General features: G+C 52.2%; 11 protein-coding genes across 27 annotated transcripts; 5 read left to right on the top strand and 6 right to left on the bottom strand.

Moving 5' to 3' along the window:
- Window positions 1–50308: 50308 nt before the first annotated feature.
- LOC105694864 (centrosomal protein of 104 kDa) lies at window positions 50309–55403 on the bottom strand. The gene is made up of 16 exons (XM_012415954.2): window positions 55236–55403; window positions 54702–54866; window positions 54408–54619; window positions 54158–54344; window positions 53662–53873; window positions 53358–53565; window positions 53132–53279; window positions 52933–53059; window positions 52511–52737; window positions 52175–52444; window positions 51730–51943; window positions 51456–51634; window positions 51222–51367; window positions 51023–51124; window positions 50823–50948; window positions 50309–50642 (listed from the first exon to the last, which is right to left on the bottom strand). Exons 1-16 carry the CDS (start codon window positions 55273–55275, stop codon window positions 50572–50574), a joined length of 2634 nt encoding a protein of 877 aa, XP_012271377.1. The 5' UTR covers window positions 55276–55403; the 3' UTR covers window positions 50309–50571.
- Window positions 55404–55658: 255 nt separating this feature from the next.
- On the bottom strand, window positions 55659–57469 carry LOC105694865 (probable dolichol-phosphate mannosyltransferase). Of its 4 annotated transcripts, none has more exons than XM_012415955.1 (5): window positions 57369–57469; window positions 56745–56914; window positions 56432–56642; window positions 56153–56343; window positions 55659–56003 (listed from the first exon to the last, which is right to left on the bottom strand). In XM_012415955.1, the coding sequence occupies exons 1-5, from the start codon at window positions 57375–57377 to the stop codon at window positions 55784–55786; spliced, it is 801 nt and encodes a 266-aa protein (XP_012271378.1). In that variant the 5' UTR covers window positions 57378–57469; the 3' UTR covers window positions 55659–55783. The 4 variants fall into 4 exon arrangements, with proteins under 4 accessions (XP_012271378.1, XP_012271381.1, XP_012271379.1 ...); XM_012415958.1 differs by lacking the exon at window positions 57369–57469 and adding an exon at window positions 57078–57247; XM_012415956.1 differs by lacking the exon at window positions 57369–57469 and adding an exon at window positions 57069–57246.
- Window positions 57370–62951, top strand: LOC105694862 (cytosolic carboxypeptidase-like protein 5). Of its 3 annotated transcripts, none has more exons than XM_012415953.2 (11): window positions 57370–57531; window positions 57969–58099; window positions 58168–58451; window positions 58528–58866; window positions 58944–59215; window positions 59276–59456; window positions 59561–59657; window positions 59782–60082; window positions 60181–60388; window positions 60583–60744; window positions 61761–62951. In XM_012415953.2, the coding sequence occupies exons 2-11, from the start codon at window positions 57991–57993 to the stop codon at window positions 62562–62564; spliced, it is 2757 nt and encodes a 918-aa protein (XP_012271376.1). In that variant the 5' UTR covers window positions 57370–57531; window positions 57969–57990; the 3' UTR covers window positions 62565–62951. The 3 variants fall into 3 exon arrangements, with proteins under 3 accessions (XP_012271376.1, XP_012271374.1, XP_012271372.1); XM_012415951.2 differs by having other exon boundaries at window positions 57422–57547; XM_012415949.2 differs by having other exon boundaries at window positions 57473–57594.
- Window positions 62952–63835: 884 nt separating this feature from the next.
- LOC105694826 lies at window positions 63836–66556 on the top strand. The gene is made up of 4 exons (XM_012415866.1): window positions 63836–64009; window positions 64563–64718; window positions 65224–65370; window positions 65588–66556. Exons 1-4 carry the CDS (start codon window positions 63955–63957, stop codon window positions 65797–65799), a joined length of 570 nt encoding a protein of 189 aa, XP_012271289.1. The 5' UTR covers window positions 63836–63954; the 3' UTR covers window positions 65800–66556.
- On the bottom strand, window positions 66110–73967 carry LOC105694824 (coronin-2B). 8 transcript variants are annotated; one of them, XM_012415855.1, is made up of 12 exons: window positions 73593–73967; window positions 72030–73534; window positions 71489–71690; window positions 71121–71318; window positions 70874–70990; window positions 70500–70814; window positions 70200–70424; window positions 69854–70063; window positions 69659–69776; window positions 69296–69522; window positions 69102–69170; window positions 66110–68814 (listed from the first exon to the last, which is right to left on the bottom strand). In XM_012415855.1, the coding sequence occupies exons 3-12, from the start codon at window positions 71504–71506 to the stop codon at window positions 68620–68622; spliced, it is 1692 nt and encodes a 563-aa protein (XP_012271278.1). In that variant the 5' UTR covers window positions 71507–71690; window positions 72030–73534; window positions 73593–73967; the 3' UTR covers window positions 66110–68619. The 8 variants fall into 8 exon arrangements, with proteins under 8 accessions (XP_012271278.1, XP_012271281.1, XP_012271280.1 ...); XM_012415858.1 differs by having other exon boundaries at window positions 72109–73534; XM_012415857.1 differs by having other exon boundaries at window positions 73385–73534.
- On the top strand, window positions 68841–77529 carry LOC105694825 (programmed cell death protein 2-like). 2 transcript variants are annotated; one of them, XM_012415865.2, is made up of 6 exons: window positions 68841–68879; window positions 74446–74562; window positions 74627–74778; window positions 75101–75540; window positions 75649–76107; window positions 76239–77529. In XM_012415865.2, the coding sequence occupies exons 3-6, from the start codon at window positions 74668–74670 to the stop codon at window positions 76501–76503; spliced, it is 1275 nt and encodes a 424-aa protein (XP_012271288.1). In that variant the 5' UTR covers window positions 68841–68879; window positions 74446–74562; window positions 74627–74667; the 3' UTR covers window positions 76504–77529. The 2 variants fall into 2 exon arrangements, with proteins under 2 accessions (XP_012271288.1, XP_012271287.1); XM_012415864.2 differs by lacking the exon at window positions 68841–68879 and having other exon boundaries at window positions 74157–74562.
- On the bottom strand, window positions 77361–79975 carry LOC105694823 (acyl-CoA dehydrogenase family member 9, mitochondrial). Of its 2 annotated transcripts, none has more exons than XM_012415853.2 (2): window positions 79882–79975; window positions 77361–79681 (listed from the first exon to the last, which is right to left on the bottom strand). In XM_012415853.2, exon 2 carries the CDS (start codon window positions 79667–79669, stop codon window positions 77768–77770), a length of 1902 nt encoding a protein of 633 aa, XP_012271276.1. In that variant the 5' UTR covers window positions 79670–79681; window positions 79882–79975; the 3' UTR covers window positions 77361–77767. The 2 variants fall into 2 exon arrangements, with proteins under 2 accessions (XP_012271276.1, XP_012271277.1); XM_012415854.2 differs by lacking the exon at window positions 79882–79975 and adding an exon at window positions 79758–79870.
- Window positions 79976–80164: 189 nt separating this feature from the next.
- Window positions 80165–83103, top strand: LOC105694896 (phosphatidylinositide phosphatase SAC1). The gene is made up of 8 exons (XM_012416032.2): window positions 80165–80377; window positions 80524–80615; window positions 80692–81032; window positions 81121–81232; window positions 81303–81646; window positions 81725–82102; window positions 82185–82352; window positions 82429–83103. Exons 1-8 carry the CDS (start codon window positions 80340–80342, stop codon window positions 82705–82707), a joined length of 1752 nt encoding a protein of 583 aa, XP_012271455.1. The 5' UTR covers window positions 80165–80339; the 3' UTR covers window positions 82708–83103.
- Window positions 83090–86444, bottom strand: LOC105694754 (organic cation transporter protein). The gene is made up of 7 exons (XM_012415701.1): window positions 86083–86444; window positions 85827–85998; window positions 85516–85774; window positions 84954–85199; window positions 84146–84447; window positions 83454–83813; window positions 83090–83388 (listed from the first exon to the last, which is right to left on the bottom strand). Exons 1-7 carry the CDS (start codon window positions 86442–86444, stop codon window positions 83116–83118), a joined length of 1974 nt encoding a protein of 657 aa, XP_012271124.1. The 3' UTR covers window positions 83090–83115.
- A 3826-nt stretch (window positions 86445–90270) lies between these two features.
- Window positions 90271–97786, top strand: LOC105694802 (UDP-glucuronosyltransferase 2B2). Of its 2 annotated transcripts, XR_001103551.2 has the most exons (6): window positions 90271–90629; window positions 90839–91430; window positions 93181–93821; window positions 93898–94117; window positions 96806–97189; window positions 97249–97786. XR_001103551.2 is itself a non-coding variant. In XM_012415813.2 (5 exons), the coding sequence occupies exons 2-5, from the start codon at window positions 90880–90882 to the stop codon at window positions 97125–97127; spliced, it is 1734 nt and encodes a 577-aa protein (XP_012271236.1). In that variant the 5' UTR covers window positions 90272–90629; window positions 90839–90879; the 3' UTR covers window positions 97128–97786. The 2 variants fall into 2 exon arrangements, 1 of the variants encoding a protein (XP_012271236.1); XM_012415813.2 differs by having other exon boundaries at window positions 90272–90629; window positions 96806–97786.
- A 7577-nt stretch (window positions 97787–105363) lies between these two features.
- Window positions 105364–131493, bottom strand: LOC105694801 (transmembrane and TPR repeat-containing protein CG4341). 2 transcript variants are annotated; one of them, XM_012415811.2, is made up of 11 exons: window positions 131322–131493; window positions 121005–121245; window positions 120638–120943; window positions 119916–120457; window positions 119423–119838; window positions 118253–118367; window positions 112842–112927; window positions 109127–109371; window positions 106325–106465; window positions 105951–106035; window positions 105364–105883 (listed from the first exon to the last, which is right to left on the bottom strand). In XM_012415811.2, exons 1-11 carry the CDS (start codon window positions 131405–131407, stop codon window positions 105552–105554), a joined length of 2595 nt encoding a protein of 864 aa, XP_012271234.1. In that variant the 5' UTR covers window positions 131408–131493; the 3' UTR covers window positions 105364–105551. The 2 variants fall into 2 exon arrangements, with proteins under 2 accessions (XP_012271234.1, XP_012271235.1); XM_012415812.2 differs by lacking the exon at window positions 106325–106465.
- Window positions 131494–137810: the final 6317 nt, after the last annotated feature.

Below are 137810 nucleotides of genomic sequence, written 5' to 3'. Positions count from 1 at the left end.
GTTACGTCACGCTGCGCCAGAAGAGCGGGATATATGCCGCAGGGGTGGAGTGGGTCGAGACGCTCGCTTCGGCTTGGAAAATCATAAAGCCGCTGTCGCGACTAGGCGGCCCTAATTCCGGACGCTTTTACTTTTACGGCGGAACGTTCCACCGAGGAAAGGGCTAAGCTTCGGTAGATCTTAGTCAGGATTTTTTGGACAGGACTTGTATAAACGATCTTCGATATTTGTAAGACATTTATGAGATTTACGAGGGAACGAGACGATTGGGGGGGAAGTTTTTCAGGGGGAGCCTTTCCGGGGAGCGGGATTCTGCGATCGTAGACGGGGGAGGTTGGAAGGGGGCAAAAGTGCGCACGAGCACGCGAGTGCACGGGAAATCGGGCCGAGCAAAAGTGTGTCTCTGTGGCAGGAGGGGAGGCGTCGTTAAACCCCTCGGGCCGACGCCAACCCCGACACCCTTACCCTACCTACGTCAGTCAGACGCGAGGTAGGTTAGGGACGTCTGGTAGGGCCGTCGAGCAGGGGTCGGAGCCGGGGAGGGTTTACGACCCTCCACTCTTTGCGAATGGTGTGGCCCCTGCCATTGGGGTAGGTCTCGCCCCGTTATTATATCGCTGAACCCTCCGAGGGCGGCGAGACCGGGTCAACGGGAAGACCCCTTTTCGTGGGGCAGGGGAAGCCGGTCTCTCTCCGGAGACGACCTGCCGCCACGATCTTGGAATCGACGCGACTCGCCGGCGATTTCGACCTCTCCGCGTCCAAACGAGTCCCGGTGCTCTCGCCACCCTCGACCGCCATCGCGCGCTCCACTTCCGGTAACGAGACTCGGAACAACGAATTCCGATGCGCCGTGATACACGGTCATGGCAGGGTGCCAGGCTCCGGCTGCAAAATTGCATCGCGTACGCGCTAATGCGACTGCACAGCCCGTGACTCGGTCATCCTCCGAGCCGGAGCCGGGATTCGATGGGGTCGCCGATGGCGTCCCCTCCGAAAGTCACGCCATTGTCCATAGACAGTTTATCCGGAAGCGTTCATCGCTCCTGCCGGGGCGACCCTCGCTTTGAAAAATCCTGGCCACTCCAGATCTCGATTCCTAGGTACCATCTCGCGCCCGAAACCCGGTATCTGCCTTCCAGAGCGCGCGTATATAAATGAGACATGTATATCGACGCCATTGTTCCGAAGTCGTGACAGCGTCGGGTCAGGAACGCGTGTTGCGAGGGGGCCGGGGCACGCGAGGAGGGTCCTGGCCGCATTAGCATAACCCCGTCGTACCCTCGGGTCCCTTCTCGCTCTATCGGCGTCTTAATCTCCGGCGATAACGTACGATGCTCGACAAAACGCGAACCTTCGAGGCCCCTTGTTTCGCGTAGGCCGATTCCCCGATTCCATCTCGATGGTTCCTGACCGGATTCTCTCGTCAGCCTCTTCCCGCAGTACCCCTCGCAACATCTCGCGGTAATTATCGCGGATTAATTCCTAGAAGGAGGTGGTTATCATTGACCACCCACCCCTGGGGGCCTGACGCTTCGGCGGCCTTCTCGGAGGGTGCAGAGGAGAGCGCGACTCGCAGCATCCGGACGTGGACCGAGTCGGGTGCCCCCGTGTTCCCGCACGCGTACACGGCCGGTATATGGAGAGAAGAAGGGTAATTTATTAGGGCCGGAGGTGCGCGGCGCGCTCATAGAAGCCCGGAGGGAAGACGAGGGGCGGTGGGTGGCGGAGGAGAGATAGCGCCGGGGAGAGGAGAGGTGCGCGGATCTCGTTACGTGCGAGAGTTCACGGGTCACGCGAGAATCGTGGTCCCTCCGCCGTGAGGTGGCAACGCACGCCTGGAGCCCTGCGGTCGCCGTAGAGGGAGGGGGGCGAAAAAGCGGGAAGAGGGCCGCAGAAGAGGGGACCCAGAGGGCGAAGGAGAGAGGGAGACCGACCGATACCAAAGCGGGGAAGAGAAAAAGAGAGGGAAACCCTGGGACAAGGAAGAGCCCGGTATCGCACGACCCGGCGAGATTCCCCGGAGACGCGATTTCGATCCTCCCTAACCTGCAAAAACGGTCCATATCCCCGAAAGTTCCTCAACCGTGGTCCAGCGACACGGAAAGTCGTCCGGGAGGCCGAACATCCGCGGAATTGCTCCCTTCGGGGTCGGCCATTAAATTCAATTAACCCTGTACCCGCGGACGGTAATTCAGTCGGTTCGACGTCGGGCTAAATCTTATTCCAGCCGATCGCGGGATCGTTAGCGCCGCGAGACCACTTTCGGACGCGGGGTCGATTGGAGGTACTCGGTACCTCGGTGCTCGCGTATGGGTGTATATTTCAATATCGTGGCGAGGTGCGCGCGGACAGTTATTTAAAGCGCCGTGAGCCGAGCCGTGAAAGGTATTTAAAATCAGGGATCGGAACCGGTAAGGGAAACACGTGAGAATCGTGATCTCCCGGCGCGAGGTGGGAACGCACACCTCGCAGCGACTCGGCGCGATGCGCAGGAGAGAGAGGCCGTGACGTGGCTCCCGTTGGAGCGACGGAGAGGACCGAGCGAGTCCGAGCGACCACTCGGCCGGGGAAGAGATATCGGGCCTTCTCTCGCCGAGTCGCAGCCCGGGCTACCTCGACGCACCGAAGTGTACGCATTTCTTGGCGGACACGCGTGGGAACCGCGCACCAATTACGGCCTTCCCTGTCTCCCCTGGGGAGGGAAAAATCGCCCGGTGCGCCGGTACTTTAGGTGCCGGCTCGCAGCCGCTAATTTCCCGCGGCCGGTAATGCGGGGTGTACCTAGACCCCGGGGTACCCTGCACGTCCCGGTGGGTACTCGCGTCTTGCCCGGACCTAGGGAGCGCCGCGACGACCCCGAGTATTCACTCAGGAAATCGCGAATTTTAACGCTCGAAATCGCAAGAGGAAAACACTGGAAATCGAAATGCTGTCATTTCAAGGCCCATCGTCCGTGGTTACCGAATCGCATCGTTTATCATTCGAAATTAAAGGCAATCGTCGCCATATCGCGCCGGGCAGTTATTTGAAAAAATCAGAGGGAAAAAGGGAGAATCGTTCCTTATTTTCCGTCGAGTCGGAATTCGGGGTCCATGCGTGTAACCCTGAGAAGGACTCGAGGGAACGACTCCGGAAAAGTTTGAAGATTCACCGCAGCAGTCGAGGAGTAGGAGTAGCTTCGCGGATCTCCCGGCGGACCCCTCCGGAGCCCCGATCGGCGGAGGTTCCGGGATGGCGCCGATTTCCCCAGCCTCCCAGGGCGGTCCAAACGAGGAGCGGTTCGGCGATCTAATCCGCGCCCCCAGCGCGGACCCCAGGGGGAAGCCGTGTTCGTTAGAAGTTAGCCGAGCCGGAGGATCCCTCACCACGGGCGGGGCGTCTCGTCTCCTTCGTTACGCCGGGAAATCAGGGATTACCCGTTGCAGCCGTCCGACGTGAACGTCGAACGCGGCCCCACTTTATTCCGCGCGGCTAACTAGACGGGAAGATGGCCCGGGCTGCGGGGGCGGGAGGGCTGGGGCACCCACGGACGGACGTATGGACCGGCGGCACCGAAGGTGGTTCGCTAATGTCACGCCGCGTTCCCGGAACCCTCCGCACGCTGAAATTAGATTACCGCGAGATTGCTCCCCCCTCCCGCCCCGCCACCCTCGACCCACCTCGGCGTTCGCGTCGCTAAACCGGAAAACCTACCCGGTGGCCCTTTAGCCGACTGCGCGTCTCTCTCCCTCTCTCTCGAACCTCCCGATCCGACAAAGGGCAGCGAGTCCGGTTAACGGGGAGGTGTCCCGTTTCCCCCTATTGCTGGTAATAACTTTATCTATCCTCGGAATACCGATATACGTGCGTCAACTATCTATACCGGACCCCGAGACTCGTTCTCCTGCCTCATTTTCGATATTAAATTAAAATACGCCCTTTAGCCATTAAACGTTAACGGATAAAATAATCGTGGAAGTAAATGTATTTCGAATGCTTTTAATCGTCCATCTTGGCACGTCACCACCCATCATCCGCCGTACGCAGGATGTGGTGGCACGATATCGAGTCTGGATTTTAAGAACTCATCTCTTGAGCCAGTATTCGCACGTGCGCTCACGCACCTGCACCCTGCTCACGCACTCAAAGGACCTGGACCAATACCCAGGCACCTCTCGGCTCCTCCGTGGACGCGCTCTCTCGATCCTTCGTAGCCGGATGTAGAGCAGGCTCCCCTTCTTCTTGTTGCTCCTGCGATCGTCCTCGGGTGCGTGTTCGAGGAGATCCTACACCTTGAGTCTACCGGAGGGTAGACTTAAGAGCCTGGCAATTTCGAGATCGGACGGCCTGCGAGACCACGGGTACTTTATATATTCTTGCACCGAGAAAAAAAATGCCATCGGACCAATGAAATATTTTTTTTAACCCCAGATTAATATTTTGTCGCTTCAAGGAATAATTAATTCACCAGAATAAACTCGATATAAATCGAATTGCAACGTTTCTTAGGAATTGGGACCAGATATTTCAGTTTATTTCGGTCAAATAATTATTATTGAAAAAAATTAAAAATTGACAAAATTTTTCTTTGATGATGTTTGGTTTGATAAATCTCTTTCCTTAGGGTAGAGAAGTTCTTTTTGGAGAGTAATGTGGGAGTTTGGAAGAAATAAGGGATTTAACTATTCTGGGGATTTTGGGCATTTTTACGGTCGTGGTTTAGACGTTTTAGACGGTTTGGACGGTTTATTCGGTTTAAGTGGAACCGACGTCCCCGATTAGGCCTCCCTCCCTTGCGAGCTGTATAGAGGCTCTGTGGCGCCGTGCACTTTTCGCTGACTTGGAAGTCCACCCTTTTTTCCCCGGAGAAGCTGCGACCTCGTTCTCACGTATTCTCAAAGGTTCCCCAAGACCTCGGCCAAGCACGAGCGACCTGGAGACGCTTCTCAAATTTACCACCGGCGTTTCGAAAAAGCCTCGACACTGGCTGCTCCGGCGAATGCTCGTAAATTGCACTTAACCGGGCTTACCCCGTGTAATATCGGAGGGTAAGTACTCCTTTCCAATACGTTTAACGTTTTCGAGTACTCGTATGTTTAACATCAAAGATCCAGTCGTCTCGACTGAATTTTATCTTTTTGTTTGAAATAACGAGACCACGCCTTTCGACATCGTTTTTTGCATCGAGTCTCTCGTCAAGACCTAACATTTTCCGCAGCAAGAGGGGGGCGCGATTTTCCGGACTTCCGGCATCTCGCGTCTCAGGTCGAGGGAGGATTTTTTACAGCGGGACGGCAACTCGACGGGAAAAAACGACGACGAAGTTGCGAGTCGAGGGCGAATCCTCCCCGGCGAGGAGCCGTGGAAAATCCGCCCTCGTGGAAAAACGCGACGCCGCGGCCGTCGCCGCGTCGCGATCGATGCGGAACGGGTCGCGGAAATTAGGACGCGTCAGCTCGGACCGAATTTCCGCCCCCGCGCGTTCCCGGCTTCTTCCGTTCGTCCGAAGCGCGTCTCGAACCTACCTCTCTTGGTCGTGCCGGCCGCCATCTTGATTCCTTGGCGGCGTCCCCGAGAAAGAAGCGCGAGGAAATTCGTAGCTTTCTCGACTTGGAGCCTTGATCCCGGGGATCTAAGTGCACGAAATAGTGCATTTACTAATAAAACACGAATCTATTAGGCGAAACTCGGCTAAATCGCAGATTGGCCGGTGAAAATTCGAACGGCTTCGAAGAAGCGAGGAGGCGTTCCGCGGCGGAATCGGCCGAGTCGATGCTCGACAAGAACGACGCTTCTCTCGAGACCTTCCTCGCTTAGGAGAGCCATCTCAGGAGAAGCCTCGGCCCCGGGTTTATTGAATCGCTCGAACGTTCGTAACGTAATTCGCGCGCGTAATTGGTCCGGCGAGCAGAGCGTCCGCTCGCACACGCGCAGGCGCGCGCGTCCACGTGGAGGCCGGGCGCCGTTAAAGAACCGTTCGAAATCCGCAAATGAAACGTGGAAACTACATAATAACGCCCATTATCCCGCGAACGCAATGACATAAACGCGCTCTCCTTCCGGCTGGTGTTCCCCGCAAAAACTTAAGAGCCGCGAGATGAGCGCGTTTCGCCCTCTCCTATCGGCGATGCCAGAAAAGAAAACCATTTTACGAGGCAAATTACTTTTTCCCCGAGGAATCACCGCCGTGAGAAGATCGAAGATTCCCTGACATAGATGACGACTTTATCGAATCGCGAGCGAAGTGCGTTCGCGCTCTGGTGCGGTTGCGGTACCTCGATTATTCGACGAAATTCCGGAGAAGATATTTTCCAAATAAATCGAGCATTCGTTCTTACGTCTAGTGATACATTTACGTATGTAAGGAAGGGCAAGAAATTATAATCCGGGTCCAACATTCCGGATTTTTCTTCCGGAGGAGTCTAATTACACCCGAAGTGGAGGATCCGCGATCGCGGGCGCCGATGGATCGGGCCGGTCGCCATAAATCTCGGGCTCTCGATCGCGATCGATCTATCGAGAGATATCTTCCAGGTGACCCCTTAGCCCGGCGAATCTCCGAGTCGCTTATCGGGCTGAACTTTCACGGTCTTCCTCCTCTTCTTCGGGCCTTAGACCGCCACCAATCGGCGAATCACCATAAATCAGCCGTGTAAGTCGATAGTTGGACTTACCGGGCCATTACGGTCGGCGGTAATAAAGCCGTATTGCTAACGTTATTGGTGTCGTCTTAATAACGACTTGATCTCGAGAGCCGAATAACAGAGGAAGCTTGAGTTATGAGAGTATAAAGCCTCCACCCCACCCTCGGCCCACCACTCCTGCTGCACTTATGCAAGTGTGCATCGTGTGCATCTAGACTTGACCTTCCAAGAGATTTGCACCTCACGTGGAGGAGAAATCCAACGAAACGAAGTCGAGGCTCTTCGGGGGGCAAACTTTTGACTTTAGCCTCGATATCGACATATCTATTGACAAAAAGGACCTCCGATCGCTCTTTTGAACTTCTCTGGGAATTTATTATCCACCGCAGGACGGGGATCAAGATATTTATTCGCGGAAAGTCGATCAATGACGCGATAAAATCGCGCGTCCCTTTGAAAACTGGCGCGTCCACGAAATCCCGGAATCGGGGGGAATTCACGTCCGCTTTAATTCGGTGCTCGCAAATTTGTCATACAATAAACGAATTGACGGCCCGGTAACAACCTGCAACTCGATTGGCATTCAATTGCGCGACTCGCCGAGCCGCTCATTAGCCTAAACGCATTACGCACATTTTTAATGCGACGAGTCGGCCGCGTGAAAATCAGAGACGAAATCTGGGATTACGAATTCAAAAAGGGATCGACGAAATATTCACCGGTGTATAGTAAATTGGTCTGAAAAAAAAATGGAACGCGTAAAAATCGAGTCTGGGAGACTTTATCTTCGTCGCGAGGAAATCATTTTCCAAAAAACTGCCCTTGTTAATCGCGAGCACTTCAGAGGGGGATTTTGAATTAAATGAAAATCGAAGACATTTCGGCTCCGAAATTTCGACGGTCTCCAAAGTCGATGCCGAGCGTTTTCGCAGAGCCGCAGGTATTTCGGGCCAGATCGGATATCTCGGATTTCGTCATTTAAATGTCGGCAACATTCTCGTCGCACTGCACCGAATCTATTCGCGTCAGAGGAGGAAAGGGGTAAAAGAGACGGAGGGTGAAATCCATTGCGGTTTGGGGTTTCGAGAGCAGTCCGTGTTTCCGCTGTGCGGGGAAGCCGTCGATTTTCGTCCTCGATTTTTGGCGATCGAATCGCTCGAATTCGCAGCACCGAGGATGAAAATTCTTGCGGACTCCGCGGAAGCCTGGCGGCCATTTTGGTCCCAAAACCAAACGGAGATGGGAACGTCGAAATCGGACCCAAATTTGAAGCAAAATTATTCTTAATTAACACAAAAGTCATAGAAATTGTCTTTTTTGCCCTGGGAATTCTTGCACCGCGCCTCGACCGAAGAATGCACCAGAGTGCAGCATCGCATCGCGGCGTGTGGAATCTCTCAGTGCGTGCAACGCGAAACGTGACAGAGCCGGCCCTCCTGCAACAATGCCGTAGCGAGTCTCCTCTCTTTCTCTTCCGCCTCCTCGGCCCCTCGAGCGGCGCCATCTTCGCTACCTTCGCCACCTCCGCCACCTCCGTCACCTTCGCTACCTTCGCCTCCTCCAACCTTCCCCTGATTTCCTCCGAGCACACCTTCGCCTACCGCTCGACCCGACGTTATTCTCTGCTCGTGTTCCCTGAATTTCCACGGGCACTTCCACGCCGATGCGAGTCGCCTTTGAACCTTTGAAAACGCCCCTGATAAAGAACTCGTGATAAAATGAAAAAAATTAGGGAAAATTCAAAATTCTAGACAGAATTTTACAATTTATTTACACGGTTCAAGATATAATTGGATCTGGATCGATTACGAGCGCAAAGGGGTGGAATAGGATCAAAGGATTTTAAGGAGTACTCGTCGACCTCTTCTGGAACATCCTGTAGACCTCGAAGAGGCGTACGATGGCGACCTCGCTATCTTCCCTCACGATCCTGATCACGATCACGCACGCACGCGGAACCGCCCACTGCGTCCTCGGTTTCGTGTTTTTTTTTCTTCTGCAGCTTCTCCCTGTTCCTCTTCTCCGCTTTCCGCGACTTTTTGGCCCTCCTTTGGTAACGAACGCACGTGCGTGAGCGCCCGGAAGAACGATGCACGGTCCAGCGATCTAAATCCTGAAGACGTTCGCGCGAAAAGTGAAAATTCAGGAAAAATTTAGAAACGATAATTATACGCACAGGAACATTTTTGGAGATTCTTTTTTGCTGACGAGAAGAGGGGAGCGAAAATCGAGGAAATACCGGAGACTTTGCAAATAACGGAGAAAAGGTGGACCGTGAAAAGAGGACCCGAGAAATCTTTCTCCCCAGCTTCCGTCTGCCCTAAAAGGACACCAAAGGGACGAAGGATGCGCAGCGAGGAGGGGAGGAGGGAAGGACCCTGGAAGAGGAAGAATGGTCCACACTTTGAAGCGTTTGAAAGCCAACGCGACTCGAAGGGACGCCATTGCGTACTAATTAAGCGAAAAGGGAGGTGAAGGAGGACGACGGGAGCTCCTGCAGGTCGGTTAATTCCCATTTTAACGAGAGCGTTCCTTGCTCCCCTCACCGGGGTGAAGAGGTCAGCCCTCGGCTTCGATTAACGCGCGATCGACGCAGCGCGATTCCTTGGCGAGGGAAGTGCGTGCGACACGCGGGTGTCCCGAGTCCCCTCGTCCACTGCAAACTAACGGTCCCCATTTTTCCTCAAGAGCTTATGCACGCGGAAGAAAGGGAAATTCCCCGACACACAGGTGGTGTCACCTTCCCGGGGCACCTGACCTGGCCCCTGATCTCCTCTTTTCCTGCCAGCAAAAAGAAAAAGCTAACCTTAACCTCGACCTAGTCGGCTCTCCGCATCCGATAGCAAATATCCGTCTAATTACCTTTTTTTTTCCAGCGTAGAATCCAATTCTCTTAAAAAGTGAGGTTAAAGTCGGTACCGTAGTACCGGTATGAGTCCGAATATCTAGGATTCTAAGATTTCTAGGATTTCCAGGACCTCTGAAACGTCTAAAACCTCATCCCCATGGATAACCTTATCTATCGAGCGGCGTTATCAGCTCGTCCTTTCCCTTCCCCCGGGAGTCCGTGATTTTCCGGTCCACCCGGTGCTCTCGCGGGATGGCTAGACCGGAGTAGAGGACCGATTAGACCAGTTTTAACGCGGGAACTTGGAAGAGGTCGCAGCTTCTCGCTGGCCGATCCGAAAGGACCAAGCATTAAGCCCGATCCCGAGGGGCGATAGGCGTCCCGATTACCGGCACCGGGATAGGATCTAGGAAGACCGTCGGTTATCGCAGCCTCCGGGCAGGTACGATAACTTCCATCTCGGTGTTATCCAATCCCGGGCCGCGCTTTCCGATCGCTCTCTCCCTGGACGATTTCAGTCCGCACGATCCGTTTCGATGGAACGATCCATTTCCCCTCCTCGCCCCGTCCTCGTCGTCCCTTCTCTCCTTCTCTCCCTTCGCTCGTCCCTCTTGCGGCCGTTCCGCGTTGCGTTACGCTCACGGCCTGACCTCGACTGACCCGCCGAGAGAAGGAGGGAGACGCTCGTTCGTGGAGCCGCTTTGCATCGCGTGCGCACGCGGATTGCACGCGCGGATCGCGCGTGCACGCACCGCCCGGAGGCTCCGCGCGGTTCCTGCCTCCTGTCACGGACCCGGGACTCTAGCTGTCCAGAAATTGCCCCGACGCCCCCACGATATTTCTGTCTTTTGTCCTTTTTTACGGTATTAGTCCTGATCTCGGAAGGACCGATATGAGGGAGAGATGATAAGGGTCCTGCGGCGGGAGGAGGTTGACCGGTCGCAGGGCCCTTCGACTTCCCTCCTCCGGAAGGCGGAATAAGGTATACCGCAAAGTACGGGCAGATCATTAGCCATGATTTGTTGTCGAGCAGCCTGCCCAATGACCCGTGGCCCGGAGCGTGAACTCCAGGGGAGTCGAGATCGGCGAGCGATCGGCCGCGCGCATACGCGAAGGCGTCCTTCCGAAGAGGTCCTCGAAACTGGAGTAGGAGAGTCTCTCCTCGGACGAGCCGCTTTCGATGCCCTCCGGAACCGACCAAGACAGCCGGAAAAACGAGGAACGAGCCGGTATCATTTTCCAACTCGCCGGCGAGTAATCGCGCGGAAATTTGCCGGTTTTACGAGCAGCCGAGATTTTTTCCAACTCGCGTTCTGGGCGCGAGGTGTAGCCTTGAACACGCGGAAAAAGGGACGGCTCACGAATATCCCGCGCCGGCCGTTAAGCGCGTAATGCCATTGTTTAGTACTCTCCACTGTACGGGCAATAATGAGACGGCGCATTGCAATACTGGCGGGGACGGATGGGCAGGGCGGAAACAACGACTGCTCGCGGGTGAAATACGACGACAAGAAATTTTCTCGCACCTGTAAGCGTCGATCCTTGCCATTGGAAAATCGCGCGATTAAAGGCGAAATTCCCACATTCGGGAGGAAACGCGGGGAGAACGACGCGGATTTTCGTCCGCAGGGGACTCGGAGATTTCCTCGATACCTTACCTTCCCTCCGCTCCGGTTTGACGGCTGCGTGATCGCGGTTTTCCCACGGCGCCACGCGGTCTCCTCCGCCAGGGAAAAGCTGGAAGAATTCCGCTCTCCGGAGGATGCCGGAACCGCTCGAAGAGAGCGATGCTTCCATTTAAATATTTATCCACGCGTCTTTGCGCCGCAACGGGACCCGCCCCCCCTCGGCCGCGTCGGAATTCGCCTTTACCCCTTCCGTTTATCGGCAATTATGGGCCGAGCGTGACCGATGCGGAGCGCCGCGCGGCCGATTATGCCCGCAGCTTCCGCGAACGGCGCGCGCGGGATCTCGTTTTCCGCGCGCGTTCTTACCGCGTCGCTCGTAAACCCCTTTCGCGAATTCGCCGATCCAGGAAACGTCCCCGGGGAACGTCTTAATCGGCGCCTCCACCTCGAGCATTCGCGGCTGGAGAGGAAAAGAGGATCGAGATCGCCATTTTCCCGGCTATCGATCCATTTTACTCCCGATCCGTCGATTCTCGAAAATGGAGGTGGAATCCTCTGGCGATGGGAACCGCGTCGAGGGGGCGGAACCGCCTCTGTACCTTGTATAGGTACGATCGCGTTGCATAACGCAATTACCCCATGAGGTGGCCAACGCCGTTCGGCGTAGGGTAAGGTCAAGGCTCCGCCACCGTGGGCGAGACCACTTTACAACCGTACACTACCATTGCATCGGTAGCGACCAATTACCGGCCGCGGTAAGTAAGCGCGTACACGCCGTACACTGCAAACGGCCGGACGACGCTCGGCGTCGTGGCGTCGGGGAGGAGACGCGAAACCTATATAACACGATAAGAAATTTGCACCGCTTGCAAAGAACCACCCTGCTGAGAAATTTTTATCCTCCCTGCAGGAATTGATTGGTACAAGTCAAAAAATATCCGAGCGGTCGAGGGATGGACATTTGTCGATTCTACAAAAAATTATTGTTACCACGAATAGGATTTCTGTCCTCTCGGTAAAGTAATCGTTTTTTTTTTTCGATAAAATGTTGCCAAATAAAAAAATTTTCAAGCGATCAAGTAAAATTTCTCGTTCCGAGGGCGAATTCTTTTTCTACTCGCATTCCGAGTAAAAGTGACGGTAACTACTTATTCATCGTACAGAGAGGAGGTATTCCTAAAGAACTATGGTCGGTGGCCGGTTTGCAATATCGTCGATTTTTGAATTTAAACATTTCCAAGCTCGCTGCCAAAAAAGTATCGGCCACGGGGCGAGTCGAGGTCTCGGTGGGACCGGAGAGAGAAGGAGAGAGAAGCAGAGGAAGAGGAGGTAAAAATCGAGCAAACGAGCTCGGTCTCCCTTATTTCGATCCGCTGGCGGATGCGGTCTCGCGGCAGTCTCCGAGGCCCCGGGTCAGGCCCGGCGATGCGGCGGCCCCAACCCGGATCGGGCTCGAGACCTTAACCTACGACACTCCGATGCCCGATCGGGCCGCGATTTCGCCTCCGCCCGTCCCGATCGCCTCGTCTCTCCGCTCGGCGGGCCTCGATCTCGCGAATAACTCGCCTAACGAGGCATGGCAGCGTGAGTAAGCGAGCGGTAAGCGAGCGGTGCTCGGCAGTGCCCGGCAGTGCCCGACAGTGCCGATACCCCCGCCGTTCGGTCTCCCATCGGCGGCCACGAACTCGGCCGATTCGCCGCCCGAGCTCGAGGGTGGCGCTCGTGAGTGCCGGGTACCTGTCCGGTCCCAATGGGTACCTATCCGAGCCCCGTCGATGCCGGATACGATCCTTCGAGTTCCCCAATCGTCAAATTTCCAACTACTCGTTCCATCGATTTCGACGTTTCAAATAATTCCGATAAACCTGCAGGGGCTCGAATGGATACTTGATCGACATTCCAAGAAATGGCCCTTCGCGACCTGGGAGAAGCGTCACGCATTCGCGGCCTCGCCGGGTTCTTTTATTCCGGCTTGGGTGAAAGCACGTCTCATTTATCCGCGACGCTTCTCCTTCCACTTCTTATTTGTTTACATAGCGCTAAGCCGTCCCTCGGTCGCGCACCGTTCGGGTTTTTCCCGAACGAAAACGAAGTTCGGCACGGCTCGGGTCCTTTGCGCGTTGGCCTTGAGTGGTCAGTCCTTCGTGAGAGTCCTTGGAAGCTGCGTCCAAGCCGGCGAACCGAGCTGGCCAACGTCCAGCGTGCAGGCGAGGAGATCCGAGCGGTCATCGAGAAAGGTTTGTGGTAATCTGGTAGATTTGAAATAATTTTGTCAAACCTGGAGGAACTCGAATTGACCGATCGACGCCAAGAGATGGCCCCTCGGGTCCTTTTATTTCGGCATGTGGACCCTTACCCGTTGGACGATTCCAGTCGGAAGGCGCTCGGTGCGCTAGGGGAGAGGGAGGGCTGCGCGGTCGCGCATCCTGCGTCGGAGCGCTGCCCGGTCTCGGCGCGCTCTGGCTCGCGCGGGACGCTGATCTGTGACCCGGATCCTCCCCTCCCCGGCGCCCCGACGTGCCCCTGGACACACGGCGCTCGTCCCGGTGGGAGCGTGCACGCATCCGCCGTAAAAAGGAGCGTCCCGGCGCAGTTTTACCGAATACGTAATTCTCCCGCGGTTCAGGGTTCAGCCAATAATCTGGTTCATTCCTGCCCGCCTATCCGCCTCGAGGATCTGCTCGAGCCGGCCCGAGCCGGCCCGAGCGGAGGCTGCGCTCTCTCTTTCTCTCTCTCGCTCCGTGCGAGATCTTGGATTTACCGGCCCGGACGGCGAGATCCCGCGATTCTCCCGGGTTCTTCCCTGCTCCTCGATTCCGGGACCTCTGTCGCTTTTGGAATCCCCTGGGGAACGACAGCTGTTAGTCGGAATCGATTATTTCGGCTGACCGGGAAATCATGCCAACGCGATGCCTGAAAATTGCCAAATTTTAGGGACTCTAGGGACGAGTCGCGCATGGTCAGGAATGATACTCGGGGCGAGTCGCTCGTTTTCGCTTCCAGGGCAATTACGGAATTTCTTTCAACGCGATCCCTTAATATTCCGAGCCAAATCCCCAGAGACTCGATACACTTTGTTTCGATTCCGCCGCTCGCGAGAAGGCTGCTTTCCAGCGCCGCGATTCCGGGTAACCGGAGGTTTGTTAACGGTAGAGTAAACCGCTCGAAAGGTTACTCCGGGATACGTTTAATATTCATGAATATTGCATCGGTCGCTCGGAACGCGTGAGCGATCTTCTCGGAACCTTCCCCAGGAGAGACGGTCCGCATTCCCGCGGGAGGAAAAATTGCCGACTGCGGGGGAGGGCGTGCTCGATCGGGACGAAGACTCTGCTCCTCTTGACGGATATTTTGGATTAAAAAATTGTAGCCTATGATCTACGATATCGGTCTGGTTTTAACCGATTAATTAGTAAAGCGATCGTTGGAAACGCCAAACGCATGCAGCTCGAATTACCCGGTCTAAAATAATTCTTTACCCAGGATGCGCGATAATTATTCGGTCTTTTTAACCGTGCGCATTAACGACGGAGGAATCGCTCCCTGGCGGAGACCTCGTTAGCCTAACGGCGGTGCGTCCGCGTCTCGATATCATCGGCACTTTCCCAATGTCCGGGATTTACCCGTTGGAGAATGCCTCGTGAGCAGGATGCGCCCTCGCGAAAAAAGGAAGGGAAAAAGTTGCGCGCATGATAAGGCAAGCGGGGAGAGGCGAAAGTGGAATAACACGCACCGAGGAGCGGCGGGGCAACGCGCGATAATAAGAGCTCGAGTTTCACCCGCGGCTTCTCCTGCCGAGGCACCTATCTTAATAGGCGGTGGAGTAATAATTGACGAAGAGGCCTATCGCCACGCGAGTGGCGGCCGATATTCCCCCGGTCGTTCCCTCTTCCGTTAGAGGGAGGCGTTCTCCTCGAGGGAGTCCAAGATGGCCGACCGAGGAGATCTCGCCGAGCAAATTCGTCCCGAAAATGGCGTTTCCGATATCGACGTCTCTTGGGTATCGGAACTGGGAAAGATTAGCCGGACGGAGTCGAAACTGTCGCGAGAATAATTATCGGCGGAGGTGAAAAGGAGGTTGGGGTTACTAGGGAGGATATTCATCGGAGTTCCCTCGAGGAGACCTTTATACATGCTCCTTTCTAGTCGACACCTTTACGCCGCGACTCGGCGGCAACCTTTCCCTGTGGCTCTGCGATCTCTCTCTCTCGTCTCCCGATCTTGTAAAGCGCGTCCTTAATTGCTGTCCGGTACGCCTGAAAGATTCCCAGAGCGCGGACGGCCAGGCCGCGCGGGAGCGCGGGAGTGCGAGCGAGACAGAGTCACGGGGCTCGCCGCGGGAGCGAGAGAGACACCGATAGCCGGCCCGGCGAACGGTCCCGGAGAGACATGGAGACGAGCTCGGGGTCCGGGGGAGGGCTCGAAAACGGGAGAGTCGTCGTTCCTCGAAAGTGCGCGCTCGTTTGTGCGGACCCCATTGAGCCGACGCGAAGTCATCCGTGCAATTTTCTTCCCATTCGCGCCGACATTCACGTTTCGTTACCGGTCATTAGTTGAGCGATGCCCGCTGAAATCCGGACTCTTTGCGCGGGGAAAAAGCTGCGAAAGAGGTGCACCGAGAAACGACCACCCACCCGAAAGCGACCTTTAAGGGCGAAGACCGGGGATGAGCGAGACCAAACTCGAATATACCCTCCCAAGACCGGGACTCAGATCACCATGGTCTTGCATCCGCTTATCGCTAAGAGGTAGGGACGAACGAAATTTGTCACGGCCTTGTAGTCTTAATTTTTGTCTCGCACTTTTTGTGAAACCCCGGTCCTGGAAAATTCGCGTTCGCCATTTTGGCAAAAAAAGTCGTCGGCGACGAGCGCGCGATCGGAGCGGCTACAAAGGCACCGACTCTCCGCGAAATGGCACACTCGGCATCCTCCGCGGTGTTAAATCGTCGGAAACACTCGAGATGCCCGGCGTCGAGTGTCTTTCGGGGGGAGGAAAGCATCGCCGGGCTCGTACCGAAAATTTCTACGGTGCGGAACAATGATGACGACCGGCCCTCGACGCGCCCTCGTGCTCGCGCGTGAGCACACACGTAGCCTGCGTGCTCGTTGCCGGAAGAAAAAGGAAAATGGGGCGCCAGGAAAAAGAGGACGAGAAAAGGAAGCCAGGGGGAGAACGGAGCGAGGGAAAGCGCCCTCGCTGGAATTTAAGAAGAGCGACCGCTCGCGTTTTCCACCACCGTAGTCCAAAGAATAAGCTGCGGAACGCGGTCCGGTTTACGACTAGGCCATGTTCCCTGCACGCAACGTTTAATTACAAGCCGGCTATGGTCGAGAGATCGTTCGTTTTTGGTGGATTCGGGTTGCAGGTTGAGCCGATCGTTACCTCTATGGTAAGTGGAAATTTCGCCGGTGGTCAGACGAATGAACGCGGTGTCACCGGTAAAACCGAAAGTAGAAATTTCGTTGTTGGTCAGACCCCGCTTAAGGTAACGTGGAAGTGGCGTCAAAGGTATCTCGTTTACGAGACTTTTCAAACATTTCAATGCATATTCACGTTGTAAAGTTTGAAATGATTCGGTAGACCCAGTTTTGAGAATAGTTTCATGAACGATTGATCCCTCAGCTCTGCCACTTTCGCATTGCCTTAACTAGGTGGGTTTAAATTTTTCCTAGGGATTGTAGGGGGATTTTGGGGGATACCTATTTTGAGGTCCCAGGGAGATTCCAAGAACACGGGATCGTCCGAGTGGCGGCCAGGACGCAACGTTATAAACGAGCCCAGCCATTTCCAAGTTGCTCGGGCTAAGGGCTGGAGTTCGGGCGTTCCGGGGGTACCGGGAGGTCCGGATGCCCGAGGTGTTCGGGATGTTCCCGAACTCCCCTTCGGACCCTCGCGGGGTGACCAAAATGGCGGCGATTAATGGCCTCGCTCGGAGGACCTCCTGGCAGGGACCTCGGGGACTCTCCCGGAGACGTGGAGGAACAACTTCCGGTTATTACGTTGCCCTTGGGACGTTCGACCACGTCCAGGTTATCGGTGAACGCCTGCTAGGGGAGTTCTTACGTTCGCATACTTTCCCATGGACGCTCGCGTTTTTGCCGGGCGCCGGGCCTTGTTTAATGAAGACTCGACTCTTAGCGTAGAAGTGGAAACAATTTTCTTCGGCGCTGACGGTGTAATTGGCCTCCTTGGATCTTGACCTACGCCAACCGGCCGCATCGACCGGTTAAACGCGCGGAACCTTACGGGCCTGCGGAAACCGCGATGGCCGATGCAAACCGCGCGTTTCGACGAGACGAACGCGACGCTCTCGACGGAAACGACGAAACTCGACGATCGCTTCCCTATCGCGAAAATTTCTTTCCTGACACGATATCGATCGATTCGATAACGTGGATCGAACCGTTCGATTCCCCTCGTCAAACGGAACTCGAACAAAAATGATCGTTTCTTTATTGTCGGTATAACAAAAGTGTTTCGAGAGAGAAATGACGCCGAGCCATTTTCAAGTGTTCGCGTTTGTTGCAAGTAAAATTTCTTCTCGTTACGACCGTGAATTCCTTTTCGTGTGCATCTTCAACCCTGACCCAGTGCCGTCCGATGTCTCGCGCGATTAATTTTTTCCCCGTGCACCCGATAACCGTCCCGACCCCTCGACTCCTGGGGGTCTCCTCACCTGGGGGTTGTGGCGTCCCGGGCTGACCCAGTGCCGTCCGACGGGCGACCCGGCGGGTCCGCTTGCTCATCCATCTACATCGCCGACAAAAAGGTGCGCCGTGCCTAATCAACCCTTTAACTCCCGCAAAATCGACGATAATGACCACGGGCAAAGCGCGCAGCGCGGCGTGTAACGCCGGCGCGAGGGGCGACGCCGACGCCGACGCCTAACCGGGAGCGCCGTTCTTGGACGGCCTCTCACGGCCTCGATCGTTACCGCCGACCATCATCAATCACCTGCCGGCCGATTTAACTCGAATTACCCGCGAAAAGGCGTACCGTGCCTCCCCAGGGCTCACCCTCCCGAGGAGGTGCGCCTCTTCCAGGGGGACTTCCTGCCGGTCGACCCTCTTAAAACGCCCCTGTTCGCATCCTTGCGAAATCAACCCTTCTCATCCCTCTTTGTCGACGATAAATATTTTTTCCCCCGACGCTCTCTCCCTAACGAGGATCCGCGTCCGGCACCGGACGCTCCGGCTCTTCGACGACCCATCAGGACTGATGGACTCTTCGCGTCGTATCGGGGGGGATAAAAATGAGAAAAAAATAGAAAAGAGCGGAAAACCCCACCCTAGACGTTCCTGGCCGCGGGTTTAGATTCGCGGAGGCACTTTGGGGGAGGGGGGCATTCGCGGTCTCCTCTAGAGGGGGAGTATTTTCCGGGATTATTCCCGTTTTCTCGGGGGGCTGGTTATCGGGCATGCTCCCGCGGACGTGGACGCGGGCCGCAGTCATTCCGCGGGATCATCGCCGCGGACACCGCCGGGTGCCTGTCGGTTTGGAGCTTTTGTTCGCTCGGGAAACTATGCTAAGATGAGCGCGGGAATAAAAGGGGGAGGGAACGAAGCGGGGGCGGAATAGGTGAGGCCTCGCGGCCGGCTGGAGTTCCGCCAAATAATATAGCGGCACCCACGCCCAACTAGGCCCGCGCCCGTTCGAGAGCAGACTTTTATATTTATTACGGAGGATGGCTAGGAGATTGCGGGACCGAACATCGGCCGCCGCGAGTGGAAACCAACCCATATTTCGGTATTCTCCTTTGTCGTCCGCGGCGCCAGCCGAGATGCACGCGCGAGGAAATCTGGAAGGGCTACATCCGTCATGGATCGGATCGATCCTCTCGTTGCCCTCCCTGTCTAGAGCGCCATTTTACGGCGATATGAAAAAATCGAGACGTCGAAATATTGATCAAACTTTTCTCCAAGCTGGGTGCGCCAAACAATTTCAAGCTTTAACACCTGATCGTAAAGAGTCCAACGAACGAAGATTCAATCGAAACTTACGAAATTTCAATTTTCGAACAATAATTCCATTTTCCGGGAAGGTTTTTATTTTCAACGTTTTATCCGTATATGTCACACTTTCATGACGCCTTAAGGGACTAAAGGCGACTAGAAAAATGATCGATTAAATTCGTCGGGTCGAAACGGCGAGTTCAGAACCGACCTCGACGACTGTAATTTAAAACGGAGACCAAGACCTGGCGAAACGTCAGTCGGGGATCCCCTTAACGCGGCGACCCGTACGCGCGTACCGCGTCCCACATAAATCCGCGAGACGAGAGCGAGAGGTTGCCCGTGAGGTTGCCCGAGAGGAGCAAAGGGGGAGGCAAACGTCGGGGAGAGCGTTGTACGCGCTGCGTGGGAACTGGAGCACTCTGCATACGGATGCTGGATGGCAGGGACCAGCGACCGGGTCTTGCTCTCCCGTAAATCATGGCATTCCCCGGTGAAAATCGGTCCTATCGCCTGACCTCTTCGACGATTCCGGAAGAAGTCTTTGCTAAACCCCTACCGCCTGTAAACATAAAATGACACAATGTAGAAACAGACATTTTCGTGGGTTTCGTCGGTTTTGCGTAGTTCTTAGAATTTCTGAAATATACGTTGCGCTCTTCCAAGTGCCTCCGGGTCTTGTTCCACTTCCTAACCTCTCTCCCTGCCGAGAAGATCGCGAGGCGATGCACTCGGGGATCCGCATTCGGAGCGTATCCCGGCTTTACATCTCGGCCGATCGTTAACGATCTCGCGAGGAGGAGGAAGGGTCGTCCCTCGCGCTGCGTAGACGCGCCTGTGCGTACGGCCAGGATTTACGAGGCACGAGATGCGCGCCTCCGCGAGCGATATATCGCCCGCGTCTCGCGCGAGACGGCAGCGCGAGACGAGCGAAGAAAGCGGAACGAGAGAGAAGAACGAAAAAAAGCGAAAAGAGCGAGAACAGCTGGGAAGATCAAGAAGAGCGAGACGGTCTAGACGAGCGAAAAGAGCGAGAAGAGCGAGAAGAGCTCATAGAGAGCCACGAGTCGCGCCCCCCCGCGTAAGGTAGCGGTGCATATAATGCATGCACGGGGCCAGCAACAGTTGTCCGGTCGCGAAAGAGGGAGAGAAATAAATATATCGAGTGGGAGAGAGGCGAGGGGGGGGGGGGGAGGAAACGAGAGCGAGAGTGGAGAGAAGTCCGAAATCTCGAGCGGTGGAGGCGCGCCGCGAGGGGGAGGAGGCCAGAGAATGGGAAAACGCCGGAGTGGGAGAGAGAGGGGTACTGTTTACACCCGGCATGGAATAAGCGCGAAACACGTGCGGATGAGTATCGCTCGTACGGGCTTCGCGATTCGGCCGAGGAAAACGGGAAAAGAGAACTCCACCATCGATGGGTCGATTTCCGATAGATCCATCGATACGGATCCGAAATTTCACTCTCTTCCCTTATCACGGAAGTCACCCAACTAACTATGACTGCGATTCGTGAAACTGGATTTTAACGCGATCGGAGGATCCTTGCGAGGTGTCCTTTGAAGATCTCGAGACTTCTCCGGGGAAAATGATTTCTAGCGGTGTTTAGTTTTGTTGCCGGATCTCGTTTGCGTTCCCGAAGGACCTTCTCGCGGAATCGAGGGAGGACGTGGACAAACACAGGGCGGAATCGCAGGGGCTCCACGGGTGGACGCGCGGTGGCCGAAGAGCGGATATCCAGGCCAAACCATCGTTCCCGGTTTCCCGTTGGTTTTATCCCGGTTTTCCAGCCGCGTCCCGGGTTTGCCCGGCGGTTCGCAAACAGCCAGGCGGACACGGGGGAAGAGTCGCGGAATCTCGTTTGTCAAACCGATCATCCGAAAACGGACGCACCGACCGAAGGGGCGGAAAGTCTTGGTCAAACATGACGGAATCTGGACGTCCTCTCTGGATTCCTTTCGACGTTTGTTCCCGCCATATCGGAACGATTTTTCCTTCCTCGAAGGAGCCGCGACTCGCGGATTTGCGGTGCGTAATCGACCGAGCTCGGGCTTGCGTGCCCTCGTTGCAATCCCGCAAGGTGCACTCGAGTTTCCCGTAATGCGTGGCCATCACGCGCACGAGCATATACGCACCTGGTAACGAGGGCGTTTACCGCGCGATGCGATCGGCTCACTCGAGGCCGAGGGGTTTCTTCCGCCTCATTTTTCCTTTCTGCATTTTTACCCCGCGGTTTCTCACGCTCGCGGAATTCTCGGGAGTCCACTCGTTACTCGAGCTCGAGTCCACGCTTTTCCATTTGCGAGATAGCCCGTTAAAGTACCCCTTGAACGCCTCGAATACGGGAAAAAATCAACACCGGGAATGAAGACGATTCGAACATTTTTTTTCTCGACTAAATACCATAACCTCCGACGCGATGGAGTCCCTTCCCCGTCCTCGCCTTGTCGGTGACATTTTTCCAGGAGACGAGGTAAAAACGGAGTTCCCCCGTCCCATGGGGGATGGTCCTCGAGAAGATGACGAGCCGTCCTTGAATTAGCATAGCCGAGGGGGAGGGCAGCGGGCTCGTAAGTTGCGCCTCTTTACGAGACGCTGCATCGGGGACAGGGAATTATCCCGAGGCGGTCGTTCGGCTGCGTCCCGGCCGCGTCCTGGTTGCGTTACGGGCGCCCTCTTTTGCCCGCATTATGATAGGCAGTAATTACAAGCAGCATTAATTAGTCGTTTGATGTATGGGTCTAGGGTGGGCCGGCACGGATCATTAGGTGTGTGGGCAGAGGGGAAGGCTCGGTGCGCATAAATACGTAGGTGCAACCCGGGGCATCCCGCTGCATCCCGATGCATCTCCTTCGGGTCCGAGGAGGCTCCTTCGGCGGTCGGTGCCTTTTCAGCTCTCTCGGAGGGCCGACTCGCGAGCTGTAAACAACTTGCTTGCCCTCGCAGAAATATCCCCCATAAAGTACGTTTTATCTATCGTAAATCGATGCCCGGCGTATTTCACCGCGAGGTTATACAATGCGGCTCAATTAATGCCAGACCGTTAGCCTGATTTATTTCTTAACTCGCCGGCTACGCAACGCGACCGAGTCCCGAGGGGATCCCCGAGATGATCTCAAGATGGGGACACTCCGAGATGCGAGCCCAATGGATCCCCCTGTCCAGGAATGATCGATTTACTGAACGGAATGGATTTACCCCTCGGTAAATCCGAGCTCCTACCGTGTCGTGGAAAGGTGTTGCCCAACTTCGCGCGTGCCGACGTCCGTCGCGTCCGTTTTCTTTTCACCTGAGATTACCCGGCCCGATTCGACGATTCGGTATTTTCACGAATTCCTTGAAATCACATCGATGCGAGCCCAGGTCCGATCTCGAAAGGAAAAGTGCCCCCCTGGCCGAAACTCGCGAGTAACCGAAGAAGGTGAGACTCGAGTCTGCGAAATTCGAAACTCCGTAAGGGACATTCGACGCCTTGCGAGTCCCTCCGCCTTTCGCGGATTCCCAGAACCCGCGCGGGAACGAGTCGCGGTTTAGGGAAGGGTGTCTTCGCTGTAAAATGGACTTCCGATGTCCAGTGAATTATTTAAACCGAGCTCGATCCGAGAACTAAATTTACTACCGACGGAACAACGCGTTGGAGGAGGACCTCGGGGCTTCGAGCACGGGTCGGACGATTTTCGGCGGTTTTTCGCAAAATTCCGGAGAAAAAGAATTCCATCCTTGGAAAGGATTTACCGCAGTCGGACGCGGAGATTCGACGCGGCGGCGAGTCAGAGGGCTGGAAGGCGAATGCTCCCAACGTTCTCCCGGGACTTTTTTCCGTGTACCGGCCGGATTGCGATGTTCCGCCCGGCCGGTAATAAATTCGATACCGACGCGATTCCGTGCTCCTCTCTCCGCGGCGGAATCGGCCGGCCGAGGGGGCCGGTTTTACGCGGCCCGTATTAGCGCGCGCGGTTTACCGGCGCGCTTTTTAAACCGCGCTACACTCCGCAGCTAATCCGATAACAGGTTCGCCGATGATTGCCGGATCGCGTCGATTCCGCGAGGGTCTTCCCGCCGGCGGAACCGATCGTCTCGAGACAACGCCGGAGATGAACCCCCGCTTCGACGAAACGCGACCCTCCTACGTTTCATTTTCTTTAACCGATACAAGATTTTATAAAACCCTCCCTGAGAAGAAGAGGTTGTTTGACTCATTTTACAATATGCATTTTGGGTAAACCAAATTCGTTTAAATCGACATCAAGTTTTCTTCGCAACAACATAATTGCTCCTTGCGATTATATATGGTTCATGCAACGATATATTCGTTTCGGTCAATTTTTTTCTCAGTGCGGTTTAAGACGAGGCAGAAACGATATCGAGGTGAAAATTGAAGGGAAATTTTTGGCGCGACAAAATATTCCAGAAAATTTGGTCGACGATGACACGAGAACTCCATCGAGGCGAAAATTCAAGCCGAAGTGAGACGGCATTTATGATCTCCGGGTGGCTGGATGTTGATTCACCGATACCGCCTGAAAGGCTTACATCCGCGTCGTGGATCATCCCTGGAAGAGCTCTTCCGCGAATCGTCTCCTCTTTCGCGGCGTTCTCACAGCGGACGTCTCGCGGCGTGAAATACGTCGCTTCCACGCGGAGATCGACAAGATCGGGGACGTTGCATAGATCACGAGACGCGCCTAGATCCGGCGGTCCGCGACCGCGGGACGAGACGTCCGGGACTCCCGCCTTTTTCCGGGACGACCTCCCATGGGAACCTTCGTAACCTCCCTTATTAATCCCGCCGGCGCGCAGCCTCCGTGTAAACGAGATTGACGCGTGTACGCGAAAACCCCGGCATTAGATCCGTACGATCCGTACCCCCTCATTGGACACGAGAGAGATAAAGGTTACTTCACGACTAGGGATTTCTGGCACGACGGTCGAGGTGAAAATATCTAATTACGTCAATTACATCGAATTATTTTCTTTTTTACCGCGGTGTATACACCGGACACGTGGAGGAGGATGGACTCCGATGTAACGGGGGGTTTAAGAGTCTCGTGAATAAACTGCCTTAAATGAGCTAAGATTTGATTAAAATAAATATCGAAAATTGTAAAAATTAAAGGGATCAACCCCCAAGGCAGAAAGACGATTTTATAAACGAAACAAGGATATGTCGGACATGTTTGGGATAAATCCGTGGTTGAGCTAGGGGAGGGCAGGGACGGGTGACAGGAATCTCTGGGATAGGGTCCCGGGGCGGGATAAATCGGTCCTCCTCGAGGGAGTCGCTCGTCCCCTTGGCCGGAGGCACGCTCGAGAAGAGGAGCGTCACGTTTGCGGCAAACGACGCGCACGGCGCAGCTGGAGCCCTGGCATAGAGCCCCTACGTGCCCGATGTGCGTCGCCTCGCTCCTTCTCGGGGGGCCCGTAATGCTCCTATCGGATCCGCGAGATGAGACCACGACCGGGCAGGACACGTCCGCAGCCCTGCAGCTCGTTGCAGCTCGTTGCAGCTCGTTGCAGCTCCGTGGCACCGCGAATTGCCGGCGACCTGTCCGCGCCCGCTTCGACGAGGGCGAGTCGGTTCGCCATCTTGGAACCGCGAGACGCCGCGTCCTCGGCTTCGGTAAACGGAGATTTAGCCTCGTGGAAACGCTCGGGTTAGCTGAAAGGCGAGTCAAAGAATCGGCGACTTCGCGCCTGGGCGAATTACACAGACTCGAGACGCGAATTGCAAACGAGGCGAGATGATTTAACGCGGGACGCGTACCGCCGCGTTTCGAGGAAGAGCGGAAAGGAGGAAAACGACAAGCCCTTAGCCCTCGTGGCCAGGGGTGCGGGGACGCGGATAGCCCTGCATCCCAGCGACGAGATAACCCGGGTTGACCCGGAGGGTCCTCCCTCTTGAATAATTACGGGGAAGGCCGGGTGCACTCCGGAGGCGGGGGGACCTGGACCCGGGACCTGGGACTCGGGACCTGGTGGCTGGCCTCGCAGCGATGCTATCGACCTGCGGACGCGTCCTCCACTTCTGAGGCTCCTTTCGAAAACCCGACCTCCGTCTCGAATTTCCCCAAATTTCGTTTGAAAGCCCGGGAGCCTAATTTTCCTTTCCTCTCTCTCTTTTTAATAACCGCTCGTCCACCGACCCGGGAAAACAGGGATCCATTTTATTTCTAATCGTCTCGGGCCTGGAAGCCGATTCGGCGAAGGGAGGCCCGAGGGGACGTTTTTTCCGGCTCGCCACTCGCCGCGACTCGGGTCGGGTCGGTCCGACCCGCGGTCAGTCACGATCGGGCGGACGACCCGGATGGATCGGGCCCGACCCGGGTCGGTTCACCCGGGAGCACGAAGGGCCCCCCTTTCTCTGGGGAGGGCCGAGATCGTGGCTGGTCGAGTGCGCTGCGCACGAGGACCCCCCGGCGCAGACGGCTCGATAATGCCTCCGACCGTGGGGCCTTATCCGAACTCGGGTGGGGGCGCTCCGTGGAAATCGGCCGCTCGTGCACATCCCATAATAGATGCTCGGTGGAAAACTCGCGACTAAATTAACATCGCGGGAGATCGCTCCACATTATCCGAGCCCGGGGCCCTCGTCTCTTTTTACCCTCGCTTATTTATATTATACCGTCCGTCAGCTCTCAGGATTTATCGTCGATTCGATTCCTTCTCCCGTTCGGAGATCCTCCGTCTTGGAGGACTCCCTTTTTCTGGACGTATCATTTTAGAATCGTACACGATTGCAAGAAACAATTATTTTGTCGAGAAGAAAAATTCCTGTTGATTCAAACGAATTTCATTTCGGTATCGCGTCCCCAGGTTCCGGACGGTTCTACGCGAAATTGCGGCGTCAAGAGGGACGTCCACGCGCCGGGACGCGGAACATCGGCGGAATTATGCGAGGACCTCCCTTAATCGTCCTCACGCGGTACCCTTAAACGCCCTGGATCGCAATCGTCCCGTGGAAACGCCATTCCTCGTTTACGAGCTCCCGCGAATCGCCTCCTAAGGACGCGTCGCGATGGGCGTCGAGGCGCCTTCGTAAAATCGTCCTCGACCTATCACGGTCATCCCTTAACGGGGCGACGTCGACCCACTCGGCAAGAGGTGAAGAGGTCAATCCATGAATTACTCAAGTCCGTCTGGATATTCTCGCGCGGCTTTCCGCCGCGGATTTCCCGGCCAAATCCGACCGGGACGCGAATTGGACCCATCCATTTTTGGGGGCTCGACGGTAGTCCCGGGACCCAATTCCTGCGCTCGGACGATCAACTTTTGCATGCGAAAATGACAATTTCGTATGCGACATTCAAGTATCGACCGATCTCGGAAATTCGCAACAATGCTACATTTTTTTTCGCGAATCTATTTGTATGAGAAAAAAATCCGTACGAACTCGAGAATAGACCCCCTGAATTCGATGACGATTTATCGTTCGCCGTTGGCCCGATTTCTCTTCGGCTCAAAAATTTACATCCAGGGCCTTCGACCTTAGAATTTCTTCGACTCCGAATTTCGACTCTCGGTGGAAAAGACATCAGATTTCGTCCGATCGTGGCTGGCTCGTCGGCATTAATCGCGATAAGATTACATCGCGTGTACGTCGAAACGAATTGCGAAATACCGAGGAAGACATCGGCACGCATTGGGCGGTGCCGTATGGTACCATCCAGTCGGTGAAGGTTGATCGAATGCCGAGTATTCCAACCAAAGTACCCGACAAAATGTCTCCGATTGTCCCGAGTCTAGGGGGACTCCTCCTGGGAACGGAATTCGTGCATTAAAGATCCTTACTAATTTTCACGATGAATGGCAAGGGAAATTACGAATCGCCCGACCGCCATCGCTCGCCCAGAACAAAAATTTCATCTAACAGGAGAAATATTTCTTTGAACGGTGCCAAAGAAATATTTTGTTAATTCAAGGAACAATGACCGATCGTCTCGAAAATGTAGCCCCACTTTTTATCGGTACTCTTCACGTGTAACTCGCGTAATCGCGAACAATTTACGCTCGTCAATGAAAATCTCCAGTCCGGTGAAACGCTACTCTCCGTTCAGCGTTCGCGGTGATCGATCGCGCGGCTCGCATTATGCAGTCAAATGTGAGTTACGACGACTGCAATAATTATCACCGTCCTATATTTAATGGAGGATAATATGCGCGCGTGATACACGCGAGCCGGGTATCGATCGTTCAACTTTTTCGCGAAAAACTGTTCAGGTGAATTCGAGGTATCCATCGACCGGCATTGCGCGGACAACTGGCGCACTATTAATCCCCATCCCTCGGGAAAAGTTGGGATGCGCAGTCGAGTGAATTACACGTTGTCGAGGGGAGTCATCGAGTGGTTTACGCGGCTAATCGGCAATCTATCGGGCCCGGAATGGAAGCAAGACGATCGGAAGGTGCAATGTCGCCGCCGGATCCCGATCCATGGACTCAGGGTGACCGGGACACTCCCAGAATTCCCAATCTCCCTTTTCACGGCTAGGAAATGGTTAAAACCCTCCCCGGATTAACCGGGGAGTCCTTTCCTTATGAATGCCCGCGTTAAGGGGAGGCTTTTTCCGAGGGAGCTAAGCCCTAGGGAGGTGCACAAAGGACCCCTCCGGGAAAGTGGAGGAAACGTTAACCCACTGGAGGAACATCGAGAGAGACAACAGGTGAGGTCGCGCATCCTCGCCATGGATACGACGCATCGGCCGGGGACGGAGTCCGGGGCCCTCCTCGCTTCCAGTTTCAACGATTCGAGAAGGGGGCGACGGGGGGAACGGGAGCGAAATATCGGGGGGCGACAGATGGAGATCGGCGATTCCGCGTCCGGGCCCTGTGGGGGGTCGCGGCGTGTTAGGACGCGCCGCGTGTCAATTAAGTGGCTCCGACCGGTGAGATACGAGAGCTCCTTTCCATACGGATGCGCGCCCTCTCTCTCGCTCTCCCTGTCGCGGCCTCGCGCGGTCTCGCTCCCTCGCCCGCAGCGTGGAGGCCCTCGCGAGAGGGCGCTCTCCCTTCTTCGGCCTATCGCGCGTTTAATGCCGTGCCAAAGCGTGGATATATGCGCACGCGGCAGGCACCCTTCATCTTCTCCCCCTCCCCTCCTTTCGTCCCATTACGAATCTCCCGCGACAAGGGACCTCGTTATGACGATCCCTGACCGACGACTCGACTCCGGGTTCGGACGCGGTTTGCTCCAGTTATTTTTTTTTAGTTTCATCCTTCGGATGCGAAAACGGTCCGGATCCTTGGTCGCGGGATCTCAACCGTCGAGTCCTCGGGCGGCGCCGGGGGGCTTCCGGGTCGTTCCCCGGGCCCGGGCAAAGGGCCAGCCCGGAGCAAAGGTCAGGATACCAGCCGAGGGGGTCAGCTTGGCCTATTTACCTTGCGGTCGGTGGTCGATTTACGAGCCGGTCGCGGATCGTGGCGCGATCGCGTCGCGGATGAGGTCTCGGCGTCGGAGCGGGGGGCTCCGTGTGCTGCTCGCAGGCTTCGAACGCGGGACCGGCGGGAACCGTCGGGAAAGGATGCAACCGGGACGAAGGAGGGACCCGCGACGAGGGGGGCTTTGCTCTGGATTCCAGGCGTGACCTCGCGCTGACCCGACGAGAACATCTCCGCGCATCTCGCTGACTCCCCGCAATTATATCCCTCCTCCTGCGCGTCCTTCTCCTTCGGACCGGGTGGATACCTCCGGTATATATCCCGCCGGCGGTACCTACCTTCCCCGAGTGTGTGGGTACGCGTTATACGTACTAACGAGTACCTACGTACCCGTCGATACGCCGGGTCGCACCGTAATGGCCGACGAGCCTAAGACTCGACGAGCCCGGGTCGGGCAATCCGTACGCGACCCGGGGACGGAGGATTTACGCGTTACGCGAACGAAAGTCGCGAAGAGACTAGAAATACATATTTATTTGAAATAGCTTAACGAAAAAATTAATTGAAACGTATAACCGGGTAAATTGTGTTAGGATTTACCGCGTAAATTGAGAGAGAGGTGTCCTCTCGGATGAGGGGAGGACGCGATCCTGTTTCCCGGACCCCCACGCACGTTTAAAAGTCCCGGTCGAAGGATCCGTCCGTGGATCCTGGCGGAACACCCCGTGGACTCCGAGTCCGACGCGGAGAGGCAGATATCGCGAAGGCTGAAAGCGCAAGGCTTTAATTGACTGTAATTTGCGTGGCGGTGTGCGGCTCGGACGCCATGACGGGGACCGTAAACGACTCGCGGGGCAGCCTTCTTCCACGAGCTCGAGAGCAGGGGGTCAGGGACCTACCGCACAATCGCACCTACTTCGAGGACGATCCGACTGGATGCTCGCCGCAGGTCGGCCGCAGATCCGCCGGTGATCCCGCCGGTGATCCGCTCGTGATCCGCGAGAGGTCAACGACCCGCCCTACGTCGCGAGGAAAGGATTTTGTTCGGCAGGATAGGTCGCAAATAGATCAGGTCAAGGAAATTACGCGTTCCTTGCGGAAATCTTGCGGATATCTCGCGGATTTTTTTGCAGATCCGATCGGTAAGATTTCGAGAGTCGCTCGACAAACGCGATCCCTATCGAGGGGTACCGAGTGGAGGGGCAAAATCGACGTAGCCGCGATTCCGCAGCCGAACGCGTCCTCTTCGCGTCGCTGTAACCCAAAGAGCGTCCCGAGAGCTATCGAAACGGCCGAGCGAAAGCGGAATTCCGTGTACGGATCCCCGCCGAGATTGAGTTTCCGCGAAGGCGGCCTTACGACTCGGCGTCGCTAATCGGCCTCTAATTCCTTGGCGTAAACCGCAAGCGGAAGTCCGGAATGAAAGGACGAGGTCCCGCCGGGGATCACGGAGAGATCGCCAGTCAGGGATCGCCATTCCGCGCGGACGGAAAAACGCTCGCCGCGGGTATCCTCCTCTCTCGCCGCCCCCTTAAGAGGTCTATTAATGTCGGCCGGATTTTTCTGGGGACGGTAATCACAGGGTGCTCCTTTCCCGCGAGGGCCCGCCGCGGTTTTTCGCCGCGTTTCCGCCACTTTACTCGGCCCCGGACGATCTCCCTCCGACGCCGACCCGCGAAGAGGCGCTCCGAGGATGGGCGCGCCCTCCGAGGGAAAAACTCTCCTACAAACCGCCCCGACCAATTTTGGACGAGCGGGTACCGCGGCGGAATTTTATTTTATTTTAAGACCGAAACGCTTTAATTTCGACGCCGAACGTCGCTTGTCCCCGAATCGCATTGCTTATCATATGGAATCAAAGACAATCGCTCCTCAAATAAGGGAATCGTTTTCACCGATTACCTCGTCCCTGTTACTTTTATTTCACTTGATCCCGATGTCCGGATGCAACCTGACCAAGGTCTCGGAGGGATGGTCCCCGGCCCCCGGGGGCGAGTTTCCCCATTTTCGGGGAACCATAGGAGTCCAACGCGGAGGAGGGGTCGACTCCGGACTCGTCATATCCTCCACGAAATGGAGCAGGATAGCCCGGAGATCCTTCGTCTGGCGGTGACATCCTATTCGGTGCACGCAGTGCGCCGCCACTCCGGTATTCCGCGGGTGCAGCCACGAGGGCCGCGCGTTTCTCCCGGCCATCCAAAGTACCTAATTGAACCTAATCCCACCCACCGCGCCATCCCCTCTTCCGACCTCCGTGAAAACCCGGGGAGAGAACCGCTGACCTCGAAGGAGGGATTTCCCGAAATCGAATCCTCCGAATTTACCCGATCTCTCGCCGCCGCCATTTTGTTGCACCGACCGGGACCGAGTTTCCTGGCGGCGATTCGACGTAACGAGGGAAGCCAGGAGTTAAGGACGCGCGTTCTTTCCCGGGAGAGGTACTTTTTCGACCTCCTTTTTGGAACCTCGGTCGTCCGCTTTTCCGTGCCTCGCGGGCCATCGGTCAACTTCTCCCAGACGGGTTCCCTCTATAAGGTCTAATGCATCCGCTGGCAGGGCACGCAGGCCTTCGAGGGGAGTCCGACAGGGACTGGGAGGATTTACGCGGCGCTCGTAAAACCGGTATGGATTGACACGTCGACGGCAGTAAACGTTGCGGGCCGCGCGTCCGCGCGCTAACAATGCAAAGTGCTGCATTACCGACCGGGGGTAGGAAGCGCGAATCGGGGACACCCCTCCGCCCCCCAGCCACCCAGACGGCCTGTTTTCGTCGCGAGTCCCGCCACCCCTGCCCTCCGGCAGTGGAAAGAGAAAGCGAAATTGTGGAACTCGCTCCAAACGCGCCCGTGCCTCCGCTCCTCCGCTAGGATTTTCCACTCGCCGAAATACCTGTCGATCGACTTTTAAGCGGCTTCTTTGGGCATGGTGAAATCTGAACGTTGTCGTCGGGAGACTTTTTACCGAATTCTCAATTTTGTCTCGTACTCGAGGTTTCGATTTTTTCCCACCTCGGCGAATTTTGTAATCGACCCCTTCGAGGAAATTCAAAATGAGAACTTTAATTAATACGGACAAAAGCATTTCATCGAATAAAGAAATGTTATCTCGTGCTCGTGCTTTCGATTTTCTTTTCCAACTCGAACGAGAGGGTCGTAATCAACCGCACGTTAAGCGGCGAAACGGCAGTCGGAGGAACGGTCCCGCGAAAGGGCGTGCAGGAACGACGACGATAACGCAAGCGGCGAGCCGATTGGTCGCGGCCGTCCCGACGTGTAAGAACGCGGTTAAGTGGAAGCGGGTCTCGGTACGGGAGTAATAATACAAAATGGCGGCCGGTCGGTCCTCCACGTCCAAAGGCGTCCGAAGAGCTCGACCTGCCCCTCCGCCGTCCGGTCGGAACCGGCGAAAACACAACCTCCACGCGGCGGAAACGCAATGCGGCGACTGCGGCGCACGCACCCTCGGCGTTAAACGCGGAGGAAAGGGGGAAGAATGGCGCGGGTGGAGGAGAAGGACGAAGATACGCGCTCGGGCCTACTCTAGAAAGAAAGGAGAGAAGAAAAGAGAGAACGACGGAGAGGGGAGGAAAACGAGAGGGACGGAGAAAAACCTACCCGCGGAAGGCGGAGGGTGGAAGAGAATCAAGAGAGAAAAGGACAGCGAATGGGGAGGCAGGGGGAGACAATAACAGGACCGCGTTTTCGGGCAACGACCCGTCGCCATCCCTTCGAACTCCTCTTCACCCACCACCCTTCGGAATGAACCCCTCCCCCCGGCGACGCACGTACGGGTGGCGGAATCGCAGGGGTGCGTAACACGACCCACTGCGATTTCCGCGTTCGAATTTCGCGCCATCGAAGACTAAATACAGACAAATGTTGCAAAAAAAAAATAGGATCCACGATTTTTAATAGCGCTTCAAGCTCTTAATCATCGATGAATCCTTAATGACGTTCCGCTGATAAGCCGATCGTGAGGGGCGGGGGGCAAACCCTACAACGATCCACGCGGAGACGGGAACCGTAATTCCTGGGTTGCGCGATTATCTCGCCGCGCTGGGGTAAAGTTTTATGCCCGATTCTAAAAGTTATCGCGCCCTCGACTCATCGTCCGTCGCCGGGGGCGAGCTCCAGGTGGGGGCTGGTTATCAGGACCTACTATTCGATGGCGGCATATCGGCAATTCGCTGGCGGGTCACTCGGCGTCGAACCTCCTCCACCCGCGGAAAAACCTACTAGGTCCCGCCAATCTCACCCAAAAGTGCCGAGCCGCGAGATTTTCATTCTAAATGCTCTCATTTCCTCAACCCTAAGACCCTATGCACTCAAGAACCCTTTTCCCTATCAAACGACTCCCCGCAATAACCACCACTCATAATCGTGACTCGAATTTCCAAGATACCGGGAAACTAATTTAATAAGCCAAATAGGAGGTAACCCTCGATCCGATATCCACCACCCACCCCTAGGTGTCCCCAGGTCCCCACCGACTCTTTCGCGGGGCTCGGTCCGGTGCGGGTGGTTCCAGGAGGAGGAGTCGCGCCCTCGAGGTCGTATTCAGGGGGTCGAAGGAATCTTCTCCAGGGAGGAAATTTAGTTTCGGCGCGAACCGCCGCTCGCGCGAATTTCTGCAGAGCCCGGCGTGACCCGAGAGCGAATGGAGCGAGGGAGGTCGGGGGTGGACGTTTCCACGGCCGTCGTCGGGAGACGTCGCTCGAGACTAATTGTAATTATGCTCCTCTCGAAGCGTCCGCGGCCGGTTTACGGCCGACGGGGCGCGGAACGGAGGGGGGGTGTCGGAACGATCGACCGTTCAGACCGAACGGCCCGGAGATCGCCGAGAGAACCCCGTGAGAACGAACGACCGAGGGGATCCTGAAATCGGAGGCGGCGGGGAATTACGACCCTCCTCCCTCCCACCCCCAGCCGCCCCCGTTAAGCGCGGAGATACGACTGGAGTGGAGACCGAACTTTGGGGTGCGCGGTCGAGGTACTTCCTGGGGGAATCCATGACCAACCGTGAGGGAGGAAAATCGAGGAGGGAGGACGCGCCTGTCCAGATCCGTCATCAAAGACGCCGAAAAGCGATTGAGGGTCATTGATCGATGATTACGGACGCGCCCCATAATTGGATCAAGGTGGGGTTTGTGCCCCGAGCGGTGGGATCGAAAGGGGGGTAGTTTTTTTATTTCCCTTGCTAGGGTGGCGCTCGATGTCGCGATTTTTCCAGGAAAGAGGTCCCGAAAAGAGCGAGCTGCGGCCCGATCGATGCGAAAACGACGTCGCGTTAATTATACCGCGGTGAGGATTTTACGAGGAAATCTCGGCAACGAGTGCCGGCCGTTCTCACGCGATCGGATCGCGGCGGGGGCGGACGACCCCCAAATATAGGGGGTGGGTATAGGAGGCCCAGCCCCGAATCGGCACTCCAGCGATAACGCGGGACGTTACGTAATCGCAGCGCTTCCGTACCTAGCACGGACTCCCGGAAAATGTCGGGCAGGTCGAGGAAATGCCGACGATCGCAAGCCACGGGATTTGGGGGCAAAGAGGGTTGCGGAATTACGTGGTCTCTCTCTCTCTCTCTCTCTCTCTCGGTCCCTGATTTAATTCCGGCGTTTCGGAGATCCCCGGGCGGATCTTATCGACGTATCCGGGGGCGGAGGGTCGGGCGGTGTGAACGAACTCGGCGGAAACGAGCCGGGTCGAGAGAGAGAGAGAGAGGGGGGGGGCCGGCCAGACGCACATTCGGCGTGCGTGCGCGAGCCCTGCGGGGGGTCGGGGAGCGCACACCGCCTTCGACCGGCGGCGGGGCGCAGCAGGGTGGAGGGGCAGGGGGGTGGCTCCGTTCGTCTGAGGGGGTGGGTTGCGTCTGGTGGCGCGACTTGACCCCGGTTGACCCGAGACTCCTCTTTCCTCCGTCTCCCACCCCCCGCCGCCCTCGGCTCCCCCCTCCGCCGGCCGAGCTACCCCTAACGCCCTCCGCGTCTTGCCATCCCCGCCGCCGCGGGTAATTATTGATGTGTCCGCCGCCGCCACCGCCGCCGCCTCCGCCGACATCCTCGAGAAGAGAGAGAGAGAGAGAGAGAGAGGGAGAGAGAAACGGGGCGAAAAATGGGAGGGAGGGGGGCAGCGAACCACCCTTCACGACGCACACGCACCTCCACCCCGCGGGGTAGGACGACACGCGAGCCGACCCTGTCTGGCCGATCGATCCCTTGCCGAAAAAAGTGCAAATCGGGACCGTTGCCGAGTGCACCCTCTACCGACCCCCCGCGAAGGCGTCGTACCGAGTACGAGGTCATCGCGAGTACGGTTGATTCGACACAAAATCTATGCCTTTAAGTCACCCGGCTTTAATATCGACCCTCGATGCTTCTTCCCCGGTTCTTCATCCGCGTAATCAGTTTCGGCGGTGCGTGCATCCCGCGCAGGGGATCCAACCCCTAGGAGGAGAGTCGTTACCGAGAGCGGGGCCGAAAAGCGGCCGCGGTTTACGCGTTGCGGTCTCCTCAGGGGAGGGGGCGGGCGGAAATAAACACAATTTGCATGGAAACAGTGTGCCAGTGGGTCGCGCCGTCGGGGGGTAGTTAACCTCCGGGCCGCTTAAGGACACGGGGGTGTATGAAACTGCTCTTTTTAAACAGTGCCCGGTATAATTCTTCCCCTTCCGACGCTTAAATGTATTACGGCAGGAATTATGCATGTAAACGCGGCATTCATGGCAATGAATGGACGGCTGTCGGACCTCCGTGGGGGTTGGAGGGGGTGGGAGGAGGTCCTGGGCCAGGGGGGGGCACCGTATCACTCGGTGAGGTGCCGACGTTGCCGCGGAGGTGAGTCGGCGCGGGTCGGCACGGCAAGGGGGGTTTAATCTTCCGCGCGTCGGAGGTCACCCCCACCCGCCACCCCCTACCCCCTGCAAAGGTGCTTCCGAGGACGCGCCGGCCGCCCAGGATCCATTTTGAAAGATCCCGGATCTGGAGAAAAAAAAGGCGTCCGGATCTCCCGACCCCTGTCTTCCTCTCCGGGGGGAGGGCACCCGCCCCCCCGCGCTGCACCCCCGCCCTCGGCTCATCGAGAGCACGCCACTTACCGCGGAGTAGAAACTTCGAGCCTGGAAGCCGTGGTACTTTGACTCCTGGGGCAAGTACGCCCCGTTGCAGGGCCGGAGGGGAGGTAACGAAGTTTCTTAACGAGACCGCTGCCTCCCGGTCGGCGCCAACTTTCGAGATTTTGAGGTTAGGACGCGAAAGGGAACCAGGGGTCCCCTGTTCGGGTACTCTCGGACGAGTAACCGAAATTCGAGTTCCGTTCCGACTTCCCGTCTGGGAGACAGGTGGAAAAGGGGGGAATGGCACCCTGGCGACCCCCCTCGGATCGAAGGTTCCAAGCGAAGCGTTCCTGGGCATGCACGGCGGTCGGAGCCGGAGACAAAAGAACGGTCGCCGGCGGAGGGGGCCAGGGTCTCGGGCCCGGGTTTCGGGGGTTGCGTGCGTCGCGGGCTGCGTGCGTCGCTCGGAGGTGGTTGAACCCCGCAAAAAGCTGGAAGCTCAAAGCCGCTCGGGTGGCGCGCTCGGCGACGGCCGCGGGGGCGGCGGGGGCAGTCGGGGCCTCGGGGTGGTCGTACCGGGTCATAGAAGTGCCTAGGCTCTAACCTCACGGGACGGAGGATGGGCTTTGCTTGGCTCCTAGAAACGCCGGCGAGCGCGCGCACCCGAAGGACGGGCCCGCCGTCTCTCTCCCACTTCCGCGTCCCTCGGTTGCGCCCTCTCTCTCTCTCGCTCTCTCTTCGACTCCGGGTACCCGCATCCGCGCGCGCGCCCGCGCGCGAGCGTCCCCACACAAAGGACCTTCGGGCCGCCTCCGCCCTTAGGTGTCCTCGGGAAAGGACCTTATCGGTGTGAAGGGGCGAGCGCCCTCGGAGGAAAGAATAGACGGCGTCGCCGTCGCCGTTGCCGTCGTTACGCTCCTCTTCCCCCGGGGAAAGCTCCTTCCGACGACGTCGCCGTCGTTAGGGCTGGACGCTCTCGCCGGCGGAGCGCCGACGGAATTGCCGCATCGGCTTATCGGGAAAAACCTCTAGCGCGTCCTGGAGCAAGACGGGCTTCGGAGGATCCTCCTCAACGAGGCCTTCCTTGAGATTTACTATTTACTATTTAATAGAAATTTGAGCTTTCGGAACCCGCCGCTCCCTTTCCCCACCAAAGTTGCCCGCGTACGCCCCGGTAGCGGCCACATCGGACGCCGTTCAAAAAATTAAAAAAATTAATTCGGTGAATCGGAAAAATATTTCTTCGATTAGCGCCGAAGATACATATTTTCGATCAAGAGTATAATTATTAGAAGATGCGTCGCATCCAATTTATTCGAATTTATTCGAGTGGAATTATTGTCCTTTTTGAACAACGGAATTTCTTTTTGATCCGATTTCTTAGACTTTTTCTTTTTTTTCTAAGGTTATAAATTTACCATGTTGCAGAATTTCGAGCCCTGTCTTGCGGACCATTTTCGGCATTCGTTTAGCAAAAGCGCGACTTGGAACGCGGGACTCGGCGAGTCGACTTGTATGGAACCGTGACGAGGTAATGCCACCCCTTTACGCCGAGACCTAACCACCTGCATCAGGTGCGTACGCACGTGGAGGTCCCACCAACAACCTGCCGTCGAGCCGTCCGGACACACCTGTGGCGCGAAGCGACGCACCGAGGACGTTCCGGGGCTTAATTCGCCGCCACTCGTCTTTTGCATACATCATCTCGATATACGACCGCGCCATTACGTGGACCCCGCGCCGAGGGGCGCTCTTTCGGACGCCTTGCGTCGGAGCCATTATATGCCATTACCCCATCGCCGAAGCCGCCGTTTCGGGCCCCGAAATGGCGACGTCGAAGTGGCGAGGGGCAGTTGCGATTTAACGCCCCCTTAATCCGGATACCACCCTGCCAGTGACCGAACATCTCGTCTTTGCCTCGACGAAGAGCCCGCCATTTTGGTCCCGGAGGGTCACCACTCGGTCTCAGGGGAGGTGCAATTAAAAATTCAAGCCGCGCCCGGCTAACAATCGATAGTCGCCTAGAAATGCACGCGATATATCCGACCTCGCCATCGGACACCTTAAAAGGATCTCGGCGTCCCTCCACGTTCCGAGGCGTCCCCGGAGAGCGTCGCGACGCCTCGCGGCCGAGCCCTGGTCGCGACCCCGGCGTTCACCAGGAGATGTCTACCCGGTGTCCCAAGAACCAGCGACCCGATTCTCGAGTTCATACGGATTTTTTTCCCATGCGGATTCGAATGAAAAATTATACATTGTTCCAAAGTCAACGTTTGATAGCTCTTACACGAAAGTGTCGATTTCGCATGCGACAGTTGATCGGATAAACTGGAGAATCGAGTCCCAGGGGGACGTTTCCACTTCCGGTGTCCCGATTCCTTGAAGAAGGGGTTGAATAAGTCACGGTTCTCGGTAATGTGGAAAATTGCGTGGTAGGGGGCGATATACGTTCGAGCAATCGATGCCCCTTCGCGAAAGACATCGTTCTGCTAATGGGCGGTTACGGCGGAGAGCATTGCGGGATAAATCCGCGGTCGATAAATGGACTCGTTGCATTCGGCTTTTAACTCGTGGCCGAACCTTCTGCATAAATGCCGGCGATATCCCTCGCCGTGATGAGGCACCTCCACGGTGCCCATTATACGCGGTAGGAGAAGTACGAGGTGGTTATTCGAGGTGATACGAAGTGCGGTGAGAAATTTAATTGACGCCAATAAAATAAAATTTATTCGGACGCATTTCAACCTTGATGCCATTTTGATGTGTACGTGCTCAAAAATTTATTTACTTGCGGTACCTAATGTATAATAAACTGTAAAATAATTAATGTAATAAAGCAACTGATTGAACAATAACAATGAGTACATTTAATTAGACGATCATGTCTATCAAACCCTCTATCGCCTATTCCTGATCCTTGAAAATCACTCGTAGATCTAAGGCACGAAACTCGGTGCCACCTCCTCGGTTGTCCTATGATCCTGTTAGAAATGACCAGAGGTGGAACAGGATCATAGGATAACCGAGGAGGTGGCACGGTGTTTCTCCCAAGCAAAAATTTTAGGGGTTGAAATTTCCGATTTCTAACAGGAACATAGGATAACCGAGGAAGTGGCACGGAGTTTCTTCCGAGCATAAATTTTAGGGGTTGAAATTGCCGATTTCTAACAGGAACATAGGACAACCGAGGAGGTGGCACCGAGTTTCGTGCCTTAGATCTACGAGTGATTTTCAAGGATCAGGAATAAGCGATTAGAGGGTTTGCTAGACATGCTCGTCTAATTAAACGTACTCATTGTTATCGTTCAATAAATTCCTTTATTACATTAATTATTTTACAGTTTATTATACATCAGGTACCGCAAGTACATAAGTTCTCGAGCTCGTTCTTTACGTTACGTTTAAGTTACCACCACCAGGCTGCGCCATGTACACGAGGAAACCATTCATGACCGCCAGTGTGCATTAACGTCCATTACCTTCGATATAAAAAATCATGCGATATTAAGTACTTCACTCTTCGTTAGAATGATTATACAGACCGAAGTAAAATATAAAAAGTACGTGTAGCAGAAACCGTTTCCGAAAATTGAAATCTCATGAGTTTCAGGACCTCCGTAATTAGACCCTGTTGTATCGAACTACTCGGTGTCTCCAGTTGGGGGAAAAGTGTACAAGAATTTTGTTCCTTCCATTTTTAGAGTGGCCACCTTAAGAAACTCACGCACGCGCGAAAAGCGACCAAGTGCGTGCACGTAGGCGATCGGGCGATCCTTTGTGCGAGGGCGAGCTCGGTGCCTATTTATAAGAGGTTAGGTTCGGGGTTAGGTGAGGGGCGGCCGCGGGTAATCGCGTAATGCCGCCAATTTGGCCGGTTTTTATGGCGTGCATGTAGGCATGCGCGCGGGTGCGTCGAGGTATGTATGAACGCCAGCCAGCGGAGGAGCTATCATCTCTCGCACGTAATGCAACGTAAGCACTGGTACGCGCGCGTTCATGAGATAATCGCGTAATCTGCCCTGCGTACGCGCCTTCGAGTCGCCTGCGCGTCCTCGGCCGTGATATCGAAGATATCGGGAAAGGTTTACTCGTTTTTCAAACTCGAAGAGTGTACCACGGACGTGAACCATAATGACGATTCGAGGGCACTTCTACCCTGAGAAAAAAAAAATTAGTTGACTCGAAGAAATTCGCACTACAACAAAATCCTGTGATTAAATACGTCCAAAGAAATGTGAAAAAGAATAAACATCGTTCAAATCGACGATATAATTTTTCTTCTCGACGAAATAATTGTTCCTTGCAATTACATATAATTCGGCCGTCGACCGTGATTAGCGTTAAGTTTCTTAACTAAGATTAACTAATCCGGAATTAATAAAGTTTGGGTTGCAGCGACAAAAATAAAACCGACAAAGGATTAAAATCCATTGGCAACTGCCTAACGTCGGGTAATAAACTTTAATCGAGGGCTAAGTAATCCTTGATCAAGGGTTTTGCTTCGAATGTCGGGGTAGCCGGTCTTAAATCTCATCTTAAATATGAAGGGAGTTATCGATTGTTCGAGGTCCGCGTATTAGGATACGCGGTATCGCCGGGTCACGATAGAAGAGGGTGGCGGGTAGGTGCGGACGATTCGGCGTCGCCGACGACGCCAACCGGACCCGGACCTAGGTGGCGTCACGGAAGGGAAGTGGAAGTCCGCGGAAAAGCACAGACGGCGGTATCGACCGCCCGGACCTGCCCCACGCCGCCCCCTCCAGCTGCCCCAGCTGCCCCCGAGCTGCCCCCGAGCTGCCCCACTACCACACTTGGGCGCGCCGCCCTACGCGCCCTCCACCCAAGGAACCTTCCCCGATATCGTTGTTCGTTCGCCTTCCCTTAATTTCGAACTCCCCCCGAATTAAACGACGTCGTCCTCCGAATATCCAACTTTGGGAATCTCCCTTTAGGAAAGGTCCAAATCTCGCAGGGAAGGCTTGCCAAATAAATAAGGGTGGGGAGATTTGCGAAGGGGCGAAGAGGAGACTCCCTCGAGGTAACTCGACAACCTTGGCCAAAATTCGAGAAACGTCGAGGGATGACGAATCCGACCCCGTTTCCCTCGAGAGAAGTTCCATTCGGTGATTTCACTCACTTAAGATTTTGATGGCGTGAGGTTTACCCGGGCATTTTTACAAACCAGCGTTCGGGGGTGTTAGGGTAGCCCGACCGACGCGCCCCCGTTCACCATGTCCGCTAACCGCCGCGCCCCTCCCCTCGGTATATTGCTGACCTTATTCCACCAAGGTCGGCAAAGTTATCGCGGACTTTGCCGAGTAACCTCTACAAACGTCGATCCGCGACCCAGATTTTCGAATTCCATCTCGAAGCTACCCCTCCGTGTGGACCCGCCCCCGGAAAACTACCTCCCCCGAGGCGCTACTTTCGACTCCCGACGATCTCGCGATATCAAGTCTTTGGCGATTTTTGGCAGGTTCCGATTGCTCGTCCGGTAACGCGAAAACGGCGGGGCGCGACGCCGTTAAGTGAGGTTATGTCGCGTTATAGGGCGCCGTGCCGTTTCGCGAGACGGCCGGCCGGCAGACGGGAATAAAGGGAGCTGCATCCCGGGGCAGTTAACCGGGCTGGGACGGAAACGAGGGACCCCAGGTAAATTCCCATCCCTCGATAGTCCGTCGTTAAACGGAGCCGCGATACGGGCCAGGGTTGCGACGCGGTCTCACCCCGGTCTAGACGCACCCTACACCGACGAGGCCCGTTGGCACCCACACAACGCGCGGTTTACTGCCCCGCCGTTAATGCCGCGCGGCGGGCACACCGGCGCGAGCTTCGCCGGCGCTCGTGAACGCTCGTCACCGCTCGTGCGCGATCGTTGGTGCGCCCCCGCGCGCCCCTATATAAGGCCGAACACCGGCGCGACCGCCGCCGAGGAACGAGCCCGGGTTACGGGCCGTATAACGCACACGAGGAAAGATAGACGGTCTCTCTCGGTAGGTACGCGTCGACCCCCGGCCTGGTTTAAGCTATGAGCATAATGAAAAGCGGATTAAAAACTTTTACCCCGGGCCGAAGGGTGCGACGCGGCCCGATTGGCGGAGAACGGCTTCCCTCTTTATTTACTTTCACCCGGTTTTGGCCCCTCGTTCCGATCTTAGCCGCGCCGCGGCGCCACCTAACGCTCGCTTTCCTATTCCAGGAGTCGATTCTCGTTTCCGAGAAAAATTCTTACAATTCATGGCGCGGAATTCATGAACGTGTACGTTACGCGGATTTGAGGTTTTAGCGGAAGTCCTAATTTTTTGGATATCGACGGTGGTCATTGGAAATCTCGAAAGGAGGCAAATCGAGAGGAGGAAAGAGTCGGTCGCGGAATGATTACGGCCGCAAAGTGGCGAGGGTTCCGTCGCGATCGAACTCGTCTCCGTTCGGCGGGCTTTATTAGAGCCGGGCTTATGCCTCGCGCGGGTTTTATCCCCGGCGTTCGGCCTTGTATTTAGAGAGTTTTGAAATTCAAATGAGGCGGCCGGTGGCTGGCATGGGCATTGATATGCGAAATATCGGCAGGGACTCCTCTACCGGCTCGACGGCCGCCACCTCGCGGTCCGCCCGTCGCGGAAGAACCGGATGAACCCGTAAACCCCTCCGAAAATTCGGCCCGCGTCGCGGCGCCGATCGATCCCTCGGCCAAGGGGCACGAACGCATCCCGACCTAACCTCCCTTCCTTCGACGCCCCCGGAAACCACCCTTCGAGGACCTCCATTTTGCCCGGCGAGAAGGAAGCCCGAAAAATGGCCGCTCCCTCGACTTCCTCCATAATCGCTCCCTACGACCGAGCTCCGCGCCTCCAAATTCTCAATTAATTCATTAACCCATTAAGATCAACCTTTATACCCAAACAAGGGACAACCCCTTCGTATTACAAATTCCTTAATCCTTTTAATGTGGACCCTCGTGCCAAAGTTTCAAACGCTTCGGTGCCCTCAGGCCGGGGAAAAGTCTTATAAATATTTTCACATTTTGGTATACAGGAGCGACCCTTTCGTATCGCCTTAACGCGGTCCAGTTTCCGTTTCATCGATCGGTTGGATCGCGTTTTGTAAATTCTGAAAAATCCCGAAGTGCCCCGGAGTCCTCCGGTTGCCTAGCGACGGGGTTCCTCTTTCCAGAGGAAACGAGTGCATCCATAAGACAAGACTCCTCCGTGGCACGCACCAGGGTAGGTCGGAGGTCCGAGGTGGCCCGGGGTGCAGAACTCGCGGGAGCGACGCGTCGCTCGGGCGAACGACCAGGGTTTTATGGGATTGCAGGTGCAGAGGTATATGGGGGATGGGGGGGTCGGGCATACACACCGGCGCGGTTTTACCGTTTCGGAAGTCTAGCCGCCCCCGGCTATCCACTCCTGCCATCCTCCCGGAACGGCGCTACCGCACCCTCGCCGCCGCCCCCGCCCGCCGTGTCTGCCCCCGAGTCTGCCCCGCAGCTTATACGACCTTCCTCCCCCCGCCGACCGGGACTGGCACACACCGAAGTCGTAAACCTGCACCCTGCCTCCCGGGGGAGAGCGCCGTAAAAACTAGATATCGTTCCTCGGATTATTTATCTATAGAAAGGAGAGGGCGATTAGTGGGTGGCGAAGGAACTAAGAACGGCTCCGGGGGAAGGGACCCGACTTCCACCCTGGAAGGAGACATCGCTCGGGCGGAGCTTCCGCGTCGATTTTAACGGCCGGAGGCGACACCTGTCCCGGCTCTTAATTCGGGAACGCGGACGTCGCGGCTCGTATCCGCCACCGCCGCCGCGGCGGAATCCGTCCGGCGCGAACGGCAGCGTCGGCTTTACGAGAGAGGGAGAACTTTGGGGGAGTTTTCATGAAATTAATACAGAGTTTAGTTTTGCGACCGTAAACCAGAACCAGACGGCAGTAAAGCCGGCGAAATGGCGAGGGACAGTGCCGTCTCGCCTCCAGCCATTAATGGGTCACCAGACGTATAACCGAGTTATGGCCTAGGTTAGGGCAGCCCCGAAAGCGCGCACTTAACGCGCCAACCTTGATAACGGATTTACAGCTCCGTCTACCGCTCGGAAGAATTCCGAGCGACGCGGCGGGCCAGTTTTCCGGAAGCTTCGACCTCGCGAACTCGAAACTCGACGCGAGTTTCCAATCGAGGGTTCGGTCGCGATACGGTTGAGCCGAAGCGATTACGATGATCCGGAAACAATTCGGACGGGACGAGTCGACGCTCGATTTTGGTGCTCGACTCGTTTAGGACGGTCGGGGATATTTTTTTTACGGGTTAGATTAGATTTCTTTCTACTTCCTACACGTAGGTTCCGGTCGGGAGTCTGAAGAGACGTTGACGTCCAAAGGGAGCGAGGGCCCCCTCTCCCTTGCTCCGTCTCTTCCGGACCTGGCAAGGGGAGGGGAGCACGGCCTCGGGAACGAGCCCTTTCGCCACGATCCTAACCTAGACGACCCGCACCCCTCGACGCTCGGCCGCCCCGACGCCATTGGCAATCACGCTGCCATAGTCTCCGCGGCAAAATGGCCATGACTTGCCGACGCCCCCGCCCCTCGAAAACGCTCGACTTTACGGCCGGCCGCTTTTCAGCCGGGCAAAGTGTCTCGGGGGGCCTCGCCCCCAGGAATGCCGATTCCGCGATCCCGCGGGAATTTCCGTCCGCCGACGTTTCGATCGCGCTTTCGATGGAAGAGGCAAAAGGGCCGCCGAGGGAAACCTTCCAGGGGGACGATTTGGTCCCTGCAGTCGGGATGGGGAAAAAGAATCGTAATCGATAAGGCCTGATATGTGACGTCTAGAGACGTTTCGCGAACGGGGAAGGACCCGGAGGTGCGGAAAGTGCGAGCATAAAGGGTTGCCCGCCAACACCTGCGCGGACGTGCACTTAATATCTCCCGCCGCGATGAAAACGTTCGCGGGGCTCCATGATATATCGGCCACGTAGCGAACCGCCCGGATTTCCACTTTGCCAATTTTCGTACGCAGTTCCGCCGCGGCTCCGTTTTATTTTTCGAACGGGGGCCAACCGGCCTTATGGCGCGCCCGCCACCTACATGGCGGAGCACGGGGGTACATAAGCAATTTCGCGAGACCCGTCGTTCTCGTTTTGCCAGGGGTTCCATCGCCGGCGTTCGCGGTTTTCCATTAGGGGAACGGCTTTTCCGGGATCCTCGACGCGCTTTGAAAATTTCGACGACCGAAAAGGCGCAAAAATCGCCCCCGGGCCCGAGTCGCGCCGACGGTTTCGCGTCCACCGGTGAGTCGTAAATTGCGGAAATCGCCCCGCTTCCGCAAAGATCCCCTTCGGTGTTCCCCGGAACTGTGCCACATTCCGAACTAACTTCCGTCCTCTTTTTACATTTTCGCAAACTCGGAGAAGTTGCTCCCGCGGGTCTCGCCCCGTCCCCCGGCTGCATAAGTATATAAGTATACAAGTATGCGAGGACCCGAGCCCGTCACGAGGGGCGTTCGGACCCCCGTTTCGAACGACTTTCGACTTTCGATTTTCGATCAACCCCGTTCTCTGAATCGTAATTACCTATCCTAATAACTCTTCGATATACGCGGCGTTAAAAATACTCGTCAAATTCCCCCACTCTTGGTACATAAGGTCGTGGTAAAATGACTAATTCCAATTCTTCAATTATTAATTCCTCGATCGTTGATTTTTCCCGATCGGCCAGGTCGGATGGAAGCTCGGCCGCGACCGAAAATACGGGGCTCCTTCTCTTTGGAAGAGGCTAGGGACTAGCGAGGGCGGATCAATACAATCGCTAATCCGGTGCATTGTGAGGCGAGGCGTGGCGCACCAAAGAGGCAGGGTGAGGCGGTGGTCTTGCCTTCCTTCTCGCCCCGGCTCTTCCCTTCCAGGGCTCCGTCCGCCGCCGCCCCCCGACTTCCAACCCTTAAGGTACCATTTCGCCCGCTGCCCCGCTGCCCCGCTGCGTGCAGCCAGCCTCTCCGATTGGCCAACGCGGATGCAATCTCCAAAATGGTGTTCCCGCTATCCCGACTATTCTCCAGATTCTGCCCAAGACGCACTTCTTCGATCCCCTGCAAACGTTAAGCTGACGCGAAAGCGGCACCCAAGGGGTCGATCTAAATTTTTCTCCCCGAGGAAGGTCTTGATCCGCGCGAAATTCCTTTTTTTACTCCGCGCATATCTCCCGTTATTTTTTCTATCGAGGAGGAAGTTTGCGATTGGACGGCACATGGGTTTTCGGTTATTCGTTCCGAGACATGGATCGAATCTCGACTCTTCCCTCACGGCGACTTAGCGCGGTCCCGGTCTCGAATCCTCGGGAGGAATAAAGTCGCGAGCAATTTCCATGCGATATCTCCTGGACCGGTGGAGCCGTCGCCACCAGGAGTCGGGGATAAGGATGGTTCCGTAAATCCGGGCTAGCGGGCCGCAACGTGGGCTCGCGACCCTTCAGGAGACGTCCTCGTAAAGAGAACAAGTTCGAACGGTTCGGGAGCGGTTCGAGGGGGTTCGAGGGGGTTCGAGGGGAGGGTTGGAAGGTGCCCGAGGGGACGCGAGGGTCTTACGCCATTGGCTCGACCACCCTCCCTGTCCTGGGCGTATAACCACCCCCTGCATCCTTCGCAGGACCGCCCACTCTTTTAAGCGAGATGGACCCAAACAAACTCGTTCGCGGAACACCCGAAACTGTGTTACTGGAATAAACTCTGTCCGAGCCAGGGAAGCAATTTGCCTGGCGCGGAAACGCAAACGGGCGCGAATGGGCCGCAAACGCGGCGGCGTTGTGTACACCTCCTCCTGCCACCGGTAGCGGATGGATGCACCGTAATTCCTGTATCATAATCTCCGAAATAAGTTCCAACGTCGCGGCATTTCCCCGCAAATCGATTGGTCCCATCCCCGAGACCTCCACCTATTGTTCCGGGCGGAGGGAACGCGAGTGGCCGCAAATTGTGTACATTCCGTTCCCTTTCTCTTGGCACCGGAAGTGGAAGAAAGTGCTATAAATCCCGCGTTGTAATAGGAAAAGTTCCGGAGGTGGCTGCTACGCGGAGTCGGTGACGACCGCAGGTGCAAGGTGGGAGGCCGGGGAGGAAAAAGTCGGATTTGAATCTTTCGCGAGGTCCAAAGGCCCCGGAGCCTGAGATCTCGGAATCCGTCGTTGACCACTCCCCATGGACCCGATTTATAAACCCCGGGAAGATGTCCTCGAAGGGGGAACGCCGGGTTCCGTCGTCCTCCCTTCTAGGGGGCAAATCGAATGCACGGGGAATTCCCCCAGTCCCCAAAGCCGCGCCATTCTGGACGGCCTATGTATAGCACAGTCTTCCAATTACCGAGTGATTGCTCGCAAATTATAGGAAATGCAGTTCCGCGGATGGGAGGTTCATCGCGTATTACGGTATATCTCTCGGCGCCTCGCTCTCTTTCCATCCGACTCCCTTTCCGTCCATCCACGGGTGCTCCGTCTCCGTCCGACTCACCGTTCCGGCCTCTCTCTCGTTTGCACCCCAGCCGGCCACTCCGCCCTTCTCGTCCGCCCGGCTTCGAATTGGTTATTGCCCTCGATGCAGCGACCATGCGTCGCCTTGTCTCTCCGCGAAGAATCGCCCCTGAAAACTGAGAATCATCCGAATTATTGACGCCGTAATTTCCACGCGTTTTCATTTAAAAATAATATATATCATACGGTCGAATTTAGATTTATTAACCCTTTGAGCCCGGAACCTTTCCGACGCATGGGCGAAATTCATCAATGCGGGGGATCGATCGTCGAACGCCGTTAATAGTCAGAGGGTTAGAGACTTTTTTTTCAGATACATCCCCTGTAAGTGGGCGGATTCCAAGTTACGGAAACGACCTCCTGTCCAGAATTTCGCGTCTGCGTTACCTCTTGGACCTCTTCGACTCCCTTCCGGTCGCGCTCGCTTCCGGCGCTCTCGGCGTCCCGTTGTGCCCGGACTCCTTCGCGTCCGCTATCAGCGCCTCTTCCGTCGTTCGCGGCACTCAGACTTCAATTAATTTTGCCGGTCCGGCCTTTCCAATTTCAAATTTCTATCCCGCGCTCGAGCCAGCCACTCGAAGCGCCCGAACGAGACCCAGTTACGCGCGGAGAAGAGGTCCCCTTTGAAAAAGGAGTAATTGCTAGCGGCGAGCTCGGCGCGGATTTCCTCGTAACCGCGTGTCCGCGTCCGCCTCGGAAACGCGGCGCCACGGTCGGCGAATTTTTAAGGGTTTCCTGCCTACCGTATATATTTGGCGCGAAACTCCCGGGAGTTTCTCGATATCCCAGAAGGATGCGATCCTTCGACCCTGGATAACGGTTCGGTAGGAAACGGAAGGCGGGGTTGTAATCTTCTTCGATCTTACAACGCTAACATTAAATTACATTTTTCCTTTATCTTACGGTACCTACCTTTCCATGCGCGTCTCTCTTCCTTCCATGTGTAAATCGCCGTTGGCGGACGCATGCGACCTCTCTCCCACCTCCAGTCCAGGTTCGTCAGCCTGAAACTCCAAATAGAATAGGATAGAATCCCAGCTTTTACGTGACTTTTGAATCTCTTACCGGTAGCGAGGCGGCTTAAAGTCCGAAAGATCGCCGCGTCTTCGCGCGTCCATCGCTCACTCGAGGGCTCACGACCTCGACGATTGATTTACAATGGGCGGAGGTGTGGCGGGATCCTCCCGACAGCCAATATCGCGGCCGATGGCCGTTCTCGCGCGCGTGGACAATTATCCTCGGCGGACAAAGGCGGGCCAGGCCGAGCAGCTCGCGCCCATATCCCGGGGTTTTAACCTACGGCTCTTTACGCAGCTGACGCGCGTCTCTCGGCGTTAAAGCCACGCGTGGGCGCGCCTATGTGCGTGGGCCACCACCCGCGCCTCGGATCGCGCGTGCCCTCGAATGGCTGGTCGCTTTTTTACCGCTTGCTTAAGACGTAACTCCATCGAGGAGTGTCCGTGGAGTCCCCGGGATTTCCCCGTTTCTCCCGAATTTTTTCGCGATTTTTCGCGACCAGCCGGCGTCGCGTCCACCTGGTCGAGTCACCGGAGGTACGTCTCCGCCTCTCCTCTCTCCGGCTCCTCTGGTGGTAATGAGCTCGTAAATACGCGGCAATCATCGGAGGAGACGTCCACCTCTTCCCCGCGGCGAACACGCCGCGGTCTCTCCGTCGTCTCTCCTCCGTGACCGGCAGGTTTATGTCTCCCTCTCGCGTCACGCCTCTGCTCGCCCGGCGTTGCCAACCCCAGGCTCGTGGTTGCCGATCTCCCTGTACGTCTCCTTTCCAGAATTTGCAATGCCTTGCGGATATCACCACCTTTGTCCTGGAGAAATAAAAATTTCAGTTAAAGAAAACGCGACTCTCCCCGTGATTTTTCCAAAATCAGGGGATTCTTGTAGGTGTCAACCCATTGTCGACCGCTGCCACGTGCGCGTCGTTTCGATTAGCCCGCTGTCCGTGGCGTTTCGTCCGCGGGACTTTTTTCACGTAAGCGTCATACGCCCCGGCGGCAACGTAAAAGCAATGCGAAAAACGTGCGGCCGTCAAGAGGTCGACAAAGGGTTGGATGTTGCATTTTTATTGCAAATCGAAACGACTGGACGAGGTTTCGCGCCCTGGGTTGGCAACGCCGCACACACCGACGCCATCGACGAGGGGAACCGACGACGCCCAGATGCCCACGTACCGGAGTGGGTACCGAGGCGCACGTGAGGGCCTCCGAGGAAAAATCGTAATTTTGCATCCAATAATTCAGAGGCAAGGCGGCGCGGGAGAAAGCTCCAGGAGACTCGGACCCGAGGCTGCTTGTTCCGGGCGCTGGAAACGCTCCTACGCCGAGATTCACGAGAACTCCTGGATTGATACATGGACAGCTGGAAGCTTGAAAACAACCAGAGGACTTTGTCGATTTATCTCGCCAGGTTGAACCGCTGGTTATCCTAGAGGGGCCCACGCGATTCCTAGCTCGCTCTAATCTCGAACCTTGAAATCAAAATCCGTTACAAATGGAGAAATGGCGGGCCGCGACGGAAACTTCTCGAGGGATCAAATTAATCGAGATTCGAGCGGTCGCTCGTGGACCATATTAATTTCAGGGGAACGACGAGGAAGAGAAAAGTAGAGGGTCCAGGGACGAGATCGACCCTCGTCCCCGAGGACGGAAATCCCACGCGAATTCGTTGTTGGCGCGTATCGTGACACCATCTTGGGCCCAATGGCGGCCGAGGCCCCCCGAATAAATTTGACCCAGGAACCGCGAGAACTCTTCTAGACCCACGTGTTCCCTTCGCCTTAGACACGAACCGAACGGCCCACGCCCTGTGCCCGACAAATAACGACTAATGTTGGTAAATCACCGCCGTACACCCGTAAATCGACGCCGACGATGTTATTCTCTCGCACGCGCCCCCATCGGTCACCGAGAAAGGTGCGTCTCCTTTCGGGAAACATCGAGATCGAAAAGGTCACTTGGCTTAACCCCTTCACCGTTAAAAGAGCGACTATGGTCTACCTGGCGCAATAAACGGATTTATCGGCATTAGCGGTCGTTTTAAAATGACCGCCAACTTAAATGATTCCCAGCGTCGGTATGACTCGGTATCGGCGGAAACGGACCAAGGAACGACCTTCGTGAACAGGGGGTCGAAATTTGCACCGCGCACATTTTAACCGCGTAAACGCCGTTTGACCCGGATTAAACCTGCTATAAAACGGTTAAACTCTGATTAGCTCGAGTTGTGGAATGGAATTTGCGATATTTATTCTTACACAGATCGTTTCTCTCAAATATTTCATTTGTTACCATACCGTTATCTAAACCATCTACCCATTAATACGACTAGGTATCTTTCTCTTCGGTAATTCTTCAAATGTTGACTACCTCGTGCCCTCCACTTTCAAGGCTTTTCCCTTCTATATTTAAAGGACGGGTTTTTACTATATCAATTAAATATATGTATAAATATGCAAAATACCTAGATGCTTAATAACAATGATACATAAATTATGAAATAAACATTTCAAAAAATCATAAATAACTTTATACAAACTATTGAGACTAAAACCAATAGTTGATGCTAGTAATCTCTGTCGGTTGGCGAGGTCAATTTTCCACTCAAGTTTTGTAAGTTGGACGATGATTTTGTACCTGAAAACCATTTTAGATGTTTAACTTTCACGCGTTTAATGGTGAACAAACTGCATCGCATACTTTGCATTCAATTATCGAGTGTCCTATGGAACGATGTATCTAACAATTAAATAGAGGAAAATGAATAAATATGCCTAACTATAAAATCTACTTAATTAGGCTTTAGCGATGACTTACAGCCTTTTCCAATTTGACATCGAGGATTATTACTACAAGGTTGTTCGCCCATTAAGTGTTCTCTCCACTTGTTGTGATTAACTTGGGTAAGGCAAAGTGGACATCGTTCGTACCCTTCGATTGGCTCTACGAAATGATTATAATACAAAATTAAATGGTATAAGAATAACGATCTGTGGAAGTAATATGATTTTACCCACTTGTACATTTTTCCTCTTTCGTATGTTCCCCAAATGATCTCTCGTGTACAGCTTGTTTACATATTCCACATTTGGCATAGTTGCTTCTCATATCGCATTCGCCTATATTAATAAGAATTGGCTGATGATGTAGAATCTTAAGCACATGTGATTCTTGCGCTCAAAGGTAACGTGTATAAAAAAAAAATAGAATACTCACTCAACAGATGTATATTTAAGCACGAAATTTCCACAACTTGTTTGCATGCCTCGCATTTTGTTAACATTGGACATGTCCTCCAATAATGAATGTTAAGGCCTTCTTCCGTGTAAACCTGTCCTTTCGATAGACAAAATATACACATTCTGAAATACGTTAATAACGGTGAGTGTAATCACGTTCAGATTGCATGCCCTTAATCAATCACGAGGAGAGTGAATTGCGATCACTAACTTGTCTCCTTTTTGATCCGTGCTACCATCGGATGGAGATGTAATGCTCACTGAGCTTTCAGAGCTTACAGCAGGACTTGTTCTGGGTGGGGACTTTGTTATATTCGTTATGTTGCTGTCCATGGGTTTTATGCGAGTAGGGGTTGTGGACTTTTGGCAAGCTTCTTGTTCCTTTTTTCTCTATTCGGAAAAATAAAAATGGAATCATGAAATCTTAATTACCGACTCTTAAACGTTGCCTCTAAAATTGGCCAGTAAAAAAAAATATTCCTCACCTGAAGATCTATTAAATCGAACTCGTGAAACAGTTGCCGGTAGAGCAAATTTCTCCTCGTAATATCGTCATCGGGTGGCAGCTGTTTCCTTACCAATCTGGGATTGACTTTGTAAACTAGAACAAGAATTCTTTCCGAAACTTTTCTCACCGCTTCGGCTGGATGATGTAGACCGGACGAGCCCAACTCTGATAAAGTTCGACAGGTCAACCCACTGCAACAGTTGCAATGCCTCATAATGGGATAAATGTATTCGATTGTTCTAGGCTTACACCCAAGGAAGGGTTCCCCGCTACCGAGATTCATTGTCAACTCTAGTGGTAAATTGTTCAGGTTGCGGAGAACCCAAGTTCCTCCAGTGTTTAAAACAGTTTTGCGGTAATCGTGAGAATAACACGGTACGGTTCCAAGCCGTATTTAATATTTACATCTATAAAAAATATACCTTTGTTTGTCCGTGGATATTCCATGATTTAGGATAAGCTGTTCCACCATTTCTAGTCTGCTCAATGCCAGTCTTTGATGAGTGCTACTGCTGACAGGTCGACTCAAGTGAACCGGGATAATATGTAAGTCCCTGACGCACTTACAGTCTGCCATACTGAGTATCGTATGAACCGCCATATTGTGAATTCTCGGTGTCGTGTCTCCTGATTTGGTCAAGAGCTCCGGAAGCAAACGATCGACGCTGCGACCGATCTCGGCCGGAGATACCCTGCGGAAAAAAAAAAATTGGATCGGTCGACGTTCGAGAGAGCCATTTTCAATTTCCGTATCCAACCTGTCCGTGGCGAATTCCGCGAAGAAGACTCTTATGAGCTGAGCCGCCAAGCTGTAGACACTGAACACTTTGTCCCGCAATGCTCGGTGCAACAATAGAATAGCCGCCCTGGCTATTTTATTCGGTGAATGCTTAGATACTTCGGGATCGAATGTCCTAAGCTCCTCCTTCAAATGCATCAGACCTTCCTCCTTGTCCGTAAACTGCTTCGAGTAGAATTTTTCCACCTGAATATAATTTTACTAGGTAATTAGGTTTGACCCGTGGAACCCTACGCTAGAAAATACAATTCGAAGATAGACCGACCCAACCGCTTTAAATATTCACGTTCCAAAGCATCTTTCGCATTTTTCTAGAGAGTACCGAAATTTCACGAAAAGAGCGGAATTTCTAAAGTAAAACAATCGTTCGAAACGTAATACCATGTCCATCCCAAAGACCGCGATCGGCAAGGCCGCTTGCTTCCTCTCTCGGTCGTTAAGTTTGGAAGTACCCTTGGCTTCCGTGCTTTCGGCGTGGCACTCCCTTGTAAATTCATTGGTGTGCGAACTGCAAAACGGAATTAAGATGATCCGAACAAGCCGACTAGAGGCTATCTCCGAATAAAGTAAAGTTGCTCACTGTCTGAGCGCAGGAATCGTGCGCTCTTCGTATGCCTCGTAACTCGATCTAAGGGCGGGTCCTGCGGATTTTGTTTTTCTTCTGATCGATCCCTTGCTACAGTTATTGTGCCTCTCCAGGACACCATTCGTTGGGCTGTCCGTCACTTCTACGATTAAATCGGCAATAGAGGACGAGAGTTTTTCCTTTAATCGGGTAAATCGAAATTCCCAGGAATCGTCGATACCTGGACTATTGGCCTTTTGATGCAACGGCGAGACCGGCTGTTGATGAGCGGGCCCGGTCGGCGACAGAGCACCTTCACGACTCGGAGGGACGACCAACCTGGGAGGGGAAGTAACGTCCTCCGACGTCACTCCGGTGGTATGTCCACGACTGTCCAATGTTATCGGTTCCTTGCTCTCCACGGAGGACTCGTTGTTCTTCTCCAAAGGCTGAGAAAACGGTAGCGTCAACCGATGTTAAGCGAACTTAAACGTAACGTAAGATAAAACGTAAGAAGTCACCGTAACGGGACGGAAGGGGCTTACTCCGTGTAATTCCAGCAAGTCCTCGACTTCCAGGGTCTGATAGACTTGCTGCCTGTATTGCTGGGCCTGCGCCTTTTTCGCCTTTGCCTTGTCGTAATCTTCCAAGGCTATGGCATATTTCTTCTCTAATTCGTACTTGCCGAGACGTTCCCCTGCCTTTCTTAAATTCTCCATTGCGACCTTTAGTTTCGAGGCGTACTCGAACCTCTCCTCTGGAGCCCCGCGAGCAAGCATTGGGCAGGGAAAAGTGAAGATTACCGAATTTGCCGAGAAAACGGTCGATAAGGGAAAAAAAGGAATAAGGAACCACGCAACCCCTGGACCGGTCAAGATCGGAAGTTGTAACCGCTTCTTGCGCGATGTCGGAGGCTAATTCAATTTTTCATCTCAACGACGTCGACGACAACGATAGGCGTTTACACCCCGAAACCGTGCCAGAAGTCGATACACGTGCTTTCGACCGGAAATTCAAGATTTGCGTTATTCACGATTTTACCTTCGACGGCTTGCAACTTCTTCGCTTCCATCTGCCTAATGATTTTGGCTACCTCTCGATCGACGTACATTTCGAACGCCAAATCATCGTAGGGGGACGTGTAATGAGGATTGTAGGGAGCGTCTCCTTGTCCGCTCAGCTGTTGGCCGTAAGGTTCGCCGAGGATGTTTATGGCGATCAAGCCGACCTGCGGAAAGAGAATCGCGAGCGTTATCGATGCCGACGAAAAATCGCCGGTCGAGACACTCACTTGCTCGTGAACGTTGTGCGGATTACCGTGCGGTTTGTGGAGCCGGAGCTTCAACGACATCGCCTCGGTCTCCGGAAGAGCCACGCTCTTCAGTTCCCTGCTCTTGTAAAGGGTCGACGCGTTGTCGGACAGAGTGATGTACCCCAAGTAGGTGAAGTCCGTCGACAGGGAAGCGTTCTCCTCCCTCGAGGTCCAGATCTCCAGTTTCTCCGCTGGAGAGATCGGACGAGAGCACAGTCGCGATGGATTTCGATCGGAGACCCGAGTTCTAGAGGACGCTTCGCCGATACTTACGAATGAGGTACTGGTGAGCCAGGACCTGTATTCTGGTGAGCTTGGTCGGGCCGTGCAGGCGTAGGACGAGTTCCTGGGGGTAGGCGCACCTCCTGGCGCTCTGCCAGCCTCGCACCGTTGGACCGTGAGCGTTCAGTTCCAAGGAAGAGTGTCTCTCCTCCTCGCCTGCGGGGAGCGACGAATCGAGATTAGAACCGGACCGAGCTCGATCGCCTCGAGGACGGAAACGTCAAGGGTTAAGAAATGACGCGCGTCCTGTGAAAAATCGATGCCAACGGAATTGCGAATTGCCCCGCGCTCCGCGAAAACCTCCGAGTTAAATCAAGAGACGTATCTCCGGAACGGGCAGACGGCATTCCTGGTGGCATTTCGTCCCGCGTCCGTCCGATAACGGTAACCACCCTTTCGAATCGAGGCGGTCCTTTCTCGACGTCGACTTTCAGGAAAAGTATCGGCAATTCCTTCGAGGTTAGCGATTACCCGAGCTTTCGAATTCTATCGATTCGGTAAATAATAAATTGACGGTTTTCTTACTAGTGGCATAAACGACGTTGAATCCGATTTTCCTTGGCATGCTGAGAGACCTTTCGGTATTGTCACTGACCGGACCGCGTTAAACGAGGAATATTGGAGAAATTAAGAGAGAAGGCCGGATCCGAAAGGCACGCGAGTAGAACCATCCGTAAGCTCGATCGAGGGTGTCTCGCCTCGCCCCGGCCGACGCGCGCAGCCCCTGCGCGATGCCTGCGCGATGCCTGCGCGCAGCCGCCCTCCCGACACCCCGCCGTGCTTTTTGCCGCTTTTTACCACTTTTCGCCACTTTTCGGCATGTCATCTTCTTATCGCATGTTTTTTTTCAACAGGACTACCTTGCTTCTCAACGTTTCGGTAATAACGAGATGCAGACTCGAACGTAATCTGAATTGTACCCGAATAACTTCGACATTAATTTCACCTTGTGCAAAATCGATTGACAATTTTCCAGCATTGTCGTTTATTAAACGGACATGTTAAAATGTTTAAACGTAATTTCATTCGCAAACGATTGCTGTATATCTTTTGCAAACATTCGTCTCGACATCTTATGTAGTCGCAAATAAATATAAAAGGCCTTTTATAAATTGAATGATTTCCGATCCCCCGAGTTTAGATTGTCCATAAAGTCGATCGACGAATGTAATCGGCACTTCGCCGACCGTATAGTTGAACTGTCTCGCTCGTGCTATCATTTCCATTTGGAAAACGTAACCTTTTGAAATGCACGACATAATCAGTTTTTCCAAAATGGGTTTCTTATAAAGTCTGAAAAAAAAAAATCAAACGTCATCGATAACGCCGAATGTTATGCCGATTAAATGATAGTAACGCTAGTTAAGCCGAGCAGTTATACCGTCGAGATATAAAATTCATGTTTTGCATAAATCAGGGAAACCTGTATTGCTCACTGTTACCTAAAACTACCCGTTAAATCACTGACACCTGGTCTAAGAAGCAGCTGTGTAAGAAAATTTGCTCCTCGACTTATTAGTTTTCTCTTAAAATCCCATCCATAGACACCTCCTCCGTCGATATATCTCGTTCCACTGACGATATCCAAATCCAAGTAACGTTGTAATTCGATCATCTTTGGAATAAATTTGGGCTATAAAGATATAATTGTATTGCGATTAGTATGGTTATGACATGTTAGGTCTATTCATGTAACCAAGAGAAACATTAAGAACACGTACGTGATGAGACAAGTCGGCATCCATTATGAGAACAAAATTACCGGTAGCATATTTAATTCCATGTATGTATGCAGTTCCAAGGCCAAGTTTCTTTTCTCTGGGCCTCAACTGTATCTTTTTCTCTCCATACAATTTTTGCAATTGCTTTGCTAGCTCCTGGGTTCCATCGGGAGAGCCATCATCAATTATGATCACTTCGTAATTGTATTTACTACGGTCCAAAGTGATAAAATTATTTTACATGGTTCTTTCAAATAAAAGCATTTTTTCCTATCATTAGATCTGTTAAAATAAAAAATTATGATTTAATTACCTCTTGTCCATGTACTTAATGATGAGCCATATGATTATTGGTAAGTTGTCCCGCTCGTTATAAGTTGGCAATAGAATGGAATACTTGTCGGTCTTTGCGAATTCGCTGATCGCTTCTTCCGTTTGATTAATATCCTCCATTCTGTCGTTATCCTGATCCAGCTGTGACACCTAATAGTTAACGTAAAATAAAGATACAATTCTGGTACATAAATAACGGAGGAGCAAATCAACCTCCAGAGAATTCTTAAATAGAAAATACATTAAAATTACTAGAACGTAAACTTTTAGTCACACCTAAATTCATTGAAACGTATTTATTTACCAAGTTTACCAGTATTTACTTCCCGGCGCGGCACGAAGTGTATCTGCACATGTGACATCATACTTCTTTAATACATGCAAGTGCATGCTAGTGAACTGCCCGCGAGCCGGTTGGAGAACTGTCGCGTTTCAAGATGCACCGGCTACCCATGAGGCAGCACTTGCCCAATAGCTAACCAGTAGGATCCGTAGCTGTTCTCATCTTCATTCTACTCGACACATTTTTTTGTCGAGTTTTCGTACGTGAAGTATCTCACATTTTCACCGTAGTGAAAGTTACAGAATCGTGGAGGGTGCTCACCTTTAGCATTTTCACATGGCCATTTCACGTTCCGCGCTTTGCGTCGATTTTATGTGATTTCCGCGTGCATGAAAATGTGGCATTACATTAATCGCCTTTCCACCATCAAAATGTCACTGGGGGAACGAGAAAAGTCATCGATAGATTGTGAAGAGGAATGAAGGGAAGTGTTACTCCCGGTAATCAAGAAGTATCTCTGCTCCGTTTCATCTTGATCCAATATTACGTAAATAAAGATCACATGATGGCTAGTGATTTTTTAAGAAAATCACACTAATTGTTACAGGCATTATATGAACGTTACTCATTACCAGTAAAATAGACTGAAAAGATTTGACCAGACAAAAATGATCTGATTTTATGATTAATCTTATAATTATTCAATTCCCTCTGCCCAATTTTGATTTCTTTAATGAATATAACATTATATTTAATTAATGTTTTAGTACCATTAGGTTAATCTTATGTTTATGTTGAGAGCTGAATTCAGAGCAAACTCTCTCGTGACACTTTTGTGCCCATTAAGCTTTGACTTGTATTAAATAAAAAATGTCAATGGTAACACAGAATACGTTCTCATATCATTAAATTATTTTACAGAGTACTATGCAATATCCTTGATATGGCAGGCACGTTGGAAGGTATCACCTGTGGAGGTTTTACATTTTTTAACAATTTTGACTCATCTAATTTAGCTAAAGTCGAACAAGTCGATAAAGCTCCCCACAATGGTAAGTGCACATTTCTTATATGCATCCACTATTTGCAAATAGTTGTATTCATCCCTGATTGTCTCTAGATTCAAACGAAGGTAACAGTAATAACTTGTGCTCCGATGACTCTCCTGAGTACGAGTTTAATTTATGGACAAAGCGTGACTGCCATGGAACCGAATATCAAAATAACAATAGAACTTGGTTTTATTTTGGTGTAAGAGCAGTCGCTCAAGGTGTTCAAGTCAAATTAAATATTGTTAATTTGAATAATCAAGTAAGAATGTTTAGCCAAGGCATGTGCCCTGTGTTCAAAACCGTACCAGGACACCCACACTGGGAACGGATTCGGGAGAAACCAACATATACTGTAATTATCTTCAGTTCCATACATAGTGTCAACTAAAATTATATTCATTGAGCCTAAAGATGCTATTACTTTACAGTTGGATCAAAAAGGGAATGAATTTATTTTATCATTCGTACATCATGCTTCAGAGAACCCGAAAGCTATTACGTATTTTGCTTTTACATATCCCTTTACTTATACAGACCTCCAAAATTATTTGAAGAGAATCGATGCCAGAATGGCAAAAAGAAATATTACTACTGCAGATGATATTTATTATCACAGGGAATGTGCAATTAAATCGTTGGAAGGTCGAACGCTGGACTTGCTGACAATAAGTTCACATCACAACATATCAACGGAGAGAGAAGCTAGGCTGACCATGATGTTCCCTGAAAAAGATGAAGTGCGGCCCTTTAAATTTAGAAACAAAAAGGTAGATTTAGAATTAATCTTTACAAGAAGAATTTCTGTTGATATCCTATTTTATATGTATATTTTAATTATTGACAGGTGATATTCATAAGTGCTCGGGTTCATCCAGGCGAGACACCCTCTAGTTTTGTCTTCAATGGTTTTCTCAATTATTTGTTAAATCGAGAAGATCAAATTGCGATTATTTTACGTCGCTTGTATGTGTTCAAAATGATTCCAATGCTCAATCCTGATGGAGTAGTACGTGGTCATTACCGAATGGATACCAGAGGTGTTAACCTAAACAGAGTATACCTTAATCCATCCATAAAGGATCATCCCACAATATATGCTGCAAGGAATTTAATAAGGTGCGTTCTGTCAATGCCATGTCGATCAACCTGCCATAATTTATTTCCTTATCCTTATAGATATTACCATAACTTTTATCGATTACCAGAAGAGGAAGAAAAAGAGAGAGAAGTAAAATCCACGGATAGTCCGACAACAGATATAAACTTATCTGTAAATAAGGACAAAGAAAGTTCCATACCTCTAAACACCTCTGAACCACCGATTAAGGGAGACACCGCTAACGAGTTACTGCAACAGGTTGCGATAATATTTCTACTGAATCTTTTCTTTTTGTTATCATTCTTTATTATTTTACTCTTGGAAGGAGAAATATTTATTTATTTATGTATATTTTTATATAGGTAACCCTGATGACATTAAACGAGGAAGGTAAAAGAGGGTCAGAGTCTGACATTGAGTATGAATGTTTGAAAGAAACATTGGAAAATACGACTCATCGTAAGTTAATCCTACTTACGCTGATTGCTGATAACAAGAGATTTTTGTATCTGCATCTCTGCAAATAATCACTATTTTTTTTCTTTTTTTACCAAGTCAATGACCAATTTTTCACTAATTTTAGGAAAAATTGAGGGACGGACAGAAATGAACGAAAACATGGCATTAAGGAGTGATTGCGAAGAAAAAATACACGGTGCCATTGAGACGGAACACTTCCCAGCTGATAGCGAACCCTCGGGATTATTTTTGTACATCGACCTCCATGGCCATGCCTCGAAAAAGGGTGTGTTCATGTATGGAAATTATTTCAACGACCCAGAGGACACGATAACGTGCATGCTCTTGCCAAAGTTGATGTCCATTAACAATCCCAATTTTCACTTTACTTCTTGCAACTTTACGGAAAGAAACATGTACTTAACGTAAGCACGAGATAGTCATGGACACTTTTTCCTTTAACTCTTTCAATCCATATTTCTGCTTTTTCCACTTTTAATTTAACGCGTATTTTCATTTCTAGGGACAAGAAAGATGGAATGTCCCGCGAAGGATCTGGTCGAGTCGCAGTTTACAAAATGACTGGGCTCGTACGTAGCTACACGCTCGAATGTAATTATAATTCTGGCCGATTAGTAAACTGCATTCCTGCCAGAATCCGCGATGGTGTTAACAAGACTCACGCTCATATATTTGTTCCACCCAAATACACGCCCACTGTATTCGAAGAGGTGAGAATCGTTGAGTTTTAATATAAATTTTATACCAAAGCTTGATGAAAATTTTGCATTTCGTAAGAATTTGTACCCAAAACGATCGGTGTATTAAATTAGCTTTACAATTTAAGATCTAAAAACAATTAAAATCAATGACGGTCGAAAGAACATGGCGCAAACTAACCTCCAATATTGAACGTTTGACTCAGGTCGGAGCCGCGTTAGGTCCGTCGATTCTCGACCTCACGAACAGTAATCCGAACAGTCGCCTGCCAAACAGCCAACACCGTTCATTGAGAGGCGTAAGGTCGTACCTGAAATTAACCTACGCGAGCAATTTTACAGCATCTTTCAGTCGGCCTCTTCACAAGGTAAATTTAACCGCAGATGGCGAGAGCGAGATCATACACGCCGACATTCGGCACTGCGTACCGTCTTAATTACGACGACGTGAGCTTGACTAATATTCGAGAGATTGCTCCCACGTTAATTCCAAGAAACGTGCTCGATTAACGCACTCGATGGATAAAAGACTCCAGCTCGACCAGAGAGAAATTGCGACGACTCGCGAGACGTGACTAACGCACGAATCGCGATCGATGGAGATATCGACGGTCGTTTGAACAACCGTCGATATCTCCATCGATGTTTGAATGACGAAACTGGCATTTTCACCGCATTTCTCGACGTTTGCCTCGTGTTTTCGCATTAACACCGAGGGATCCAGAGGTGAAGGTGTAGCTCCAATTTCGACGTTACCCTGGTTGCACTTTGAATCGAGCTTTACTCAACCCGAGATGAAACCTCGTTCGAATTCCTTGGATCCCTCCTCGCGGTCACTCGATGACCGCTATTTGTCCAGCGTAGACAGTAGGAAAGCGATTGGACTCGCGAATCCCCGCTTCGATGTTTCGACCCTCTGGTTCGCTCCCAATGACCGCCGCCCGACTTTTCTCGCGAACTTTGTCCGTACAATCGCGACTACCATGACTCGAGCCCCGATAAAGTGCAGTCCCTAGGTCCAAGTTAGAGCGCATCTCCGGACCGTCCCGTGTCAGGTCCTGGGTGTGCGTGTATATATTTACTCTTAGTACCTCCGAACCATGTACGACCACGCGTCGCAATGTATCGTTTTATATAACATACTTATATATACATATATATATATATATATATTTATTCGTTAATAAATTTAAAGTCTATTGGTACGTATTACGTTGCTTCTCTTTTATTTTGCTCCCGCTTGTCCCGATCTGTCCCGAGGTTGATCCCCCGTTCTCAGTTTTGAGAAGGGTTTCTTCGTTTGGTCAAGTGAACGGAAACTAGATACTTTTCCTAGAGATAGTTTTGACAACTTTTGATAAAATTTCTTTATTTTATCCTGCAGAACAAGAGCGGGGCTTCAGCGCAAGATTCTTTCCTTGTCAAGTCAACGGAATCGAGTCCTTCGTGTATCCCGGAAGACAGCTCGAGCAGTGAAACGGACGTCCCGAAGAAGCCGTGCACCGTTCGTCGTACCGCGTCGCTCTATGCGGTCACAAAAAAGCTAAAAGCTAGTAAAAAACCCAAGCAATTGATAATCCGTAAGACGTTGAAAAATCAGGATACGAATCGGAGTGAGAATGCTCCTCCACCCTCGACGAGTAAATCGATCCCGGTGAAAGCAAAGAAGAAACTTTTTAAAGCCGTTGAACCCCACGTGCCATTCGACTCTAATCCGGAGCATGTCAGACCTTCCTTCGTACCTCGACCAAAAAAGTGTAAGCCTCCGATGAAAAAGGACATGGCTGGTGAAAGTCTCCAACAACCTATTATCGTGGAAGAGACGACTGCCATCAGACAAGGCTCCAAAAGACTGAAAGTTATTTCTCCAAAACTTGCAAGACCCCGAGGCGAAGCCTCGATTTCGGAGACCTCGAGCACAAAGACCGAGGAGAAATTGATTTTGAAAGCAAAGCCTGCAAAGAAGCTTGTCGCAAGAAAGAGAACGGTTGAGAAATCAACCTCAAAAATTCCTACGAGGGTTGTTTTTTCATACAAGCAGAATAGTAAAGGGACTCACGGTAGGTCCAGGAAGCAGGCATTAAAAATTGATCAGACCAAGTCAAAGAGGCCAACAAAAATTAAGCCGAAGAAGAAAAAGAGTATACGAGTTCTCAACAATGTGACCAGTGGAGAAATTACTGGATGAGTAATCGAGGTGCAACTAAGTTCTGCGACGGTTAAGTGACTATTGACGATTAGAAAAGTGTATTCAATTGCGCAAACTATACTTAACTGTAGGAGTCCTAGTTGGCTTATTCATAGATGAAATTACTGTTTAACGATTCACGAAATATTTACTGGTTCGATCGTTGGTACCTGAAAGTAAAGATGCAATGTAACAGTGAAGTAAAATTATTGAGGAGAACACCTAATGTAGGGGCAAACTTGTATCACCTATAATGCGTACACATAGAAATAGAAAATAAAATTTTTTCTTAAAAACATTGGGTGAATAAAACATCTGAAAATACCCCGACTCTCAAACGTAAAGAATCAAATACGAGTTCGATTAACTACTTATCCCAAGTACTCGAATCCAATAGAACGTCTCGTCTACCTGGAACGACTTGAAACTTTAAACTACTTTCAACAGGGGCTGGTCACTTTTAACTTTAAACTCGACGGACAAATGGCCTTCCGGTCAGTGAGAGACGTAGGGGGCTCTGCCCGAAGAGACGGCCTTCCGTTCTTTCGAACGGACAGCCATCCATTTTTTTCGCCACGTTGTCCCTCCTCCTTTTTTCTACGTCATCTTGTTGATGTTTGTCACAGTTGATCACAGCAGATCACAGAGATGGGCCAGAGATGAGTTGGGAGATTGCTCTGCCAAATCAGAGATGAGTTGAGAGATTCACGGGAAGGATCGAGCAACCGCGTCCTGTGCGACCTCCGGTGAAGGATGCAGACGGCTAATGCATTTTCCACCTGTTACAACTCTGGGCAATCTGGCGACTTCCTGGTGTGTCTTCAATGTTCCGTTTTACCTGTACTTTTGTGCCCCTTTGCAGGTTTAGGTGGATCACCTGGAAGCAGCCATTTTTGGTAAAATCATCATGGGCAGTTAATCGAAATCGAGCTTGCTGCACTTGTTGGTAGAAGATGTTAAAATATGTTAAAGGATGTTTGTGAATTTTTTTCGCGGTGCGAACTGCGTCCACAGTAGCTTGATGGGGAAGGTTGTTCGGTTTAAGTGATCTCTCGAACTAGTGGCTACAATTTTTTTCGGAGGAGATACAGGGTTTTGGAGTTTTTGTGAGGAGTTCGTCACTTTTTCAGCCGGTTCTCAGTTGTAATTGCCGGTTCAGAGTTGTAACAGGTGGCAAGTGCATTAGCCGTCTGCGTCCTCCACCGGAGGTCGCACAGAACGCGGTCGCTCGATCCTTCCCGTGAGCAATCTTCCAACTCATCGCTGTTTCCAGGGTGCTTCGAGTGAACAGGTGACCACAGGTCACGAAAGGGTGTGACTCTAAGGTCGTCAACTTGCGCGATCGCATCGATTTTGGCTAAACGTTCCATCGCGCACGGGTTATTCGAAAATGGCGCGGAAGCAATTTCTGACGGTGGCGGTAGTGGCGGTTCTCTTCGGAGCAGGTGAGCATGCTCAAGTGGAACGCGATCGCGGCCGAAATAATAATCGATATCGACGCCCCGAAGATCACGTTCGACGGAAATTGTTCGATCACTGGCCAACACCACCTGTTGCTTGAAAGGGAACTTTGACGGTCCACGGCGATGCTTTAATTCGATTGTTAGAACACAATGTATCGATCGATTTTGTCGTAGACCTGGAGAGTAAGTGAAATCTGTATGTGTGTTGGATTTCGGCCCAGTGTTTTGAGCTCGGTATCAGTAAAACAAGTGAATGTTCAAGTTGTATGGATCGTGCCACGAAACACGGATTATCGATTTATCTAATAGATCTAGGGAGGTAGCGTTTCGGAGGAAGATCTAAATAATCGAGTCGCACAATTCGGATCGAGTTGTTGCGACATGCACTGTAGATTGTACTTTACAAAGGTCAGAGAACCACGAATGGAAAAAGTACGGCATAGATAAGGTGCGGATTGAAACGTGCGTCGCGTTGGCCCATTGGCTGATCGTGTTTTTCTATGCATAATTTTATTCCTCTTATCGTACTTTTTAGCCCAAGGGATAAGGTGTTATCAATGCGTCAGCATGAACAGCTCGAGTCCTTTTCAATGTAACGAGTTCATGACCGATGACACGGACTTGGAGCCAGTGTCATGCGACACGGTCTACGATGCCCAGTATTGTGTCAAACATGTCGGGCGATTTGAGGGTAAAAAATCGATTTCCAGGCATGCACGGGCTATTCCGTCAAATACTTTTCTGGAAGGACTAACGCTTACTAACCATTGGGATAATCATTAGACTTTAGACGTTTTCCGATACCTTAGTCATTTATATATATACATGAAAGGCACGGGTGAGATATCCTCTACCTAAAAGGGAAGACAACCATGGAGGTTATCCTTTACCTCTTGGAAAAGAATTTACTTATTTACATGAGGAATGTTTTGGCATGGCTATTTACTAACTGGTTTCCAGATGAAGATACAGACTTCAAATCGAAGAAGTTTTCAATGTTTCGGTGTTGGATTGGTCAAGCATCCCGTCTACTATAGAATTTAATTCAAGTTCTAGCGTGTCTCGGTTTTAACATTTTTTTCATATAATTGATTTGCGACGTCCCTATCAGCCGGTGACTCGAGTTGATGTCAAGTTTAATTTTTTTCATCTTCACATTCGTCTAATTTAATAAATTTAATTACCATTGCATGAAGTACTGGCCCTGGATTGTTACCAATGTACCTCTGCCATGGATTGGGAATGCGGGGATGATTTCCTGGTAGTGGAAGCACTTCAACCAAAAAACTGCAACCATATTTTTGAAGCACAGTTCTGCGTCAAATCCATTGGCCGTTACGGAGGTTTTCAAAAAACCATCTCGCTTACACTTACACTTTTATTTCTTCCTTAGTGAGGTCTTGGGTATTCCCTTCCTGCTCCTTCATACTTCGGATTCGGTTGCTTATTTTAGTTTTCAAATTATGTGAAATTTGAGTCTTATGTCTTGCTCGTTGTTATAATGTCTTCTTTTAAGTAATGTAGGATCTATTAACCGAAATAGTTGGTTTTGTTTGATAGGTGGCATCGGGACCAAGCGATTCTGCTCAGCAGTCAACTTGGGGAATTACTGCAATTACCTAAACCAACCCGGAGACACGTTAAATTATAGAACTTGCGTTTATACATGTTCTAGCGATGGGTGTAATTCAGCGCGATCACTACTTCCAGGTGTCGTTGCATTTGTCACTTCTGGATTTTTACTTATCTGGAGTCTCTTCTTGCTGACATAGGATTAGTAAGTCCAATTATTAAAAAGACATATCAAACTTGAAATTAATCCATCTCTGACATTTAATGTCACCAAACATGTGCTCTGGAAAATTTTTTATACATCTTCATTTAATATGTTTATGGCTACAAAGACATGTTGCAGTTGGGTACTATTAGTTATTCGTTCCTAAAAGCATTCCATTATTTTACCGATATTGTTTCTATCGATTTCAATGAAAGTATTTAAGTTAGGTTAACGTTAGAATTTTTTACAACACATCGATTTACACATGCACAAGGAAGGAGAGTCGCTAGTAAAACGCGCAGGAGTACTTTCTTTGTAACGCTCAAAGCAAGATACGTTTATGTAATTGCAATTTTAGTACATACCAATTTAGTCCTTCGGATAAGATACAGACATTGAGCAGAAACTCGTCAATGTTAATACATTTTTTCTACCCCGTCGACATAACGGGTTATAGGTTATAAGAGAACCGCTCGGATCATAATCTCCTGCATTAAAGCAAAGAATTCCACGTAGAGTAAATGCTTAGGTTTATTCGAATAAGCTATGGTTGAAAATGCTTGACATCACTGTTAATTATGAGTAGCGAATATTTCATATATGTATGAGAACACACACATATATATATATGTTACCATGTGTATGACTTAAGTTAATGAGAAACTAATTCATGATCTGTAAAATACTTGTGCACGTCTTTCCGTGATAGTTTTGTCTTTGGCATACAAACATTAAAGCAATGGTTAAAAATACTCTTCGATGCAGACCAATTCTCTTATTGGCTCTTCTCCCTCAAAAAATGAAAGTTTTAAGGAGAAGCCAATTTTTGGCACACCACTTTTGATCTAATCTCTACTCTCTTTAATGTAAATTAAACTAAGGCCAATGAAGTTTTCTCGACTTAAAACTGATAAACTTGACGACGCTGCTCTGTAAAAAAGACTGAAAGGAAAGATCCTTAAAACCGACCGATGAAACAAAATAAAATCAGCAAATAAATGATAGACGAATTCTATTCAGTCCCTTCGTCACATAAGAGAGTCAACTGGCTTTTTTACATTAACTCGTTACATGCATTTTATACACTTGTCTCGTTTACGGGGCTCTCTTGAATTACCAAGAAAACAGGCACTAGGTACTGCAGGCATTGTGGGAAAAACATCGAAGGCAGTTTTTTGTTTCACAAAGGCACGCTAAATAAGTTTAATAGTAGCTCTTGAGTTTTTTTCACCCAAACGAGCTCTTTTCACGCAGACTGGGTACCCATTCAAAACAGATCTACGGAAAATATCTTGCAAGACAATGTTTATTGTTTTTCCAACAGAGATTAGCAGACACCTGTGCGAGATAGATGTTACGATAATTGATAACCGATTATTCCGAAAATATCGAATTAAGTTCCGAATTCCTTGAATTTATTTAACAGACAGAATTAATTTAATTTAATTTGCAAAATTGGTCAATTCATATTTTGATTATGTAACGAACGAAATCCCAATCATTTGTAAACATTGTATCAAAATTGATTTTATATAAAACTATTTTCAACAGATCCCCAGGTCCGCGCGGGTTCGAACGACAAATCACCCTCCTCGCGATTAAGTGTGTCGAGTCGTGATCCTCTGTTACTAGAAATACAATGCTCTACTCTTTTACCGATCTAATTTTTTGTACGAGGTATGTAAAAATACGTATAAATGTTTTGTGATCTCGACCGGCATTAGAAGAAATTCCTTGAATCATGTGGCGAGAATTACAAAATCGATCGCACAAGGTCTCGGGGTGGTGGAGTTAACTTTTTCTCTCGCATGATAGTGGTATTTTCTAGAATCGTCTAGATCATTACATCCTCTCTAAACCGTACACTTCCACAATCACCGAATCTACATGATATGATGAATTTTTGCGTTAAAATCACTGACTATGTGACCTCACTTGCAGAGCGTCTTTTACAATCTGCCATCTGCCATCTACGAAACTTGCTTAACTGCTGGCGATGTGCATAAGATATGAAAAAATTATAAATTTGCGCCACCCATGATTAAGCGATGACATGAAAAAATTGTACTTTTACGCCATCGGCGCAAAATGTGTTAATACTTTCGAGGTAATATACGAGTCTTACATCAATATGAAAAAAAGATCAGGGCATCGGAGTAACATCTAATACAAATTAATCACATTGACGACTTTTCTTTCTTTTCTTTTCTTCTTTTTTTTTTTTTAACAGAAAACCGTATTAACTACCATAAGGAAATCTTGTAAAACTTGGCCGCAATTTAGGTCTTTCGAGCATAACGCAACCTGAAGCTTTGAATATATAAATGTACAGCTTGTAACGATACCCTACCATCTACATGTTATATATATATTTTTATGTATTTATATATATGTACCTTTGGAGGACTCCTTGCAACGATTTCAAAGATAGGGGTACTTATGGTCACATAAAAATTGCGAGTGTATTGAATATATTGATAAGGTCGTTCAGGCTGCCGGATAATGCAGGTACTGTTTAATATGAATTCGATAAATTTTATCATAAAAAAAAAAGGAAAGAAAGAAAAGCGAAACAAAGAATCACGTTCACATGATGGGTTCGATATTGTTTTCCTTCGGTAAAAAAAACGCCCGAGAATTAAGCTATTTAGCCATTAATTACGCGTTCGTGTACTTTCTTGTACATTTTAGTAGCGACATTCACCTGTCAAATGTCGTTCTCAAATTTGTGCTGCAGCCGATGGAGTCTCTTGCTCCGGTTGATAGATATTATCTCCAGACTTCGATAAGATTAGCCCGATAAAAATGCTAAGATTTAATGATTTTGAAGTTTTCGTATTTGCTCCTCGAGTTCCTTGACGCGCAGTTGGCTGTTGGCCAATTGCCGGCGTACCAAGCGCAATTCTTCCGTTTGTCTTGCGAAAGCCAATCTCAGTTCCGCCTCGTTGTTAGGGACGTCCACGGTTTCCAGGATTTTGTTGTCGTACATTGTCGTGGTTACGATGTTGTTCTGCATAAACAAATTGCCTCGTTGAATGAACGTTAAAGTTAGTTCCTGAGGCACTTTTTCATACAGTGAGTAAAAAAGAGGAGAATTCTCTACCCTTACGTAAATCTCATCGTTGATCCATACGGTAGAATTTCAGTATCGTGCAGAAATGATTGAGAATGGCGTACATTTGTGACGGATAAATAGCAGAACTTGTAACGATGCAGGTATAATCATTTGCGGGACCATGCACGATGATTCAATGGGGAATGTTTGCGAAAATAAATAAATAAGTTGCCACGACCTACCTTGCGATAATCGGTATAGCTTCCGAACTTGCAAACGAGCTCATAGAATTGGGTGCTACATCTGGCTGTCTTGGTGACGGACCATGCAAAGTGTTAGTGCGTTAGACAAATGGTCAACGACCAAGCCAAAAAAATAGACCGCGACTTGTCTATTTTTCAAAGCGCACGCACGAGGAGCAAACGGAGACATTCACCTGCAAACCCACGTTCCCAAATTTCTGCTGCAGTTGGTGGAATTTAGTACTCTGGTTGGTTGACGTTTTCTGGCTCTTTTCCGACATGTCGTGTAGCTGGACGGGCCTGTAGTCCGGGACGGTCTCGGTGGACAGGAAGGCAAACTTCTTTTTGTTGTTCAAATCCGTGGCAGGTGGCAATTGCGTCGGTTTATAGACACGTGGCTTATGAGTGGTGATGCTACCACCTGTTGACAGATCATCCGGATGCATCGAGGGAACGGTTACCGGCGACGTTTTAATCGAGGAGCGAACGCGCTGGTCGTTACGTAAAAGGGGGACCATTTTTGCTCCTTTGTATCATAACGTTTGAAAGGTGGTTACCGGTCTTGAGGGAGATCAGGATCGGCGGACCGTTGATGCCGCTGATCCAATCCCTAGCCGAAAGAGCAGGAGTGGTCCCGACGGTGTCGGGGTATAGGTCCTCTTGGAACTGGTCGCTCTGATAAATCGCGAAACGTCAATCGAATAAGTCCGACCGGTCGATAGCTAATATTTACGGGGTTGACGCGCGCTCACCTTTCTCGGCACTATCATCGAAATCGGCTCGCACATGCCGCGAGTGGCGTGTAGCTTGTAGAACCTGTAGATCTCGCAGGCGGAAGTAGTGACTCCCCTCTTTGGCATGACACCTAACCCCCTCTGAGGATTCCCAGAAATGAATTGACTGAGATAATGCACCCAGGGGGCCTCGTTGGTTACTTCGTAGTATCTAATGTTTCCGTCACCCTGAAACGTACGAGGTAGCGACGTGAAATCTACTTGGACCGCATTCGGGGATGGCGACGGGGTCCAACTAATTTCCGTGTCATTAAAAAAAACACGTGCACGAAAGGGAGCGCTTCGACCGGATCGATTGCTTTACCTTTCCGGCAAGATACACCATATTGGTGTCGTCGTCGTAATAAGGAAAGACAACGCCACTCGAGGAGTCGATCGTCTCGCACGTCAGGGGCGCCGACAAGTCGTGTTGACTCCAGACCGCGTATTGTCTGTCCGAGTGTCTGCTGAAACCGGTGGTCAGCAAGCGACCGGAATTGCCAAGGAAGACGACTTTGCTCGCCTTGGTCCCGGCGTGACATACACCCTCCTAAAACCATGAGCGTCACGTCGGCAGCCGTTAACGGCGCGTCAACGTCCGGAATCTTTCGAGCCTCGTACCTACCGATACCACTATTCCCGAACGCGGCTCGAAGACGCGCAGCCTTTTGTCCTTGCAGGTCGTCGCCAGCAAACTTCCGTCCCTGTTGAGGGACATGCTGTAGATGACGTCGGGGTGTCTGTCGATCACGCTGACCGCCTCGCCGCGGTTTATGTCCCAAACGATGACGAGATGGTCGAAACCGGCGCTGAAGAGAACGTTCTCGGCGACCGGGTGCCACGTCACATAGGCGACGCGTCGTTTGTGGCCCTGCAGCTCCACCAGCCATTCCGTCAGATTTCTCGACAAGCCTCCATCCGGTATGTGCCACAGCTTGACCTAAGACCGAGAGAGGAGGGGTTAACGTCGACCCTGGCAGGATAAAGCCCTTTCCCTACCGTGCAATCGTCCGAGCAGGAGGCAATGACGTTGTCGTTGAAGGGGTTCCACTTGATGTCCAGGACCGGACCCGCGTGCCCGGTGACTCTGCTGGCGTTGAAATCCAACCTGCCCGTCTGCGGAGAGAGTTTCAACGGAGAAAAGTCAACGGTCCGTCGAGAAACTCGAGAAACTCGAGAAACTAGGAGAGATCTAGCCAGGAAAAAGTCGACCGCTCTCGCCGGGCCATTTCCGATAAGGACTCACGTTATCCAAAGGCAGGACCAGAAAGGCGCCTCCGCCCGCGACTTCCGTCACCACCGCCAGGAACTTGGGGTTGACGGCGCAGAACTGCGAGTCGTGGGCGTTCTTGGTGATCTTGACGTTGTCGTAGCACTTCTCCCGCTTCGCCGGCACGCCGTACACGTGGCGGAACTTGCTGCTCCGAACTCCGCGGAACCAGGACTGCGAATCGGAGTTCCATCGTTAACGAGGGCATCGCCGACCGACATACACGCGGGGGTGCAAACATTTACGATGTCTACGCAAGCATACGCGAGTCGACGGACACGTGCACGGGCTCGCGGTCGAGAAGGACGTCCCCGCTCGGAGGGCTTCGGAGGGCGTTCGCTCACCTGCTTGTCGTTGGTCATGTCCAAAGGGTGCGGTCGGCCGTCGCCTCGGGTGCAATTCCGACTCGGCCCGAGACTCGCGCAAGCCAGCCCATGCAACGGCAACTCAACCAACTACTCGACTCTCCGGACTCTCCGGATTCTCCGGACTCTCCGGACTCCCCGCATGGGAACCGACTTCGCGGCCTTTACGGATACGGTCTTACTGAAAGAAACAAAAGAGACGACGCACTGCCACGAGGAGAAACGAAGAAATCATAATCGAGGACTCGGGAAGTCGCGCTACGGGTGGGTGCGGGTTCCGACCAAGCCGACTTCCCCCGTGGGAGAGGAAACGAACGCGCGGATTTGCAAAAGCAAACATCGTGGACGCTCCCCTGCGCGCGATGGAGAGAAAGTTTCGCCGAGAGCTAACTTTAGATTCCGCCCCGAAGGGACAGAATTTATGGAATATCGAAAGCGCTCCTGGAACGACCGATCCGATTAGCGGGATAGAAAACGAGTCGCTTAGCGATTATTTATCCGCCTCCGATCGACGACGTACCGTCAATTTCCCCCGTTTCCTCTGATCGTCTTCGTCGGCGGGCGAGAACGGCACGGGAAATTCCGCACTTTCTATTTACCCTCTAGCCGAGAGGAGAGCGAACGGATGCGGCGAGGAGCCGGAGCTGACTGGAGCGCGCGCCGATCCGCGCCGATCCAAGGAACGGTCGGGGGAACGACGAGACCTCCTAACGCCGATCGTTTTCGAAAGACGCGTTCCGATATCCAACGTACCCCGAGCAGATGCCGTATCTTTCCGCTCGTCTAGAAATTGATTCGCGCGCTAAGCCCGATAATCGAGGACAGAAGTTTTTACCGGAGCGGTAGCGGCCGCGAACCTAACCTAATTACCCGGCTTAACGAGCGTACCGTCGCACCGAGTGCGCGCATCCTTGCCCACCCGAGTACGGTGGAACGACCCCGAGTGCTTCCGGCTTGACCGACGCCTAGGCGCACTCGCGATATGCTTTCCAGACTCGAGCGGAATCCGTAATGGAGGAACGAGAGGAAAGTGTGAAAACGACTAACGAACAAGGATTTCTCCCGAGTCGGATTAATCGTCGACGACCTTAGAATCTGCGACGATCGCGACTTACGGGAACACGATTCGAAAGGATCGCCGCGGCACGGTGCCAAGAGAGCACCCGAGACCGGAGGAAGAAAAACCGAACGGGCATTTTTCTCGCACCTCTCGATTTCCCTTACTTTTCCTCCCGGTATTAGGCGCGATCTCGTTGATTTAACGTTTAACGATTGCAATTAAATAGATTTTTGTCGAGCGCCGTTAACGCTTAAATCTTTTCGTTATCCTTAAGGTGTATCGAGATAATTTTGGTCTTTATCCGTGATAGCTGGACTACTTGATCGAAATAACGGATAAATGACGAATCGTGTTGCGTCTTGTATCGCGAGTCTTCCATCCGAGAATGAAACGATTGGTCATTGATGTACCGCCGTTTTAGAGGTTCACAAAAATGTAGCGTTTAAGGTTTTCGATTTCTTAAATTGCCCGATGGCTCGCGTAATCCATTAAATACAATTTTTACGAAACAGGTGTAAGCACAATAAATCATGCAGGAACATAGGCTGACGAGAAGCTGATTTCTGCAAGGAATACTTAAGCAAGGAAATTAAATCGATCGGAGGAAATACGCTTGATGCAAGATGAAACGTCGCGGTACGCGCGATCGAATGTACTACTTTAAAAATGTCTTCAAACGGCGAGTTATTCGTATAACCCAACCGGTTGAAAACTTTAAGGTCGATATATGGGAGTCGGGATAAATCAAAAGTCCAATGACATAAAATATACAAACTACGTGTAAATTCAAGTCGCAAGTGATAATATGCTCTTACTCTTTCGTTGGGTTTATAGCACGCTCTTACGTCGACCATATTGTTCAGCAAATTGTGTGCATCGTCTTTGTATTCTAGGCCCAACTTTTCAGCTAGCTCTTCTCTAACTTGATTCATATCCAGATCGCGAATGTTGAATCCCATATAGTCCTGCAACTCCGTGGAGCTTAGTCGTTTTAACAACGGGATGCGTTAAGTATTATCTTACCGATTGGATACTACTGCGAGTATACCACAATCGTTTGGGATCTTTCTGTAATTTGTTCAACCGATTCACTACAGAATGGTCACTCGACGAACACCCAGGATAAATACACTTCCTTGCTCCCGGGGTAGTGTGCAAAGTCTTTTGTGTAAGAAACTACTTCACAAGGATACCTAGGTGTCAGACAACAAGCCTGTTATCTAAAATCCTCCGTCTTCCGTTTCGAATATTAATCGCGACGCCAAAACTTAATTATAGCATCGATTCGGAGTAATAAAAGATATAAAACTATGAAACTGTCTCAGAATCCCGAATGATAAATGAAATGATGTCCACCGCCTTCGTTAGTGTTCGTTAGTGTTAATCAGCACCCCTCAAACTGCCTCAAACAAGTGTCATGAATAAATCAGGTGAGACAAATCGTTCACGATGCGGTTTATGCAACGATGTCGTGTGCTGCCATCACGCGGTCCTTACCGAAGCTTATATTTATATGGGCTTAATAAATTAAATACATAGTATCTTCTAGTGTCGCGAACTGAATAATTTTTTTCGTTGGATTATTATCAGATCATCAGCTGATATCAATGTAATCGAATGCAATTACGGTTTTTAGGAAATATACAAATACACGTTTTTGAAAGTAATTAATAGAATTTGCATTGGAGGAGAAAATGATACCGAGCAGTTACGAAGAGTAGCTTATTCTCACTCATACGTCAATGTTTTTTGGAATAAACTAATTTTTAAATTATTGCCATGGGAACCCTAACCTATATCTGACCGGCGTGCACGTGTTCGAATTCGCTTTCTTAATAAGTGAGTGAAACTTTTTAAGAGGCTAACTTTATTACAGCGATTTAACTCCATATACGTGTGTCCGTTGGGTTTATGCGGTTCCGCACATAATCGATATCCTGAAGCCAAAAGCGCACGCGTCGAGCACTGTTGACGCATGTCAGCTGTCAGCATCGTAAGTATAACAATGCCTGTGAGATTATTTTCGAGAATGCTTCAGGGGATTTTACTTGTTCCAGACGTCTTCCACTAAAGCAAATATTCGACAGAACACTCGTAAATGGCTTACGATAATCGTCCTGTAATTAACCTAGGGTATGAGGATGAATTCATTATGGAGAAGCATCGCACTCTGGTCAATTTTACAACGAACAAGATAGGTGGTAAACCGGTGAGTTTGAAGCAAAGACAAAATAAAAATTTATATCTGAGGCACTTAGATATGAGTAAGCACTCCTTATTAATTATGTGTTTATTTCTTAATGTCTTGATGATCGACATTGTTACCTTGTTTTCAAGCATGATCAATGTCTAGCACGTACGATGATATGGCTACTATAGGTGCAGACAGTGGGTTGTTAAAATTATCTTTTATAAAAGAAGTAGTGATTGGAATGTTGCGATCAAGACGTTCTAAATTATTTTTTAGATAAAGGATAAGCCTCTAGCATTAAATCGTAGTAATGAAATTTATTTTCTGATTTATTTTACAGGATTGGCATAACAATGAAACCATTCCATCGGCACCTCAGTGCAGGTTGTGTGGATTGTATCAATTACTGGTACTTCAGCTTTATGTACCACTGGATGTGTCAAAGTATCACAGGACACTGTACATTTTTTCATGCATTAATCCCAATTGCTGGAATCAGAATGAAAGCTGGACTTGTTTAAGAGTACAGTCACTCGAAGAAGAATGCACTCCACAAAATGTTAAAACTACAACCGTTCCAGTTCCATCATCTGCAACAAGCTGGTTGACCGATGCCGATGACTGGGGGGATAATTGGAATGACAATGCATCCGAACAAAATGGAAATGATTTGATGGATGATTCAAATAAATTTCATCTCTTGACCAAAAGTGTTAGCTTTGATGACGATCTGAATGACGAATTTGGCAACCTGCAAGTAGAAGATCCAAATGCTAATAGGTATGTTAAAATAATTATTGTAATTATAGATTTGTAAGAATATATATATTGATATATACATAAGTATTTCTATTTACATGTAACAATTTCATTAAATCACTGTTTTAGTCCAGCTAGTATAGAGTCTCCTGTTGGCGGTGGAGCTGTAGGAAGATTGGATTCGCCATACGCTTCTGCTGAAATAGAAGGAGAAGAAAGTGAAGTCGTTTGCATAGATACTCCAACTCAACCTCAATGCAATTTAGTTAGTTTACTCCATGAAGTTATGCCACTTCCCATGCCACTCGTTGAGTCTAAGGCCGAAGGGGCTTTGACTTTTGTAGAAATATTCATTTCAGTCGACGAGGAAGATCAATCCGTCGAATCATCGCAACATGTTCGTGAACTGTTCCTCGAGTATCAACATGCTCATCCAGATTCTTCTGTGAATCCTCAAGCAGAATCTGATAGCAGCAAAGATACTGACACTAGTGCCGAGAAGTATGAGAAGGGCATTCCCTTACATGGTGATGAAATGTTCCATAATTTTTTGTGTAGGATACAAAGAAATCCTGGACATATTTTAAGGTTAGTATTATATTGGCACGCTCGTATTTACTAAGTTATTTCATAGCAATTCTTTATTCGCAATCGTTTATGTTAATTAATAAAATATACATTTACATCGGGTATTGACACTCAGCAATTGCATTCCACAGATATGCTCGTGATAATAATGCAGCTCTGCTGCTGTATCCTATGGGTGGCTGTGTTGGCAGGTGTAAACACTGCGGTGATGAAATGATCTTTGAGCTGCAAGTTCTTCCAACAATTATACCTAAGCTGAAATTAAATATGAAGAGTGACCATACCTTCCAAATTGAATTTGGTACCATCTTGATATTTACTTGTGTGCGAAGCTGCTGGTCCTCAACCGATTCGTACAGGGAGGAGCACGTAATCGTTCAAGCAGAAAGATTGTAGTCACGCGATTCGAAAATCTTTCTTCAATAGCGAAACAATTTTAACAGCTGCTAGAGTGATTCCAGTTTCACGTAAAAAAGGACCGTCCACCACTCATCGAATGACAAAACATCTTGCAATGCAGGTACATCGATATTTCATGTTTTAAGCTGAGAGTCGTGAAGAGACTGCACGAATTCGGAAACCCGTCGATTTTGATGTACATATGCAGAGGATGTACAAACACAAAAGAATGGGGAAACATGATTTACGATGTATAAATATTATTATATTTTTGTCTTTGATTGCTTTGATAAATAGTTACTACATTTAACCGTTTACATATAATTGGTTAATGCAATTAATTTGCTATATCAATACTGTAAAATTGATGTAGCCATTTACTAAATTTATTATAGAACAAAACTATTGACATTGTTGGTATCAATTTATCACACGTAGACTCTTCATTGACTTTCGTTAAGTTAGTGACGTCATTGTACAGTGGAAGGAAGGTGAACATTTAAACAGGTACACTCGAGAAGACATTTGTCATTCAATAGATTGTACTTTGATAGCAAATCATGTGATAAACTCGTATGAGTAGAAAAGTCGATTTTATAGAGCATTTATTTGAAAACTACGTTTGATTTAACGTGCTCTAGGTATGGAAGTATGCTGTATTTTAAAAACTTTTAAAGAAGTCTGTGACAAAAGGCAGTAGTATTTAAGCATTGAAAGTCTCAGTCTAGATGGGTGTTCCATAAAACGTGGATATTCAGGGAAACCATAGATACATTTTTCCACAGTTGTAGAAGCTTTGTCTTGAATACACTATGTGCCATGAGGAAGTATGGAAGTAAACGTCCCTACAGGGATTATGGTAAAGCATTTTATTTATTTATGATAAATAATAAATACTCATCCTTTTACGTTTACATCTTTTACACAGATTGCATTTCGATTTCTATCTTTGTTTTAATGATCGTACGTGCATTTTGTTTATGTACAAGCTAGCTGTAAACAAATAAAAGCCATTTTAAAGTTCATCAACCTATTCATAGTTTCTACATATCCATTAACTAACCAGTTGATTTTATAATATAACAATTGAAACGCAATACTGTATAGTGAATGGCAATGTGAAATTTTTATTTCGGATAATGATAGACAAATTACATTTATTGCATAAATTTTCAACTCAATTGCTCTTACATAGTTTACTACCTATATGTATAAGAAATTGTATCAAGAGATTGATGAAGAAAAACCCAACTGAAAAAATTTAATAATTTCTAGTAGTAGGATGTTCGGTAACGTGATCCTTTTTCTTGAATACACCTTTAGAAACCTGTTGATAAATTCTATCACCATTTAGTATTTCATCGGAATTAAGGTCTTGATTAATTCTTGTTATCCTTTCATTGAATTGATATGCAATGACCTTGCACATGTCCATTTCATGGTCTGCATTCCTAAGGCCTATGCAGTATGATCTTGAGGCGCGCGATAAAGCACATGTCAGTGAGAATGCACACGACATTATTTCTGATAATCTTTTAAGATCCATGTGATGTTCTACCACTGTTATTCCACGACGATTAAACACAGTATGAACAGACTTTTTAAGATTGTCTATAGTATTTTCTAGGAGAATAGCACACCATTCCAAAGATGGATGTAGATATTCGTTTAAGTGGAGATTGACTTCCTTCGACTTAGACATAAACCGTTGCATTATAAATTTGGGATACATGAGGGGATTCCTGAATTTCAAGACGTCACTATGGACTACTTTTCCTGCATGCTGTAATCCCAACAAAGCAATGAGTGTATCGTTGTCGGCTAATGGCGTTTCCATTAACGATAATGCTAATGCATCCCTTAAATATCGCTCGTATGGATACTCTTTTAAATAAGCTTGAGGTCCAATGACCTCCAGACCTTGATAAATGTTATTTATGCATTCTCTCGCAGAATGCAACCAAACAATGGTGCTCTCAACTAGACAATCAGGGTTTTCATATGTATCCATCATTCCAGTTGTAAAATACGTCATGCTCTCAAGGCTATATAATGAGCTTGAAATCTTTCCTATAACTTCCTGTACTGAGTGAAATTCATGGAACGGCTTATTATTGTGTTGTCTGCTAATAACATGGTTGGTTAAATGGTTCATAAAGCCCTTTAACAGGGCAACCGATTGTGCTCCTAGATAACAATGCTCCTTGCTAAGAAGTTCTAATAAAATTGAGTTACCTGAACCAATTTCGCCCAATAGATTATGTTTAGGTACGATTATATCATTAAAAATAACTTTGTTCAGCTGTAAATTACTTTGACCTAAGGTGGATACTGGTTTCTCACAGCTAATGCCACTGGTTGAATTTTCTACTAATAATACAGATAAAGTTTTATCTCTTTTGTAAATATCCCCGCTTTGCAAGCACAAGGAGAATACAACATAAAGATTTGCATGTTCACCATTCGGTACGTAAAGTTTCTCTCCATTCAGTTTCCAAAATTTTTTGCAATCCGATAGAGTAGCTGTTGTGTGAAATTCTCCTGCTATTATATCACTGTTGGTTTCCTGAATACATAGCGTTGGAAGCAAATCACCAATTGCTATCCTTGGCAAATATTCTTTCTTTTGTTCTTCGGTACCATATTTGGAAATCAGATAAACTGGTGATATTATGTGCTTTACAAAGTAATTACCCAAGGATGATACCGAACTAAGCGTTTCCGCCAATTGTGTACATTCCGTTTCACACAGATTCAGACCATTATATTCTTCGCTTATTTTAGCTCTAAATAAACCTAATTCCTTTAAGCGCTCTAGCATGTCACTGGGAAATGGTGCCGTACCATTCTTTTGCTCTTCGGTAAAATATGAATTGATAAAGTCCTGGATCATTTTCAGCCATTCATTAAATTCTTTAAATCTGCTATCGGAAGTAACCTCAGGATAAGCCAAGAGTTCCGTATCAAATTTTCCCAACATAAAATTCTTTACAAATGGCTCTCTTTGTGGCTGTCGTTTTATATGGGGTGATAACCTCAAATCCAAATGACTGATTAAATCGGTGTCTTCCTTAGTTACCGAGTGAGAAAGGTATCTTAAGTAGATGCATACCCTACTTGAAACGGGAAATCCTCGTTTCAGTATTAACTGTTGAATTAGCATGATGTCCCTTTACTGAAAACATCAACGCGCAATCAGAAATAGAAGTATATTAACTTATCCTAACATATCTTGAAAATTATTATATCACCATTTCTCATACAATCCGTATGTTCAAACAGTTAAAAACAAAAATATTACGGTTAAAAAAAGCTGTAATATAATTGAATACTGCTTTTCGAACATACAACTCAATATGTTAAATTTAACCTTACTTTATTTACTTGATTCCAGGGATTTGCTGGGATTCGACTTGAATCATAAACTTTCATGAGTGAGAAGATGAGAGAACTCTGGAGTACTCATCGGGTGCATAAATTCACATGACGTGAAAGTGCGAGAAGTGAGCACTCCTCATAGATACGCAGAACAAGTTGGGAGCAGAGATAAGTTAGATCCCTGAGTTAGGCCGCCAACGGGGGGCAAGTGCATGAGACGCCTACATGCTTCACCGAAGGCAGCACAGAACGCAATCGCGAGACCTTGCCCGTGAGCAATTTCCCAACTCATCTCTGGCAATACTATGCAATACTACGAAAATGAATTTTATGGCATGATCGGTGGTGGTGGACTCGTTGACCATTATCATTTTCGTTGATTACGTGAAATCTTCGTTTATAAGAAGTGGATTTAATTCGTACCTTGTAATATTTGACTTAGAGAGATCGGCAAAATGACAGTCAACGCTGACGTCTATGACGACCTGTACTTGTAAGTGTACTTTATTTTTACATATGACACTCCATGAAATTGGTCAAGCAACAAGTGACAGTTCCTCATTTTCAGGATTTTTTGTTTAAAAGAAGAACAGGGCTCTGTCACAATCTCTAAGTAAACGTGAATTTCCTGTGTTACAGGTACACGACCCCTGAGAAGTTTTATATCGAACCTCTTGGCTTCAAAGTGTTACTAGTAGTGGACAGAGTCAGCCAACAGATTTATACTCAAGGTATTACGATACTAAATTATTGAAAAAATGTCCCAGGGGTGGTATTAGCTGTTATATGATATTACTTTTTTTGTAGCCGGTAGTATTGGACAAATTTCTCAAACAGCTAGTCGTCGGAAGATATGGGGAATAGTTGGAAGTATTCGACTCTTGGCATGTCGATATCTCATAGTGATTACAGAGGCAGAGAAGCTAGGCACCATCGCGGGTCAACAAGTGTTTAAAATAGTTTCAACAGAAGTTTTGCCTTATGCCCGATCGACGCTTCATTTAAATGAAAAGCAGATCCAAAATAATACCACTTATGTGGAAATGATAAAATCTGTGTTGAACACGCCATATTTTTACTTTAGTTACACGTACGATCTTAGTCACACTATGCAAAGACTACATAATACTCCACCAGAGTTTTTACAGGTTAGTATTTTAGGTTAAGAGACTTATTCGGTGATGCATATTATATTTAAATGAAAAAACAGATTTTACATTCCATTACATTATTTAGATGCCTCTGCATGATAGAGCAGATCCCAGGTTTGTGTGGAATGCATATCTCTTGCAAGATTTAACTTCAAGACCTGAACATTATAAGTTTTGTTTACCGATTATACATGGCTGTATCCTTTTAATAATAGATGTATTTATAAACATTTAGTTGTCGAAACTTCCTTAATGGAGCTAAATCAGTTGTGTCTTTGAACACTGTTATCGTTAATGGCGTAGCAGTAAATTGGGGTCTTGTCTCCCGGCGCAGTATACATCGTGCAGGTACCAGATTATTCTCACGTGGTATCGATTCCAATGGCAATGTTTCGAATTACGTCGAAACCGAGCAACTGATCGAAGTCGGTGGAAATCGAAGTTCCTTTGTGCAGACCAGAGGATCGATTCCATTGTTCTGGCAGCAAGAACCGAATTTGAAATATAAACCCAAGCCACAGCTAAGTCATCACGAGGATCATCAAACTGCCTGTGCGAGACACTTTGATGCACAAATATTTCATTACGGAAAGCAAATTTTGGTAAATCTGGTAAGTTATTTAAAGGTCAAATCGTACCAGATACAGGCATTAAATGCAGAAGGGTAATTAAGTCTAGATGATTAACAGATCGATCATTCCGGTGCCGAAGATGTACTGGAGAAAGCCTACCGGGATATGGTGTATCAAATAGGTAACCAGAACGTTCGCTACGAGTCTTTTGATTTCCATGCCGAATGTCGAAAGATGCGCTGGGACCGGTTAAACATTTTAATGGATCGGTTAACACATGATCAGGAGCAAATGGGATTTTTTTTTCTATCGAGGGATGGTGCCCGGCTATCCGTTCAGGATGGGACTTTCCGAACCAATTGCATCGATTGCTTAGATAGAACAAATGTTGTTCAGAGCATGATTGCTAAGAAAGCCCTCGTCGAAGCATTGGATCGACTAGGGATTCTCAGAAGACTCGAGGAGCATCCATCCTTCGAGTACCAATTCAAGCAGGTACGATCTAAGTAATATTTTTTAATTTCCAGGTTAAATTTAAATAATTAACCACATTAACTTGTATGTACATTTTTTACAGGTATGGGCTGACAATGCCGATGTAGTTAGCATTCAGTACTCTGGCACTGGTGCTCTGAAAACTGACTTCACTCGTACCGGAAAACGTACCAAACTGGGGGCTTTAAAAGATGGAGTAAATTCTGCGACAAGATATTACAAAAATAACTTTGCCGATGGTTACAGGCAGGTGAGGCTCATATTGAACTCAAATTAGTCGTGTAGGTAGAACCGTTTGTAATAAAATTTATGATTTTTTTTTGCAGGATTCGCTAGAATTATTTTTAGGGCGCTACGTCGTGCAAGACGGCGAGTGTCTGACCATCAAATGCCCATTGGAAGTAGAACGCAGCTGGCGTTACGCGACATTCCCTCTGGTTCTCCTCATCGCCTCGTCGGTGCTGATCGCTCACGTAATTTTGCCATCCAGATTTACCACCGAAGTCCTTCTGTATATTCTCTTTTGGGGTGGCATGGTGGCCGGCACCTTTGCTACCATTATTCATCACGGAAAGCAGTACGTCGATAGACCAAAATTGGTGTAACATAGAGTTAGGTAAGGGCGAAGAAACTTAGGGTTCACTACTTGATGGAGGTTTCGAGTGCTACCACTCTGTCTTCCTTTCAATCGTTTTCGACCGTTATTAGTCCCAGTGCCCAATACCGAACGATTTTTGGGAGGCTTTTGTAATTCATTGTCTATTGAAACTGTGCTGAGATTACCTCACAAAGTTATAGCAATGTCTCTACGGTCGAAACACTCGTTCCTCAAGCGATAATTAACTCGCCAGCTCGGTGATAACACTCTCTGAGCACTTGACTCTTGCATACACGAACAATATGGTGATTATCGTTTAATCAGCTGTAGCGTTTAATCGCCTTAACACAACCTGGAAGTCGATTGACGCTATCTCCAGACCTCGAATTACGGATCTTTCCATTGGAACGTTCATTTATATGTATACATTTGACGAGGCCGAAGAAACGGATCGCTGCTGAGTCGACGGTATGTCGATACGCGTTTTATATAAAGCATATAAGTAACAAGGCAAACAGTTTCCTAGGTTGACTCGTTCTTTTCTATTGGAACGACACCTTGTCGTAAGGTCCCGCATCGTATTGTACAGAGGCAGGTCCTTGGTCTCGGGAAGGGTTTGAGCGACCAAACCGGCTATTAAGAGGGCAAGTCCGCAAATGGTACTTGGCACCCACCATCCATAAATGACCTGTAAAGATTTTAGAATAAGGTGAAGTGTCGATCCAGGTGGCGGTTTTAACATAAGATACTTACAAAGAAATCCACAAGATAGGGAGCGAAGATGCTCCCGAAATGCGCCATGGTTGAGCTGGTGCCGATCGCGGTATTCCTCGTTACCGTTGGGAACAGCTCGAACGCGTGGATGATCACGATGCTGAAGACACCGCTAACGCACAGCCGGCCAGCAAGAGCTGTGATTAGCGTGCAAATAGTCATGTCGGGTGGGATAACGAGGAGAACGAAGAGAGTTCCGGAAGCTACGAGCAAGAGCGTAGAGGCCGCCGCTCGCCTTCCTACAAGTCGGAGGATGGGCACCACAAGGATGTAACCGATAGCCTCGATTAGTCCTGGAAGAAAGGTAGAATCGGAACAACGTCGAGCGGTCTTCTGATTCTAGATCGAATCCCATTGACACAAATGATCACTATCTCGATTTTTAGTATATTTTTTAATTATGTTAAGGAAGAGTGCATGGGATTAAGGAAAATTTGTAGAAATCCATGGTTCACTCTGTCAGCGAGGACCAAAATGGGAAAGTAGTTAAGTAGGTTTATTTATGACAATTTGATTACGAATCACGCTTAGACAAGCTGCAATCCGTATCTTCTAACTGGCGAGAAAAATCGTAACCCCTTCGAGACTATCGCTTGAATACCGTATGATCATTTTTATGTCAAGTAAATAGTTTGCGTGGGAGAGAGCTAGGTGTTACCGGAGAGCAAGACGTAGAGATATGGATCCGTGTGAAGAAGATCCGCATTGATGGTCAAAGAGTAGTAGGACATTGCGGTGAAGCACCAGATAACCCAGCAGACGAAGAGTCTTTGCCTGAAGTGACGGTCCTCGAGGAATGCTAAATTGTCGGAGACGGTCACTTTGAGTTTTTCAAACCAGCTTATCACGAAAGCCGTCCGATTGGATATCTCGACCTCGTCCACGTTGACGTCGGCCGACGTCGTCGCATTCTCGTCGACGACCGTTTGCGGGAGCGATGTCGAAGAGACTCGTTGTACAGGAAGAAATTTACCTAAGGCGAGGCGGGTATATTTTCTGCATGGGTTCCTTAATAATACGAATTTATGAGAAATTACGATATTACCACCCGGATTTTTCACCGAGGATTTTAGCTCACTTTTCAACAGTGTTCAGGCCATCGATTTATCAGTGTCGTGTTCGTCGGTATATTCCTTGTTCGTCTCTATTGTATTTAAAAAAAAAAAAACTTCGAAAACCGTTTATGGGATATATGACATTTTGGACTTAACTCCACTATATTCCGATCGAATGAAATATGGGGCAGGGAATTTAATCGTTAATTAACGTTAGCAGAGAAGTATCCTCACGTCAGATATTGTATCTGCTAAAATAATTTGTGTACATATATGCGTACAACCGTGTCATCGTTACTTCCCTTGTCTAGCGCATAAAGCGGTGATGCGTTTCTAATAAAAGATTTTAAGCCATTTAAATCTCCGACCTTGATGCAATTTTCCTCTTGTCTGAGAACGAAATTTCAAGGATTGAGCATGCAACGAATCTTACCCACGATTTTCCAGGCGCGAGCCTTGCGGCCCGAATAGTACAGCCATCGCGGACTCTCCGGTATCAGAAATATGTGAAAGACCAGAAGTAGGGCCGGCAAAGAGATGCAAAGCTGCAATCTTCTCCAGTCTCTCACGTAGTATCCAATTATGGCCACTCCGACAATCCCCAGGGGGTAACTTTGATTGTAGAGGACTCCCAGAGTAGAGCGTAGATTCGGAGGGCAGATTTCGGAGACTGTCTCGGATCGGGGTCGAGAAGAAAAATTAGTCGTCGTGTACGGCCACTTTCGACGCGTTAGAAATTGACCGAGCAAGGTATTTCGCGTTACGTAGGAGTTCGGGATATTTAACGTAACGTGGAATTACGTTCCTCGTAATATATAATTGTAGAATAATTTCGAATGAGCCAAGGAAACGTTCCTTAAAATTATACGTTGCGTAACAATACGTTCTTCGCAGGTGTTCTCGGTGGATCGAGGGCATGCCGTGGCGTAGAATGTTCCAAGATCCGGTACAGGCTCTCCGTTCATTTGCATTTGGATTCTAATTACCGATCGAGAAAGCGCTCTCGAAGAGTCCGAGACCCGCGACCCCGAGGCAAACCCTGGCGACGACCACGATGTAGTAAAGGCTCGCAAACGCCACGATGGGTCCAGCGATGATACAGATACAGGAAGCGAGGGTAAACGAGGTCTTTCTGCCGTATTTGTCGGCTAGAAATCCGAACCAGAAGGCTCCCAGGAACTTGCCGATGGATACGGCGGTCTGTACCGTGGCTTTCAAGGCAAGTCGCTCGCAGACGAGATCCCACTGTAAAATATTAAAAATAACATCGACTCGTCGATAAATAGGAAGTTATTACCTCCGCCACGACGGAGGTGCCCCTCTCTTCCATTTCGTAGTTGAATCTTTTGCAGAGGACCCTTTCCGGCTCCTTTTCGCGCTTAATCCGTAACATGGCCTCATCGTAGCCCAGATCGCGCAGAAATTCGTAATTCCGAACGTAATAGGCGCAGTTAGACCATTCATCGGGCCTGAAAAAAAATAATGCCAAAGATTATCTGCCATGAGAAAGTGGACTTGGATTAAAGGGACACGTTTTCAATTAATTCACGTACGTCGGGCTCGAGACGTTCCGCACTTCACTCGCCGACCAGCCGGCCTCTTCCAAGATCCTTACGGAGCACCAGTGCTTGGGCGTGTGCCCGTAAAAGACGTAGACCATCACGTGAAATCCATTGAGAATCCCCGGAGAAGCGCACAGGAGGAACAGACCCACGACGAAACCTTTACGGCTGCCGTAATGCAGAAGCGCTTTTTCAAAATTCGCGCCATCTTTTGGCGTGCTTGGCGGAGTGCCGCGCAGCGCCGGAGACTCGTGCGCGGTTTCCGCGTCCGTTGACGCGATCGATATCGAGGAATCCGCGGGCGTCTTCGATTCCTTTTTCCCGTCCTCGCCATTCCGACTCTCGATCGTCATATTTCTTACACGGTAGAATCGTAGTGGCTCCTGGAATTTAAATATCAACCACCCCTCGGTTGACTACGGAGTTGTCGCGCGCACCGCGAGGTGGCGTCACTTTCTCGGCGCCGTATCACACGACGCGTTCGCGACCTTGCTCACTATACAAAGAAATTATACGTATGTACATACAAGAACCCAAGCAGCGATGGCGATTGCGAGATAAAGCACCCGAAAGTACGGTAATACGTTCTGCACGTTATTCCTCGGAAGGTCCACGCGTTCGTCTTCTTTCACCTGCTAGAACGTCATCGAAATTGAAAATAGAGAGGTTCTTTAACCGGTGCTGACTGTCGTTCGTTACGATCGGTGAAGATTCCGGCTTGGTTTTATCCAGTTTTTCTTTGAGGGGAAGATCGAACGAGGCACTCGATATTCATTTGGACAGTCAAAATGACCCGTTTTCACCTTTTGCGAAGATCGCGTAACAAGTCAAAGTCGGCGAGGATTTAATTATCGAGTTTTTCATACCTGCGAAGTAGGATGGTATGGGACAACCCACGAAACTCAAAAATGCCCCTTTCGGTGCCGTCTCGATGACGCCGGAACGGATCACGCGAGAATTCGTCATTCGGGAGGGACGTGATTCGGAAAGACATAGACCTCTCGGAGAAATGTATTTGTACGCATGAAACTTTCATATCTACTCGCCGGGAGATATGCGGAGAAGCGACGCGACCGAAGGAACGGGTAAACGAAGAGAGAAAATGTAAAAGCAGTTGAATTTGCAAAGTAGACGGTATCGATTGCTTATGCATGGAACGCGCGCCATAAATTCCAATTTCTTTGTGATAACTCGCACCCCCGATTTTACCGCGATACGACGAAATCCGAGCTCAAGGGTGGAGCGACGTCGGCCCGTAATTTTATTCGCTTTATTCATTTTCGCGGTAACGCGCGTAATTAAAATGTCCCCATTGTCGGGATATTAACGAGCGTTGTTGCGTCGTCCCGAAACAGGTTGCACGAATGGTGCGGAGGTGTAGTCACGTGACGTACTTACTGGGAGGTTTATCGCTAACTGCATGTCTGGCAGATGTACATACCCAATGAAATAACGTCTCCACGCGAATCTCCCGCGAAGGCAACCTCGCTCCATTGTTAAAGGCTGCGAGCGGTGGCCCGGTACCCGTTGTTACACGGGTAATTTTATAGAGCGGTACATACCTCCGTCTAAACGCGTACTCGCGTGGGTTTGCCGATGCACGGAGATCGGCCCCGAATTTCCCCGGGGAGCGATGCATCCCTCTTCCTCTCTCTGGCTCGCCCTCGGAGTTTCGTTTATGGTCTCAAATTTTTATCGCACCTCATTCACGATTCAACGCAAAGGGATTTGTCGGCAGGAAAGGAGGAAGGAGCGGAGGCGACCCGTGGAAAGAGATGCGCCGCCATGGACCGTCCGAAAAGAGCGCGCTGCCCCCTGACAGGGACGAGGTAGACGGCGAGAAATCGAAAAGTCGATTCGGAGGCCCTTAAAGGGTGAAACTTTCCAATCCGAGGTCTTTACAGATATTTTCAAGTTCTTTTACAAAAAAAAAATATATCACGATTGTCAGGACCTCTCTTATGGCATCCACGTTCAAGTCGTAAAATTTGAAATAATTCGGTACACCCAGTTTGAAAAAAAGATTCATGAACGATTGGCCCTTCGAATGCGACTTTCGCCCTCCCTTAACGGGTTGTTCGTTCTCTGAGCCTGGAATAGTCGATAAGGATATAAAGGGGGAAACGACTTAATCTTTTCTCTTCCCGTTTCTTAGGACCCAGCGGCTGTACTTTGTGCAAGTTTTGAGTCCGGAAGACGCAGGGCGTCCCGGAAGTCTATGGCCGGACTGGAGGAAGCGAAGTTGGGCAGGAACTTTTCAGCGACGGCTCGGCTCTACGTCGGGCACGCGTTGGCGACCAAAATGGATAGAAAAGACGGACTCGAGAGGTTCGAAGTACTCGACTCGTAACTAGGGTAGAGGAACGCTCGAATGTTGATAATTAAGCCGCGAAGATCAAAGCGTTCGAACGACCGCAGACGGTGGTCGGTTTGGAAGACCAAAATGGCGGCGATCGATCGGTCGATTCGACGGGCCATAAGCGATCGAGATCGATATCCCGCCAATCGACCGGGAACCTACGGTCCGCGATATTAGTTATCGACAGTTCGAACCGACGGTGCTCGCGCAAACGCGAAGGCAATTGGCCGCACGGTCGAGACCCCCGGATCGTCCATTAATCCTCGGCGTCCCGCAATTATGATCGGTGTCTCCGTCGAAACGGTCCTTTTTCGGGAAACGTTTACGTTTCACAGCCGCTTGGCTGTGAGCACAACCTCGGCGCCGTCGTTCCCGAGAGGTTCTTGGAGCTCGGAGGTGCTTTTCGCTGCCATTCGCCATGCGGCAATAAATCTGGACGTTTAACGCCCTACGGAAGAAGCTCCCCTGTCAAATCGAAATTTAAAACCGGAGAGCAGACGTCTTCTTTCTGGCGGAGTTTACTTTCTTAGGGGATCGGAGTCACGAAGAGCCAGTCGAGGGAATCGACTGGGAATTGTCTTCGGTCGCTCAAACGGCTGGAATTCGCGGATTTCTTTCCGACGTCGGACCGAAAGTAGTCGCTTCGACGTTCAGACCCGATCATAGGCAAATATTCTTCAACGTGGGGTTTGCTATCGTGCCGGGTCGATTAGCGTCGCGAGGAAGATACCACGGCTTGGCACTTATCGTAAGCTCGTTTGCAGGGGGTCCGAGCAAGCCCGAAAATCACGTCAGGGGAGGGTTTACGAACGCTTCCATTAAAAACTTGTTAACGCTAATTAGCGGTACAACGGAGATAGCGGCTATCGCGACCGCACTCGTTGAAACGTAATGCGGCAGAAGTAGGGGTTGACCCACGTGCGTCCGGTGCGTACGTGAATTGCATAATGGCGGAGCTCGATAATTCGACGTCCCGCGAGGCTCGGTCCTTGCAGGTGGAGGTGAGCTCACAAAGAATATCTACGCGTCTAACGTCGAGCGTGCCGGGGGGTGCCCGGGGGGTACCCGGGAGGAGGCCGAGAGGGAGGAGACATAAAACGCCGCCATGACGGTGGCGGGCTGCTGCAATTTCCCGAGGATCAACAAACTCTGGCTTATTAACTTTTACGAGGGAGCCGCCGGGTAAAAAAGTAGCGGGATGGCTCGATCTTGGCCGTCGAGTGGCTGGCAAATATATCTGGAGTTCCTCGAGCGCGAACGGCTTCCGCCTGGAAGGCGAGCCGAAAACCTCGGACCTCCTCTCGATCCGACATCCGAGCGGACGAACGGCGACCCAAACGGCTTTCGGACGTCTCCGATGCGATCCGGAGCCCTTGAAACGCTCAAAGGACCTTCTCCCCCTCGTCCCGACTACCCCCGACCCCGTTTTCGCGAGGGCTTCCGAATTTCCAGAAATTTCGCCGGGTATCTCGCCCGGGCTTTTAAAATCCCCGGGAACGTAAGATTTAACGAGGCTTCCGAGGATTCTGGAACGTCTTTTTGATTTCGCTCTCGCGGACTTGACTCGGAAATGTATTTTTTTTTTCCGAATCTCCCGGTACGCGGGACGGAGAGACATCGGCGATAAAGTTTCTTCCTAACCTCGGCCATTCTTATATCTTTCGTATTATCTATTGAAATGCGCGAGTGCGACGCAAACGGCGTTCCTCCCCCACTTTTCTTCTCGCGCGTTCGATTGACTCATCCGCCTGACGCCGGTGTACGTTCTAGCGCGAGTTTTGCGATACCCCTTGATTTCCTTGTCAGTGTTTTGAATTTGCTCGAAGTCATCGACAATCGCGGTTCGGTCGAGTCGCGGCTGTGGTTCAATTGCCGGAGAGGAGGGGCGTATCCGCACGTGTGCCGCTTTCTTATGTAATCTACGTCTACATACGACGCGTGTCGGCCGACACGGCGACGCTCCGCGATCACTTCGAGTAGACAGTCAGCCGGTAGTCGTGGTCGAGGTATCGCGTTATCAAAGGCCAAGTAGGGCGGTCACGGTCCTCCTCGGCTCCCGACTTTCGATAAATACCACCGGTGAATTTGACTCGCCGACGGTTTTTCGTCCGATCGCGTCGATAAATCGGAGACTGCGACCACGGATGTTCTTCGATCACCGCGGCGCGGCCGTAACCAGGTAAATATTCCATCGAGTACAGAGTTTATTGGTCGATGTTGCTAGTAACTGCCGGCCGGTGTGGGCTATTTTTAAAGTTGGCCGCTCCGGCCGGAGGAACTGCTGGGCCACAAGAGACGAGGTCTTCCCTTGACACGCTTTGGGCCGCGGTCACCTTTTTCTCCAGATTTTTTTCCGGAATGGAGGGACTCAACGGATCCTTGTTTCAGAACCCTGAATCCGAGATCTCGAGAGAGGCCTGCTGCTTCGGATGAAACGTTCCAGCGGAACGGGGTCCGGGTCCTGTTGCGAGATGACGACGGCCATTGCCTGCCTCCTGTTGGTGCTGTTTCCGTTGACGTCCGTTCTCGCCGAGTACCGCGACAAACGCCACGAGGAGAGCGGGGCCAAGTACAATATTCTGGGCATCTTCGGGCATCCTGGAAAAAGCCACTTTGACTTCTTTCGACCTCTCCTGATCGAGCTGGCGAGGCGAGGCCACGATGTTACGGTGGTCTCGCACTTCCCCCGAGGTCCCAAGGACGAGTCCTTGCCAAATTATAGGGACGTCAGCTTGGCACCGACGGCCAGGGACAAGATCGGCATGGGCAACGGGGTCAACGTGGTCGACCTGAGCAGGATAAACTACTCGCCGTTCTCCGTCGTGAAGGAGGTGGCGCTCTTGAGGGCTTGGGGACTCCAGGCTTGCGAAGACGCTCTGAGGAACGAGGACGTGCGTCGCCTCGTCGCCTCGAATGACACGTTCCATGTCATCCTGACGGAGTCGTTCAATACCGACTGTTTCCTCGGATTCGTGCACAGGTAAGGAAGTAATTGGTCGCAGACACGAAGGATCCAGCCGAGGTTTAGGGCAACGACCACGTCCCCGTTACGCTCTGAATCCAACCTCTGTAAATTGGCTCCGGAAGCCAATTTAGAAGTTGCACTTGCAGTTTGCACTTTGGAAGGAGAAGGCGGACCGAATGAAACGTGGACGGACGATACGACAGTCTTCCTGTAAATATTGAATCCGGAGTACTCCGGGGTGACGGGGACGTGGGGTCCTCGCAATGGCGTTAGTCCCGGCACGCCTAATCGTTTTATTATCCAAATCGCGGACGCCCGGAGACTTGAACGATCGGATAAACATTTATCCGAATGCTCGTTCGTTCGGATTTCCATGGCCCAGGGTAGAAGTTGGCGTAACCGCGCGGCGTGAAATTACCCGGGATAAAACACGGCCGTCCGATATCGTGTAAATCATCACCATGGGCCGTTTTAGCATATCGGGACAGGGGGTTATTAAATTGCGATACGGCCCTAGGCCGAAATTTCGACCGGTCGATGACCAAGTTTACCCTTCGCCATAGATGCGTAAATACGTAGGGGCGTCGTCTTCGAACCGCCTCGACGTTTAGGAAACTTCCTTGACGCGGTAAAATTATTTACTTTTCTCGAAGGGTCGTTCCGTCCTTGTGAATGAGTAACGAGGTAACCGGGGAAAAATATCGGTGGCAATGCCGTCGAGCGAGACGAGACGCGATGAAATCGGAACCGGGATCGGAATTTTTTTGCCGTATCAAGGCGATGTGAAATCCCAGCTGCAACGGTCCAGAGCAAACAGCGAAGTCCGCCATTTTTCTCTGCGAAATAGAAAACCGCCCGGAGCCGTCAAACCTGACGATTCGTTCGCTCGAAAACGTTGCATTTTTTTTCGACAAGATGGAGTCCTCGATTAATTATTTAATGGTACAAATGGGTTTAGCGTTAATGCGGTAACGCGGAACGCGAGGCTTTATTATTCCAAGTGGAATTATGAATGGCGGCGCCGTGGTTTTATTGAAATTGAAATATTCAAACGTTATTTAAATGCGTTAATATCGAGGCATCGTTTGCCCGAGACTTGTTACGCGTTTTTATGCCGACTGTTACCTTAAAGGGAAAAAGCCTTCATCGTCGGCTTCGATTTTTCCCCTGAATGGAGGAGTGTAAAACTCGCGTCCCTTCGATACAGGGAGCGGCTTTGTGGTTTCTTTTTCGCTCTTGGTTATGATCATACCCTACGTTAGTGGTCAATTCAAAGGCAACATTTTTAATGGAACTTTTTGCGCGTTCAAAAAGCGGTAAAGGTCGTTATTTTATCGCGATACGGTTTTTGCAAGCTGGGGTGCAGGTCGAATCTCTTTAGTGCCCCTCTATCGCCGTGACGGATCCCTCGTCTCTCTACCTCGGCAAAATGTCCCATTCCGCGGTAATTCTGAAATCCTAAGCACGACCCAAGTCTAGAAAATTTGTTTGGCCGATCCACGCGAGTATCTTAAAAACAAACGAATTCCTGTAACCGCATTGTTAACGAAATAGCCTTTGACGAAATACCCGGGCTCGTCCTCGCGGGTATTTTTCCTCTTATCATTTATCGAAGAACAAAACATTTAGTCGACATTGAAAGCGATGTCGCGCTATCTCGGCGATGCGACACTATTATCTCTAAGAATTTTAGACTCGATTCCCCTATTCCCAGATGGTTACGCATTCAGGAACGAGAAGAATGAAAATGAATTTCCGTTTCCAGATTCAAGGCGCCCTTCATCGCGCTCTCGTCGCACCAGATTATGCCCTGGACTCAAGAGCGCCTCCGAGACCCGGAGAACCCTAGCTACGTGCCCTGCTCCTTCCTAGGATTTTCCTGGAAGATGAACTTTTTGCAACGAGTACAAAACGCCTTGACGGTGGCGCTAACGAGAGTGTACTTCAGGACCGCGTACGAGTGGCCAACCCAGGTCCTGGTAGAAGAGGCCTTCGGTCCAGGAGTTCCTCCCCTGTGGGAGATCGCCAGGAACACTTCGGCCATCCTCCTCAACACTCATTATTCGCTGCATGGCGCGAGACCTCACCTCCCAAACGTGATCGACGTTGGAGGCTTGCACATTCCGAACTTCAATCGGGAATGGGGATCGAGCAAGGTCTCGCTGGAGGATCAACTGCCTCAGGACATTCGACGATTCCTCGATAACGCGTCCGAAGGGGTACTCTACTTCAGTTGGGGCTCTATGATCAAAATGTCCAGTCTGCCCGAGAAGAAGCTGCAAGCCATCCTTCGAGTTTTGGGTTCCATCCCCAGAAAGGTCCTCTGGAAGTGGGAGGCCGATGACCTCCCCGGAAAGCCGGATAACGTCATGGTGGCCAAATGGCTGCCTCAGTTCGCCGTTCTAAGTAAGCAGTGATCGAGTTCCGATATGTATCGCGTTTGCGCCTAGAGTAGGTGTTCATTTTTTCTTTTTCACCGCAGATCATCCAAACGTGAAATGCTTCTTGGGGCACGGAGGACTCCTGGGACTCTCCGAAGCGGTCTACGCGCAGGTACCGATGGTCCTGGTGCCCATGTACGGGGATCAGTTTCATAACGTTGCCGCGGCAGAGGCCAGAGGGGTCGCCGTTGTTCTGCCGTACAACCTTCTGGACGAGAGGACCTTTCGAGATGCCTTGGACAGAGTCTTTAACGATACCAGGTATTTTTGGTCTTCTTCGCTTTTCTTGTTTTACCTCTGTCGAAAATACGAGAGATACGCGGCAGATCCGATCCCATCGGTGGTAATTATTTGGGTCGGATCTTGCTCCCGTTGTCGCGCATACGGTCGAGTCGGTTACGCGGGCTGCTTTCTGTGTCGGTCTGCAGTAAGCGACATCAATCCATCCCGTCCAATTCGCTCTCGGTCTACGAGACGGCAACTAAGTGTTCGGCATTACTGTACGGGTCGACATTCCTTGATGGAAGCGCTCCCAAGAGACCCGGAGAGGAAAACGCAACCGCTGAAAGTAGAAAGGTTCGAACTTTCGGGTAGAGAGTTTAACGAGGCATTCCTGTCCATTTACTTCAATGTCGAACCAAGCGCCCATGAATGTTCGACGGCAGGTCCTTCCGATTGCGACGACATGGCTCCTGGTCACGTCGAACCGCGTCCGTTTCGGTATTATCACCAGAGGCGGCGGCATTGTCTCAGGACGGCGAGTTCTAGGAATAAAGGCGTATGATTTCGCCCCCCTCCAGAGATATTGGGAAAAACGGAAAACTGTCAGGGACAGGTTTGCCCGTCACGACGAGGGTCTCGTCTATTCCTAATCAGTTCTCTCGTTCGAGCGGAGGAAGTTTTCCGATCTGCGATACGTCATTTCGCTGGTCACCTCCGAGATAGGGCATCTGATTTAAGGTAATTGGAAGTGGCGTCAAGGAGGTCTCGTTTGTGAAACTTTACTCCGAATTGGGTGTACCGAATGGTTTAAAATTTTCTATATAAAAAAAAAAAAAAATGAAATTACATGGGGGTCAGGATCTTCTTTATAGCTTCCATATTCACGTTGTAAATTTTGAAAACGATTCGGTGAAAAATTTCGTTCGTTCAAAGGCCGTCAAACGTTCGCGTTAAATCAAACGGTTCCTCATCGGCATACGTGGCGTCCGAGGGGTAGGCGCTGTCACCGAAGCAGCGACGGAATTTCACTTTTTTTCCTCCTTCTCTTTTTGAAGACACTGTTCCGCGCGGTGTAAAAATTTTACGGTGATTCGGGCGTGCTGCGTCGACAAGTAACCTCGGGCCTGAGTTAGCCGGTGAAATTAAAAGCTGCATTATTCAGCCGGCTCCGACGCGATACAGCGGTACCCGGGTACAGCTGCATGTATTATTACTCCGACGAAATATTACGCAGGACGGTCCCCGAACACGCCAAGAGTGGAGTTCGAGTCTTCGTCATCCGCGTACCGCACCGTGCAGGACACGACTCCGTGTTACCATTATTCCACACTCGACGTCGGTGTAAACCTTACTTACGTAACACCGAGTGACCAGTAGTTCTCGTTAGGAACGTTTTACTTTCCACGACATGGCAATGACACCGGATGACTTCCCGCGTTGGTGATGTAACCTACGACTTCGGACTTGCAGGCAAATTATCCCTTAAGGTGACCCGAAAATTGCATTTGAGAAGTCAATCGTCTGTAAAACTTTTCTCCGAATTGGGTTTACCGTGTCGTTTGATATTTTTCCACGTGAATACTGAGGCTCTAATAAAGGTCTTGACAGTCATAAAATTTCATTAAAAAAAAATGTAAGAAACGTTTATAAATGAAGTGAGTTTCATAAACGAGACCCTTGGCCACCATTTACAACTCGCCTTAAGGATAGGCGGAACGAGTTTAGGGGGAAGGGTCGTTCGGAGACCAAAATTGATGGTCAATTCAAAACCACTCCAAGCGTCCAGTGGATTTGATTAAGGTAAATAACGAGACAGGGTTGATTCGTGGTCAACAGTTGTAAACAGGAATAATGGAGGGCACTAATTGTCGATTCGTACACCACTAGGAACAAGACCGTGGGTGGGAAGAGTGAACGGTTGGGCCTCCCCTTGAGGGACCTTATCGGTCTCCGTGCGTTATCAAACGGTGGAATTTTTCAAAGTGAGCCTTGGAGTCGTTAATCCGATGACGCGAGGGATGGTTAAGAAATACGCTTATCAAAACGTCCATACACTCTGGTAATTTTAGAGAGTACATTCTTTCCGACAGAGTCGTTGACTCGCGGGACAGTTTGCCGTTGGGAATTGTTGCATCTACGTCACTGCACCAGCCCGAGGCAAGCCCGGACGAAACGTTAAGTGAATCAACCTAATTAACTGCAATTGCGTAATTCAAAGTCAAATGCAAGATCGGGACAAGTGCCAACGTGGACAGATTATGAAGGAAACCAGTTTGGAGCGCGTCGGGAGGTGGAAATCGAATCGATGATAGTTGTAAATGAAAATGAATAATTTACGACCGATCGAAAGATGAGTCACTCCCGGGTGCGCTCTGGTCACGTGCAACATCGTTCGACGTTATCCTATGATTACCAGGATAAGATCTCCCGTGCGCACGGTTTACTGCTGGCACTTTAGACCTTCGCGCGCTCGATAATTAATTATTGCATTCGACTAAGAGGATTTTTAAATGGACTCGTAAGCCGCCGAAGCACATCCGGGCGTATACGCGGCGCATTTGACACGTCGAATTACGTGCAGGGAATAACGACATCCGCAGATTATGATCCTGCGACATCTTCTCCAGAGCGAGATGCGAGTTGATCGATAATTGAAAGTGGCGCCGAAATTTCGAACGGCTTTATTCAACGTCGTGTACTAATTTTATCCGATTTTCTGTCTCGCAGATACACCTCGAACAGCCAAATTCTCGCGAAGGTGTACAGGGAACGGCCGTCCAGCCCTCTGGAGACGGCGGTCTGGTGGACCGAGTTCGTCGGGCGAGGATACCCTGTCAGCTATCTGCGCAACGAGGGGGCCGAGTTGGCCTGGTATCGATACTACCTCCTCGACGTCGTCGGATTCCTTCTGCTCCTCGGGCTGGCAGGCGTTTTCCTGACTTACCGCCTCGCCAGGGCATCGATCTCCTATCTCCTGGCCCTCTGGGAGACATTCGTCGGGACGACGAGGAGACGCGCAGTTGGCGCAAAATCCAATAAAGCGGACTAGAGAGCGCCACCGTCGCGCCCCGAACTCGGGTAATTACCCTGCCAAGGCACATAAGGGGGCCGGTGAGTGACTATTTGCCGTGCGTTTACCGAGAATATTAGTTTCTCCTTGTTTTTCCAAGTGCCGGGAATGGCTCGGAAACTCGGCACCCACGCGTCCGGACTGTGGGGCCAGTCCTCGAAGCAGTCGGGGATGGGACGGAGGACCGAAGAATGGGAAGCGACGAGCACGAACTTTGGGCGGAAGGAGGAAAAGGATTACGAAATCTTCGCCAGTCCCTTTCGAGCGTTCCCCGTCTCTTCCCGCTCCCGAGTACCACCGTTTTCCTTGTTTACGATCTCATAACTCTCGAACCGAACTCCGCTCCGAATGTTGCTCGCAATCGCTTCGGCGAGGCCGCGCGACCGATCGTTCCCCTCTTTCGAGGAGTAATACCTCGGAGCGCGTTATGCGCGCAAAGAGACGAGGAACGAACGATGGAGCGGCGTTTCGACGTTTTCGCGAGTATCGGACAAAATATAATTTCGAAAATTATTTTATCGACGTTACGCTAAATCGTCCATGGAGAAGGGCTTTAATCGAATCACTCGGCAACGGAAGCGGACGAATGGTCATTATTTAAGGGATAGGAACCTCAAAAATAAAGCGTGCAATTTCGATCTCGCGGAGTACCTACCCAGGGCGAGCCCGCAAACTCCTGGGGAAATCAATGTTCCGGTGATACGTGGCGGCTCCCCAATCCCAATTCGCGCGTCGAGAGGTTTTCGCCGCTAGTAATTTACGGGTTAAAAAAAAGCCGGGGTACCGGTGGGCGCCTTTTACCCGGACGAGGCAGTCGGGGCGGGCCGAGACGGCTCCGCAGGCATTAGAGCGTATTTCCCAGGTGGCCGAAGCTTTGACTCCGATCCGTACGTATCCACGTGAATCCGCGCGAATCCGCGCGAATCCGCGCGAATCAGCGTCAATCCGCGCGGATGACAACGGGACGGCAACATGGCGCCGAGAGGACGCCCACTGGGCACCGACGTGGGACTAACGTAACGTAATGGCTCGATGATCACGGGACGATGGAAACGAGAGGCATTAAGGGAACGCGATAACGGCGTCAAAGAGGTCTCGCTCGTGAAAATTTTCTCCGGATACTACGTAATCGCGGCCCACGTGCTCTAACGTCTGACCACGGATGCCGGATGACTCTCCGCGATTCCAATTCGCTCGCGTACATCTCCGATAGGAGGATGGAGGATCGGGGTCGAGACATCGGAATCGGCGTAGTTTCCCCGCAAAGGATAAAGATTTAATTTTAGATTCAGATTGACTCGGTTCGACTCGGGCGGGGGAATTCGCCCCCGTAGACGAGTCCGTTTACTCGCGGCCCTTTTCCCTGTCTCGTCGGCGACCACCTCCCCTGGTTCCGACCCGAACATGAATCCAATTTTCCACATCGCGTCCCGCAAGGCGCAAAAGTTACTCCACGCGACTCGGAGGTCGGCTATTGGGCTCTGCGATCGGAGGGCGCGTTTCTCTCCGCGGCGGCAAAGCGGTTTCGAAACGGATTGCTCGTCCTTTTCCCGGGCTGCGCGCGCGAACCCGTGAAAATTAGCTGGCCGAGGTTCTTCCGGAGAAGACCCTTCGGCTTCGGTGCCTTTGCCTCGCACCCGTTCCCCCTCGGAGGGGAATTCCTCCGACTCTTTGCGAACCCGCTGCACCTTCGGCGAATTAAGGTGACGGGAAAGTGGCGTCAAAGGGGTCCCGTTTGTGATATTTTTCGCGAAGCTGGGGGCACCGAACCGTTTCAAATTTTGCAATGCGAATATGTAGGCTATAAGAAAGTTCCCGACCCCCATACAATATCAATGGTTTTTACATTTGTCGAGTAATTCGGTAACAAGAGATACACTGGCGGTCATGAATGGCTTCTTCGTATACATGGCGCAGCCTGGTGGTGGTAACATAAGCGTAACGTGAAAAACGAGCTCGAGAACTTATGTACTTGCGGTACCTGATGTATAATAAAGTGTAAAATAATTCATGTAATAAAGCAACTTATTGAACAATAACAATGAGTACGTTTAATTAGACGAGCATGTCTAGTAAACCCTCTAATCGCCTATTCCTGATCCTTGAAAATCACTTGTAGATCTAAGGCATGAAACTCGGTGCCACCTCTTCGGTTGTCCTATGATCCTGTTCCACCTCTGGCGATTTGTAACAGGAACATAGAACAACCGAGGAGGTGGCACGGAATTCTCCCGGACATAAATTTTAGGGGTTGAAATTTTCGAATTCTAACAGGAACATAGGATAACCGAGGAGGTGGCATGGTGTTTCTCCCGAGCAAAAATTTTAGGGGTTGAAATTTCCGATTTCCAACAGGAACATAAGATAACCGAGGAGGTGGCACGGAGTTTCTCCCGAGCAAAAATTTTAGGGGTTGAAATTTCCGATTTCTAACAGGATCATAGGACAACCGAGGAGGTGGCACCGAGTTTCGTGCCTTAGATCTACGAGTGATTTTCAAGGATCAGGAATAGGCGATTAGAGGGTTTGCTAGACATGCTCGTCTAATTAAACGTACTCATTGTTATTGTTCAATAAGTTGCTTTATTACATGAATTATTTTACAGTATATTATACATCAGGTACCGCAAGTACATAAGTTCTCTGGATCTCCGCCATTTTCTTGTCGCGCGCGCGACCCTCGTAAGCCGTTCCAAAGTCGAATTTAACTTTCTATATCGTTCCGCGTAAATCGCAAAAGTTGCTCCGTGCCTGTTCCCAAGGCTATCGGTTCTACCGGTCATCGGGTTAAGGATCGGGGGGCACTTTTCTCTCTTCTGCATTATAGATAAGGGACTTTGGAGCGCGCCGCTTCCTCTTTCGACGCAAAGCCCTCGGTCGAGCCGTCTCCGGGAATGGTCATTTAATGTCGAGGTCATTTGGTCAATTGACGTCGTTTCGCAAGACTGATACGACGTTCACTCGCTTTCGGTCGCTTCTTCTTCTTCTCCTTATGTGCCGTGTCCGTAGATTTGCGATCACGTTCGTAGCAGGCCAACTGCAAACCGAGAGCAATGGCCTATGAATGTTGCAGATAGCTAGTGCGAAAAATGAGAAGGCGCGTCTGCCGGCTAGTTTGCACCCCATTTACGGGATTGTCTTCCATGCCGTGTTTTATTCATACTTCGAGATCGCGCAAAGCTCCCAGATAAGACGCCAGTCGACTCGTACCCGCGCGTCGTCAGCCGATAAGACAACGTACGTGGCCACACGGATCGGTAAACGATGACTCGGAGTTTCTTCGGAGTCGCTCGAGTTCCGGCACAAATATTAAAACCGTTACGACATAGAGGGAACCATATTAAATATCGGAGGTAAGTGATTCGGGGCAAATAAAAAGCGAGGTGGGATACGTCCATATCTATCCCTATATTTATCGAGGGATCGCGATATCGCGGCGGCTAAGTCCGACGCCGCTCTTGTCGGAAAGTGGATCCATCTTGTTCCCGTGCAGCCATAAAGATACCGGCGCAATCAACCCGCCTTATTCGAAAGTTGAAACCAATTCCCTACTTCCCTTCCTGGGAGAGGTGCAAAAGTTGTTCCGCGAGGGGTGGAGGTGCAACCGGGGGGCTCGAGGAGGGGAAGGCGATGAAACACTTTTATCTCCTGCGCGCCGCAATAAAACGATTTCCAAACGTATCGCTTCGTTTCTCGGCCACGGAGTGCGCCCCGAGCTGGGGGAATTAGTCGGATGAACGTTCCTCGAGCGGGACCACTTTGCCCCAAAACGGCGCGTAGCCCTCGCATCGCTCCTTCGTCCTCGCGAGACCCCGTTCCGAAAAATGGCGGGTTGGGCCATCCTTGGGCCAGCTGCCGGGAATTCGGACAAACGCCTTTGCGAATGCGTAATCTCGCGAGAGACCCTCTGCTCCGTCGAGGCCCTTTGCGCATTCGGGATTTGGTCGGACGTTAGGGAATATTTAATTTTGCGCGATCTCCTGACTACCGATTCGTGGTTTTGGGCGACCCGCGAGATCGAGCAAACAAAGCGAGTCGACCAATTTTTTTTTCTCGATGCGACCGGTCGGTTTCGATTACGGCTCCCGAGGGACGCGTGCCCAAAGAGGATCCTCTCGCGCGGCTCGATGGCGGACATCGACCTTTATTGCCTGTCTTTTATTGCATTAAACGGATGCTTCCGGCTCGTTTCATCGAACGTAGGACGAGTTAAAGGGGGCTCTCCGGGTCGGGGAGGGTCGCGAAGTGGGTCGGTCCCGAGCCAAAACGGTTCGCCCGAGATGCGAGGGTTAGGATCCGCAGCCGATAAAATATTCTCGGAGCGACGTCGCGAGTGACATTGTTTCCTCCGCGTCGCGGGGACGACTCGTAACCGAGTCCATGGTTCCGCGGAACGACCGGCCTCGAATGGACTCGAACGCCGGGAGCGAAATGAAAGGATCGAATCCATTGGGAGCGGAATAAAGGAGCGGAATCCTTTTGCAAGAACGGAATTGGAACGAGCTCCAATATGTTCCTGAAAAGATTCCCGTATATATCGGCACCCTCGCGGCAGCCGTATCTCTATTACCGGAGAGTACTTCGCGGAGAGTTCCGCGTCTACGCGAGCGGCCCGAACGACGGTCTAATATCCAGAGAATCGTATTCCGGGTTGCGGTTTCGGGGAAGAAGGCGGCCGCGTTCCTCCCCGGAAGAAAGTCGAGTCGACGGGGCTCGAGGGAAAAGTTGGCCACGACTTGGGAACTTTCCTTCATTTTCGGTCCTCGACGCGGCCAATGAGTCGGTCAACGAGTCAGCCAACAAGTCGGTAACTCGTTTTCCCCGCGATCTCCTTCTTAGAGGCGGTTAGCCCCTCTCGCGCCGAGAGAGGCGCCGAGAGAGGCGCCGAGAGAGGCGCCGAGAGAGGCGCCGAGAGAGGCGTCGAGAGGCGTCGACTCGCGCCTCGGGGACTCGAGGAGGGTGCGCCCATAGAGACCGAGGAAAGGGGAGAGCCTAAGTGGGCCACGAGGAACGAACCGAGGAACGAACCGAGGAACAAAGGTGCCCAAGGGTCGTCGGAACCGTTCAAAATTCGTTCCGGCCGATTTCCCTCCGACTCGTCCGCTCTTCCCGACCGGGGTAACGCCGCGACGATTATAGCGATTGTGGGTTTATCGGCCATTCTTTCATCTTTCGCTAGGCGGCCCGCTTCTCCGGGTCTCGCTCTCGAATGCGTTTGACGACCTCGACGTCGAGGAGGCGTCGACGCCCGACGGCGAGGAAGGACCGGCAAGCGGGTTAGGTTAGGAGCGGGGAAGGCCTGCCGGATTCTTTGGTCTCGGGTATTGGGTCTCGGTAACTCGATTTGTCGCCCGTCTAGGGCCAGATGGATCGGAAGTAGACGCGCGAACGCCGGCCGCATGGCAAACGACCGCCTCCTGCGTGTATACCCGTGCCCGACGCCCTTCCCTCTCATCGGTGGACAACCTCTTCGCGGCACGCGGCGCGAGTTCCGAACACCTGCGTTCTCGGCCTAAAGAGATCGAGGCAAATTCACGGCGGAACGAACGTCGCCTGCCTCGAAAAGGTTGCCCCGGCATTCGGGACAATTTCGGGGCGCCTCCTCGACCCGCTTTCGCGTCGGCGTCGGAGAATAAGGCCCTAAATATTCGGAGCGCCTCTCTTTGACGACGCTTAGAAAGAGGGATCTGCGGCGCTTTGCCTTCGAGTCCCATTGTCGAGGACTACTCGGTTACGGAGCGGCGCAGCTTCCTGGCACGTGTTATTAACGTTTCAATGGCCTCGCTCGGGCGCGAGTCGGCGCCTCTTGACGTCTCTCGGCGAGAGAGGCGAAAAGGTGCGCTAAATGCGTTTCCTCGGGGATCGCGAGGGAAACGAGTTCTCGGCTCGTTGGTCGAGTCGAGGGTCGAGCGGAGCCGCCGAGGGATGCGTTCCGGGTAAACCGGCTCCGTCCCCGGCCACCCCTGGAACCGGGGGGAGGGAAACTCCGAATCGTTCTTTCCACTTTTGCCCGATAATTCCGTTAAGGGGATGCGAAAGTGGTATCCGAGGAGTCAATCGTTCGTAAAACGCTTCTCCGAACTGGGTGTACCGAATCGGCTCACACTTTACGACGCGAATACGGGGACCTTAGGGAAGATCCTGATCCCCATGAAATTTCGTTTTTCTAACATTTCTTTTCAGCTATTTTTTCATCTCGTATAAAAAAATTAATTGCACGGGATTCAGGACCTTCCTTGTAATCTTCATATCCCCGCTGTAAAATTTAGGTAGGAAATAATGCATCCCGCGCAAGTGGGACGCGTACCGAATTTCTGACGCCGCGATACAATGGGTACGTCTCTCGGGGAGGGACAAGGGGAGGTTCTACTTTCAAGACGGGACCAAAACGCGCGGAGTATTTCGGTTGATTTGTAAATTTCATTTCTCTAATTAAAGCGCGGTCGCGAACTCCGTTCCGTAGAGGCTGGTCTCGTCTGCCGGCACGTCGCGCCTCGTTCGTTTCATTAGACTAATGAAGGTCTTCTTTGACAATTATCAGCGAACGGTTTACGTTTCATCGGACCGCCCGAGCTACATTTTATTCGCGAGCTCGCCGAGAGAAGTTTCCGTGATTCCGTTCTCGTTGGACTCCTCCTCTGTGCGCGACTCGCTCGCGACATCAAAGCTCGCAGCCTTCGAACAAGACCGGCGGGGTTCGAGGTAATAAGTGTCGGAGCTAATGCAGCTTCGATGAAATAAATAAATAAACGAGCCGAGTCGTTTGATGTAGCGGATTCGGATGCGGTTTGGCGCCGGCGAGCGCGAGGGCAGGAATTGAGCCAACGGGAGCGGGCCGACGCCATTGTTCGCCAAAGGAGAATTACCGCCCCATCGTGGCAAGGTCGGCCATGAATTATTAATCAATGGGATAAATAAATGAAGCGAGTCGCTCGTCGAAAATGCGTTCAAACAAGGCGGAGAACGAATAATCCGCGTTTCTCAAATATCGCAACCCCCGGTGATCCGATCGAACGGTACATAAAATCGAAAAGCGGATAAATATTTACCCGAGTTCCGTATTTGCGCCAACCGACGCCATTTTTGGTTGTTCCGGAAACGTATCCATTTTGTATGGATACGTTCAGGGCGTTCCGAGAAAATTGACTTCCGTTGGTTAGGATTTTAACGCGATTCCTAGGCGTTGATGTTTGACGCGGAGAAGAGTTCGGGTTGCGACGCGCTCGTTTGCCAGAATTTCAAGTTTTTCGCGGCCGTTCTTTAAATAATTAAAAAAATCCCGGGCGGCCCAGTAGAAACGGGGAATTCGATTTACTTTTTTAAACAAACCTCTTTCAGCGTTTCAGCGGGTTAGTCGCAAACTTCGGGCCGCGAGTAAAACCGTTCGCCTACGTTTTATATATATTTTCGTGCGCCTTGCGATCCCTTTGATTCCGACGGTTAAGCCACGAGAAAGAATAGGACGTGCCCGCGTAATTTGTTACAACGATGTATACTTTACCATCCGTATGGAGTTGGTCTCGTTCTCCGCAGGAGTTGCAGGCTCGGTCAGGTCGACGTACAGTTTCGATTGGCTCGTGGCAAAAGTGGCCGGCACTATCCGTCTCTGAATACGAATAGATATAATTGCCCTCGCGCCGAGCTTTACAGGAAACATCGGTTTCGAGGGAAACTGCCAAGAGGGTTTGGAGAGGCTACTCACCGTATTACCCGCGCTGCAAAGCATTCCATGCGCTTCCTGGACGTTACCGAGTCCGGTGAATGTCGTATCCTCCCGCTCGACCGTTTCAAAGATTTTCGGACATTGAATCGTGCACCTGTTACGCTCGGTTATTCATTCGGCGTACCGCGAGCGTTACGAGTAACGAGGTAAAACCCCAGCGGACCCGCGAGTTCTTCGACGTCCAGGAGGTTCTCGGAGGCGTTCAAGAACGAAGAATTTAATAAGAAATTTAATAATCCAAGGTAAGGAACGGCGGCGCGAAGACCCGGACCTTCCCCCTCGTCGAAAATCGAACCCTCCGGGGGGTGTATGAAAAATTATACCGATGAGAAGACGTCCGGGTCTCGATCGACCCCCTGGCCCGTTGAATCCTAAAAGCGACACCACTCGTAGGGACGTCTTCGGCGCGGGTGTCATCTCCGGGAAGGGGGAGCAGGGCGTACCCCGCAGAGGGGGCAAAGAGCGACGTAGGAAGAAGAACGCCGGGCAGACTAGAGAAAAATAAGTGAAGCTTTATTCTTTACATACCGTAGCGGGCTGGAGGAGGAAGTGGGCCGAGAAAGGGGGAGGACGTCGTGGTCGATACGCTCGCGGGACTCGAATCGGAAAGAAAGGGGCGCGCTTTGGGAGCGAGTGGTCTCTATCTCTACCGTCAGGGTCCGTCGTCGCGACTCCGGTGGTCACGCCAACAGGGCGGCCAGTTTGTGCAGATTGGTCAGCGCGGTCTCGTCGTCCGGCCTGAGCCGCAGAGCCTCGCCGTAGGCCGCGGCGGCCTGCCGGTACTTCCCGCTGAGGTGCAGGATGGCGCCCAGGTTGGTGTGACTCCTCGCCTCGAGGGGACGCAGAGCGGCGGCGTGTCGGTACCAGGCCTCGGCCTCGGCCAGGCGGTCCACCTGGCGCAGCGCCGCCGCCGCCGCGACGCTCAGCTCGTAGTCCGCTCGCGCCAGCTCGGCCGCGCGCACCTGCTCCTCCGCGGCTTCCGCCAGCCGACCCTGCGCCGTCAGGAAGGCCCCTGCGATCGACCGCGAAACCGATGTCTTTATCCCGGGGAGGCACCGTCTATCCGGTCGCGTTCTTACCGTAGTGATGGTGCACGCTGGGGTCCTCGGGTGCCAGTCTCAGGGCCCGCAGAAACCACCTCTCAGCCTCCGTGACGCGGCTGGACTGGAAAGGAATCGGGATCGGTTATCGAGCGGCCGAGGTCATTCTTCCCGCGGCCTCGTCTCGCACCCGCGGAGGAAACGGGGAAGCCTGGGTGCTCTCGTTTAAATTGACTCCCTCTCGGGTATTACATGCAAATGGGGGAAATATAGGGCGGGAGGGGAGCCGGACCGCGGCCGAGGCAGCGGGGCGTGGGTATTTACATGTAAATAGGCAAATATAAGTAGGAGGATCGTGGTCGAGACGAGCGAGTGCAGGCAAGTTCAAGATCGGTCGGGGGCAGGCTACTAACGTTCCTGGCGAGCAGTTTCCCGTAAGTGATATGAGCCGGAACATGGTCGGGCCGGCTGGCCAAACTGGCCCGGAACCACCTCTCGGCCTCCGCGTACTGCTGCAGCCTGGACAACGTTTCGCCGAGGAGATTGTAGACGCTCTGCGGTCAGACGAAGACGTTATTTCTCTTTTTCCAAATAACCAATTTCCCCATTTCCCGATTTCCCGATTCGTCGGTAGAGTCCAAGCCCGAATTCCAGAGAGCTCGGGGGGCGTCCGCAGCGAGGATTCCCCTCGAGCCCTCTCGTCTCCCGCGTCGTTCGCATTGTATCGAGGCTCTCGAGAGTCGCGTTTCACAGGAGCGAGCGATCGATTTTACGCTCGAAGCCTCTCTTTTTTTCTCGCCTTCTTCCGACCGGCGAATCGATGATCGGAGACCGGTCGACTCCCCTCTAATTCCAAAAATCGACACGAAATTTCAGTCGAGCCGTGTCTCTTTTAATTTGCGACAAAAAAGAATTAGGGAAAAACCATCGGAAAACGTAGCGGTCGGGTAATGGGTTTTCATTTGAATTCCGTTCTCGCCCAGAGGGGAGCGAAGAGGGGTAGCGCAGGAGGGGCGGAGGAAGGCCGTTCGAAATTACCCCGCAGCGGCATTGTCCGCCGACTGGAGGGTCGCGAGCACCTAATTAGCCACTCAAACACTGGGGAACAAAGCGCCCTACGTTATTAAAATATCATACGGAACGCGAGGTACCCTCGAGGCACATCCAGGAAGGGTGGGAGCACGCGAGCCCGATGCCCACGGGGGGATGCGAGCAAAGGGACAAGGGGTAGGAGCTCACTTCCGACGCGCAATTCGCTTCCGGGGTGGAATTCTGCTCCGCGAGTTCGTTTCCACGCGGGAACCGCGTCCTCGTTCGAATCCTCGTCATCGGACCGATATCAATTTCCAAGTCCCCGCGGTGTATCTGGAAATTATGAAAATGGACGCGGAAGCGGGCAAGAATAATTCACGTTTGCGGATAAACCCGGCGCTCCTCCGAAAGAGATCCTCTCCGTCCCACCTACGTTCGCGGAAATCCGCAATTTCTCGGAATCTTGAAGCGTCGACAGCGCCCGACAACGTACGTTCGATCCGCACGAGTCTCGATCGACCCCGGATTGTAAGGATACGCGAGGTCCCACCGAACCGATAAAGCGATCACCGACGACATCGATTAACCGCTCAAACGTCGGGAAATAAAACGCCTTGCGTTATTAATACGGGAGGATAGGGGATGACCAGGAACAGGCCTCGCACGCGATCCCGTCGTTCGTCAATGCTCAATGAAGGCACGGGGGAAGAATAGGGATGAATTCGCCTCTGTCATGGAATTTAAGCCTGCGAGCTTTTCCGGGGAAATTGCTCGACTGGGCGACGATCAAGGTATCGGGCGAGACCCTCGTAGACTTTTCTAATTAGTTCTCATTTTTAGTTCGGTATCTCGGGATGCGAACGAATGGGTGGAATTTTCGTCAACGATGCGCGTCGACTCCGTTCGAGCGGTTTGCAGCGTATATCGTGCGTGCGATATTACGCGAGGCTCTTAAAGCATCATGATCGCGGAGGGTTCCGGAATGGACACGAGAGCACATCGTTCGTCAGTGCCTAATGAGAGGAGAGAGAGACAGAGAATCGCGGGGAAAGAGCAGAGATGGAGCTTCCGGCTGCGAGATGATGCGAGACGATGACGAATCCCCCGGGAAATTCGCTGCACGCTCGCGGATAAAGCGTCCTTTGGCAGAAACCAATTTCCTTCCTTAAACGACCGGCCGCGGTGCCTCTTTGAGGATTTACAGGACACTTAAATTATTTCTTGAAGCACGCGAAATTAATTATGAAGCAACGCGACGATTTAATTCCCAGGCTTTTCCTTCTTTCCCTCTCTGCACTTTGTTCTTAGGTAATTACGAAGATTTCTTTTTTGCGTCCGTCGGTGCTTAATGAGAGGGGAGAAACGCATGTAAAGGAAAGGGTACGCGAGTTCGCTCTCGTTACGAAGTTTTCGACCGACCCGGGAAACTCGGCGTAACGGCCGACGAGATCCTGTCGAAACTAAATTTTCCCTTTTATATCCCGACCTCTAGGTCCAATCATCGGTTTTCCGCGGATACCTCGACCGTTTCGATCGACAAAGAACGCCACCGAGCCATCTCACGAATCGCCGAGTCGTGCTCTTCGAGAACCGTCCCCAAAAAACCGTCCCCTTCGCGTATAATTGCGCCGGTGTTTCGTTAAAATTTTACTTAATCCTTTTTCGCGCATACAAATATACCCTCGTACGTGTACAACACTCGCCAACCGGGTGCTTTTACGGACTCGAGAGACTGCTTGGCGTTTTCGCTCCTTTTGTTCCGTCCGGGTCTGCCGGGCCAGAACTGTAACGAGGACGGCGCAACATCGAGCGCAATCCACGGAGAGGTGCGGACTCGGTGGAAAAAAAAATCGAGGGGCCGTTGAAAAAAATCGGGGGAAAAACGCATATCCGCAACCGTTGTAGCCGCGGAAAAGTTATTCAAATACCTCTTCCCTCCAAAGAGCTGATTTCGTGGCTCGTGCTTTCATATACTCCAGCTCAAGTGGAAGGGAACGGGAGGGATAATCGATATTTTCGCCCGGGTGCAATCGCACATCCACCACCCCTGACGCGCTGCCCGACTCGAATCGGCTCCGAGGAAAATCGAGCCGAAATTGGGTCGCCTTCGCCTCGACTCCTTTCCATTCCGACTTCGAAGGCTGCGATCCCCTGGATGCCCCGCGGAGGGGAAGGGCGCCTACCTCTGGGGGATAGTGTTCGGGGAGGGTGTGCAGCGCCTCCCTGTAGGCGGCCAGGGCCCTCCTCAGGCGACCCTGGTCGGTGTACAGAGCCCCCAGCTGCAAAAGGGCCTGCACCTTGGCGGCCTCGTGGGCCCTTCGGTCCTTCAGGCCCGATCCGTCCAGGGAAGCTCCCGCTCGCAGGACGCCGGCTGCCTCCGTCGCCCTCCCCGCGGAGACCAGCGCCGCCCCCAGGTTCACGTAGGCCTCTGCGACGACCCGGAAACACAGAAAACACCCATTGAGGATAGCGCGGCCCTTTCGTTTCGCCAGTCTCGGGGAACGCTCTTGGGCGGCCGAGGACAACGCGCGCGTTTCTCTCGAAACGAGGTTATACCCATTCGTGCCCAAAGTGGGAACCCGAAATGGAATCGGACGGAGCAAAAATTAATTTCGCTCCACTTGCGTCGGGTCGGGACGGGGGTGGAAACGAAAATCGGGAATATTGCCCTGGAAGATAAGGAGGCGAAACGCGAGGTAAAAGTGGGGAAAAAGGGGAAACGTGAAAACGATCGTTTCGGCCCGGGGTAGAGAGAGGGGGTAATCGAAAACGGGATCTCCCTTCGTCCGGGGTTAAGTAAATAATATATTCCGCTTTTTTTTCTTCCCCACCTTTGAAGGCTCCGCGAACGAGATGGGATTTAACGTTGTTTCTTTCCAATCGGATGCGAAAGGTTATCGGCGCTTGGTTTTTTCGACGGTACTTCATTTCGATCCCGAACGAAACGAAACTCTATCGGGACCGCGTTTTGATCTTCCGAATCGAATGACTCCGGGTAATGCCGTTTCGCCCAGAAAAGCAACATTAGCCGACGTCGAAAACGAGGGGGAAAAAAAAAAAATCCGTTAACGTAGTTAAAAGCGACGAGGGCACTCAGAAGTCGAAGGCTCTTGGGAAATTTCCGTATGCACCGATGGATCCGGCACTCCGTGCTAATTGATTCATGGGGGCTTAATTAACCCTTCAATAATTCCTCCGTATTTCTAGGCGAGATACGAGTGCCGGGAAAGTGCCCTGCCCGGTCCAGAAGCGATTCTTACGGCGCGAGAAATTTTAAAAGGTCGAATCTCGAAAAATTGTCGAGACCGAGAGGAAGGTCCTGGCACCCTTGAAATTTAAGTTTTTCGAAAATTGAAATACCACGATCGTCAGGACCTTCTCCGTAGCCTCCGTATTCACGTTGCAACGTTTGAAACGATTCGGTACCTCCAGTTCGGAGAAAAGTTTCACTCACGATTGACCCCTTGGATGCCACTTTCACGTCCCCTTAAGTATTCGACGGCGGTCTCGTTTAGCGATAGCTATGAATAGCTATCACCGCTCGCTATCGGTCCTCCTCCCGGCGCTCGCCCGGCGTAAATTAGCGGCGGGCAGCTTTTAAAACACGCTTGGCTCCGGTAATTAGTGGCTCGATCGGCCGCCAATTTGCGGATGGCTGCCACGGGCCGTGCCTCCACCCCTGCCACCCCCACCTCGTGCAAGACTCGTGCAGGCGCAGTGCTGCACCCATTCGCGGCCCACCCTTTAAGCGTTCGACGTTCGAAATTCCGAAGACTCGACAAAGATCGATGTACTTATACACCGTAGTCGGCCGAGTCCGAAAGGTACCGCAAAAGTAACGTCGAAGAGGTCCTCACCCCCATGAAATTTCAACTTTTTACAAATTGCTGTATGGACCTTTTTAAAATATTTTACAAAAAGTGAAATTTCATGGATGTCGGAACCTTCCTTCCGGCCTCTGTATTCTCGTTGCAAAGCTCGAAGGGTTCGCCACTTTTGCGTCCCCTTAAAAAGGTGGCGAAGAGACATCTTTTTGAACAACACCCCGCCTTTCTAATTTCTCTCTCGTCCGAAGATTAGCCGCGTCGGATCTGGCCCGGGTCCAGGCTGATGCGGATTTAACGACCGAGCCAATCTCGAAATGATAACGTCGAGCCCGTACCGCGGCGAGCGAGTCCGATTATCGGTGGCGCGCCGATTCGACGTCGGCCACGGCCGAATAAATATGATATCGGTCAAAGCTCGGCTCGGAGGCCCCCTGTGATGTCTTATTAGTTCGCCACCCCGGAATGCCCGAATGATTCGGCGTGCTCCCAGCGGAGACCGTTCAAACGGAGGGACTCGTTCTTTCGCCTTTCCGCGCTCTTCGACAATCCCGGCGATTTAATATTTCCGGCATTCGCAGGAGTTACGGGGAGTTCTCCTTTTTCCGGGGGCTCCCTAACGACTTGTTTTCGTTTCCGCGTTTTACCTCCGGAATTCATTATAATCTCGCGAAATCCGAGAAACGTATCCTCGATCTTGGCTCATCCTTCATCCCGATTAACGCGAAATTCCTCCCTCGGAGACTCGCGAGCTCGTGCTCCGGTTAATAACACGGAACTCGTTTAATTTCGGATTATTATGCCGCGGAGATAATATACCGTAATTATCCGGCCGCGGCAACTTTTAAGAAGGCTTTGACGGAATCGAATGGAAGTTCGGGGGTACTTAAAGGTGTACCGAAGTTGCGGGCAACTTTTCCGAGTGGGATTAACGTTGACGGTTCGAAATTGATGAGACCCCGATCGCCTCGTTCGTTTTTTTCCCCTTTTTCTGGAATTAGACGATGGCGTGAGATACGACATCGGTCGATCGCTCCGATACAACGTTTCACTTAGGGATCTCCGAATTGCCGGCTTTTATTTCGACCCCCTCGAGTCCCGCCGCGTTTCCGAACGACAACGGAAAGATACGTCTTTACTCCCAGCCGTTATCGGTACATCGGTTGCGTTCTTATCGGCTTTGTCCGCGATCGTCATTCGCAGGGTACACGCGTGGACGGTCGTTCGTGCACACGACCGTCGTTTACCTTGTACGCGACTCCCCGTATTTACCCTGAGCCACGTACTTTGCAACTCGCATGCGCAATTGATTTCACGATCTACCTTGAGCGTGATCACCCCGGGGCACGAACGCCCGGCATAAGAATTGGCCAAAAGAACTTCGAGAAGACTCGAGACGCGACCTCGGAGAGAAGTCGATAAAAACGAGAATCTCCAAATCACGGTATCAGCGGCGAGTCGTCCCTTTCTCGAGGTGATACGCCGTGATTCTTCGATGTAAGGATAACCTCGGTCACGCCGAAAATGACGAGTTTGGAAAAAGACCCGCGAAAGACGAATCCCTCGGAAACGGTCCCCGCAACGTCGCTACTTTAAAAGATATCGCCGGGGGCAGGCCGGTGTTATCGGCGGCGTACACCCTGCACGCGTGTCGGGGTGTACTCGTCCCACCTTATCGACCGCGGTTCGCGGGGGGCTGGGGGTCGGGGATGGAGGCGGTGTACGACCCGGTCGGGGGTTGAAATTCGGCGATCTCGCCGACGCGGAAGGCTGCGGCCTGCCGAGGGGTGGTGCCGAAACCTTTGGGAATCGATACCTCCCGGTTATTGGTTCTCGATTTCCCTATTTACTCTTTTTTTTTCGTTAACGTAACACGAGGAACCATCGAGGGTATCCGCGGATCTAAACGGTTTCGCCCCCGCGTCGTGCTCGAGCGGGAACTCGGCCGCCGTGTCGGTGCGTGCCGAAAGATAATAAGAGCGGAGGGTTGACACCTTCCGGATGCCGAAAGGCTGTTAACCCGAGACCTTATTAAGCGCGCATGCATAATTCCCGCATCGGATTTCGTACTCACGCGCCAGGGAGGGCCGGAAATGAATGGCCCGCTGGTAGCTCAAGATGGCCGCATCGAAGTCCCTTCTGCCCTGTTGCAGGATGCCCCTGGAAACGATGCAAACGGTTTTCCGTCAGATACAGGCCGCGGACGACGAGCGTCTCCGAGTCTTTCGAGGGGTCCTCGGATTCCGCCATTTTGCTTTCGTCGTCGCCCCCGAACACGGCGCGTATATGGCTCGGGATACCCGCGAGGACCACTCGAAGTAAATTCAACGACGGCTCGGACTTTTATCTCCTTCGGGTATATTCGAAATTTCCCGGAGAAATACGAGGGAATCCGGAGACGCGTTTCTGATTCCACTCGGCGAGGTACGGATGCGCATGAGCACATCTTCCGTGGCTCCTTCATCGACTTCTAGCAATGGACTACCCCTCGGTATTTCACTCTTATGACAGAAATTCAAGTCAAGTCCCGGGAAGGGCCGTGCCAAACCGAAATAAATCGATTCCGAGGATCTCGTTTCACGAGCTCCGGGAAATCGCGGAGTCAATCCTGGCTCCGAATCCGCCCCGCAAATGTCGCATCTCTGTCCTTCTAATTTCCTCCTCTCGAAAAAAGAAAGTCCAATACGGGAGATGTCCGTTCGAGAACTGACCGTGGCCCTCCTCGGGGGAGGTTCCGCTCGAAACAAATGAAAACTGTGCCCCTCGGACGGGAAATCCCGCGACACGCGAAAATTTAATAATATGGGCGCGCGCGGCAGCGTCACGTAATACTCGGGCCGAACGGACTTCGGGGGTTATATGCAAGGAACTCGAGTCCCCGAGGGGTGGGTTCGAAAAACGCGAGGAAAAGGGAGAAAACAGCCGCGGCGTTCTCTCGAATGAACTCTTTCGACAAATGGAGGGAAAAAGAGCGCGCTCCGACCCGCGATACGCGGGCCCAATGAAGTCGACCGAATTTATCGAATTCTTGGCGCGGCGGGGGCGGAGCACATTTCGGGCCGCGTTCTCTTTCGACTCTTCGGCCCTCTCGCTCGGAAACTAGAACGGTTTGATACGCACGGCGGGTCCCGCGGTTCGCGCGGACTCCATTCAATTTTCACGTCGGAGTTTGGGAATTCGGGGAAAAATTTTTGCGGTCGGGAAACGGGAGCTCCTCCCTTCGCCGTTTACTCTTCCCCGCTTTTTTTCCGCGCCACCCCTCGCCGGCCGATGATTCGAGCAATTTTTTAATCGCATCGTAATACCCCTCGCGTTACCTTTCTAGTCGAGCGTTTTCGTCGGCCGAAGAATCGGCGAATCGCAATATCGTAGGAGTAGTAGCGGCGCGATCGCAGTCGGTAGGTTCGGTGCAACCATTCCATTCTCGCTAATTTCACGTGACGTCGAATTTACGGGCGGGACGTTAAAACGCTTATTAAGGCCGGTCTACGGCCCTGCAACGGTCCGCGAGTTCGCAACCGCCCCTTTTCCTCCCTCTGGGCTAGGGGAATCCACCTCCAAGGAACGGTAATTTTATAAACAATTTCCCCTGATTGGCTCCCCCGATAACGACGCGTCGCCCCCGGCGCGCTGCTTCTTAATTCGGAAATACGATGTCATATCGGAAAGGCAAATATACTCGCACTTTCAGACATACGGTGCTACCTTATTCCTCTTCCGGGAATGCTCGCCGAGGGTAGGAGAGAGGAAGATCAAACGGAATCAAAATTCGCTCATTAGAGGGATGTAAAATAATCCTCCGTGGGGTGGGACGCAGGAATTGCGCTTCGAAGGATACAAGATCGATATCCCTGTACCTTGACTTGGAGAACTGTTTGAAGTTTCCGCAGGTATACACCCACCCCTTTAATCCCGAGATGTATAATATACGCCCAATTTCGCGTTCGCGATTTACCCTCGATTTTACGCGTCGTCTCGTCCGACGAGAAAAATTCGCGTGATCGTTAAACATACGTCACAGGGTGGATTCCCACTTCGTCGCTAACGCGAGCAATTCCGCGACATCGATAACGACGAAAAATAAAGGTATTTCACCCCTTGTCCCCTCATTGTTAACGGCGAATCTTCCCTCGAGTCCGAAAATTCCCGGGATGCAAATGAGAGAGAATCTGCAGAGAATTAACGGAGAAGAAACCCGGCGTTAAAAATCCTGGTAATTTTCACGATCCATTTCCCAGCATGGGTTAGGCTTTGCTACATAAAGGGATTTGGAGTTTTTCAAAAAAGTAATCCCAATGATATCGCGAATTTGCGGGGAATTGATACCGCTTTTGTGGGGCGTTCCACGAAGGTGTTCGAAAAAACGCGGCATTAAATCCGCCGATAGAGACGCGCATAACCCCAAATGCAGCGTTAACGGCGTTGATTTAAAGTCACAAAAAGCGCGCCGTTAAAAATATCTGCGGGATGGACGGTAAAAAAAAACGCGTTAATAATATTGGATTAATACCGTTCCGGATAAACGCAATATCGTTCCGATGAATTTAACACCGCACTTTTTACGGTGCACGCTGCAGAGCAACGATGCACATCCGCGGAAGCGCTTCCTATTTTAGGGCCCGAATTCCGATTCCAGGAATGTCCATATAAACCAGGGGGTACGTAATGCACATCCGGTATCGCGATGCAAAGCAAAGTAACTCAAGATAATGCGAAATCGATCCTTCCCGCGGCCACGTAACTCGCGTTTTCCTCGTTTCGTTTCCTCTTCGGGGCATTGGCATAATTTCGGAGAGCGTTTAATAATTCATCGGTGCCGGCGTATGTTCCATATATCGTTAATCCCGGCGACAAGGGCGATTGTTTCGTCACTCGGGAGGATCGGGGCAACGGGGCAAAGTTTCTTAAGAAGTTAAGTTCGCACTCCTCCGAGAGGTAGAAGCGTGGAGGCCATGGTTCACGCGGCGCGGCGCGGCGTGGCGTGGCGTGGCGTCGGTGACGGGCGAAGGCACTTACAACTTTAATCACGAAAATAAATGTTCCTTAAAACTCCTTAATTCGATTTTTCGCCCCCTATCGTTCCTTTTCCCGGCTATTACCGCGATTTCATTAAAACTCCGCCCTTATTTTCCCGCCACCTACGTCGGGGTATCCGGCCGAGAGGGTAACGATTCTTCCCGCTTTTGGGTTATCCGGCTCGCCCCGTCCATCGGCCGATCCAACTATTTCCATCGACAAATTCTATCGACCGAGGGCAAACCAACTATTTCGATCCGCGCGTTCCATTGACCGTGCCCCATCCGACCATCCCGGGGATGATGTTCGATTACGCGCGTCTTGGCGGTCCGACGGATCCCCGATCGGATCGGGAAAGAAAGTTCGACTCGTCGATCCCGGGTCGAGAGGTGGATGCGGCGTCGGCGCGGGAGGGTGCGGGAGGGCGCAGGGGCGGTGCGGCGTCGGTGCGGAGAGCCGTTGCGGAGGGGCGGTCGGCGGTCGCGCGTCGCATGCATTATCGAGCGGAGCGGCCGTGCCGGGATACCTACGGGGACCAAAGATACATGCCGGGCCGCACGATTCAGGGGACAAAAGGGAATTATGGGTTATCGTATTTTAGCCCGAGCCGGGTCGAGTCGCCGGAGACGAGAGAGGCGACCGCGCGTCTATCGACCGATCGCGGCGAGAGAACCGAGGCAACCTTGTCCGAGATGCTCCGGACCGTCCGGCTCTCGTCGCCGGTCGCCAGAGAGCAACTCGGAGATGGGCGTCGCGACGTCGATTTTAATCGTCTCGGTCAACCTATCTCTTTTCGACGCTGGCCAACGGTCCGAGTTCCCCGCGTTCCCAGAGGGGGTCGGTTTTTCATGCGGACGGGCCGGAAAAAACCGAGCGACGACCCTGCGGAAAACTGCGTCCTCGGGGTTTTCGCTCGCGTTTGCCGAGTAATTAATTCGCCCGGGCGCTCGGTTTACCGAGGCTCTGCCATCTCGTCGCCGGCCCTGGGCGACGCTCGTTAAAAGTAAAGGAGCGACGGTGTCCAACGGATCGGCCGCCGCCGGAAGACCCCGCCACTCGGTCACCTCTTCGTTAGCGCGTTGCCCTTGGCGTGCCGCCTCCTTCCGCTCCGACGCCTTCGCGGAGGGTTCTTCTCGCCCGGAGACGGTCCTCGTGGAGGCCGCGAGAAAGGTCCCGACTTCCATGAAATTTTATTTTTTGTGCAAACATTTTAAAGCGTCCCGAAACGAATGAGAAAAAAAATCCAAGTTTCACGGGTTTCGGGATCTTCCCCCGGTACGCTCGGTTCGGAGAAAAGAGTGATAAACGAGACTCGTTTAACGTCGCGCTCGCGTCATCTCGATACTTTGAAACGCAGCCTCGATTGATCGTCGAAGAGCGGCCGCCGTCGGAGAGCGCCGCCACTCGGCGAGTCTTCGTTAGCGCGTTGCCCCGGGCGAGCACCCTCCGACGCCATTCTTTCCGCGAATCCCCCTTCGGACGCGACACGGTCGCCGATTCCGGAGCCACCTCGTCCGTCTCGGCCACTCCGCTCTTACGTGGCAATGGCTTCCAATAATTGGGCGCCGACCGATTCCGTCGGGCTTCGAGTGCGTCGACGAATCGCCGGCCAGCGAGCGGATCGGTCCTCGTTAGAGGCGTCGTTACTTTCCGCCCTCTTCGTTAGCGCGCCGCCCTGGGCGTCGCAGGCCCTCGTCGCGCTCTCCGGTGTTCTCGTCCACCACCGGGGAGCGGGACGCGATTTCGGATACGGGAGCCAGAATTTCCAGAAAAACCGCTCGATCGAGACCCGCAACCCTAATTCGTCGGCGCGTCGGATCGTAACTCGTGCCCCGAAACGCATTTGGCGCGAGACTCTATCGAGTTTCTCGATCGGGGCGGCCGAGAACGCTCGAGGATATCGACTCGCGTCCGTTTCTCCTCCGCTCGGTCCCACCTACCGTTTAATCCGGTATCTTCGCCTCGCTAAACCCGCAAAGGCGGAAACCTAACCTCCGAGCGCGCGGCCCGCGGCCGGCCGGAACCGTGTCGAATGCGTGGATAACCGTGGAAGGGCGACAGGCCGAGGCCCATCAATTTCCCATTCAATTCGAAATCGCCTCCCTCCGCCCGGTCTCGCTCGGATTCGCGCGGCCGCGCGACGCGCCGACCGTCCAGCCCTGTCGCGCGCGGCAGCACGACGAGCGCGACGAGCGCGATAAGCGCGATAAGCGCGACCGTCCGGTGCTCCCGCGTATATATACTCGGGACGTTCCGCCTCGATATTCCGGCATCCCTCGACCGAGAGACGACTCCCAGATACGTACATCCCTCTTACGATAACGCGTTTCCTAGCCCCTTGCCGTACTTTGACGAGGCTGACCCGTGAAAAAAATTTCGGATCGCTTCGGTCCGTTTGGCGATCCTAGTCATGGATTTTGCCCGCCTAACCCGCCCAAGGAAAGGGGGTAACACAGTCGCAGTACTTACAGGTTATAGTGGACGTCCGCCATGTTCGGTCGGTGTCGAAGAGCTTGAACGAACGCCTCCTCGGCCTCGTCGACGCGGCCCTGGGCGCTCAGCACGCTGCCCAAATTGCCGAAAGCTGGAAGGAGCAAGCATTTTAATTTACGATTTCGATCGAACGAGGAGACCTCCGCGGAAGATCCCTTCCCGGGTTGAATCGCGAGTGACCAAAGATTTTCCCCTTTCGGACGGCAGCCCGATAAGAAGCGCGGAAACGCGAAGAAGCATTACTTGGACAAACTCGGTCCCCCGTCCGTGGTCAACGGTGCTTAACCCCGGAGATCGATCGGATCCCCGAAGCCAAACGCCCGAAAAGCGAGCATCCTCCGCGTCGGTTTTCGGGGTAGAAAAGCTGACGCGAGGCGGAGAAAACGCGTCGATAAATCGCTCGCCGCTCTCGGTCGAGGACGGGGAGATCGCTTTTGCCAAAATTTGACCGTCCGTGCCGTCGGGACTCCTCGAAACAAAAGAGTCACCCCTCCTCGCGGGGTTCTTTCTCGCTGTCGGAAATCCTCGACACGGAAGGAATCCTTTCGGGGAAGTTCCTTCATCCGCGACCCGTCAAAGAACTCCCGAATAATGGCTGCCCCGCTTGGAAGGGTTTTTCTCCGCGCCCGCGACTTCCTCCCGACCGACCGCTTCTTGCGCCGACCCGCGATGGCCACGCGATGGCCACGCGACGCGGTCCCGCGTTCCTGAGTCGCCCTCGACGGGCATCTCCGGGATCGCGGGTCGACGCGGGAGGGAGCGCGGAGTGGGGTCACCGGGGCGGGGAAGCCGGGACCCGAAATGCAAATTTATTTCCCGGAGCGGAGCGGCCCGTTAACGCGGTAACACGCAATTTCTGTTGGTACAATTAAAATACATCGGGCGGCTCGCGCGCGCCGTTAAAGCGGCGAGTCCACGATTCGGTCCTCGTTACGGTCTTTATCACGGTCCTCGTCACGGTCGCGGGCACGATCCGTCCAAGTTTTTATCGCGGTCCTCGCCGCGGTTGCGGCCATATTCCGTCCACGGTCGTTGCGGTCGTTGCGGTCGTTGCGGTCTTTACGGTCAGGGCCGTTCGGTCACGGCCGGTTGGTCACGGCCAAAACTTTGGAGCGACGGGACGTTTCGGGACCGAGGGGTGCTCACCTTTCGGCGGGTTGACCAGAAGAGCGGACCGGTAGAGGCTCTCCTCGTCGTGCCAGTCGGCGTTGCGCCGGAGGGTCTTGGCCGACATGAGTCCCAGGAGCAGAGCCGTGGCGACCAGGACGAGTCGGGCCTTGGTCCCGGAGGCCCTCCTGGCGAGTCGGTGGCAGCCGGAGACGGCGGCTCCCACCAGGAGGCAGGCGCCCACGCTGGGCAGGTAGAGCACCCGCTCGGCGATGACGAAGCCCACGTAGAAGAACAGGTTGCTCGCCGGGAGAAACGGCAGCACGAGGAAGCCCAGGGAAAGGAGGACCGCGGTGGCCGCCGCCCGACTCGGTCGCCCGGTTCGCTGCCTTCCCGCCTTCGGGCAGTAACACTCCCCCGAGGGGCCGTTGTTGTTGTTGTTGGCGGCGCGACATCTGCAAACGGGTCCGGATTTCAGCCGGGGAGTCGCGATCGTACGGTCGGAGACTCGGGACTCCTCGCCGGGACCCACCTGTCGGTGTGGCATCCGCCCGCTCTGCGGCCGGAGCAGACGGGGCACCGAGGGCAGCGCGACGCGGCGCCAGGATACGCGTACGAGTACGAGTACGTCGACGAGGAGGTGCTCGAGGCGGGGCCGTAGGAGTACCCGGCGACGGCGACGGGGCCGTAGGGGTAGGAGGCGAGGCCCGACCCCGGGTCGACCGGGTGAGGTCGGCGCAGGCCCCGGGCGGCCCACAGCCCCGCGCCCAGCAGAGCGGCGTATAAGCAGGCCGACTCCAGATTCCGCGAATCCCGCAGGGTGGCGATGCGCGGCACCGCGTCCATCGACCAGTCGAAGCTCAGCGTGTCGGGGCAGAGGAGCATCCTGGCGCAGGCCGCCGGCAGGTAGAGGAACGTCAGGCCCCTCGCGATCCTCGAGGGGTGGCGGGCCGTAGGGTTGTCCGCGGTGGCGAACTCCGGGGGGGCCCCGCCGACCCGCAGTCGGGCTATCAGGAGCAACACCGAGCACCCCGACAACGTCAGCACGCTCCTGCGTCGACTCCACCTGCGACCCTGTAATCGGAAACCTCGTTGCCCCCTGCCTCGCCTCGCCGATCGAATCGAACGAGTTCGCGCCAAAGGAATCGCGGAATTATCCGGGACTTCCCGCTTCACCCTCAGTCGGGAGGGCGGAGCGGGAAGTCGCTCGGATATCCTCGAATCGGAGCGATCGAGGGCGATTCGACGGTTCACCTTGCGAGGGATCGCGTCGACATCGCCGTGGCAGATCTCCCGGAGCAGGCAAAGCGGCAGAGCGGCTATGCCGGTCTCCTTGGCCAGAGTGGCCAGGATAGAAGACAGGACGGCGAGGAGGAGCGGCCCCGACGGCCTGGTCTCTCGACAGTGGTTATCGTAGGCCAAGAAGGCCGTCAGGGTCAGGAGACAGGCGAGGACGTCGGCGCGGCCGACGACGCCGGCCACCGCCTCGCTGTGGATCGGGTGAACGGCGAAGAGAAGAGCGGCCACGGCATGGGCTAACTTGTCTCCGCTGGGCAGGACCTGAAATCACGCGGGAAAGGATCGAGTGGCAGCGTCCGGGTCGGCCCGAGGTCGGCCTTACCCTCCTGGCGAGGCCCGCGACGAGGCCGCTGCAGATGGCGTGCAGGGCCACGTTGACGGCGTGGTAGCCCAGAGGGTCGAAACCCCCGAAGAGGTGGTTTAGGCGGAAGGTCGCCACGCAGAGCGGCCTGTAGCTTCCGTGGGAGCCGCGTTCTCGCAGCGGAGTGCCCCAGAAGTCGTCCTCGAGAAGGCGGCGCCACGGCGTGCTCGGCAGAAGATCGACGTTCGTCAGAATCGCCCTCCTGAGGAGAAAATAGGCCGGAATCGTTGAAACGTTCGCGTACTCGCTTTTGCGCCATTTTTCTTCCTCGGCTGTTTTCGACCGCCGGCCAGGCCGGTAGCCTCGCCGTCGACGATCCGACGCGTAAAAGCGCCTCGCGTTCTAGCGACGTCGACGCGGCGCCGTTGTCGGCGACGGCTTTCATCCGCGGCGGCGTTCGCGCGCATTCGTCGCGGCCGCGTTCCCGTTCGCGCGGATTAAAGGAGAGTTTCGCGCGCGACGTCACGTCGTTAATCTTCGGAAAAGCCGTCCGGCAAAGGTAAATAACGAGAGAGGGCCCCATAAAAAGCCGAAAGGGACGGCCCCCCGGGGGCGGCGGGGCGCACCACGGGCCATCGGTCGACGGGCGGAAGCTTCGGGATTTGCCCGCTCCCCCCGGGTGACGCGACCGTCGCGGGGCGCGGAACAAAAAAATACCAGATACGAGGCTTTTCTCCTCCCAAAAGTCGATATTCCGATATTAATGCCGCCGGCTTTTTTTCCGTTCACGGTCCCCGCCGCCCGCGCTGCTCCAGAAAGGGTATCGTTGTTGTCCCTTGAAGGGAAACGTCGCCTCGGTTGCGTTCCAGCGTGGCGACTTCTCGGAACGATTTTCGGGACGACTCCCGGTGTCCCCGGTCGCACGGGAACGGAAACATTTCCAACGGGAAAGATCGAGTGGATTCGTCGGTTTCGGAACGCGTCGGGCTAGGGCGACGCGTATATGGGCGCGATAACGGAACCCGAGGGAATCAGGGTTTCCGATCGCCGATGGGGTCGCTTATCGACACCCGGGCCGCACTTGGTCTCGACGATCTAAGCCCGCTGTAAAACATGGTGGAGTCCAGGGTGCGTTCGCCCCCCTCCCGGTCCTCGGCGGGGGCGCGATTACAAGCTACGTTTCCCTGATAGCCCGAGGCCTCGGCAACTCGGATTATTTTAAAAGGCGCCTAGCGACCGGTTCCGCGCCGAGGGAGGCAACCCTTGGCCCTCGGGGTCGGGCGAGTCTCCCCCCGAGAAAAAAAAAATTAAAAAACCTCCCCTGCCGATAGGAGCCGCGCGTCTCGAGGTTCCGGACCCTCGTTCTTCTCCGAGAAGGTAACGAAAAATCACGGTCGGTCGTTCCGAGAGGCGATCGCTGCCGGAACGATTTTAATTGCAACCCTTACACGCGGAGAGATAAGAAAAAGATCTCGTCCTCGTCGAGAATCGAGGTTCCCGATCTCGGCCACGGTCGCTTATCGGCACTTAGTCCCGGAAATCGAAGTCCCGCTGTAAAACACGAGCCCGGACTGCATCCGAGCCCCGAGAGCGCCCCGTCCCGGGGAGGGGGCAATTACGGACCAAACTCGGAAATCGCCCGCGGCCTCGGGAACTCGGATTATTTTAAAAGGGGCTCGCGATAAGTTCTGCGGGAGGGATCGGCGAACGGACTCGGGGGTGGAGGGGCGGAACGAGGAAGAGGGAGAGACCCGGATGGGGTGATAGGGCGAGAAAGAGAGCGATCGGCGGTGCCGATGGGGTGCGACGAGGAACGGAAGAAAGACCGAGCGAGGCCACGGGAGAAGCGGGGTGGAGGGCGCCTCCGTTAACTTCGGATTGGGAAGTTACCCGATCGTGTGATTGCGTTCGGGGAACGAAGTTTCGGGTAACGGAGACCCGGGTCGAGATTTTCTGGCTACCGGGCCTCGTTCGCCCCGAAGACGGTCGCCGCTCCGGATTTTTCCCCAATTTCTCTCGACCCCCGAGTTCTCGGGTGGGACTCGAAATCGAAATTCAGAGGGGTGTACCCACGAAAGCGACGCCTCGACGCGGACCCGGCCACTAGCTGACCGAGACACGCGAGTCATATGTCACCCCCTAATGGCCGCCTTAGCATAAGGTGTACCTCGCCACCCCCTCGAGAGACCGACCATCGGTGCCAAGACAATTTTGCCCTCGGAATAAGCAACGAATCATTTCCTCCGCAGCTGCGCCCGATTGCCGTTCGAGAAACCCACCCGGGTCAAGGAACTCGCATAGAGCCCCCCTCGCGCCCGACCCGACGCCCGTCCTTTCATTTTTATCTCGTCCGTGGTTCCTCCGGTACGGCGACGTTCGCTATCCTTGATCTCCCGTTACCCGCTTACGCGGAATGTGCCCCTTGATTCTCTCGTCTAATTCCTCGACCCGATTTTCGCGGGGGAGGAGAGTCGGAAAAATCCCATCCGCGCTCGTTCCGCTGGTCTCGCTGTCGAGAGAGGCAGGACTCGTCGATATCTCGAAAGGGCGGAACGGGCGGAACGGGCGGAACGGGCGGAGCGGGTCGGCGTGTAATCGAACCGTCGCAGGGTGGCAGTGGGTGGCAGGGTGGCGGCGCGGCGCGGGGTGCGCCGAAGAAAGAGGGCCGCTGCATCCGAGGCTCTTTCTCTCTTCTCCCCTTTCCGGGCCTCCGAGAGCTTTTAGTTGACCGAATCGCGAGCCTCCTTTGAGTCGCTCCGCGTTTTCCATCGCGACGACGCTAATGGGAGTCGCGAGCCAAGACACCGGAAGTCGAGGAGGGTGTCCGGTGGACAAAGCGAGGCTTCCGATTGGCCCGCTTCGACGTCTCGACTCTCTGCCCTCCTATTCTCCGCGTTACCGGGGATACGCATACGCGGTTACCCTCTGACGAGGGAGGAATTCGGAATTTCAAAAATTTCATAATTTTCGGCAGCCGCGAGATTTTGAATGTTTATCGACCGCCGGGACCCCTCCGATCGACTCGAAAAATATCCGCACGAGGACGACCGTCGATGTTCTCGTAAAAAAAAATCCGGCACCCTCTCCGGAGGTCGGCGGGCGGAAAACCACCCCTGGCGCCGGTGGCGCCCCGGAGGGTCCGGATAGCAGCGATCAACTTGGCCGAAGCGAAGGTTGGGGCAGGGGCGATGGTACGTTCCCGGCTCTCATTTTCCTCCCTCCTCGTCCCCCCGCGATCTACTTCATCCGAGCCCGTCCGTCCCCCGCCGCGTCTCGTCCGCCCTCCGGCTCCGGTCGTTTCTCATTGAGCGCATCTGGGAAAAATAGAATCGCGCCGTCGGCGGTGGCGTCGTCTGGGCCCTCCGGTATCGGGACCGCATCTCGAGTAGATACCCCGATAATGGCACGGAAGTGGATGGAAACGGATACGGAGCGCCGTCCGTCGGGGGGAGGACGCGTCGTCGTTCCCGGGGGTGGGCGAGATTCGTCGGACGTAAAATAATAGTTCGTAATCGTTTACCATTCGCTGGAATTGCGGGAAAGTACGCGTTTCCTTTCGACCAGGGATAAACGCATCGGAAACTTGACGCTTAAAATCAACATTTCCTGAAAACTTATATTTAACGCGAAGAGGGAATCCGTGGACGGACGGACGTTTAATTTTTACCTCGCCCACCCCGTTTCCCCTGGTTTTGCGTGGACGGAACGTGAATTCCCCTACTTTCGGTTTATTGGGAGGAAAGCCGGGAAGAAGAAACGCGCGAGATCCCGAGCGGACGTCGCGGAGCCCCTCGGGAATCTATGAGCGGCAATCGACTCGCGCGATAACTCGGATAAGGAACGAGCAGGATTCCGGGAATTTCGTCCGAAGATGGAATCCGACGGGTCGGATGAATCATCGAGCACCGGACGCACGCGGAATCCACGGGAACCCATAGGAACGAGGTGGGAACGCGATCGAGGCATGTCGGGGAACGGCCCCGCGCCTCGGAAAGTCATGGGCTCCCGTGCGGCGATAACTCGGGGAGAAATAAATTACCGCCGCCCTTACGGCCCTTAAGGTGGATCTCGGAAATCTCGAGAATCCCGTATCGTCGGGGTGGGACATCTTTCGAGGAAACTAATAGAAAGAACGCGTTTCCACCCTCGCCCCCTAACTCGTGGCGAACGGCCCCCTCGATGACGCGTCCTCCAGGAATTATCGCCGCCGTCCCAAAGGACTCCGGCCTCGGTCCGTTTCCCCTTTACCGTGTTATCGAATATCGAAGAGCTACGCGACGTTTATAAATATTCGATACTCGCGGTGGCGCTCGTAGAGGCCGTCAAAAGTCACGCGGCGATTTTTCGCGAGCGCGAAAACGTACCCCGTCGGAGAGAGACGGGCAGAGGCGGGCCGACGAAACGAGCAATTTAGCGATAATTGGGATATTATGCGGATCGTTATCCGGCGCGTCCTCGGTTTGCCAGAAACTCGGGCGAGTTCCGCGCGTTTCGGCCATTTTTCTCCCTCGGACCGGCTTCGGGGGTTCCGAGGAACGCGGTACTCTTAACTCGGTTAAGAATTTCGTAACTTTCTTTCGGGGAAGTTCCTTGCGTTTCGAGATGGGTGTCGGTAACGCGATAACGACATCGGGGCTCCTCCGAGCCGAGGGGCGGAAATTCGCAACTCCGATCGTCCCGCGTTTCTTCCTCCCTTAGGGCCGGTTCTTGCGCGGGCGTCTCCGTCGTCGCTTAATTCCCCGACCGACGCCGTCTTCCTCGGACTGTCGACCACTTTCCGAGAGGTCTCTTCCCCCGGCCCCGATCGAACGGTTTCCCACGGTCCCTTCTACGGCGACTATTGGCGAGACCGAATTCGAATTTAAATATATGGACGAATTTCTCGAATCCCCTCCGGAAGAGGGAGGTTCGAGTTCGAATTTAAATCTACCTTCGAACCCATCGCCTCGAGCGTTACCGCGACGGACGTCCCCGTGTCGGCCGGGGTCGAGCTAAGCGCGCTAATAAAATACGGTAACCGCGTATTAACGTGCCCGTTTCGATTCCGGGAACGATCCGCGTTCGGATCGTTCCCGAATGCCCGCGGAGTCGGACCGGTCATGACACTTCGTGACTATTCCGACCGTAAAACACGGTCGAATCCACCCGCGTCGTTCCTAATACCCGTAATTCGTTCTTTCCGTGCCCGGCTGAAATATCCCGCGAGTCCATGAATGGTGGAGGGCGATGCAACGCCGGCGGCTCGATACCTCCGAGTCCGGAGTGCATGCTCGGTCACTTAGAAATTGTTAGCTCATGACTTTTGCGGCCATTACGGAAAGCCCTCCAAGGTGGTATGTCTCGAGCCGCAACGATAACCCCGGTCATCCGCGGTCGTTCCCTGCGATCCTGCCGACATCTAATCCCGATTCGCTGTGTCGAGAAAAAAAAAAAATTGCTCGACTCCAAGAGATGCGCATTGCGACACGAAAATCCTGCGGTCACCCGTATATAATTGTTTCGGGCAATTATGCGCGATTCGGGCAACGGTATATATTTCTTTCGGTCAACTAATTCTTTTTCTCGGTCTACGATTATTTTTGTCATCGTCCTCCCTGGACCACTCCGAAACGGACTGCGCGGCCACGCCGCAACGGTTTCGATCTAGCTTCGGATTAAGTACCGCGACCCTCTTCTCGGGTCTAGCCGTGAATATTCAACCGGGTAATGGAATGTAAATTCGCCATAGTCGAAGGAGGATCGCGACCCGTCTCCGCTGCGTGCCGACGGCACCCGGCCATTCCGCCGATGTTCCGCCAGGCCGCATCTCGTAGACACATCCGCACACCTTGTAAGCCCATCCGTGCCCGCGAGCTCGAACTCGAGGAACGAACGAGGAACAAACGAGAAACGAACGAGGAACGAGCTTCGGTCAGGGACGAAGTTCGTACCGACTCGACCGCGAACGTTGCGTTTAGCCCTATGGCAGCCCTGCAATTTCCGCGCGTAAATAATGCGTCCGTCCGCGTAATCGCGTCGGCGACGACGAAAGTAATGAGATTTTTGGGCGTTTCGACCAAACGAGGGACGCGGGCAGGACAGGGGATCGATTTATCCGATTTGGTTGGGGGTTCGCTGCACTAGATTTCATCAGCTAGGGATGAAAACGTCCATTTCTGGGTTGCAACGTGAACAATGAGACGTTTCCGTTTGCGAGATATCGCCCGGCATTTCGCTCCTCGAAAACGTTGCGCTCGGAGTTCCATAAAGATACTCGGACGTCTCTTCTCGTCCGCGGAGGTTCGATCGCTCTCGGATCGACGTATTCTTCGGGGCAAAAAATATTTCCGTCGCGTTTTTCGCAGGTTAACGAACGAGTATTTCTCTCTGAACCGTTTTAAACGGTATAATCATTTTCCGACCACGTCGATATCGCGACTAATCCGATCCGCGGAAACCGACATTTTTTTCCCCCGAGCGTGTACGGCGGATTATTCGTGCCCTCCAATTAAAACGGCCCACTTTTCCTCAAAATAAGGTGAATGCCGTTCGAATCGAAAGTGGGGATCTCAATTAGCCGGCATTATAGCCCGGTTGTATAGGCACCGACCCCCTTATTAATCCCGCAAGTCCGCCGGGGTGTAATTCACCCCGGAGCATCTATTTTGCGATATCGCTCGGAAATCCACCAAGAATTCTCTCCACGGTTTCGATTTTCGATTCGCTCATTTGACGGGCTATTATCGCTGCCGAGTGAATGTCGCGACGTGAAAATACTTCCGAATCGTAGGAAAGGAGCGCCGCCCTCGGCTACTCGTAAAATAGATAAAAATATACGCGGACGGTTTAACGGACTCGTTTGCCACCTTCGAGAGTAAGTCTTCGAAAAAGCCAGGTCGAGGGTATCCGTCGCGTCGGCACGTTCCCCGGCGGCAAATCTCCGGATTTCATGGGGTATCGACACCAATACCGATAGCCATATCGGTGCCTCATTTCCAATTCCCCTCCCCGATGGCCCGCTCGCTCGGCTCCCTCGGGCCAATTGCCAGAGGCCCGTAGAAAATTCCCAGTCCGAGTTCCTGCGGGGAGTCGAGCCCAATCGAAGAAGAATTTGCTTGGAAAAAAGATTCCGGGGACGGCATCCGATTCCATTAGCGGATCCCCCGCGGGATCCCCCGCGGGATCCCCGTGGATTTCGAATAAGGCGCCAATAATTCGTCCCGACCCCTCTTATCGCCGGACAAGAAGCTATGGGTCTCCGTGGGGTCCTTACTCGCTTCTCGCCCCGCCACCGTACGACCTCGTTAGAGTCCATACACGGACGGACTTCTCCATACGGGGCTCGGATGATTCATCCCGCCCAGCGGCGTAATCTACCGGAAGATCCGGATTTCATCTCCGCGGGTCCTCGCGAATCCCCGTCTCCTATCTCGACGTTCTTGCCCGACTCGAATTCAATCGGCAAAGCCGGCGGTCCGAGGGGGCGACGCCTTCGGGCCCGAGTCTCTTATCGGACCGAACTTCGCCGACGTGCTCGTCACTTTGCTCACCGCGGGCTACGCGGCCCTGCCAACTTCCCCGGCCGCCTCGTAGTTTCGTTCCCGCTTTGACTTTCCTCGACTCGCGGTCGCGGTTCCACCCCGAGAAACTAATTTTTCCCCCTCGATGAAATTTTCTTCTCGGGGCAGGGGGGATCGTTTTCGGTAGTCCTTTCTCGCCCGACTCGCGAAGGGATCCACGATCTCCCGGAATCCGGAGCGGATTCTGAGAGATCCGGGATCGCCGCGGTCCACTTTTCGCCGGCGGGGTCTCCGCGCTCCTATGCAAATGTTTGCCCGGCGTTAGGGGATGAAAATAATAAGGTGACGCCCTTCCCTCTCGTTCGCTCCCTCGAGTTTAGCCACCCGACCCCGACACCGAAGGGTGCTCTTAACAGGGGCTTCGGTAAATAACGGCGGGCATCCACGGTACTTTCCGGCATCGAGCGACCTTTGTTGGCCTTCCAATTATAAGGCAAGAGAAGAAGCGAGACCCGGCCGCCGTAATGACCGCGATCATTCGGCAAATACGACTTCCCTCGCCTCGAACGGGGCGACAAAGGTTAAGTCGTCGACTCGTTTTATACCGGTCGCGATTTGGTTTAGCTTAGACCAGGCTCGGGTCCCCTGGGACGTGTCCAAGGATTATCGGTGTCCCGTGCGCGTCTCTTTGGCAGTATTCTTGGCTACACGTTCCAGGGAGGAGGGAATTTTCCAACTGGCGGAAAACTTGTGCACTAATTGGTTGCAACGCCAGTGGAGTAAGCCACCGCACGAAAAACTTTTCAGATCCCAGGAAGGACCCGCGGTCCCCTAATCCTCGAGACTTCCTTTCCGCAAGGGTCCGCGGATTCCGCAGACGGTAAAATTTCCGCACCAATTCCGTTGCGTTGGAGTCTCGACTCGTTTCCGAGGTATCGAGACTCCGGACAATTATTCCGCAAAGGGGAGAAAAATAGGAGGCGTCGCGCTGGCCGTAAAGTCGAAAGGATCGTGCACGGCATTCTCCGGGAATACTCATTTCGCGAAAGGGTGTGGTCGTAGAATATCGATACGACATTTACGGAATATTCCAGGAATTCTCGCGGAACTTTCGAGACCGGCCATTCGCGCGTCGTGTGCACGTCCGTGGAACGCGTTGGTCACGTCCGTCGAATATTCCCCCATGGAAATGCCCTTGGATCTGGAGCGAGCATTCGGCGGGGGGGGAATAAATGTAAAAGATGAGGATTAAAAAATTATCCGTCTGAAAAATCGCGCGAATTTGCCCCCTCTGCAACTTTAGGCACTTCGGGACGAAACGCGGCGATCACGGCAGGGAGCCTATAATCCGAAGAAAGGAAGTAGAAAGAGCCGAATGAGCGCAATTTTCCTGAAACACCTCTCGGTCGGAGGCGATTCAACGAATCCTCCGCGCGCAACAAAAACGGGTTAAAAGCGAGCAAAACGACCGGTGGGCCTCGCGCCCCTTGAACGAGAAATTGGAGCAACCCGAAGTTACCTCGATCTTTCGAGTTCGAGATGTCGGACCGCGACGTCCCGGATGCGAGGAAACTCGTTTCCGTCCGAATCTTGTTGCGCCAATTTGAGTCTAATTAAAAAGTATCGCTCGAGTCCGTCCCCCTTCCCCCTTCCCACTTGGCGCTCCAGTTTCTAATTCCGCGGCAATATTCCCGATATCTCCGGCCGCGCTTCTTTTCCGCATGCCCGGAGCCGCGGAAAGCTCGGAGCCCGCGTTCGACTCCTAATTCGATCCCGATTCTCCGATTCGGAGAGCTTTAATAGATACCCGGCAATATCGCGCGAGCCAATTGCGGCGCCGATCGTCGCGTGGCGATAAAAGTTCGAACTCGAGTAGACAGGGATCGATAACGCTCTCCGATCGATCGAGCTCTCTCCTTTTCCGTCCCGAGGCATCGTCTACATTTGAACCGACGCGACCAAGCGCTTTCCCGCTATTATCCCCAAATATATATTTTTATCCGGTTTCCCTTCTCCCCTCGGGGAGTTCAAAGATACGGATGGACCACGCCGTCGGGAGGAACGGAGGAAGCGCGGTGCCCCATTGGTCTCGGTCACCCCGATTGCGGCATATCAATTATGAAGCCGATCATCAATTTTCACGAACCCCAGCGAGAGTCGGCAACAACAGGTTTCGTCCTCTAATCGAATCTCGCTCGCCGGCTTGGCGAGCTTCGCCTTCCCCTGCGAAGGAAAGCTGGATATCGTTTCTCCCTCCACCCTCTCGCCGGGCATCCTCCTTCAAAAGTCGCCTTTCCTTTCTCCGAATTAAAGTGACTCGAAAATGGCCTCGACGAAACCTTTGCCGAACCGGGGGTACCGAGTCGACCCGAACCTTTAATTTTTCAAAACTTTCGTCGATACGCATTTTTTCTAAAACATGAAATTTCACGGGGATCTCGACCTTCCTCGCGGCCTCCGCCTTCGCGGTGCCGAGATAGAACCGATTCGCGTCTCTCGAACGATCGACCTCTCGGATGCCACTTTCGCGTCCTCTCGATGCCCGGCGACCCGAAATCTACGGTCGGGCCCGTCGAAAGAGTAGGTAGCAACCGCGAGCCTCCGCTCCCGGGTCGGCCAGTCCCTCTTCCCACGCTCCTCCCTGCCCCTCACTCCGAAAGCGCAAAATACGGATGGGCCTAATTGCGGTGGCCGTTGGCCCCGTCGCTAATGGACCGGGCATGTGCGCGGGATGCGGACGAAAAACCAGTCGCCCGCGAGCGCGACCGCGGCTGGAAGTCGCGGAGGGTCGGGGTGTGCCGCCACCCCTCTCGCGATCGGGTTCGCCCCCCGCACTCACCGGTCATCGTAAACGAATCCGGCGTACAGGGTTCCGCAGTAGAGGGCCGTCGAGACGAGGGCGCAGGATACGGTCAGGGCATCCATGTCACATCGCGACGGCGACGACGGCTGCGGCTGCGGCTGCGGCTGCGGCTATGGCTGCGGCTCTTAACTTGTTGCGCGACCGCCGCGCACGCTACCCTCTTCCCCGGGTCCCGATCGGCGAACCGGATGCGCGCCGGTCGCCTCGATGGACGCGCGCGCGCGACTCACTCGACACTGCACTCTCCCTCTCTCTCTCTTTCTCTCTCTATCCCTCTCTCTCTCTCGCGCGCGCGGGCGGCACGCCGGCGCGCTATCGAGCGAGCTGGACGAACCGGGCGCGAGTCTCAGAGCGCGGCACGATCGCCGGCCCCCGCCTCATCCCAGCAGCGGGCGGCCCGGGCGGCCCGGGCGGCCGGGGCGACCTCCGGGTCGGCGGGACCGATTCACTGCGGCCCGAGGCGGCGTCGGCGACGTCGGCGACGTCGGCGGCGTCAACGGCGATGCAGCGGCGGAGTCGAGCGCGAGGACCGGCCGACCCGCCACCTGGCGCATGTTCCGGATGCGATCGCGAACTGTCGCACGCCCCCTCCGAGGACCGTGGCTTTATACGGCCCGACCGAGAGAGACCGAGCGACGCATCGATCCGCCGGGCGCACGCGCTCCCGGCTCCGCTCCTTCCGCTCCTTCCCGGCCGCCCACCGCCCCCGCCGAACGGGACCCCGGTGGCGGCGGGGATCGATGGCGCGGATCGATCCGACCCGATCGACTCCCGGCGGGGAGGAGTCGACGGATCGGGGATCGGACGGCGGAGGACGCTCCCCAGAGGCAGGGCGCCGAGATGGACGTCGCCGCGACGGACCGGGATCCCGGAAATATCCGAGCGGACGACGTTAACTACTCGCGGGGGGCAAGAATTAGTTTCTGGCCGATCGATGGGTCGTCGTATGCAGGAATTCCCGCCGCGGGGGACAAGGGACCGGAAATTGGATGCTTCGATCCGTAAGTCATGGGTTGGGAGGTAAATCTATTAAAAGCGTTCGAGCAGATGTCGCTAATTGAACGTCGCGCGGGGTGGCCGAACCCTCCAATAAAGACGTTTCGTTTCTCTCGAGCGACGCCGCGCGCGGATATCGGGATCGTCCCCTTTCGGCCGATATTATGGCGGCGCTTCGAGTAATACCAGATATTAGGACTCCCGCTGCTTGCCTCTTGCAAACAAGAACGACCGCTTTGACGCAAAGCTCGCAGCCCGGGAGCCAAACGCGTCGAAAGCGATGGACCGCGCCGAGATAACTGGTCGAGAAACTTGCTCTCGACCGATCGTCGCGATCAAATTATCACCGCTCGGGCAATTGATGCGATTGAACGCGACGACCGGATTTTCGTCGATCGGGGTGTTACGGTTCCCGTTAAGCGACCGGGTCGCGTTATCGTTGGCGTCGTTAAAAACCTATGGGAACGCCGTTCGTTGCATCGCCGCCCCATGGAATGCCTTCGACGTAACGCGAATATTCTAGGAAGAATCGCTTCGCGATTTAACGCGAACGACAGGAGCGACGACGGTCCGCCCAAACAAAGCCATCTCCCTCCGTCGTAAATTAGCGACCAACAATTCGCCCAAGTTGCCCGGTAACGAGGTACTCTTAATCCCGGTTAACTAGCGTCAAAAGGTACAATTTAAAAAGCCACTGAATCGAGCAGAGGTCTTTTACCACTTTGAAACGGGGAGTTTTCTATACCGGCCTCTATTCATGGCTTTGCCCTTCGAAATGGCGCGAAAATTGCCGGTTGCTCAAACGTCAATTAATTAAAACCATATTCACCGCCGAAACTTGTAAAACACCTCGCCTCGTGCGTTTCCCTCCATCCGCCCGATTATTTACACCCCGAATGGGATACTTGGCGGGTAAACTCGGAAAGCTCCTAACCGGGCTTAACGTTCAAACCGGTGAGGGTAATTTCTTGCGTTTCCATGAGAATAATTCGCCGAAGGGAAACGTACACTGAGAAAAAAAAAAATTAACCGACCGAAATGAAGATCCATCGTTGCCCGAGTTACAATTGCAAGAAACAATAATTTTCTTGAGATGAGGAATTGATTCCATCGATTTGAACCAATGCGGCGATGCATATTTCGTCGAGGCGACCAACTTTTTTTCTCAGCACAGGGCCGCGGTTTCACCCGGGTGGAATCGCGTCGCGACCGCAGCGGCGACCTCGATGGCGAGGAACGGGAAAACGTCCGCCGCGAACGCAAATCGCGACGCAACGACGTCCCAATTTCGGGAGACGCGGGCGGCGTCACCTCCGCGTGCTCGGCCGCGTGCACCGTCCGAATAATCGATCGGTCGGCGTGACGCGCGTCGCGACTTGTTGAACGCCATCTACTCGCCGGCCCGCGCTAACCCGTTAACCGACATAAGCGACCGCCTCCTAAAATTCGGTAAAATAGGGGCAAATTATTAAGGACCGTCTCGAGGCCGTAATTCATCGGAGCCGAACGGCGATCGGCCTTTCGTCCGGACGTGGACGCGATCGGAAAGTCTTGAGCTCGTATTAAAGCGGGAAGTAAGAAGAAAGCGCCCCGAGAGGTCGGAACGGGCCCCTCCGGGGAGACCCGTAAGCGAAGAGATTCGCTAAGCGGGCGTTCGGTAATCTACGGAATTGCTAAACGGCATTTCCATCCAAAAGCAGCATGGCCGTTCTCGGGGCGATGGTATTTTTCTTCGGCTTTCCGGGTCGGAACTCTATTTACCCGGGAGTCTCGGTTCTTTGCGGGCGGATGCGCGGATTACTTGATACTTTCGCGATGGGTTATTCGACTCGGTGGATGGAAGCGGTCAAATATGTACACGAGGCGAGTTAACCCAAATAAGCCGTTACAGCTTGCGAAGGGAAAGTTGGAAATTTCCCTTGCAACGGTCATTTGCATGTCCACGAACCATCCGGGACAAAGACGTCCCGAGCAAACTCCGCCAGGATTTGCCCCGTCGCTAATTCTATATACTAAGTCAAACGTTAGGAAACTAATTAAATCGCTACTTCGGCGGTCCCCGGGAAGAACGTACGGACGTTTAATGCCGAAAGGTACGGCGTGACGGCGCCGCGAGCCGTAACCGGGACGGGGAGCGAGAAACCGATACTCGTCTCGAAACCCGAGTCACCGAGTCACCGAGTCACCGAGACAAAAGCTGAGATTCCAGGGCCACGTCCGAGCGGAGCGACTTCGTTTTCCATAAGGCTCGGATTTCGGGAGACGTGCCTCGGAATGTCTTCCTTAAGCGGGTCTACTCCAGGAGGGGAGAGGTTTTCGCGATTAGGTCAGGGGAGCGAAACGACCGTGCCGTGCCGCCCGGGATCGACGGGCACGCGATCGCGTCCTTGCTTATGCGCACGCATAACGCATAAACGGTAAACCGATCTTCCGGTCCGCGTCGCCTCGGCGCGACCGGCCCGGACGCGGTGGAGGAGGCGGCCACCTCGCGGCCGGAGTAAAACGTAAAATTATTCCAGTGCCTTGCCAAATAGGCGATCTAAATGCGCTCAACCGACCAGAAGTGGTAATACGTTGCCGGTTATTGCCGGTGGTAGCGTCTTGGCGCGCGCCCCGGAATCGGGAGGAACCGAAGGGCCGCGACGCAACGCCGACGCAACGCCGACGCAACGCCGACGCAACGCCGACGCTCGATCGAGACACCCCGAAAATTCCGACATTCTTCGTTCGTTATCCGCGAAAATCTCCTCTCCCCCGTCGTCGCGACGACTCCCCGCGACTCGATGCCCTTTCGAGATATCTTTCATAAATTGCTCCTCGAACGCGATATGTACAAATTTAGTCATGGACGATAAATATTTCATTGGGCCAATAGATTGCGAGGTAATAAAACGGAACTCTCCTGGGATGCTTTGCCCCGTCGTCCTCTCCACCCAACGACCAGTTTATATCTGCGAATGAGTAATGTCGGGCACTACAATACCTCAGAGATATTTCACCCCGTGAAATCTTGGCAATAAACTTGAAACAATTTATTTCTTACTATCGTACTTTCAGGATGCTCCGCTATCTCCGCGCGAGCGAACTTACGGTCGCCCTCTCCCGCAATTATGAATTTCTGCCGGTCCAAAAAAGTAACCACCATAAAATTCGATCCCTTGAAAATTTCTGCTCGCAAATTTATTTCCGAATGATTTCCACACCCCATTTTCCATTTTGTAGGGTTTTCGGCCAGGAACGGAGCCGGAAAGACGCGAAAAGGCCCCGACGAGTTCCGGACCAACGGACACGATTCCCATCGGACGCCGTCCAGCGGAATCCCTCCTGTGTGCCATCGCGAGGACGCAATTTAATTGGACTAAGAGGATTTCTTTGAGCCCGGAGGAAAAAGGGCCCGGATTAAAGGGTTAAGAACCGACGCGGTGCTCGGTTACGCAAAGGGCGTCGCGTCGGTGGCCGTCATAAAAGGACGCGGGCTGGCCGCTTTCTGAATTAGTAATGGCCCACTGACAGCGGCTACCGCGTGTCGCCGGAATACAGGGAGAAACGCAATTTGCTCCAGATATTAATTCCGGTAATGGATTACCCGTTAACTATGCAACGTTCCTCCGCAATATCCCGTACCCGCGGGTGCTCGCCACCGCCGCGTCCATATACCGCATGTGCGCGCGTTACGTGCGGTACACGCATCCGTGCCGCGCCGCCCCGCACCTGACCGGAGTACCCGAGCAGCCTACGAGGGCGCGGATCGTTTATACGGAATACGTTGGAATCGAGGGACGGATGTTACCTCCACCGGACCTATATCGAGTTCCCCGCTCGACGTCTTGGCGGCCGGTGGACAAGAGTGCCGAAAAAGTGCACGTTACGGATCTCGACGATTTTCCCCGAGTGCTCGCGAAAGATGCGATTAACGTAATTAGCGGTCCGAAACTCGGCGTATTTAGCGATTTAATTAAAACGGCGAATAATCAAAGTGGTAATTATATTAAAATTTGCGCCGTCGCTAGATTCTCACGAATATTTACCGACGTTCGTGCCTCGCGGTGGGCAGGCCCGGTGCAAGGCACGAGGAAGTGCCGCATCCTGACGAGGATTCCCGGGTAGGTTGCACGTGAAAGTCGCGTTTTCGATGCATCGCCCTATGGCCAGGTCGCTGCAACTATTAATGACGCTTATTCGAAATGTACAGGAAGAGTGGCAAAGTTCGAACGGCGCGACCGAGTCTTCATCGACTACCCGTCGCTCCCGCGTAATTAGCCGAATAATTAAACCGCTAAATAATCAAAGTTGCAAGGAAATGAATATTCTCGCGTCCGCCCGATTCCCAGGAACGATTGCCGATTATCCGAGGAGGGAGCACGCGTTGGGCGAGTACCGGAGGCACCGTTCGGCCTTTCCGCGAGAGGTCTCGTTAAAGTATTCGTCGGAGGCATTATTAGCGATTTCCTTGGATCCTCGCCGGCACGACGTGCCCCGGATACCGTAACGAATCGCTCGCTGGACCCGGAGATCTCGGATAACTTGCCGGAATCTCGGCGAGTCTCTTTCCGCGCTTAATTTCCTCCTTGCTCTCGCAAATTTGCGCACAAACGACCAAGGGAGTCCGCGCCCGCGCCGTCGCATCTAAATTGGAATCTCGGCCCAGGTCCTTCGCCCCTCGCGGAGGGTCGCCAGAGGGTCGTCATCCTTAAACTTACTCCCGAGGACACGTATTTACGAGGAGGGGAACCATTTCGCCTCTTTTATGCCCGCGGATCGGTTAAGGATTGAAAACTTACGCTCTACGACCGCGCGGCTTCGACTTCCGCCCCGACCGGAAACAAATCCCCGATTTAACGACCGATCCCGGGAACGATTTAGACTCTCTGAAAACGACGCCCTGAAAACGGATAAAACGTCGCGACGTTAATTTCGAGACCAAAGTTCTTCCCCGGCCTTCCGTTGGAATCCCGACCGCGTCCGGCGCAGTTCATAACTCGAAGGATCGTTTGCATTCGCCGGGCTGACCCCGAGTTCGAAGATCCTTCGCTAACGAAGTAACGGCCAACTGGAATTAACAACGGCAAGGATCGGCGATACGGGTATCGAAACGAAGATAAAAGTTGGCGCAAGTTTCTTCGGCCGCTAATGGAAGACCGAGAAAAGGTCCGCGAAAGAACTCTCGAAAGGGCGAGAATCTCGGTTACCCTCCACGGAAAAGTAATTCTCCCTCGTTTAACGAAGCTTCGCTTTAACGGGAACGCCCCGCCGACGGAGTCGAACGTCGAGTTGTCAAAGATTAGAGGATTACGCGATTACGCCTAGGCTCGGCCGTGGCACGAGATCGACCGCGTTATCGAACCTATTAATTATTTGCCCGATGGGTATCGATTCGAAATGGTTATCGAGCAATTACGAGCACCTACGGGCTACGGGAGACGAGAGGGGAGCTCGATAATTGGTCGCATCGTGGGACACCCTCGATTC

This window comes from Orussus abietinus, unplaced genomic scaffold, assembly GCF_000612105.2.
Source record: "Orussus abietinus isolate OABI.00-Male unplaced genomic scaffold, Oabi_2.0 scaffold27, whole genome shotgun sequence".
Classification (NCBI taxonomy): Eukaryota; Metazoa; Arthropoda; class Insecta; order Hymenoptera; family Orussidae; genus Orussus; species Orussus abietinus.
The sequence above is the reverse complement of the archived record's forward strand: the minus strand, read 5'-3'. Positions and strand labels throughout refer to the sequence as shown.

Coding starts and splice junctions, on each gene's coding strand:
- LOC105694864 (XM_012415954.2), bottom strand. CDS start 55,275: ATGCCAAGGAAAATCGGATTCAACGTCGTTTATGCCACTA. Junction 53,874..54,157: donor GAAGTTGCAAGCCGTCGAAG/GTAAAATCGTGA, acceptor GCGGGGCTCCAG/AGGAGAGGTTCGAGTACGCC. Junction 52,445..52,510: donor GCGGAATTCGCCACGGACAG/GTTGGATACGGA, acceptor TTTTTTCCGCAG/GGTATCTCCGGCCGAGATCG.
- LOC105694865 (XM_012415955.1), bottom strand. Junction 56,643..56,744: donor ATTAAGTACATGGACAAGAG/GTAATTAAATCA, acceptor TTTGGACCGTAG/TAAATACAATTACGAAGTGA. Junction 56,344..56,431: donor ATGCCGACTTGTCTCATCAC/GTACGTGTTCTT, acceptor ATATCTTTATAG/CCCAAATTTATTCCAAAGAT.
- LOC105694862 (XM_012415953.2), top strand. CDS start 57,991: ATGGCAGGCACGTTGGAAGGTATCACCTGTGGAGGTTTTACATTTTTT. Junction 59,216..59,275: donor GCTGCAAGGAATTTAATAAG/GTGCGTTCTGTC, acceptor TTATCCTTATAG/ATATTACCATAACTTTTATC. Junction 60,745..61,760: donor TCAGTCGGCCTCTTCACAAG/GTAAATTTAACC, acceptor TTTATCCTGCAG/AACAAGAGCGGGGCTTCAGC.
- LOC105694826 (XM_012415866.1), top strand. CDS start 63,955: ATGGCGCGGAAGCAATTTCTGACGGTGGCGGTAGTGGCGGTTCTCTTC. Junction 64,719..65,223: donor ACATGTCGGGCGATTTGAGG/GTAAAAAATCGA, acceptor CATTGCATGAAG/TACTGGCCCTGGATTGTTAC. Junction 65,371..65,587: donor ATCCATTGGCCGTTACGGAG/GTTTTCAAAAAA, acceptor TTTGTTTGATAG/GTGGCATCGGGACCAAGCGA.
- LOC105694824 (XM_012415859.1), bottom strand. Junction 69,777..69,853: donor CGATGATAGTGCCGAGAAAG/GTGAGCGCGCGT, acceptor GCGATTTATCAG/AGCGACCAGTTCCAAGAGGA. Junction 69,171..69,295: donor TTGGGAACGTGGGTTTGCAG/GTGAATGTCTCC, acceptor TCCGTCACCAAG/ACAGCCAGATGTAGCACCCA.
- LOC105694825 (XM_012415865.2), top strand. CDS start 74,668: ATGGCTTACGATAATCGTCCTGTAATTAACCTAGGGTATGAGGATGAA. Junction 75,541..75,648: donor GAAGATCCAAATGCTAATAG/GTATGTTAAAAT, acceptor TCACTGTTTTAG/TCCAGCTAGTATAGAGTCTC. Junction 76,108..76,238: donor AATCCTGGACATATTTTAAG/GTTAGTATTATA, acceptor TGCATTCCACAG/ATATGCTCGTGATAATAATG.
- LOC105694823 (XM_012415853.2), bottom strand. CDS start 79,669: ATGCTAATTCAACAGTTAATACTGAAACGAGGATTTCCCGTTTCAAGT.
- LOC105694896 (XM_012416032.2), top strand. CDS start 80,340: ATGACAGTCAACGCTGACGTCTATGACGACCTGTACTT. Junction 81,233..81,302: donor TTTACCGATTATACATGGCT/GTATCCTTTTAA, acceptor GAGCTAAATCAG/TTGTGTCTTTGAACACTGTT. Junction 81,647..81,724: donor AGCAAATTTTGGTAAATCTG/GTAAGTTATTTA, acceptor GATGATTAACAG/ATCGATCATTCCGGTGCCGA.
- LOC105694754 (XM_012415701.1), bottom strand. CDS start 86,444: ATGACGATCGAGAGTCGGAATGGCGAGGACGGGAAAAAGGAATCGAAG. Junction 85,775..85,826: donor GCACCTCCGTCGTGGCGGAG/GTAATAACTTCC, acceptor AATATTTTACAG/TGGGATCTCGTCTGCGAGCG. Junction 83,389..83,453: donor CCTATCTTGTGGATTTCTTT/GTAAGTATCTTA, acceptor AAATCTTTACAG/GTCATTTATGGATGGTGGGT.
- LOC105694802 (XM_012415813.2), top strand. CDS start 90,880: ATGAAACGTTCCAGCGGAACGGGGTCCGGGTCCTGTTGCGAGATGACG. Junction 91,431..93,180: donor TTCCTCGGATTCGTGCACAG/GTAAGGAAGTAA, acceptor TTCCGTTTCCAG/ATTCAAGGCGCCCTTCATCG. Junction 94,118..96,805: donor AGAGTCTTTAACGATACCAG/GTATTTTTGGTC, acceptor TCTGTCTCGCAG/ATACACCTCGAACAGCCAAA.
- LOC105694801 (XM_012415811.2), bottom strand. CDS start 131,407: ATGGATGCCCTGACCGTATCCTGCGCCCTCGTCTCGACGGCCCTCTAC. Junction 120,458..120,637: donor TCGACGCGATCCCTCGCAAG/GTGAACCGTCGA, acceptor TTCCGATTACAG/GGTCGCAGGTGGAGTCGACG. Junction 106,466..109,126: donor CCGAACACTATCCCCCAGAG/GTAGGCGCCCTT, acceptor GTCTGACCGCAG/AGCGTCTACAATCTCCTCGG.